This window comes from Nerophis lumbriciformis, linkage group LG19 (assembly GCF_033978685.3).
Source record: "Nerophis lumbriciformis linkage group LG19, RoL_Nlum_v2.1, whole genome shotgun sequence".
NCBI lineage: Eukaryota > Metazoa > Chordata > Actinopteri > Syngnathiformes > Syngnathidae > Nerophis > Nerophis lumbriciformis.
In genome coordinates, this window is record NC_084566.2 from 24,581,628 (window position 1) to 24,725,806 (window position 144,179).

Here is a 144,179-nt window from a genome sequence, read left to right on the forward strand (position 1 = left end):
TTTAATAGTTTTTTTAATTTTCATGACTATTTTACCTTGTAGATTGTCACTGAAGGCATCAAAACTATGAATGGACACATGTGGAGTTATGTACTTAACAAAAAAAGTGAAATAACTGAAAACATGTTTTGTATTCTAGTTTCTTCAAAGTAGCCACCCTTTGCTCTGATTACTTTTTCGCACACTCTTGGCATTCTCTAGATGGGCTTCAAGAGATAGTCACCTGAAATGGTTTTCACTTCACAGGTGTGCTTGAAGCTCATCGAGTGAATGTCAAGAGTGTGCAAAGCAGTAATCAGAGCAAAGGGTGGCTATTTTGAAGAAACTAGAATATAAAACATATTTTCAGTTATTTCGCCTTTGTTTGTTAAGTACATAACTCCACATGGGTTCATTCATAGTTTTGATGCCTTCAGTAACACTCATGAAAATGCATTCAATGAGGATAAGGAGCGTCCAAAATTGTGGCCTGTACTGTGTATATATATATATATGTGTGTATGTAAATACATAGTATAATATTGTTACAGTAGATATAAGATAATTTATGTGTTTCAATGTTTGTAGATGTGAGTCGGGCTACAAAGGCGTTCGCTGCGATGAGCTTCAGCACTTCAACGTCCTCTACGTGGTCCCTAGTGGACAGAAGCTGCACTACGTCCTCATCGCCTCCGTCATCGGCGCCGTGCAGATCGCCATCATCGTCGCTGTGGTGATGTGCATCAGCAGGTGAGTTGGGACAGTCATGTGACGCTGGACAGGCAGTGGATTGTCTTTTGAAAAGACGACGTGTGTCTGCGTCCCTCCAGGAAATGTCCCAAAAACAAGCGGGGAGCACGCCGCCACAAACACAACGTGGGCGGACACTTCTCGTCCTCTGACACAAACTCTGGGATGATTTAACCGCCATCTTTTTTGTACAAGAACCTTTTTGTCCTGGAACTCGTGTGGGACACTTTGTGGAATGTGATCAGGAATGTTTGGACCTCATTGAATGTTGATCAGCACTGAAGACATTGTAAAAATCATCAATCGTCATGCTTTCTTATTATCGCTGTGACTTTGTTGGCATGATGACTGCTGTCAAGTGTCCCGTGTGTCCCAGACCGTCCTCAAACGCAGCTTTTCTTTCGCCCTGCTGTGGAACGTGACCCAATGCTTATGTGCTGCAAGCAAACTGTCCACCAGGGGGTGCTAAAGTCTCCTTCAGACCTGACATTTCCACCTATTTAAGCCAAATCCAAAGCACTAATTTACATTGTTTGCATCAATCAACTTTTTTGTTGTGCTTATTTTGAAAATGACTCATCCAAAGATAACTAAGATGCTAATAGCATCCAGTCTGGAAAACAAATTGGTTCCACTTTGGGTTAGCGGTGATGCTAACTAATGTTAGCTCGACTCGCTCAAAAGACAGCTGGGTTGTGTGCTCGAGTCATTTGAAGCGGTCATGGCTGGTCCACACCGATGCTAGCTAAACTATTACCTTAGCTAGCTATGTGGTCATTTGCAGCCGATGAAAAGCACAAACGTTAAAGAAGTGAATTCCAGGGACAATCACGTATGCTCGTTGTATCTCGTAGGACGTTCTAGAATTGTCCACCACGTCTTTTCATGTCGTACTGCGTGGACATTAAAACGGTATCTTTTTTTCTTCCTGCTTTTTATTATCACCAGCAACCCCCGTCTCCCCCCTACCTTCCCCTTGTCTCGTCTCGTGGGCGTGTCTTAACGTTACTAGGAAGTCTTGAAGTTGTTGCATGGATACTTTTGGAATTAATAAAATACCTTTTCTTTATAAACAAACAAATCTGCTCTATTATGAGTCGGCCGCTCATGTGGTCATTCATCTGGAATGTCTTGACGCTGGCGGGGGAGGAGCTTATACAAGATGACTTGGAAAAAGGGGTGTGGTCAACATCACAACACTTCATCACCTCAGGGGTGTCAAACGTACGGCCCGTGGGGCACAGGTTTTTTTCGGCCCGAGGGATGAGTTTGCTAAGTATAAAAATGAGCCGAAATATTTGGAATGAAAGAAACCGCTGTTCTAAATATGTCCACTAGATGTCGCAATAGCAATTCTTTGTATCTCTGTAGATTATGCTAAATATGTAAAAAAAAAAAAAAAAAACACACATAATGTTAAAGTACCAATAATTGTCACACACCCACTAGGTGTGGTGACATTTGTCCTCTGTATTTTGACCCATCCCCTTGTTCCCCCCCTGGCAGCGGTGGCCGCGCCCGGGAATCATTTTTGGTGATTTAACCCCCAATTCCAACCCTTGATGCTGAGTGCCAAGCAGGGAGGCAATGGGTCCCATTTTTATAGGCCAGGGTTTGAACTCACAACCTTCCGACACTCTAACCACTAGGCCACTGAGTTAGTGCACCAGTTGAGGAAAATGATCAAACTACATAAATAAGACTTAGACTTAGACTTCCTTTTTATTGTCATTCAAATGTGCTCTTTACAGTGCAGATAAGAACGAAATGTCATTTCATTAGCTCATGGTAATGCAGGATAAAAACAACAACAATATATATATAAATAAATAAATAGGTTACTGTACAGATAAATATATTGCACTTTTTAACATGCGTCCACGTTTATGGATGTATGTTATATTGTCTTTTTTTATTCCAGCGAGTTAATCCATTTTGGGGGGAGTTGAGGGGATTATTATGATGCGTTCAAGAGTCTTACGGCCTGAGGGAAGAAGCTGTTACAGAACCTGGAGGTTCTGCTTCGGAGGCTGCGGAACCTCTTTCTAGAGTCCAGCAGTGAAAACAGTCCTTGGTACAGTAAATTACAAATGACAAATTACAGGATGGATAACATCCTGTAATTTGATTTTGATATCATTTTTTTATATTGATAGATTGAAAATTAACACCAATGAGTTGACTGATGAACATTATCACATAGTTTATTCATAAAGTTAAAGTACCAATGATTGTCACACACACACTAGGTGTGGCGAAATTATTCTCTGCATTTGACCCATCACCCCCTGGGAGGTGAGGGGAGCAGTGAGCAGCAGCGGTGGCCACGCCCGGGAATAATTTTTGGTGTTTTTGACCCCCAATTCCAACCTTTGATGCTGAGTGTCAAGCAGGGAGGTAATGGGTCCCATTTTTATAGTCTTTGGTATGACTCGGCCAGGGTTTGAACTCAGGGAAAAAAATAAAAATATATATATATATGTATTTTTTTTTTACCTGGTATTACACACGGGCCGGATTTTGGATGCTGGCGTGCCTTATCTGCCTAGGAGACCAGGGAGGTAATTTTATAGTCTTTGGTATGACTCGGCCGGGGTTTGAACTCACAACCTACCGATCTCAGGGCGGACACTCTAACCACTAGGCCACTGAGTAGGTTAAAGTATAAATAACGACAAATAAAGATAGAATACTATTAATGTATGTGTATAAGTAAGTGTAAAAAAACAACAACATTCTGATTTGTACATTTTCAGAATGTGCTTCTTCTATTTTTAAACAAAGCAAACAATCTGAAGTTGTCTTTATTTTTAAGTTATCATCCTGTGATTTTTACCAGTCCGACCCACTAGGGCCGGGGTGTCCAAAGTGCGGCCCGGGGGCCATTTGCGGCCTGCAGCTAATTGTTTACCGGCCCGCCACACATTCTGGAAATAATATTGTAAAAATAAAAAAAAACATTAAAAACAGTGGAATGAGGTGAAATGTAACGAGAAAAGGTAGCAATGTAGACACAAAAGCTGCCATGCAGGCTGTTTTATTTTATTTTGTCTTTCTTTATTTTATTTTTTTTGCCATTGCTCAAAAAAAAAAAAAAAAAAAGACAAAAAATCCATGTTATAATGAATTATTTTCAGGGCTCCAATTACTTCAAATATTTCACTTTAAAATGTTTTATGTGGTAAATATTGCATATATTGTCTAGTAGCCATATAAAAACATCAAAGTTTTCTTTGACAAAAGCGCATAAAACAAACAAAATAATAGTTCCAGCATAAAATCGACAGATATATCTGAAGTTGATCTCGTAACTTAAATGTTGAAAGTAAAAGAAAAACCTAATAAAAATGTATCACTTAATGAGTGGGGCACCTTTTGGATCCCAAATATATTTAGTGATTTTTTATTTATCTTTTCACTGTGATTACTCAAAAATATGAAAGAATTAAAATCAATGGTGTCCTGCAATATTGATCTTTTAGGGCTCTAATTACTAAATACTGCATATTTCAGTTTTACTATAAAAAAAAAAAACTAAGCTGTTTTTGACAGAAAAGCCATAAAACATTTTTATTTTTATTACTTTATATCAACTTGAAGTTGATATAGAGATTTACTGTAAGCGTTAAATAATTAAAAAAAAATAACAATCTGACTTATTTTTAACATTTTAATGACTGAGACCCTTTATGGTCCCCGGGACCCCTAAAGGAAAAATATATATATAAAATCCATATATTTTGTCATGGTTTGAAAATGAAAAATGTCAAAATGGCCCCCACATGCTTTAATTTTTCCGTGTGCGGCCCTCGGTGGAAAAAGTTTGGACACCCCTGTTCTAGGGAGTAGATTTTTCTCCATGTGGCCCCCGATCTAAAATGACTTTGACACCCCTGCTCTACCTGTTAGATGTGAGTAGACTCCGCCCCCTGCTGTGTAAAGAAGAGGTCCCCAAATGCTTTTATTCCTCTGGGGGGCGCATCGTGCTAAATCTGGGTGTCTAATTGTGTGTGTGTGTGTGGTGTTGCTAGGTGACGTGTTGGTCACATGACCTTTGGCCACAGCTTGCTGTACAGTCTAAGTCTAAGCAGCGAGCAGGCAAAGAGAAGAACAAGACGTCCTTTTAGAAGACAAATATTCTAGAATAAATCAACTGGTCTCTTGGGGAGTCTTAAGTGAAATAGTTGACATACATTTAGTCAGCTGCTAGCTAGCGAGCTAGCTTTAGTAGGACATGGGTTTGGATGTCCATCATTCCTAAAGTGTCTCCTTACAGATTTGTATTTTTAGCCAAGCCCGCATCGCGTTCCCTTTTTTAACGAGGGTTGGGGCGCTGGGGCGGAGTCCTCCCCGTTCCTCGCGGCCCGACCAGGCAGGTCGTTGCGGCGGACTCTCCCGGCCGCTCATTCCTAAAAGCAGGCGAGCTTTGAGCAGCAAGCAGGATGGATCAGGTGAAGTACGGCGTTCAGGAGAAGCTGGAGATCGCGGGGATGGAGGACGAGGACGGGAACCCCATCAGCGCCCTCAGCATCCTGTCGCTGCTGGAGCGCGTGGCCGGCATCATCGACAACGTGCAGGCGGGCCAGCGCCGCATGGAGGAGCGGCAGCTGGAGCTGGACGACAGCATCAGGAGCGTCCAGGGGGACGTCCTGAAGCTGGCCAAGGACCACGCAGACGCCAGCGCCTGCGTGGACAAACTCCTGCAGAAGACGCGCAAGGTCAGCGCCAACGTCAAGGAAGTGCGAGCGCGCGTGGACAAGCAGAACGTGCGCGTCAAGAAGGTGGAGAGCGCCCAGGACCAGCTGCTCACCAGGAACAAGTTCAGAGTGGTCATCTACCAGGTAAGCTCCCTTTGTCCTTTCCCCAAACAAAAGCCCAGCTAACCGAGGTTTCCTTCATGTCCAAGTCCAGGAGAACCCTGCAGAGGCGGCCGGTGTCATATTATAAAAGACAGGAAGTCATGTCGTTGCCTAGAAAGAAGTTTTTCGAAGTTCTCATTCTTCTCACATTCTACATTAGAGATCGGAGAAGCTTCCCTCCAATGTTCGCGAGCTAGTTGAAAACATCTTTCATAGGTCAAAGTTCGCCTGTTCTTCAAAAACGACATAATTTGGTGACCTGTTTTTAAACGCTTCCTGAAAAGGATTGAAATGAGAACGTTTAGACCTTGGATGAGGACTCTAATCCACCAAGCCAAGTTCTAGTTTGATGTTTTTCTACTTAAACGTGGTTGACATGGAAACAACCAACAAGAGTAAAGTTGACAGCTGCTGTGTATTTTTGACATCAAGTTCTATTCGCAGATCACTATGACAGACCCCCCCCCCCCTCCCCCCGGCCCCCGTCACCTGTCTGCCAGCATCACCGCAGCCAATCACAGATCGGGACACTTAGCTCGAATTAGCAACAAGTTTATTCACAAAACTAAAGTAAACAATCGTCTGGCCAGCGGTCAACTAGCTTCATCGCCGTTAGCATGTCAAATCTACCATGAGCCAGCAGGCACAAGACATTAAAACGACGTTAAAGGGGAACATTATCACAATTCCAGAAGGGTTAAAACCATTAAAAATCAGTTCCCAGTGGCTTATTTTATTTTTCGAAGTTTTTTTCAAAATTTTACTCATCACGCAATATCCCTAAAAAAAGCTTCAAAGTCCCGTCCATTTTCCTGTGACGTCACACAGTGATGCCGATACAAACAAACATGGCGGTTAGAACAGCAAGGTATAGCGACATTAGCTCGGATTCAGACTCGGATTTCAGTGGCTTAAGCGATTCAACAGATTACGCATGTATTGAAACGGATGGTTGTAGTGTGGAGGCAGGTAGCGAAAACAAAATTGAAGAAGAAACTGAAGCTATTGAGCCATATCGGTTTGAACCGTATGCAAGCGAAACCGACGAAAACGACACGACAGCCAGCGAAACGGGAGAAAGCGAGGACGAATTCGGCGATCGCCTTCTAACCAACGATTGGTATGTGTTTGTTTGGCATTAAAGGAAACTAACAACTATGAACTAGGTTTACAGCATATGAAATACATTTGGCAACAACATGCACTTTGAGAGTGCAGACAGCCCAATTTTCATCAATTAACATATTTTGTAGACATACCCTCATCCGCTCTCTTTTCCTGAAAGCTGATCTGTCCAGTCCAGTTGGAAATGCATCTGCTTTGAGTGTCGCAGGATATCCACACATTCTTGCCATCTCTGTCGTAGCATAGCTTTCGTCTGTAAAGTGTGCGGAACAAACGTCCAATTTCTTGCCACTTTCGCATCTTTGGGCCACTGGTGCAACTTGAATCCGTCCCTGTTCGTGTTGTTACACCCTCCGACAACACACCGACGAGGCATGATGTCTCCAAGGTACGGAAAACAGTCGAAAAAACGGAAAATAACAGAGCTGATTTGACTCGGTGTTTGAGAAAATGGCGGATTGCTTCCCGATGTGACGTCGCGTTGTGACGTCATAGCTCCGAGAGCGAATAATAGAAAGGCGTTTAATTCGCCAAAATTCACCCATTTAGAGTTAGAAAATCGGTTAAAAAAATATATGGTCTTTTTTCTGCAACATCAAGGTATATATTGACGCTTACATAGGTCTGGTGATAATGTTCCCCTTTAAGAACTTGTTTAGGTCCTGACGTTGAGCAACTCAAACATAACGTTGAAACAACATTCTTTTTGACAACGTTGAATCAATGTTGGGTTTAGGGCTGCAACTAACGATTAATTTGATAATCGATTAATCTGTCGATTATTACTTCGATTAATTGATTAATAATCGGATAAAAGAGACAAACTACATTTCTATCCTATCCAGTATTTTATTGGGGGAAAAAACAGCATACTGGCACCATACTTATTTTGATTATTGTTTCTCAGCTGTTTGTAAATGTTGCAGTTTATAAATAAAGGTTTATTTAAAAAAAACAAAAAAAAAACCCTATGCGCAGAGCATAGATCCAACGAATCGATGACTAAATTAATCGGCAACTATTTTTATAATCAATTTTAATCGATTAGTTGTTGCAGCCCTAGTTGGGTTCTGACGTTGATTTGACCATTGACATTTGGTCATTTCCCAACCAACAACGTGGATCCAACATTGGACATAGATGCTGTCTGAATTAGAAAATACCCATTTACAAATACAACCATTTTGCGACATTGTTGGACATGTTTGTATTATCAACGTTGTGTCAATGTCTCGTGCCTGCTGGGTAGCTCGTCAAAGCTAACTGATAACATGTCAAGGCCTCTCACAAAGATGCTGCCTGTTTAGAATTTACTCCTGAAACAAAGCCGCATGAATGTACAGCAGGGGTGTCCAAACTTTTTCCACCGAGGGCCGCACACGGAAAAATTAAAGCATGTGGGGGCCATTTTGATATTTTTCATTTTGAAACCATAACAAAATATATGGATTTTTTAATATATTTTACCTTTAGGGTTTCCCGGGGACCATAAAGGGTCTCAGTCATTAAAATGTTAAAAATAAGTCAGATTATTATTTTTTTAAATTATTTAACGCTTACAGTAAATCTCTATATCAACTTCAAGTTGATATAAAGTAATAAAAATAAAAATGTTTTATGGCTTTTCTGTCAAAAACAGCTTCTTTTTTTTATTTTTATAGTAAAACTGAAATATGCAGTATTTAGTAATTAGAGCCCTAAAAGATCAATATTGCAGGACACATTGATTTTAATTCTTTCATATTTTTGAGTAATCACAGTGAAAAGATAAATAAAAAATCACTAAATATATTTGGGATCCAAAAGGTGCCCCACTCATTAAGTGATACATTTTTATTAGGTTTTTCTTTTACTTTCAACACTTAAGTTACGAGATCAACTTCAGATATATCTGTCGATTTTATGCTGGAACTATTATTTTGTTTGTTTTATACGCTTTTGTCAAAGAAAACTTTGATGTGGTTTATATGGCTACTACACAATATATACAATATTTACCACAAACAACATTTAAAGAGAAATATTTGAAGTAATTGGAGCCCTGAAAATAATTCATTATAACATGGACTTTTTGTCATTTATTTTTTATTTTTTAAACAATGGCAAAAAAAGAAAAATAAAGAAAGACAAAATATAAAAAAAACAGCCTGCATGGCAGCTTTTGTGTCAACATTGCAACTTTTTCTCGTTACATTTCACCTCATTGTACTTTTTTTAATGTTCTTTTTTATTTTTACAATAGTATTTCCAGAATGTGTGGCGGGCCGGTAAACAATTATCTGCGGGCCGCAAATGGCCCCCGGGCCGCACTTTGGACACCCCTGATGTACAGTAATCCCTCATTTATCGCTTTTAATTGGTTCCAGACATGATCGCGATCAATTAATTTCCCTAAAATAGGATTAATTAATTATACATAAACTATTTTCCTTGCTGGAGCATAAAAAAAACTGGTTACGACCTTCTAAATATATTTTCCAACATTATGAGATCCCCCTAGACATGAAAGAACACCCTTTTGTCACCTTTACATTCTTTTCAATCTTTATCAATCAATCTTTATTTATATAGCCCTAAATCACAAGTGTCTCAAAGGGCTGCACAAGCCACAACGACATCCTCGGTACAAAGCCCACAATTCAATATACTAATGCTGCCTGGGCCAATCAGTGGCCACCATACTAAAACAGCGTGCTCTGATAGGTTTGCTGCCGTAGTGATATTTTTAGTTTATTAAGCCATTTTTATGCTTGAAAATGCTTAATTTAGGTTGGAAATTGAAGTGTATTTCTGGTCTTGTCATCCTCGTCCAAGCAGAAGGACGACACGGCAGTGCGGCTGGATCAAAAGAGACGTCGGAGACGCTTTACTCATTATTCAGGGCTGCAGCGCCTGGGGGACGAAGTCAAAAAGATATGTCTCTCCTATCTTGGAGAAGCCAAAACATCAGTTTTGGCTCAGTGGCTTAGTGGTTAGAGTGTCCGCCCTGAGATCGGTAGGTTGTGAGTTCAAACCCCGGCTAAGTCATACCAAAGACTATAAAAAAAATGGGACCCATTACCTCCCTGCTTGGCACTCAGCATCAAGGGTTGGAATTGGGGGTTAAATCACCAAAAATGACTCCCGGGTGTGGCCACCGCTGCTGCTCACCTCACCTCCCAGGGTCTGGAACAAGGGGATGGATCAAATGCAGAGAGTAATTTCACCACACCAAGTGTGTGTGTGACTATCAGTGGTACTTTAACTTAAATGTTGGCGTTAAGCAAGACAGGTAGTCTCTTCTCAAGGACAGGGCTATCACTTTTGCATTCCAAAGTCCCAATTAGAGCCTCTTTTCCTACGAGAAGTGATCCAATCCACCTGCGGATATCAAACTAAGGGGCCTTATCTTATTATGTGCTCAAACTGAAATACCACTATTTAATTAAACTTGGTGGTTTGCCTTCTCCAAGTTGGATGTAAATCTTCACCATAAGCAAAATATGATATGCGTTAATTAATCCACCTCAAAATGTTGTACAATATGCCAAAAAACAAATGTGATGTGATGAAGCCTCAATATTGGAAGCGCGATGTGGCGAGGGACGGCTGTGGTCGTCATAGCGATCACTTCCTCTGAGGCAAGGTTTTGCTGTAATGTCCATTGTGGCCTGTAGATGGCAGTTTAGAGATGAAATAAAATAATACATATAGGTTTTCAAACTTTTTTCACCAAGTATGATATCAGAAAAAGAATTACCACTGTAATGACCAACATTAAAATACAGTAGCATACTGCGTCTAAGTATTAATTAAAATCAAGGCAGTTTTTTTTTTTACAAAGTATATTGAATATTTTTGGCCACTGTAACATTACACACATTTTGAACAGTAACACTGTTTGAATATCAAATTGTGATTTTTTTGGCGCACCACTAGATGGCGCCCGTGTTGCATACATGCAACTGTTTGAGAATACCTGCTATAGAAGATCTCTTATGATGATGATGATGATGATGTCTTCAGGGGGACGCTGAGGTTCCGTCAGTAGCGATCACCAAGGGTCCAAAGGCGGTGGGCCTGGAGGCTCTGGAGCTGGAGGCCGACGCCTACGACGTTCCGGCCGACCTCTCCTCGGACGAGGAGTACCTGAGCATGGAAGAGGCGGACCCCTCGCGAGCGGCCCGCTTTAAGAAGTCAATGGTGAAGAGCTCAGAGACCCTCAAGGCCGCCTTCTCCAAGGAGAACATGAGCAAGACCAAAGACAACCTGGGCACCAAGTTCCACCACCTGGGAGAGAAGGTCATGCCCCCCGAGCGGCGCGAGAAGATGCACCAGGCGGGAGAACGCCTCAAGCAGAGCGGAGAACGCCTCAAGGAGAACATCGCCAAGAAGGCCCCCGCTAAGGACACCTTCCGCATCAAGACCAAGAAGGAGCGCGCCGTCGCCGAGGGCCAGGAGGTGGCCCAGGAGGAGGCCCAGGAGGAGGCCCAGGAGGAGGCCCAGGAGGATGCCCAGGCCCAGGGAGTGGCCTACAGCGAAGTGGTCTCCGACACCAAGAAAGCGGTGCCGGTGAAGGAGGGCGCAGTAGACCAGGAGTAATCGACCAAAGAAGATTGACGCCTGCTGGTGTCCTTGTCGTCATGGGGACTAAACACAGCACCACTTTCTCACGCCACCTGCTGGCTACTTTTAGGATTGCCGTGACTGGACAATATTCATGAAAAATATTCTAATTAAAAACATTAAGACAGGGGGGTGTGACCTCATGATTGACAGTTAGAGTGCAGCTTGCTTCGTGGCTGGGGCTGTCACGCCAAATTTCTCCCCCCCCCCCCTTTACTTCCGGGGTCACGTTTCCTCTCACGTCATCCCATAGCTTGTGTTTGTAAATTGTTCTTTTTAATTTTTTTTTATAATATAGCGTTAACAAAACGTCTGTATTAATCGGACAAATTAACTTGAGGATATTCCTGACTGAATGCACATTTGACTCGTGGACACATGCGGAAATGAATAACAGTGTACAATAAGTTAGTTCTATTCTATTAATTCATTATCAATCAACATTATCAAACTTTATTAAAACTAAATTCATTTGTTAAATTCAGTTGTTTTAGTTCTCTGTGTAAGTGAACTAAATTAAAATGACATTTATGTCAACTTAAATTTTTTTAGTTTCATTCGTTGTTTTTACGTCAGCACTCATGTTTCCCATAAATCGTGTTACTTTGGGAATGCATATGTGAACAAATACTCATTGCACATTTGACTAACGTACAGGACGGAGAATTAAACGATTTTTGATTCGTTTTCCACGGGTCAACATTACTTCAGGGTTCATTTTTCTTTCAGACGGATGGGTTTTAGGTTGATATTGTTGGCAAACACGATTTACTGAGATTCACTCTAACTTGGAGTAAGAACATACCTTTTACTGTATGCGGCTGGTCCGTGGTAGCCCAATATTGAGACGTGAGTAGGAGCAGTTTTTAGCAAATAATAAAAATAATTGCCAACAACCGTGATAATAACCCTGACATGACTTTGAATTCTCTACAATTATAAACTTTGCCCTCCGTGTCAAGTCACTTTCCGTAATGAGCCAATTATCAGTTGAGGTATAATTGAAGCTGCCTAATAAGTATATGCCCAATTGTTTGTCCATAATGTAAATAGCACTGCACATATTTACAATGAAAATAGTTAAGTAACAAAACTACAAAGAACAATATTTGCAAAAGAGAAATGAGAAGGAATAGATTTTTTTTTTTTTATCGTGTTAATCGATTTCTTCAGATTCCAGCAGCTGTCAAAGACGAAGTATCCTTCCAGCGACGGGCAGTCAAAGCCGAAGTGCTATCGATCGCTGTCAATGACGTAAGAGGAAACATGACCCCAGAAGTAGATGGGGGGGTTGTAGGAGGGAAGAAATTTGGCGTGACAGGGCCCATCTGTGTCACACGGTAAGATGACGAGAGTTTGGCTTTTTACACAAAGGGGGTGTCTAAACCTGTGTACTTAAACACTTAAAGGCCTACTGAAGTGAAATTGTTTTATTTAAACGGGGATAGCAGATCCATTCTATGTGTCATACATGATCATTTCGCGATATTGCCATATTTTTGCTGAAAGGATTTAGTATAGAACATCGACGATAAAGTTTGCAACTTTTGGTCGCTGATAAAAAAAAGAGCCTTGCCTGTACCGGAAGTAGTGTGACGTCACAAGTCATACTTGCCAACCTTGAGACTTCCGATTTCGGGAGGTAGGGGGGTAGGGGCGTGGTCAGGGCATGGTTGGGGGCGTGGTTAAGAGGGGAGGAGTATATTGACAGCTAGAATTCACCAAGTCAAGTATTTCATACATATATATATATATATATATATATATATATATATATATATATATATATATATATATATATGCATCCTGAAAATATGCAAACAACACTGTGTTTGGATAATTGATTCTTCAAACTTGCATAAATAAATATTAAGGAATATAACATAACTTGACTTCTGAGAGCTTCAAAATGTAATGAATAAAATGCTAAAGTTGTTGATAAACAAGCAATTATTTTAATAATTAAATATGGTCATTTTAAATGAATTATTATGATAATTTAAAATTAATTATTTCAAATACGTTTATTTTAATGTATAATTCTATGGCTGGATAAAATATAAATAAAAAATAAAAATACAAATCATTTTGATGTTTTTAGCAAAATATAGTAAAAATGTATTTTTTTTTTTATTTTTTTTTTAATTAATAAATATATTTATTTTTAGGTAAGATAAACATAATAATACAATTTATCTCTAGTCTGGATGATTTAGTTCTTGTCACCCTGTTGTCCTCCCGTCGTGAAAAAAGGCTGTCCTCACTCAGGTCCGCATGAAGCTGGAGGGGGCGTGGCCTCCAGCTCCGGCTGAAAATCGGGAGATTTTCGGGATAATATTTGTCCCGGGAGGTTTTCGGGAGAGGCGCTGAATTTCGGGAGTCTCCCGGAAAATTCGGGAGGGTTGGCAAGTATGTCACAAGTTGAAAGTCTCCTCACATTTCCCCAGTGTTGGGACTAACGCGTTACAAAGTAACGCGTTACTGTAACGCCGTTACTATCGGCGGTAACTAGTAATCTAACGCGTTATTTTTTATATTCAGTAACTCCGTTACCGTTACTACATGATGCGTTACTGCGTTATTTTTTATGTAGTATCGGCTAGAAACTGAGAAGATCTGAGTGTCGCTGCTGAAGAGGCGACAAAAAAGAGGCGCGCCGCGCGCTATCTGTGTGTACGTGTGTGTGTGTGCGTGTGTGTGTGTGTGTGTGTGTGTGTGTGTGTGGGAGGGGGCGTGTCTGTGTCTACTATCAAGACGTCATGGCGAACCCCGAAGCCGAGTTTCTTAAAATGGAGATATTTTCAGTACGTTTCTTTTATCGACCACAAAGAAAAGAACATTTTAGCTGAATGTAAGTTTCAAATATGCTGAAACAGCGACAAAAACAACATGCTTCGACGAAGCTAGTAAAGAGACACACTCACCTCCACCTCCAACAGCGGCTGGATTTTAACGAGGCACTGCACACGTGAAGGTACACACACTCTGTCAATTCTCTTATATACTCTTTCATTTTAAACTTTTAGAGTGTTTGATTATCACATCACTCTAAATGTTTAGACTATAAAGTTCACAAACCTAGAGAGGGATACTAGTGGGCCAGGCTAATATTTCCTTTTCTCTAAACTAAGTGGGGAAATGTGTAGAGTGTTCTGGGCTTCAGACATGATTTTATTTCATAATTCCTTGAGAAAACGCCTGGTTAGGCTTTATGTATGTAGTGTGTGCCTTTCTTGTTTTACAGCTATGTTGTTATTATGCTGTTTGTTACTTATGTATGTTAAGTTGCAGCTATTTAAAATAGTTTTGTCAATTTGTTCTGGTCTGAAACAAATTGGCCCTTTAAAACATATCTTTGTCTTTGTGTGTTGTATGTAGAGCACATTGCTTAGCAGAGTTCAGTGATGCAAATGCATGTCAAGTTGAAGAACAGATTGTATTATTCTCCAGTGCAATAACAGTACTAAAATGAAGGCTAAAAGGGCATTATGGGGCCTTAAAAAAATTAAAAAATATATATATAAGTAACTAAATAGTTACTTTTCACAGTAACGCATTACTTTTTGGTTTAAGTAACTGAGTTAGTAACTGAGTTACTTTTGAAATAAAGTAACTAGTAACTGTAACTAGTTACTGGTTTTCAGTAACTAACCCAACACTGCATTTCCCCATTGTTTACACCAGCAGCGAGAGCGATTCGGACCGAGAAAGCGACGATTACCCCATTAATTTGCGCGAGGATGAAAGATTCGTGGATGAGGAAAGTGAGAGTGAAGGACTAGAGTGCAGTGCAGGACGTATCTTTTTTCGCTCTGACCGTAACTTAGGTACAAGGGCTCATTGGATTCCACACTTTCTCCTTTTTCTATTGTGGATCACGGATTTGTATTTTAAACCACCTCGGATACTATATCCTCTTGAAAATGAGAGTCGAGAACGCAAAATGGACATTCACAGTGATTTTTATCTCCACGACTATACATCGGCGAAGCACTTTAGCTACAGGGCTAACATGATAGCATCGTGCTTAAATGCAGATAGAAACAAAAGAAATAAGCCCCTGACTGGAAGGATAGACAGAATATCAACAATACTACCAAACTCTGGACCTGTAACTACACGGTTAATGCTGTGCCGCCTGTCGAAGCCTAGCAATGCTGTTGCTAACGACGCCATTGAAGCTAACTTAGCTACGGGACCTCGACAGAGCTATGCTAAAAACATTAGCTCTCCACCTACGCCAGCTCTCATCTGCTCATCAACACCGGTGCTCACCTGCGTTCCAGCGATCGACGGCGCGACGAAGGACTTCACCCGATCATCGATGCGGTCGGCGGCCCGGTGAAGGAGGAAGTCAAGGTGAGGACAGCGGTGCGGCGGCGGGCGTTGTAGCTTTCGACGACACCTCGGCCGCCATCAGAATCGGCAAGAAACATATATTTCCCCAAAGTTACGTACGTGACATGCACATAGCGACACGCACGTACGGGCAAGCGATCAAATGTTTGGAAGCCAAAGCTGTAGTCACGGTAGCGCGTCTGCTAGCCAACTCAAAGTCCTCCTGGTTGTGTTGCTGCAGCCAGCCGCTAATGCACGGTCCCACACACAGCTTTCTTCTTTGCAGTCTCCATTGTTAATTGAACAAATTGCAAAAGATTCACCAACACAGATGTCCAGAATACTGTGGAATTTCGCGAAAACAGAGCTGTTGGTTGTACAGATGTTAAGTACAATATCACATAGCGTCCAGAGGGAGCGCCGTTGAGTGTGTTGTGGGGATTAACAGTGTGGATTAACAAGCACGAGTAAAGGAAGCTGTGTGAAGTTTACAAGTCTCTGGAGTCTGCTTTTACGGATATAAACACTACTACAACATTGGTATTGGGATACAAAGGTGTCCGAATACTTCCGCTTCAACCCTTGACGTCACGCGCAAACGTCATCATACCTAGACATTTTCAACCGGAAGTTTCCCGGGAAATTTAAAATTGCACTTTTTTTATTTATTTATATATTTTTTTAATTAAATCAACATAGAAAAAAACACACGATACACTTTCAACTAGTGCATCAACCCCCCCCCCCCAAAAAAAACCTCCCTCCCCCATTCACAGTCATACACACCCACTCACACAAAAGGGGTTGTTTCTTTCTGCTATCAATATTCTGGTTCCCACAAAATGGACAACACTTCTGCAAGGGACACAACACAGTCCCTGAAGCACACTTGATTGTTTGTGCTGCTGGTCCACTAACATTTTCATTTAATTACTATTTTTTCTCCCTTATGTAATTATTTTTTATATTGTTTTACTTTCCTTTTTATCCAAGAAAATATTTATTTATCTTATCTATAAAAAAGAAAAAGAAAAAGAAAAAAAAAGTGCACTTTATAAGTTAACCCGGCCGTATTGGCATGTGTTGCAATGTTAAGATTTCCTCATTGATATATAAACTATCAGACTGCGTGGTCGGTAGTAGTGGGTTTCAGTAGGCCTTTAAGTCACTTTTATACTCGCACTTGGTGTTTTAAGTCACACTTGGAAGTATGTTCAAACGCAGCACACGGTCAGTACCTGGATAACATTCACAACGGTGAGTGTGCACCGACGGACACTCAGCACACTCAATTGTCGCCATCTTGGCTCCACGGTGGAAGGGGAGGGGACTCATTTGAGAGGTTGCAATTCAACATTAGGGGAAAAAAAGAGGGTAAATATTACAGTATTCTTTTAGGCAAATGTACAATGACAGTAATTGATGCGGGACAGTACTATATTGACACACTCGGCAACAAAGTACAAAGTATACTGTACTTCAAAGAGTGCGCTCTGACCGCCTCCTGGTGGTCATGACAAATATGGTGAATAAAATGTTTTAGAGTGGAACTTTTCTTTCATTTTATTGACATCAACGAGAACATTCTGCAGCTTTCCACTGTAGTGGATTGTCCGAAGCTTAAACAGCAACAAAAGTGAGTTTAGTACAAAAGGTTTATTTACCCATAGTCGAAAAGTACAAAGTTGGATTGAGTTGCCCGTGCAGACAGACAAACGACCCCCGGAGGACACAAGAATCAAGCAATCACACATAGCCCGTGTCTCTTGGCCATTTTATCTGTTTCCTTCATGCATCAAGGTCCTGTTGTTTTCGACCTGTTTGTTCTGCAACATCCTTGAATCCCTTAGTCGTGATAGACCAGGGGTCGGCAACCCAAAATGTTGAAAGAGCCATATTAGACCAAAAATACAAAAACAAATCTGTGTGGAACCGCAAAAATTAAAACAATTAAAAGCCATATTACATACAGATAGTGTGTCTTGAGATATAAATTGAATTAAGAAGACTTAAAGGAAACTAAATGACCTCAAATATAGCTACAAATGAGGCATAATGATGCAATATGTACATATAGCTAGCCTAAATAGCATGTTAGCATCGATTAGCTTGCAGTCGTGCAGTGACTAAATATGTCTGATTAGCACTCCACACAAGTCAATAACGTCAACAAAACTCACCTTTCATGCACAACGTTAAAAGTTTGGTGGACAAAATGAGACAGAAAAAGAAGTGGCATAAAACACGTCCGAGAAAGTCGGAGAAAGTTAGACATGTAAATAAACTACGGTGAGTTCAAGGACCGCCAAAATTAGTAGGACAAAACGGCGCTCGCCAAATACTCGAATCAGTAATGCATGTTTAATATAAACTGTGCTTTGTAACAATTAGGGAGGCTTGTGTCATGTTTGTCCTCCTACATAAACCAAAAATAAAACAAAAAATAAAAAATGTCCCCCTCATCTTTTTCCATTTTTCATACATTTTTTACAAAGCTCCAGAGAGCCACGAGGGCGGCGCTAAAGAGCCGCATGCGGCTCTAGAGCCGTGGGTTGCCGAACCCTGTGATAGACAATCAAAACATTTTGTAGAATGGTCAGAGCGACTCCATATTCATCGTTTACCTACATCTGGTCCTATGGTGGTTTAGAATAGACGAGAAATGAAACGAGCAGACATTCTTGACAGACACGAAATATAGTTCAAAAGTCAGAAATTCCACTACACCACTTACCGTATTTTTTGGACTATAAGTCGCAGTTTTTTCATAGTTTGGCCGGGCTCCAGTGCGATTTATATATGTTTTTTTTCCTTCTTTATTATACATTTTCGGCAGGTTCGACTTATACTCCGGTGCGACTTATACTCCGAAAAATACGGTAATATGCTCTTTGGTTTCTAGTCAATGTTAGCAAACAAATAGAATAAACATTAATAAATAAAACATTTTCTTGAATAAAAAAGAAAGTAAAACAATATAAAAACTGTCACGTTCAAACACTGAGGACATCTATTAAACAAGACAAAAGGCAAGGAATCAAACAGAGACAGAATTCAATTTGGACTCAATATTGAGGAGAGACATGGCCACTGCACTCTCTGTACAGTCCTGCACCACGCTCTCATGAAGAAGGTTTTCGTCTCCTCTTTAATTCAGATGTTCAATGTTCACGCACCAACACATGTCACAGCAGGAATGGGAAGTATGTAAAACAGTCATTGTTTTCGGTCTCATTGAAGTCCAAGAAGAGGATGTCTCGGGCTGGGCTCTTCCTGGATCCAACTGGGGCAGGTGTTGGAGGACAATGGATAACCCCTCCCGTCTCCTGACCACAGTTGCTTCAAAAGGGCAGCAGGTCGTAAATAGCGTTGACTTCAAAGAGAGTTCGTTTAACACTTCAAAGAGAGTTCCTCTGGAAGTTGAGCAGATCCTTCCATCTGTCCGTGTTGAAATCACAGTGGAGTTTTACGAGCCTTCTTCCTCTTGTTAGGCCTCGAAAGACAGCCTTCATCTTCTCATCAGGAACATAATGTAATATAATGTTTCTTTTGTGATAACTTACAAACAATTATTCCAACAAAAACAGTTACTAGGGGTCTGGGGAAAAAAAATCGATTCGAATTCAAATCGCGACTCTCACGTTGCACAATTCAGTATTGATTCTCATTTTTCAAAAATCGATTTTTATTTTTTATATTTTTTATTAATCAATCCAACAAAATAATACAAAGCAATCCAATTCCAAAACCAAACCTGACCCAGCAACACTCAGAACTGCAATAAACAGAGCAATTGAGAGGAGACACAAACAAGACACAGAACAATCCAAAAGTAGTGAAACAAAAATGAATATTATCAACAACAGTATCAATATTAGTAACAATTTCAACATAGCAGTGATTACAAATCCCTCATTGACATTATCATTAGACATTTATAAAAACTAAAAAAAAAGAATAGTGTCTTACACTTGCATCACATCTCATAAGCTTGACAACACACTGTGTCCAATATTTTCACAAAGATAAAATGAGTCATATTTTTGGTTCATTTAATAGTTCAAACAAATTTACATTATTGCAATCAGTTGATAAAACATTGTCCTTTACAATTATAAAAGCTTTTTACAAAAATCTACTACTCTGCTTGCATGTTGCATGTCAGCAGACTGGAGTAGATCCTGCTGAAATCCTATGTATTGAATGAATAGAGAATTGTTTTGAATCGGGAATCGTGTTGAATCGAAAAAATCGATTTATAATCGAATCATGACCCCAAGAATCAATATTGAATCGAATCGTGGGACACCCAAAGATTCGCAGCCCTAACAGTTACATAGAAACTAGTAATGAATGAAAATGAGTAAAATTAACTGTTAAAGGTTAGTACTATTAGTGGACCAGCAGCACGCACAATCATGTGTGCTTACAGACTGTATCCCTTGCAGACTGTATTGATATATATTGATATATAATGTAGGAACCAGAATATTAATAACAGAAATAACAACCCTTTTTTGGGAATGGGTGTAAATGGGGGAGGGAGTTTTTTTTGGTTGGTGCACTAATTGTAAGTGTATCTTGTGTTTTTTATGTTGATTTAATAAAAAATAAAAAATAGAATAAGGTGAAGGGAAAAGAGGAGAACTTTTTCCTCCTATACTCGTTTAATCTATAATAAAGCTCACCAAGTCTGTGCCGATTTTCAGATGTTAGATGTATTTTACTATGTGTTTGAAGAAGAAGATAGTCCATTCCAGGATGAAGACGGTGCGGTCTCAGCTATAGTGAGTGTGATACAACTGATTTTCTTTCCGATCCTATAACGAGTCAAATTCAGGCTGGTATCGGCGATACCGATCCGATACTTTTGTGTGCAAATGTAACCGGTGGTCTCTTCCCCTGCGTTGTGTATTTAATGAACACGACTGAGATAGGCTCCAGCACCCCCTGCGACCCCAAAAGGGACAACCGGTAGAAAATGGATGGACCGCCACCAGGGGTTGCTGCTCAGCTGCACTTTAGTGACTGACAATACAGGAAATACAATTGTTGTCAAAACGTGTCTGTCATCGTCGAGCCCCTACACCAGGGGTGTCCAAACTTTTTCCACTTAGGGCCGCACGCTGAAAAATCAAAGCAAGCAGGGGCCATTTTGGTATTTTTTATTTTAAAAACCAATACAATGTATGTATAAAAACTATACATTTAGGCCTCCACTCAGGCTTGATCCCGGGGACTCCAAAGGGTTTTGGTAAAAAAGAAAATATTAAAAATGTGTCATTATTCAGTATTATTATTATTATTATTATTTAAGGTTTAAATCTCTAGATCAACATTAGGTCTATCTGTCAATGTAACGTTTTTAAACATTTAAGTTGTATGCTCTTTTTGTCAAAGAAAACCCTGTTTTTTATGGAAAAAAACACAAATATGTAATATTTTCACCCAATAAAATTTTTAAGTGGAATATTTGAGATTAAAAGTTGGAGCTTTAAAAAGGTCAATAACTCATAACAACATTGATTTTAATTCATTATTATTTTTTGAGCAATGACACTTAAAAACAAATCATACTGAAAAGAGTTAAAAAAAAAATTTTTTTTTTTTTTTATTGTTTACTTTTAACACAATAATCTCGAGATTAACTTCAGATCTATCCGTCAATTATAAATTGTATTGTTGTTTATGTTTTTTGTTTGTTTGTTTTAGGCCCTTCTTTAAAAAAAAACAGCTTAGTTTATATGGCAAACACAAAATATGCAACACTTTCCCCAAAGAATATCTCAGAGTGGAATATTTAATGTGATGTAATTGGAGCCTTGACAAGGTCAATAATTCATAGTGACATTGATTTTGATTCATTATTATTTTTTAAAGAAGGAAACAGCTTGCATGGCAGCTTTGTGTTATTAGAGTAAACATTGCAACATTTCATTGTTACATTTCACCTGGTTGCTCTTTAAAACTACTTTTTATGTTTGTTTGTTTTTTTTGTCGTATTTTTAGAATGTGGCGTGGGGCCGTTAAAAAATGACCTGCGGGCCGCAAATGGCCCCCAGGCCGCACTTTGGACACCCCTGCCCTACACAAATAAAATAGTACAAAACAAGAAATAGTGAACTTAAGTTCTTACCGAAACAATAAATGCACTTTTCTGTCGTCGCATGGACGCCTACCTCTCCCCTTATCGCGGACAAAATGGAAGTAGGAAGGCGTGTCCAACGCCTAAATAAATAAATAAAATAAATAAATAAAATAAAATAAATAAAAATCGAAAAACGGCCCTAATTTTATTTTTTGATTTAAAATTAGGGCCATTTGGAGATTTTTATTTTATATGGCAGATTTTAAAACAAACAAAAAAGTGCTGATTTTCATTAAAATATTGCCTTAAAGTTGGATTTTGTGCTGTTTTCCTTTTAGGGATATTTATTTTTCCAGATAAACACAGAAATCAAATATATATTCATCGAAAATGCGAAAATGAGTGCTCGTCTGTGTGATGACAAATTGAACCACCGGAAGCAGTATTTGAGCTTTTCCTTTGCGTTTAGCATGTTTTTAGCATAACGGTAACATCTTTGTTCAGCAGGAGTTCTATTGTCGTTTGAAAAAAAGTGTCATTAAATAGTTGTCCAACTTTTGTATCAGAAATGAAAATAGAAAAAATGGCCCGAAATGTGTTTTTTTGATTTGCATTCAAAGGCCTACTGAAATGATTTTTTTTTATTTAAACGGGGATAGCAGATCCATTCTATGTGTCATACTTGATCATTTCGCGATATTTTTGCTGAAAGGATTTAGTAGAGAACATCGACGATAAAGTGCTCAACTTTTGGTCGCTGATTAAAAAAAGCCTTGCCTGTACCGGAAGTAGCGTGACGTCACAAGTTGAAAGTCTCCTCACATTTCCCCATTGTTTACACCAGCAGCGAGAGCGATTCGGACCGAGAAAGCGACGATTACCCCATTAATTTGAGCGAGGATGAAAGATTCGTGGATGAGGAACGTGAGAGTGAAGGACTAGAGTGCAGTGCAGGACGTATCTTTTTTCGCTCTGACCGTAACTTAGGTACAAGGGCTCATTGGATTCCACACTTTGTCATTTTTCTATTGTGGATCACGGATTTGTATTTTAAACCACTTCGGATACTATATCCTCTTGAAAATGAGAGTCGAGAACGCGAAATGGACATTCACAGTGACTTTTATCCCCACGACAATACATCGGTGAAGCACTTTAGCTACGGAGCTAACGTGATGGCATCGTGCTTAAATGCAGATAGAAACAAAATAAATAAGCCCCTGACTGAAAGGATAGACAGAATATCAACAATACTACCAAACTCTGGACCTGTAACCACACGGTTAATGCTGTACCGCCTGACGAAGCCTAGCAATGCTGTTGCTAACGACACCATTGAAGCTAACTTAGCTACGGGACCTCGACAGAGCTATGATAAAAACATTAGCTCTCCACCTAGCCAGCTCTCATCTGCTCATCAACACCGGTGCTCACCTGCTTTCCAGCGATCGACGGAGCGACGAAGGACTTCACCCGATCATCGATGCGGTCGGCGGCTAGCGCATCTGCTATCCAAGTCAAAGCCCTCCTGGTTGTGTTGCTGTAGCCAGATGCTAATACACCGATCGCACCTACAGCTTTCTTCTTTGCAGTCTCCATTGTTCATTAAACAAATTGCAAAAGATTCATCAACACAGATGTCCAGAATACTGTGGAATTTAGTGATGAAAACAGACAATTTAAGCTGGCGACTGACCTATTCCAAAATGTCTGATTCATACAATTGACGTCACGCGCATACGTCATCATACATAGACGTTTTCAACCGGTAGTTTCCCGGGAAATTTAAAATTGCACTTTATAAGTTAACCCGGCCGTATTGGCATGTGTTGCAATGTTAAGATTTCATCATTGATATATAAACTATCAGACTGCGTGGTCGGTAGTAGTGGGTTTCAGTAGGCCTTTAAGAATTGGTAATCGAATGAACGGAAGGTACACGGACCTGAAATAACTATAGTATCGATATTTTGATTTTAAAATCCATCCATCCGTCAATTTTCTACCGCTTGTCCTTTTCGGGGTCGCTGGAGCCTATCTCAGCTGCATTCGGGCGGAAGGCGGGGTACAACCTGGACAAGTCGCCACGTCATCGCAAGGCTAAGACAGATAGAAAACATTCACACACTAGGGCCAATTTAGTGTCGCCAATCAACCTATCCCCAGGTGCATGTCTTTGGAGGTGGGAAGAAGCCGGAGTACCCGGAGAGAACCCACGCTGTCACGGGGAGAACAAAACAAAGATCTGGTATCGGCGGTATTTATATTTCAATATCGATCTGTACATCACTAAGCAAACAAACCAAGCAGTTGGTCAGCAAGAAGAGTCTGGTCTCTCTTCCTCTGCAGCGCTCATGTCAGCCAAAGCAAACTTTGATCACCAAGGGTCCTTTGTGATCGCCCAACCTCGACTGTCCATTTCTTCATACAATTTGGCTTAGTCTTGTAGAAATTCCTCAGGCTGTCATGTTATCTCCTGTAATAATTGATCTTTGGATGTTCTGGTTGGTTTGAGCAGTAGTTCAAACTTCCTGCCAGCCAGACATAAAGTTTACCATGAGGCTAATTACATGTCCCTTGCTAGCTGATGCATATGAGGGCTTTAAGAAACACTGAGAAATTGCTATTATTCCCAAATCCTCTATGATAGCTCAGTAACATGCACAATACACATCCATCCATTTTCTACCGCTTGTCCCTTTTGGGGTAGCGGGGGGATGCTGGAGCCTATCTCAGCTGCATTCGGGCAGAAGGCGGGGTACACCCTGGACAAGTCGCCACCTCATCGCAGGGCCAACACAGATAGACAGACAACATTCACACTCACATTCACACACTAGGGCCAATTTAGTGTTGTCAATCAACCTATCCCCACACACTCGTAATATTACATATGTATGTATACATATATACACTCACAAATGTGTGCATGTGTCTATTCACATGCACCCATTTTATATAGGCATAACTGCATTCTACTATTTATATTTGACATTAGCATGCTAATCTTACTAATAATTTTCCTTCAGGTGGAATATTGGTAACAGTTACAGTGACTTGACAGGAAAATAGAACAAATGTATAAAATTACTTTTATTCAGCAAATGATGAAAATAAACCTGTTATGTACATGAATATACACGTCAGTCATGGGAGACAATTGGACATGAACATTCCAGGCTTGCAACCAACATTTGACAACAGAGACATTATTAGCGCATCAAGGCAAGTAACAAGCATTTAACAACATATACATTCGCATGTGAAAACTGGTCCTTAGCATTTGGTAAGCTACCCATTAGCACATCAAGGCTAACCACTAACGTTTGACAACATAGACATTGCCATGTGAAGTCTAGCCATTTAACCTGACTCTCGCCAGATACTTGTAGTTCGCTGAGCTCTACACAAGGATCTGGGACTTCTCAATAAGAGATGTATTTCAGAATGCAGGGCCTTGTAAAAAAAATTATTGTATGTGATTGGATAAACCACGAGTTCGTTATCTTGAATGACGTGCTACTTCAACCACTCACATCGAAATCAACCCGTGACACTTATGAGAGCGACGCTGGGAAATCCGAAACAGAACAGCCGACATATTGGATAACGACAGAGCGAAAAGTTAATCAATGCCTTCAAAACCGTTCTCTGTTCATCTTTTAAATAATTAACATTCAATAGATTCGACAAAACAGTTGCTATAGCGGAATCAATGTCAGCACACGGCTTCTCGCTGTGTGCCGCCATTGTTGTTTGAATCAAACAGTTGCTTTGGCGCTAAGTCACATCTATGAAATCCCGCCCAACGATCCTGATTGGTTCATTATTTTTTGCTGTCTTTAAGGAGTTTGCATTGCCCTCGATCTCAGATCCTTGTGTGGAGCTCAGAGAACTACACGGATCTGGCGAGAGTCAGGTTACTAGCCATTAGCATTTGACAAGATTGCCATTAGCACGTCAAGGCTCGCGACTAGCATTTGACAACATAGCCTTTGGCATGTGTTTGTTACCTTTTGGCAATATAATTGTATTTTAGCTTCCACTTCAGTTTTGACTGAACATCTTTAAAAAATATATTTTTTCATTATCCACTCATTGTAAAGTGTCTCCAAGTGTCACTAGGGTATGGCAGAACACCACAAAGCTAAACAGTGATGTCACTTTCTTCCAGAAGGATTGGCTGGTTTTGAAGCATTCCAGAACTTGCCGGAATGACCCTCAATATACTTCCTGACCTCTCCGTCTTTGGACCGCCTCCAAAAGTCCTTCTCTCTGATGCCCTGGCCGTCTGAGCGGGGCCTCCTCTTTTTCCGGCTCAGGTTGTTGTTGTCCTTCCTGAACATCATTTCCGGCAAAAGTTTCTCCTTGTCCCAACCGTCCTCGCTTTTCCATCTCTCCGTGAAAGGTCTCTTCTGGTTTCCCAGTTTGCTTTTGCTTTCGATTCTGGTTGGCGGTAAACTCCACTCTTGGTAAATGCGTTGTTTGACCGTACTCATACCTCTGCGATTCACACTGAGCACCTCTGGAGCAGACATAGATCTGGTCCGGTTTGGCCTGCTTCCAGCAGTACCAAATAAAACAAGCTTGACAGGTTGGACGCTTTTGGCTGAATCTTTCCTGCGGGCTGGACGCAGATCACTACGACGCTTGCAGGTTTTCAGCTTCTTAAGGACAGGAACGTTGATGGCAGAGTGTCTCGCTCTCTTCCGCTTGGTGCCAAAGCATGGCGCCATCTCGCTCTTGTTGGACCTCTTCTCTGTGCACCACTGACGCCACATTAATGTCAACATTTCTTCCCGACAAAAAGCTTTGGACGTTATGTCTGCCCTCCGCTGGGGGACATTTCCTGTCTCTTGATCATCATGTTGATATAGAGAAGAGTCTTTAGCATGATTTGGATTAATTGATGGATTTCTTCCATCTGTGCAGGAGGCGCAATCAAGCACCGCCTCCTCGTCTACCAGCACCGTGTGGCTCAAATCCTCCTCGCTCTCCCTGGTAGGAGTGCAGCTCAGAAAGTCTTCTTTCCACTGAGCAAAGAACGCCTCCACCACTGAGTCAGCTGAAAGATCCTTGTCTGCTCTGGAATCTACTTGGTCCAGTTTTGAACCTTTCAGGAGCTCCTTTGTAGGATGATCTCCCGCAGGCAGGGAGTACTTGTTGATGCACATCGTCTCCCCTTGAAGAAGAACCTTGTTGAAAAGATGGCCTCTTACAGACTGGGAGTTCTTATAGCTGGTTTTGGTCTCCTCTTGGGGAACAACCTGAACGACAGGATGGTCTCTTACAGGCTGGAAGTTCTCGTAGATGGTTTGGGCCTCCTCTTGGGGAAGAACATGGATGGAAGACGGTTGTCCTGCAGACTGGGAGTTCTCATAGATTGTTTTGTCCTCTTCAGGAAGAACATGGATAAAAGACTTTCGTCCTGCCGGCTGGACATTCTCGTATATGGTTTTGGCCTCCTCTTGGGGAGGAACATGGATAATAGACTTTTGCCCTGCAGGCTGCGAGTTCTCGTAGATTGTTTTGTCCTCTTCAGGAAGAACATGGATAAAAGACTTTTGTCCTGCAGGCTGGATGTTCTCGCAGATGGTTTTGGCCTCCTCCTGGGGTGGAACATGGATGTAAGACGGTTGTCCTGCAGACTCGGAGTTCTCGTAGATTGTTTTGTCCTCTTCAGGAAGAACACGGATAAAAGACTTTTGTCCTGCAGACTGGCAGTTCCCGTAGATTGTTTTGTCCTTTTCAGGAAGAACATGGATAGACGACTTTTGTCCTAAAGGCTGGGAGTTCTCGTAGATGTTTTTGGCCTCCTCTTGGGAAAGAACCTGGATGACAAAATGGTCTCCTGCGGGCTGGGAGTTTTCATAGATGGTTATGGCTTCCTCTTGGAGAAGAACCTGGATGAAAGGTTGGTCTCTTACAGGCTGGGAGTTCTCGTAGATGGTTTTGGCCTCCTCTTGGGGAGGAACATGGATAAAGGACTTCTGCCCTGCAAGCTGGGAGTTCTCATAGATTGTTTTGTCCTCTTCAGGAAGAACATGGATAAAAGACTTTTGTCCTACAGGCTGGAAGTTCTCGCAGATAGTTTTGGCCTCCTCCTGGGGTGGAAGATGGATGGAAAACGGTTGTCCTGCAGACTCGGAGTTCTCGTAGATGGTTTTGTCCTCTTCAGGAAGAACATGGATAAAAGACTTTTGTCCTGCAGGCTGGGAGTTCTCGTAGATGGTTTTGGCCTCCTCTTGGGGACGAACACGGATAATAGACTTTTGCCCTGCAGGCTGGGAGTTCTCGTAGATTGTTTTGTCCTCTTCAGGAAGAACATGGATAAAAGACTTTTGCCCTGCAGGCGGGAAGTTCTCGCAGATGGTTTTGGCCTCCTCCTGGGGTGGAACATGGATGGAAGACGGTTGTCCTGCAGACTCGGAGTTCTCGTAGATGGTTTTGTCCTCTTCAGGAAGAACATGGATAAAAGACTTTTGTCCTGCAGGCTGGGAGTTCTCGTAGATGTTTTTGGCCTTCTCTTGGGGAAGAACCTGGATGACAAAATGGTCTCCTGCAGGCTGGGAGTTTTCGTAGGTGGTTTTGGCTTCCTCTTGGAGAAGAACCTGGATGAAAGGTTGGTCTCTTACAGACTGAGAGTTCTCGTATATGGTTTTGGCTTCTTCATGGGGAAGAACGTGAATGACAGGATGTTTTCCTGCAGGCTGGGAGTTCTCATAGATGGTTTTGGTCTCTTTTGGGGGAAGAACCTGCATGAAAGGATGATCTCTTACAAGCTTAGAGTTTTCATAGATGGCTTTAGCCTCTTCCTGTGGAAGAACCTGGATGACAAAGGAGTAGATGTCATCTTCATTAGCATGTGCAACTGTTACAGATGAGGTCCTCTGTTCTTCATCTTCAATCCGTTTCACTTCCTGTTCGTCTTCTTGTTCTCCATGTTCCTGTTCTTCCACAACTTTGGAAGTGTTTGCAGTTTCTGGGGCGCCGCTTGTTGGCACAAGTGGGTCAGAAAGACAGCTATCAAAGGTCATGGCACAGCCAGACTCTTTATCGATGTCGTCCAGTTGCTCGTTGACATTCCTCCATGATGAAACGTAATGCGGCTCCACATACTCCTCGCCGTCTTGCAGCACGTGAAGCCCTTCAACATTCAGGTTGCATGTTGCTTGCGTCAGAACCACGGAGTCTGCGGTCCAGTGTTGGGACAAGAAGGCTAAAATGTCAGTCATGAGATTTTTGTACCAGGATGACTTGATCTGGTGGCACAGCATCTGTAAATCTTTGTTCCAGAACAAGTCGGTTAAATGATTGATACAGAAGGCAGAAGACTCAGATTCAATCTGAGCTTGTTGGAATTTCTGAACCAGAGCCACTAATTTGTTTGTAGTCCATGTACTTAATGTGAGACTCTGGAGTGTCCTTTTATTTTCCTCTGTGTTGTCTTGATGGGTCTCTGGAACCTTCTTATCGGTCTGACCTAAAGAATCACCTGAACACAAGTCTTTCTGGTGCTGAGATACCTCGAAGGACAACCCAGTAGTACCTTGACCAGAACTTGCGCACCCTTTAGTGGCCGGATCACAAACTGGTAAGGAACTTCTTTCCTGGTTCTTTTCAGGTATTCTTGTAGTTGGTGAGAGCATCTTAAAGATCAGCGGATATTTCTGAGATATTAGCTGTATGGCCGTTTGCACGGTCTCAGGAGCGAGTTCAGTATTTGTGCCAGGGGATGAGAGAGGTTCAGGGGCTTGGAGCTTGTGGTCTACTTGATACTGATGATGTCTTCTGGTCTTGGACCAGTCCATTTCACCTGTCTGTAACTGTATTGTTTCTGGAATGCTGTTCTGAAGAGGTTGGGGGGGGTGAGGTGGTGACTGCTGAGAGACGTTCATGTCCATCAGATGTCTTCTCAAACTGGGACACGCTCGTGGCGTCCTGCCATGAGCGCTGGTGATAGGACTGTGGCATGCGGCTGCAGGATGCATCACCTGCTTGGACACCACAAGGGTCGAAGGTGAGCATTGTTCAGATTTCTGATGGGCGTTGGTGTTTAATAAGCTCTGCCCAGCTGATGGAGAGTTTGCAATGCTATTATCAGGGTATTGTGAGGGCGTGGCCATGTTGTGGGAGAATGCAAACCTGTGCTGTGAGGCGTCACTGACAACGCAGTGACTGTGGAGCCTTGTTGGCTTCCTCCAGTGAGCCACAGCATCACTCTGGGAACAGGAAGTGACACTCTGCTGAAACTCTCTCGGGGGGACAAACTGGTGTCCATGGCTTCCAGACTGGGGGTCATGTGACACATTGTGGTAGACCCTGCCGTCCTGACCCACACTGTGCTGAAACTCTCTCGGGGGGACAAGCTGGTGTCCATGGCTTCCAGACTGGGGGTCATGTGACACATTGTGGTAGACCCTGCCATCCTGACTAGGAAGCGACGACGGACCAATAGAGTGATGGGTGTAATGGTAGCAGTTGTTTGTGCTTGCGTGGGTCCTAATTCTGTTGGACGACTGCCACGAGAGTTCGTTCATCAAAGCACAGGTCTGCATCGTGTCTTCTCACCAGGGAACGTACCTGAAAGAGGTTCAAACATGTGACAACATTAACACACTCAGTGAAGATTTCCTTCTGCTGTTAAACTTCTGACCAACAATCATTACATGACATTAACAATAGAACCTTGATTTAGCAATCCAACTACACAGTGAAGAAAAATAAGCTTTGGTGTACAAACTTTGTTTCTATGTACGAACGTTTTATTGGCAAATGTGTTTTGCAGCTCAGCCATTTTGTGCCTGGCAGCACAGCCATTGTAGGCGGGCTGATTGACCGTAGAGCTGTTGTTAGCTACTGTGCTACTTTGTGTGTCTTTCAAGTGCTTTTGGCCTTTTAACGACATTGTTATAGTTTTTCTGGCTCAATATGAGTCACAAGAAAGTTATGGACAAGCCATTTGTGATTTGAAACATTCAGAAAGTATCCACAGCATTGTTGACACTGCCTTACAACCCTCTCCCCCTCCATTCCACTGCAGCCCAAGAAGATTTACCAACAAGGTAAAGTAGATTCTATTTTTGATCTTTATCATTTAAGCGACCTGACTGTTAAAGTTAATGAGTTTTGTGATTTCAAACTGATTGCACCACAGGGCTAGTGACAGTGTGCGAATGTGAACGCAGGATGGCTGCAAAGGAGGACAGTTACATTTCGTGTTGTAGTTTTGAAGTTGATCCATCACCCCCTTGCTATGTTTGTTATAAAGCACTACTGTATATTGTGTTCAAAAAGCTTTATTAAAAAAATGACTTTTGTTGAGGTTGGAACCCATTATTCATTTTTACGTTGTTTTTTTAATGAGAAATTTGCTTCAATATACAAACTTTTCTATTTGGGGACGGCATGGCGAAGCTGGTAGAGTGGCCGTGCCAGCAATCGGATGGTTGCTGGTTACTGGGGTTCAATCCCCACCTTCTACCATCCTAGCCGTTGTGTCCTTGGGCAAGACACTTCACCCCTTGCTCCTGATGGCTGCTGGTTAGCGCCTTGCATGGCAGCTCCGGCCATCAGTGTGTGAATGTGTGTGTGAATGAGTGAATGTGGAAATACTGTCAAAGCGCTTTGAGTACCTTGAAGGTAGAAAAGTGCTATACAAGTATAACCCATTTATCATTTATTTATTTATTTGTGAACCCTGTTCCTGACCCACTTGGAGCAACAGGAGCGCTATATTCACATATTTCAGCTTGGCCTTTAAGACCCTGTCTACATGAAGCTGGATAACGCCTTAAACGAATAACTATTTAGCCTAAACCAGGGGTCTCAAACACGCGGCCCGCGGGCCGGAGACGTTATTTTACGGCCCGCACCTTGATATGAAAATGTTATGTTAGTGCGGCCCGCAAGTCTTATATGAATGGCGCTTGACAATCCTCCCGATTTTCCCGGGAGACTCCCGAATTTCAGTGCCCCTCCCGAAAATCTCCCAGGGCAACCATTCTCCCGAATTTCTCCCGATTTCCACCCAGACAACAATGTCGGGGGCGTGCCTTAAAGGCACTGCCTTTAGCGTCCTCTACAACCTGTCGTCACGTCCGCTTTTCCTCCATACAAACAGCGTGCCGGCCCAGTCACATAATATATGCGGCTTTTACACACACACAAGTTAATGCAAGGCATACTTAATCAACAGCCATACAGGTCACACTGAGGGTGGTCGTATAAACAACTTTAACACTGTTACAAATATGCGCCACACTGTGAACCCACACCAAACAAGAGTGATAAACACATTTCGGGAGAACATCCGCACCATAACACAACAGAACAAATACGCAGAATCCCTTGCAGCACTAACTCTTCCGGGACGCTACAATATACACCCCCCCCCCCACCCCCCACTACCACCAAACCCCGCGCCCCTCAACCAGCAATGTATCTTCAGAGAGGGTGCTCAGCATGGTTAGAAAGATAGTGACAGAGAATAGAACGAGGATGGACAATTTAAACCTAAAGTCACTCCTTTCCTGCAAATTCAATTTCACAGATGCTGCCCATACCTATGCTCCTTCAAAGGCTGTGCTACTGGCTGCAAAGCATTGCACTTTCAAAGACAACAATGAGTAGAGGAGTGTTATGTGTGTATATGTGTAAATAAATGAACACTGAAATTCAAGTATTTTTTTAATTTATATATATGAGCGAGCCGTGGCCCGAGGGGCCAACAACCTTGTTCCTCTGGTGGACCCGGAAGTCCTGTTCCTCTTTTGCTTTTGTTGCAGGGGGAGATCAGAATGGAGACAAGTCTCTTGTTTGTCGAATCAAGTCCTTCTTGGAGAGCTGGCAAAGTTCTTTCAGTCCAAGCAGGTCAAGACACCTCTCTGTGGGCCATTTGATGCCACGTAGAAGTACGAAATTCCGTATAATAGTGAATTCTACATCCCTATGAAACCTTTGGTTTCGGGGTGGATACTTTTTCTTAGCCAATCAACCTTTCTCTGCTATGGGGTTATAATGCATCACAGTATTCTCAACAGTTCATTGCTTAAACTTCAGTTTGTCCCATACACTAACATTCTATTGGCTACAGTATACTTAGATGCTATCCCTCAACTGGCAAACTCTGGATACCCCAGCGTTTAACCCAACTTTCTGTTTTTCCCTCTCCAACTGTGACCCAGTACCGTGCTACCAATCAGCCTAACTGTTTATGAACAGCGTAATTGTTTGTGAACTACAGACAACATGAGGTAGGGTTAACTAAACAAATAGGAGTGTGTCTACTTGCCATAATAACATTCCTCTCTATTTTTGCAATACTATCAATTTTGCAATTTTTGCAGAATGTGTGGGGGGGCCGGTAAACGATTAGCTGCGGGCTGCAAATGGCCCCCGGGCCGCACTTTGGACATCTCTGACTTCAAGCGACCTTTCAGAGCTAGTTGTAGTACACACAGGATTTCTATCTTTCAAGGACGTAATGGTACGACAAAGGATAAAATCTTGGTATTTTTGTAATGGCATTTATTGCAGGCTCAATAGCATAAGCGTTGCACAGCGTCAATAATCATTGACATATATTTGTAAAAATTTATATAAATGCAAATCAATGTAATCTCTAATTCGGTTTAAATTGGAGTTCAGTTCGTTTCTTACTGTGCAAAGTTCTTTGGAGAATGTCCGAAAAAGTCAGAAAAGTGTCTCTTTGTTTGGAAGGAGCTGGGTAGGTCGCAGGTTCAGGGCAACCGCACCCAGGCTCTGGCTGCTCCACAGAAGAGGAAGCCTGGAGGACCAGCGTCAACCAGGAGCTGGTGCTTGGGTGGGCGACGCCCTTGATGTCCTTCGGCAGAAGTTCAGTCCCTTGTCGTCAGAGTGTAGAATCGGAATCTGTTTCCTCTCTGCTTTTTAGCAGGGGGATCCCAGATAAAAAAGATTCTCTTTCGTCAAGTTAATTCTTCTTGGGTTTTTGGATAAGTTCTTGTCCAAGCAGGCAGGAGTCCTCTTTGTCTTCCATTCGATGGCTGGTCCAAGCACGAATCCTGTATAATAGCTGTTGCTGCACCCTTTTCATGCCCTTCGTAGTGGGCCGGTACATTTTAAGACAAACAACTCCTTTTTTAGTCTTGGAGTACAGCCCATCACATTGTGTTAACTTTTCATTGGATACAGTATACATTCCATTACATGCTGTCATCTTTTCATTGGTTCACAAAAGTGTTCAGAGTTGGTTTGGTGGTAGCGGGGGTGTATATTGTAGCGTCTTGGAAGAGTTAGGGCTGCAAGGGATTCTGGGTATTTGTTCTGTTGTGTTATGGTGCGGATGTTTTCCCGAAATGGGTTTGTCATTTTTGTTTGGTGTGGGTTCACAGTGTGGCGCATATTTGTAACAGTGTTAAAGTTGTTTATACGGCCACTCTCAGTGTGACCTGTATGGCTGTTGATGAAGTATGTCTTGCAGTCACTTACATGTGTCTTTAGAAGCCGCATACAACATGTAACTGGGCCGGCACGCTGTTTGTATGGAGAAAAAGCGGACGCGACGACAGGTTGTAGAGGACACTAAAGGCAGTCCCATCACGGCACGCCCTCAATATTGTTGTCCGGGTGAAAATGGGGAGTAATTTGGGAGAATGGTTGCCCCGGGAGATTTTCGGGAGGGGCACTGAAATTCGGGAGTCTCCCGGAAAAATCGGGAAGGTTGGCAAGTATGGACAAGGTGAACTCCTAATTTAGTTACTTCGGTTTGACACAGGTCCTAATTGGTTAATTCAGTTAGTAGCAGTAAACATCTAATGGGGAATTTAGGTACTTTTCCATGTTCCTCTTTTTGGGAACCATCTGTCCCGATTGTAGCTGAGATAGGCTCCAGCGCCCCCCGCGACCCCAAAGGGAATAAGCGGTAGAAAATGGATGGATGGATGTTCAGCTCCCCTTTTCACATGAACATCCTGATCTTGGTCACGTACGCTGCATGTGACTCCTTTTTCTAAAGATCCCAAAAACTAGTTTTAAAACCCGTGGAGAACTGGCATTCCAGGCTCTGGAACAACTTGCACCAGTCCTTCTGTGATCTTGACTGTGTTGAAACTTTTACGAAACATTTGAAAACTTCTCTTTTTAGTAAAGCTTTTAGTTAATACACCTTTTAACAATCCATTGTCTAATCCACTTAGTATCCTATTTATGATGTTTCCCCTGTCATTTTAAGTGAATTGTTGTTTTACTTCACTTACAGCGCTTTATGATTTTATTTGTGAAAAGGGCTTTATAGATAAAATGTACTTACTTACTTTTTAATTTTGTACAGTGAATACACTTTTTTATTTCATTAATACTGTTAGATTATTTCCCTTTTCTTACTGTTTTAATACTAATGAGTAAGTTTTAATAAAACACTTCATTAAACCCTTTGAATACAGCAGATATAGTCCCTATGGTTATGTATGTGGCCTATGCTGGTGGGCTGAGGGTTTCAACTCTCCTGACACGTGAACAAAAACGGAAACATACATACATATATATATATATATATATATATATATATATATATATGTATATATATGACGGGCAACATAAATAAATTAATAAATATAAATTATATATATATATATATATATATATATATATATATATATATATATATATATATATACTGTGTATATATATATTTATTTATTTTTTTCTGTTAACTTGCCTTTTAACTTATCTGTTAACATGTCTTTAGAACATTGTGTGTCTGTAAACATCCCATGTATGCCCTGTAGGTGCTTTGCAGTGTTGTTTAGTTACAAAGGGAACATAATATATTACACCCAGAACCAGATGTCAGTCACATTTCAAATGTAAATGTAGATGTAAAAGATCAGTTAGAATAATACATAATGTTGGATATATAGAACATACAAACCCTTTATTTATTAAATCAAAAATACTGAAATTCCACAACATAGTGAATTTGCAAACAGCTAACATTATACACAAAGCAAACTATAACCTGCTACCCAAGAATATACAACAATTCTTCTCAAAAAAAGAGGAGAAATATAATCTTAGAGAAAAATGTAATTTAAAACATTTGTATGCACATACAACACTTAAGACATTCAGTATATTTGTATGTGGAATTAAATTATGGAATGGATTAAGCAAAGCAATCAAACAATGTACTAATATGATCCACTTCAAGAAACTCTTCAAACTAAAAGAACAAAGAAGAAGAACCATGATAAACATTCAGAATTTATTTCATCCATCCGTTCATTTTCAAAATAATCTTACTCATCTCACCATATGAAATGTAACTTACTTCACCGAGTATTATTTATTTATTTGTATTGTGATTACTTATGGAGTATATTGTGAATACATTGAGAACAGGAAGTGAACAACAGTTTTAGCAACTGTTATGTAAAAGAAAATGGGTAGGATTAAAGAAGCTCTGCTTCTTCCTACTCCTTTTCAAACATGTTGAAAAGAGAAACTGGAAATTGCGATGTATCATGTTGTATGCTTGCATGTCGAAATAAAAATGAACTCAAACTCAATGGTAAAATGGGTTGTACTAGTATAGCGCTTTTTCTATCTTCAAGGCACTCAAAGCGCTTTGGCACTATTTCCACATTCACGGGAGGCGCTAACCACGACCCATCAGGAGCAAGGGTGAAGTGTCTTGTTCAAGGACACAACGGACGTGACTAGGGTGGTAGAAGCTGGGGTTCGAACCAGGAACCCTCAGGTTGCTGGCTTGGCCACTCCCAAACGTGCGACGCCGTTCTTGGGAGAGTGGTCTCACAGGCCAATCTCCCAAGGAATGTGACCTGGGAGGCCCTAAAAGTCACAGGAGACAGATGGAGGAATGCATGCACATGGATAGTATAGTAAAGTAAAATATAAACATCTACATGCTTGCATTGTTTTAGTTTGAACTGTTCAAATCGCGAAAAGGAAAAATGTTTCTTATAGGGATCAACTGTATTGCATAGTTTGCATTTTAGTGGCAAGATCTAGGCCCTTGGGTACTCAGATAGTTTGCATACTGTTTGCGGCACAATAGCCATATTGGTTTGGTGGCCCAACACTTTTGTCAGTAAAAGTCATGTGACTTGATACAACTTACAGCTATTGGCTATGCAGCTTTTTGCTACCATGTGATTGGCCATCACTGTTGTCAGTCGAGCTCAGGGGTCAGCAACCCAAAATGTTGATAGAGCCATATTGGACTGAAAAAAAAAAAAAAAATTGGTCTGGAGCCGCAAAAAATTAAAAAGTCTTATAGAAGTGCAATAATGAAGGCAACCCATGATGCAAATGTCTATATTAGCAATAATAGCCCACTATCAAAATGACTATGTGTCACAGGCTGACACAAATCTTTGTTGACAGGAGTGTAATACTTACTCTACTAATTTTTACCCCCTTGGAACTCATTAGTAAAATAGAGGCTTCTCAGAGGGTGAGAAAACTTCTGGAAACTACTGGCTCAGAATGGCCATAGACATGTGTGTCCAAGTTAAAGGAAACTGCAGGCTGTCTTCTTCTAGTCACTAGTATGTAGTCGATTTATTACAATATTTGCAAGCTCGGTGACGTTTGCTGTGGTCTGTAACGGCACACAAACAACTATCAGAAATCCGATATGTCATTGAGACATGCAAATATAAATTAAATACACAGATGATATGAGTAAAGGAAATTAAATGAGCTCAACTATACCTACAAACGAGGCATAATGATACAAAATGTACATACAGCTAGCCTAAATAGCAAGTTAGCATCGATTAGCTTGCAGTCATGCAGTGACCAAATATGCTTCATTAGCACGCCAACAAGGCAGTAACATCAACGAAGCTCACTTTTGTGCATTCACGCATAAAAAGTTTGCCGGACTTAATGAGACAAAGGAGTGGCATAAAACGTGTCTTAATGTGGCAGCGTCGGAGAAAGTTGTACATGTAAACAAACAACGGTGAGTTCAAGGGCCGCCAAAATTAGTAGGACAAAACGGTGCTCGCCAAATACTCTCATCAGTGAAGCATGTTTGATATAAATAATGGATTATTTGTGTCATGTTTGCCCTCCTACAGAAACCATAGTAAAACAAAAAATATATTTTTCCCTCAGGGAGCCACTATGGTGGCGCTAAACCGCAGGTTGCCGACCCCTGGTCTAGCTAGTTGGCCAGCTGCCAGGAGGAGTCACAGGAGTTTATCAGCGACTATTGTAAGTTTTAAATTGTTGTTTGTTCTGTCTAAGTCTCGTCAGCTGGACACCTGTGGAGCGTGTCACTGCATTTTCTTTATTTTCATGACAATTTACATTGTACATTGTCCCTGAAGGTATCAACACTATGAATGAACACATGTGGAGTTATTTACTTAACAAAACAAGGTGAAATAACTGAAAACATGTTTTATATTCTAGTCTCTTCAAAATAGCCACCCTTTGCTCTGATTACTGCTTTGCGCACTCTTGGCATTCTCTCAAAGAGCTTCAAGCACACCTGTAAAGTGAAAACTATTTCAGCTGACTACCTCTTGTAACTCATCGAGAGAATGCCAATAGTCTGCGAAAAAGTAATTAGAGCAAAGGGTGGCTATTTTTGTCAGAATAATTGTATACAAGTTATCACACAACTTCGTGTTCCATTGAGTTCAGGTCCCCTGCGAGAAAACAAAAGCTGTCTTTCATCTTATCAAGCAAAAGGCTTGTAAAACTCCACTGTGTGCGATGGGATGCGGCATGGAGGTGTCGGTTCCTTTGATCTATTGTCAGCCACAGGAAGATCTTGTCCTGACCCGAGATCTACAAAGCGAAGCGGGAGCAGGCCCTGACACCGCTCCAGGCACCTTTTCTTTTAACCGTTTATGACCGAGTGCAACAGCACTTATGACCACCTCCCTTTAGGAGCAGCTGCGGATATGTAATCAGAAAATGTTGAAATATAAGAGGAGCGCGTGGGGACTGCCTTCAGAGCGTGGTGGGAGAGTGTACGAAGTTGCAGCCCAGAATCCTGTCTCTGTTTGATTTCTTTGCTTCTTGTCTTGTCTAATAGATGTCATCGGTGTTTGAACCTGACAATTTTGAAGAAACTAGAATAGAAAACATGTTTTCAGTTATTTTACCTTTTTTTGTTTAGTACATAACTCTACGTGTGTTCATTCATAGCTTTGATGTCTTGAGTATATTTACAGCTAGAATTCACCAAGTCAAGTATTTCATATATATATATATATATATATATATATATATATATATATATATATATCTATATATATAAATAAAAGAAATACTTGACTTTCAGTGAATTCTAGCTATATATATATATATATTTATTTTATTATATATAAATATAAATATATATATATATATATATATATATATATATATATATATATATAAATATACTTGAATTTCAGTGTTCATTTATTTACACATTTACACACACATAACACTCATCTACTCATTGTTGAGTTAAGGGTTGAATTGTCCATCCTTGTTCTATTCTCTGTCACTATTTTTCTAACCATGCTGAACACCCTCTCTGATGATGCATTGCTGAGTGGGACGCACAAAAGTGCTTTCATCAAATGCACTAGAGTCTGGATTCTTCCATCTCTCCCTAGCATGGCCCAAAACCGGTCAATCTTTGCTTCCTGAGGAAGATCTTCACTGCCAAGCACTTGGTACTCCACTACTTCTTCCCGGAGGCTATCCAGGTCCAATCGCAGCTGCGGCTTGGAACTTACAAGCGTATTTCTTCATCTTACTCGTCGTCGGCGTCGCCATGGCTGTATCTTCCTCGTTCTTCTGCTTCGTCTCCTTGTTGTGTGCGCAGTTGTGCACTGCACTCTCTAAAGTCCGTAGATGTTATTGTCACATATGCATGTACAGTAGATGGCAGTATTGTCCTGTTTAACAGTGTCACAACATTGCTGTTTACGGCAGGCGGACTGCTTTACGGTAGACGAAAACGTGACTGCTGTTGTTGTGTGTTGTTACCGTGCTGGGAGGACGTTAATGAAACTGCCTAACAATAAACCCACATAAGAAACCAAGAACTCGCCCTCGATCATTCTACAGTTATAAGTGATTGGGCAGGCACGCTGTTTATATTGTGGGAAAGCGGACGTGAATACAGGCTGTCCTCACTCAGGTCCGCATGGAGCTGGAGGGGGCGTGGCCTCCAGCTCCGCCTGAATTTCGTGAGATTTTCGGGAGAAAATTTGTCCCGGGAGGTTTTCGGGAGAGGCGCTGAATTTCGGGAGTCTCCCGGAAAATCCGGGAGGGTTGGCAAGTATGGTCAAGGGTCATATGTGTTCTTGCTGGTACATTTATTTTACTTGTGGGCCTAATTGTCTCTTTGATGCATTTAGGATACCTCTATACTTCCCATATGATTATCCTGTTTCAACACCCGTGCGTTACTGATAAGCCTACCTGATTACTTAACACTCAGAATTATTTAAGTGATTATTTATCTGGTTTTCCCTAGGCCCTGTGGTTTCGCTATGCTCTTGCCGTTACAAGTGGGGGGATTAGCCTTTCTAAGGACTGCAGGGCGGAGAGGGGGTTTCTACTTATTTCGACATATTTTATAACTATTTTTTATAACACACGCACACTAAAATGCATACATGTGCATATGAAGACCTATTTTTTTTTGTCTTGTTTCTAGTGATTGTATATTTTATTTTTGTTACTCTTAATTTTTGCTCATTCCATTTCCTTTTTGACCAGGACATTTTTTTGTATTTATAATCCTTTCAATGTAATTACTATTTCAATTAGAGGAAATATTTTTTTTTGTGGCTTACTGTACGTTTTAAACTTAGACTTAGACTTCCTTTTTTGTCATTCAAATTTGAACTTTACAGTACAGATAAGAACAACATTTTGTTGCATTAGCTTGTTGTAGTGCAGGATAAAAGAGCAATGAGGTGCAGATATAAAAAGATTTACTGAACAGATAAATATATTGCACTTTTGCATATGCATCCACATTTACGGTTGTATGTTATATTGTCTTTATATTTCAGCGAGTTAATCCGTTTTTTGGGGGAATTGAGGGTATTATTATGATTATTATTTTAGTTTTCTTCTTCTGAACGCACATTCAGTAACATAACGAGTAGTGCTGTCACCTGTTCCACTGTCTCAGTGTAACATATATCATATATGACTGTGAAATTCACAATCATGATATAATGTTATTGATCTGATATACTTCCAACACGAACAGAACAGCGTCCTGACGGAGAAGTTCTGTCCCCCATTTGTCTGCACATTTTAAATGAGACCGTAATGAAGAATAAAGTAGCAGTATTTCCACCATACAGTGTGTGCGCACCTGTGATGGCTGGCGCCCTGGTACGACCTCAAAGCTGAGCAGTGAGGATCCCCTGGTGGGCTTGGGAGAAGCATTAGGGACAAGGCTACGACTGTCCTTTTGTTGAAGTAAAATACTTCTGGTCTACGTATAAAAGTGTGTGTCCGGCGGCCCCGTGGGAAAGATTTGTCAATTTTCTGGACTTGTACACAGTGTTAGAATATTTTGAAAAATACAGTTTTTACGCTTTTGCTTTACATTTCATTTGACTTCATTCACTAGATGAATTCCTTGGACTAAAAGTAGGAACACACAGATAATGTAGTTTATTGTTTTAATTTAAAAGGTCATTGTGTTCTTTTCTTCCCATGCTACATCAATGACGGTTGATTTTGTTTAGTCTCGCATGTTCATGTTGGTCATTATTGCAATAACAAAATTCACCTACGACCCCCCCCAAAAAAGTGAAAATCCCTGATAGGAGAAACAAAAATACAGGATTTTAGGCGTCAAAGACCGAATGTTTATAGCTAAACATTCTCATTTCCATAACAAACCTTGAAAATCCAGCCTCTGCAGCTGGATCACTCCAGCCCCAGAAATGGCATCCCCGCTACCACCAAACCCCGCCCCCCAACCCCGCCCACCTCAACCCCTCAACCAACGCATGGAGGGAGGGGGGGGGGGGGGGTTTGGTGGTAGCGGGGGTGCCATTTCTGGGGCTGGAGTGATCCAGCTGCAGAGGCTGGATTTTCAAGGTTTGTTATGGGAATGAGAATGTTTAGCTATAAACATTCCGGTCTTTTTTTTGGGGGGGGGGGGGGGGGGGGGTATATTGCAGCCGGAAGAGTTAGGGCTGCATGGGATTCTGGGTATTTGTTTTGTTTTGTTTATGTTGTGTTATGGTGCGGATGTGTTTGTCATTCTTGTTTGGTGTGGATTCACAGTGTGGCGCATGGCGCATATTTCTAACAGTGTTAAAGTTATTTATACGAACACCGTCAGTGTAACCTGTACCGTTGTTGGCCAAGTATGCATTGCATTTACGTGTGTGTGCGTGCTGAAGTCGCACATATTTTGTGATCGGGCCGGCACGTTGTTGGAATGGATGAAAGGCAGACGTGACGACAGCTCGTGGAGGACGATAAACGCAGTGCCTTTAAGGCACGCCCCCAAGACTGTGGTCCGGGTGGATGAGATATAATGACTGATGAACAACTTAGCTCGATAATGAAAGATACCTCAGCTCAAAGCCTGAGCCCCGACATTAAAGGCCTACTGAAATGAAATTGTTTTATTTAAACGGGGATAGCAGATCCATTATATGTGTCATACTTGATCATTTCGCGATATTGCCATATTTTTGCTGAAAGGATTTAGTAGAGAACATTGACGATAAAGTTCGCAACTTTTGGTCGCTGATAAAAAAAAGCCTTGCCTGTACCGAAAGTAGCGTGACGTCGCAGGTTGAAGGGCTCCTCACATTTCCCCATTGTTTACACCAGCAGCGAGAGCGATTCGGACCGAGAAAGCGACGATTACCCCATTAATTTGAGCCAGGATGAAAGATTCATGGATGAGGAAAGTGAGAGTGAAGGATTAGAGTGCAGTGCAGGACGTATCTTTTTTCGCTCTGACCGTAACTTAGGTACAAGGGCTCATTGGATTCCACACTCTCTCCTTTTTCTATTGTGGATCACGGATTTGTATTTTAAACCACCTCGGATACTATATCCTCTTGAAAATGAGAGTCGAGAACGCGAAATGGACATTCACAGTGACTTTTATCTCCACGACAATACATCGGTGAAGCACTTTAGCTTCGGAGCTAACATGATAGCATCGTGCTTAAATGCAGATATAAACAAAAGAAATAAGTCCCTGACTGGAAGAAAGATAAACAATACTACCAAACTCTGGACCTGTAACCACACGGTTAATGCTGTGCCGCCTGGCACAGCATTAACCGTCGTTAGCAATGCTGTTGCTAACGACGCCATTGAAGCTAACTTAGCTACGGGACCTCGACAGAGCTATGCTAAAAACATTAGCTCTTCACCTACGCCAGCTCTCATCTGCTCATCAACACCGGTGCTCACCTGCGTTCCAGCGATCGACGGCGCGACGAAGGACTTCACCCGATTATCGATGCGGTCGGCGGCCCGGAGACGGAGGAAGTCAACCCAGACAGGTGAGGACAGCGGTGCGGCGGCGGGCGTTGTAGCTTTCGACGACACCCCGGCCGCCATCAGAGTCGACAAGAAACATATATTACCCCAAAGTTACGTACGTGACATGCACATAGCGACACGCACGTACGGGCAAGCGATCAAATGTTTGGAAGCCAAAGCTGTAGTCACGGTAGCGCGTCTGCTAGCCAACTCAAAGTCCTCCTGGTTGTGTTGCTGCAGCCACCGCTAATACACGATCCCACACACAGCTTTCTTCTTTGCAGTCTCCATTGTTAATTGAACAAATTGCAAAAGATTCACCAACACAGATGTCCAGAATACTGTGGAATTTTGCGATGAAAACAAAGCTGTTTGTATTGGGATACAATGGTGTCCGAATACTTCCGCTTCAACCCTTGACATCACGCGCAAACGTCATCATACCTAGACGTTTTCAACCGGAAGTTTCCCGGGAAATTTAAAATTGCACTTTATAAATTAACCCGGCCGTATTGGCATGTGTTGCAATGTTAAGATTTCATCATTGATATATAAACTATCAGACTGCGTGGTCGGTAGTAGTGGGTTTCAGTAGGCCTTTAATGAACTAGCATCCAAGAAAAGATGGCAGGTATCTGGCTTGAGCACATCAGATTAGATCAGTGTGTTGCAAACTGAGCAGTTTATAGTCCTGAATGGTTGGTTTATTCACATTGTTATTTTATTTTCAAATTTATTAGCCTGTGGAAAAAGTTCATGTTGATACTTACCTCAGAAGGCTGCAAATAGAAAAGAGGCATTACATTTTTATTTAAATTGTATTTGATATGCCATTGATATTCTTTAATTATTATTATTTGAAACTCGATTTTGCATGTCACTATAAAGTTATACAAGCCTTGCTTGTTCAATGTTCAATGCAAAACTTGTTTGGGTCCCTATTAAAAAGTTAATTTGTTCAACATTGGCCTGCGGCTTTGTTCAGTTTTAAAATTTGGCCCACTCTGTATTTGAGTTTGACACCCCTGCTTTACTCCTCTCTGAGCTGCCACCTTAACGTGGTAGAGGAGTTTGCGTGTCCCGATGATCCTAGGAGCTATGTTGTCCGGGGGCTTCCATGCCCCCTGGTAGGGTCTCCCAAGACAAACAGGTCCTAGGTGAGGGATCAGACAAAGAGCAGCTCGAAGACTTCTATGGAAATGCAAGAACCAAGACTCAGATTTCCCTCGCCCGGACGCGGGTCACCGGGGCCCCCCTCCGGAGCCAGGCCCGGAGTTGGGGCACGATGGCGAGCGCCTGGTGGCCGGGCCTGTCCCCATGGGGCCCGGCCGGGCACAGCCCGAAGAGGCAACGTGGGTCCCCCCTCCAATGGGCTCACCACCCATAGCAGGGGCCATAGAGGTTGGGTGCAATGTGAGCTGGGCGGTGGCCGAAGGCAGGGCACTTGGCAGTCCGATCCTCGGCTACAGAAGCTAGCTCTTGGGACGTGGAACGTCACCTCGCTGGGGGGGAAGGAGCCTGAGCTAGTGCGCGAGGTAGAGAAGTTCCGGTTGGATATAGTCGGACTCACCTCGACGCACAGCAAGGGCTCTGGAACCAGTTCTCTCGAGAGGGGCTGGACTCTCTTCCACTCTGGCGTTGCCAGCAGTGAGAGGCGACGGGCTGGGGTGGCAATTCTTGTTGCCCCCCGGCTCAGAGCCTGCATGTTGGAGTTCAACCCGGTGAACGAGAGGGTAGCTTCCCTCCGCCTTTGGGTGAGGGGACGGGTCCTGACTGTTGTTTGCGCTTACGCGCCAGGCAGCAGCTCAGAGTACCCACCCTTTTTGGATTCACTCGAGGGAGTACTTGAGAGTGCTCCCCCGGGTGATTCCCTCGTTCTACTGGGGGACTTCAACGCTCATATTGGCAACGACAGTGAAACCTGGAGAGGCGTGATTGGGAAGAATGGCCGCCCGGATCTGAACCCAAGTGGTGTTTTGTTATTGGACTTTTGTGCCCGTCACGGATTGTCCATAACGAACACCATGTTCAAGCATAAGGGTGTCCATATGTGCACTTGGCACCAGGACACCCTAGGCCGCAGTTCTATGATCGACTTTGTAGTTGTGTCATCGGATTTGCGGCCTCATGTTTTGGACACTCGGGTGAAGAGAGGGGTGGAGCTTTCTACCGATCACCACCTGGTGGTGAGTTGGCTGCGATGGTGGGGGAGGATGCCGGACAGACCTGGCAGGCCCAAACGCATTGTGAGGGTTTGCTGGGAACGTCTGGCAGAGTCTCCTGTCAGAGAGAGTTTCAATTCCCACCTCCGGAAGAACTTTGAACATGTCACGAGGGAGGTGCTGGACATTGAGTCCGAGTGGACCATGTTCCGCACCTCTATTGTCGAGGCGGCTGATTGGAGCTGTGGCCGCAAGGTAGTTGGTGCCTGTCGTGGCGGTAATCCTAGAACCCGTTGGTGGACACCGGCGGTGAGGGATGCCGTCAAGCTGAAGAAGGAGTCCTATCGGGTTCTTTTGGCTCATGGGACTCCTGAGGCAGCGGACAGGTACCGACAGGCCAAGCGGTGTGCGGCTTCAGCGGTCGCGGAGGCAAAAACTCGGACATGGGAGGAGTTCGGGGAAGCCATGGAAAACGACTTCCGGACAGCTTCGAAGCGATTCTGGACCACCATCCGCCGCCTCAGGAAGGGGAAGCAGTGCACTACCAACACCGTGTATGGTGCGGATGGTGTTCTGCTGACCTCGACTGCGGAAGTTGTGGATCGGTGGAGGGAATACTTCGAAGACCTCCTCAATCCCACCAACACGTCTTCCTATGAGGAAGCAGTGCCTGGGGAATCTGTGGTGGGCTCTCCTATTTCTGGGGCTGAGGTTGCTGAGGTAGTTAAAAAGCTCCTCGGTGGCAAGGCCCCGGGGGTGGATGAGATCCGCCCGGAGTTCCTTAAGGCTCTGGATGCTGTAGGGCTGTCTTGGTTGACAAGACTCTGCAGCATCGCGTGGACATCGGGGGCAGTACCTCTGGATTGGCAGACCGGGGTGGTGGTTCCTCTCTTTAAAAAGGGGAACCGGAGGGTGTGTTCTAACTATCGTGGGATCACACTCCTCAGCCTTCCCGGTAAGGTCTATTCAGGTGTACTGGAGAGGAGGCTATGCCGGATAGTCGAACCTCGGATTCAGGAGGAACAGTGTGGTTTTCGTCCTGGTCGTGGAACTGTGGACCAGCTCTATACTCTCGGCAGGGTCCTTGAGGGTGCATGGGAGTTTGCCCAACCAGTCTACATGTGCTTTGTGGACTTGGAGAAGGCATTCGACCGTGTCCCTCGGGAAGTCCTGTGGGGAGTGCTCAGAGAGTATGGGGTTTCGGACTGTCTGATTGTGGCGGTCCGCTCCCTGTATGATCAGTGTCAGAGCTTGGTTCGCATTGCCGGCAGTAAGTCGGACACGTTTCCGGTGAGGGTTGGACTCTGCCAAGGCTGCCCTTTGTCACCGATTCTGTTCATAACTTTTATGGACAGAATTTCTAGGCGCAGTCAAGGCGTTGAGGGGATCCGGTTTGGTGGCTGCAGGATTAGGTCTCTGCTTTTTGCAGATGATTTGGTCCTGATGGCTTCATCTGGCCAGGATCTTCAGCTCTCACTGGATCGGTTCGCAGCTGAGTGTGAAGCGACTGGGATGAGAATCAGCACCTCCAAGTCCGAGTCCATGGTTCTCGCCCGGAAAAGGGTGGAGTGTCATCTCCGGGTTGGGGAGGAGATGTTGCCCCAAGTGGAGGAGTTCAAGTACCTCGGAGTCTTGTTCACGAGTGAGGGAAGAGTGGATCGTGAGATCGACAGGCGGATCGGTGCGGCGTCTTCAGTAATGCGGACGCTGTATCGATCCGTTGTGGTGAAGAAGGAGCTGAGCCGGAAGGCAAAGCTCTCAATTTACCGGTCGATCTACGTTCCCATCCTCACCTATGGTCATGAGCTTTGGGTTATGACCGAAAGGACAAGATCACGGGTACAAGCGGCCGAAATGAGTTTCCTCCGCCGGGTGGCGGGGCTCTCCCTTAGAGATAGGGTGAGAAGCTCTGTCATCCGGGGGGAGCTCAAAGTAAAGCCGCTGCTCCTCCACATCGAGAGGAGCCAGATGAGGTGGTTCGGGCATCTGGTCAGGATGCCACCCGAGCGCCTCCCTAAGGAGGTGTTTAGGGCATGTCCGACCGGTAGGAGACCACGGGGAAGACCCAGGACACGTTGGGAAGACTATGTCTCCCGGCTGGCCTGGGAACGCCTCGGGATCCCCCGGGAGGAGCTGGACGAAGTGGCTGGGGAGAGGGAAGTCTGGGCTTCCCTGCTTAGGCTGCTGCCCCCGCGACCCGACCTCGGATAAGCGGAAGAAGATGGATGGATGGATGGACCCCTGCTTTATAGGGTCTACAGCAACATCAAACAGGCATTCAAGGCTGCACCCTGCCCCCACCTCGGCTTCTCAGACCATCTCTCTGTGAAGGCCAATTCCTGCATACAAGCCCCTGCTAATCAGGAAAATAGTTACAGTGAAGCAGGTGAGGGCCTGGCCAGAGGAAGTAATGGAAGCATTACAAGACTTCGAAGCATTACTATGAATTGATTAACATGGACCCCGACTTAAACAAGTTGAAAAACTTAATCGGGTGTTACCATTTAGTGGTCAATTGTACGGAATATGTACTGTACTGTGCAATCTACTAATAAGAGTTTCAATCAATCAATCAATCAAACTGCTTCAAATACACAGACTGAGACATATTCAAGGCAGCCGCCACAGACAATCATCCATGTGTGGAGGAGTATGCAAAGTCTGTGTTTGCATACATTCAGAAGTGCATGGAGGATGCTAGTGTGATCAAGAACATCTCCATACAGGCCAATGAGAAACCCTAGATGAGAGTGAGGTACGTGCAATGCTGAGGCTCGGAACAACACTTTTTTATTTGGCGACATGGTGGCACTTAAAACAGCCAGAGCCAATCTGAACCGTGCCATTAGGGTTGCAAAGCGTGCTCACAGTCAGGAAGTGCAGGACTCTTTCAAGAACACCACGAACAACAGACCAATGTGGCAGTGCATACATGTCACCACGGACTATAAAGCTACAACCCCCTATAGCAGGGGTGTCCAAAGTGCGGCCCGGGGGCCATTTGCGGCCCGCAGCTAATTATTTACCGGCCCGCCACACATTCTGGAAATACTATTGTAAAAATAAAAAAGAACATTAAAAAAAGTGGAACGAGGTGAAATCTAACGAGAAAAAGTTGCAATGTTGACACAAAAGCTGCCATGCAGGCTGTTTTTCTTTTCTTTTGTCTTTCTTTATTTTTCTTTTTTTGCCATTGCTCAAAAAAAAAAAAAAAAAAAGACAAAAAATCCATGTTATAATGAATTATTTTCAGGGCTCCAATTACTTCAAATATCCATCCATTTTCTACCGCTTATTCCCTTCGGGGTCGCGGGGGGCGCTGGAGCCTATCTCAGCTACAATCGGGCGGAAGGCAGGTACACCCTGGACAAGTCGCCACCTCATCGCAGGGCCAACACAGATAGACAGACAATATTCATACTCACATTCACACACTAGGGCCAATTTAGTGTTGCCAATCAACCTATCCCCAGGTGCATGTCTTTGGAGGTGGGAGGAAGCCGGAGTATCCAGAGGGAACCCATGCAGTCACGGGGAGAACATGCAAACTCCACACAGAAAGATCCCGAGCCCAGGATTGAACCCAGGACTACTCAGGACCTTCGTATTGTGAGGCAGACGCACTAACCCCTCTTCCATCGTGCTGCCCTACTTCAAATATTTCACTTTAAAATGTTTTATGTGGTAAATATTGCATATATTGTATGATAGCCAAATAAAAACATCAAAGTTTTCTTTGACAAAAGCGCATAAAACAAACAAAATAATAGTTCCAGCATAAAATCGACAGATATATCTGAAGTTGATCTCGTAACTTAAGTGTTGAAAGTAAAAGAAAAACCTAATAAAAATGTATCACTTAATGAGTGGGGCACCTTTTGGATCCCAAATATATTTAGTGATTTTTTATTTATCTTTTCACTATGATTACTCAAAAATATGAAAGAATTAAAATCAATGTGTCCTGCAATATTGATCTTTTAGGGCTCTAATTACTAAATACTGCATGTTTCAGTTTTACTATTAAAAAAAAAAACTAAGTAGTTTTTGACAGAAAAGCTATAAAATATTTATTTGTATTTTTATTACTTTATATCAACTTGAAGTTGATATAGAGATTTACTGTAAGCGTTAAATAATTAAAAATAATAATAATCTGACTTATTTTTAACATTTTAATTATTGAGACCCTTTATGGTTCCCAGGACCCCTAAAGGTAAAATATATAAAAAATCCATATATTTTGTTATGGTTTGAAAATAAAAAATATCAAAATGGCCCCCACATGCTTTAATTTCTCCGTGTGCGGCCCTCGGTGGAAAAAGTTTGGACACCCCTGCCCTATAGGTTGATTGGCAACACTAAATTGGCCCTAGTGTGTGAGCGTGAATGTTGTCTGTCTATCTGTGTTGGCCCTGCGATGAAGTGGCAACTTGTCCAGGGTGTACTCCGCCTTCCGCCCGAATCCAGCTGAGATAGGCTCCAGCAGGGACAAGCGTTGGAAAATAGATGCATGGATAGTTGTTTCCCCATCGAAACTGGCGCATATAGTTCACTACATGCCAGAAAGAACTGGTTTCCAATTGCATAATCGAAATGTTTAATTCAGACTTTTTTAAAGCCAAACACAATCAAATGAAAGCATTTGTTTATGTTTTATAAAGCTAGTTTCAAGCCAGTTCATGCAATAATGTGGTTTTCTCTCATGCATGTAAACGTATTGAGACTAGTATGAGTTGTCAGACAACAGCTCTTGTTGAACGGGTTAACAAAAGTAACGTGTCGACAGCGGTGTCTTTCCTTGACCACCATGTACAATAATAACGCGCCACTTTTCATTGTAAGTAACATTATTTGTAGATGTGTCAGGCAAAAAGTTCACTTCAGGAATCAAAGAACACAAAGAGCCATAAAGATGATGAAAACAAAACAGTCAAAATAACTAACCAGACAAAGAAGACCTTGGAGCAGACCTTTGTGCGTCCCTGTCCGGCCCACGTGAGGCCAATCATAAATTACAAAATAAATTTTAAAAAGTATCTATGTCGAGTGTGCAATACAACGGTGCTGCTTTTGTTTTGAAAAACGTTATTTGTACTACTTCCGTGTGGACGTATGCGCGTGCGTTATTGTGAGTGAATGTGAACAGCTGCAAACACAAATTACAAAATAAAGTTGAAAAAACATCTATGTCGTGCGCGCAATACAACTGTGCTGCTTTTATTTTGAAAAGTGTTATTTATGGGCGTATGTCCGTGTGTAACCTGTGAGTGAATGTGCACAGCGACAAGTGATGCACGGTTTACTCCCGAGACGCTAAAAAGAGAAAAGTTGTTGACGAATGGCGTGTTTTCAACAAGACATGGACTGCCAAGCAACGTTCCCTTTAAGGTGCGAGCCTGCGCAATTGCACACTGCTCAAGCGTCCTCTGCGCACAGCAAATATATGCCGCGCACCAAATCAAACCCATCTGAATTGTAAACAAAATAAACACATTTATTCTGTGTAATTTTGCAATGCAACTCTGAGTGACAGTGACAACAAGCGGCCCTAACGGTGTTCGTCAACACCGTTCAATTATTGTAACGTCTATCGAGATGCTTCGAGGACAGAAATTATATCGATCACTTTATTGAGCAAAACTGTTTATATTCGGCCATAACCACACCAAAAACATGAGTAAAACACTTCTATCTCGAAAAACTAGTCATTTTCTGCCGTACAAACCAGGCCAAAACCAACTTGTCATCAACACACATACCACTAAACCACTGGTGCGTTTATGGCCACACAAAAAGTCGGACAACTCAAACACCACACAAAGTTACACTATGACTCCTCAGTCATACGTGTGCTTATTCTACTGTCATTTATTATTAATGTTAATTTATTTATATTAATCATGGAATGCTGTTACTAGAGAAAGTTACAGGAATGCACACTTCATTCTATGCTTACATTTCATTATGCAACATGAGGATGTTTAAGGGGAACTAAATGTGATCTCTGAAAGGGGTACAAATGATTTCCAAAGCAGTGCTTTTGGTATAAAGTTAAGTTAGGTTAAATTAAAGTATTATTATTATTATTATTAATTATTATTATTAATATTATTATTATTTATCTTACGGTATATGTCAAAAATAATATTGAGCAAAATTTAATTAAAATTTTGTCGATGTGGCCCTCCAGCAGTGCTCGGGTTGCTCATGCGGCCCCCAGTAAAAATGAATTGCCCACCCCTGCCTTGGAGGGTGAAGTAGCAAGAACAGAAGGAGGCGGTCAACAAGATAACAACTGGAGTTTAGATAATTTGACTTAGATTTTTACGTTTATTGTATGCATCACAATCTTTATTTCATTGAATACATTATTATCATAGCAAAAATGTTTCATTGTTTCAAGGCACTTGGAAATTTCTGAATAGGCAAATACAAAGTACAACTTGGCAATCTGCAGATCTCTCCTTGAAAGATGGATCCCTCTCACACATTCCTTTCTGTTGAAAACATATGTCTCTCACACACTCAACAGTTTACTAACTCTATGACTTTATCCTCTAATAGTCAATGTGTGTCATTTCATGTTACTGTTATTGATTACTTATCATTGTGTCAAATGATGAATTATATTTATTAAGTTAATAAGTTAACTAAAATATCCAACACCGCTCAACACGTGAGCAGCCATTAAGGCTCAAGGGCAGAAAGATATATAGATATTTTATTAAGCTACAAAAAGAATGTTAGAAATGTTAGTGTTCCAAATTACAATACCACATTCATATATGAGTCTAAACACAGCGGGCAAATAGTGAGTAAATAGCCGTTAGATAGCCATTAAATAGTCAGTAATTTGCCTGTAAATAGCCATTGTCTCTTTGGTTTTCTTGCTATTCTCTTTTTTTGAACATTTGATTTATCAATTACCCTTATTTCCAACATTTTTTTTAAATTATTGAAAAATTTGTTAACATTAGATCGGAAAAATTCATAAATAAAAGTCAAACCCTTGCAGACAACCAATACGTATATAGAGCTAACATCTCAACATCGATGGCATTAATCTAAATAACGGAAACGATTACAAATGCAATAGACGGTAAACGGTGTATGTATCAGACTAAAGCATTTGAAATTGAACACAATTAATCATAATATCTTAACTAACAAATTAGTTTAACAGTATGGCATCAGATTGTTGGTTTTGAAATGGGTAAGAAGCTACAAGGAGCAATACGTGAAGCTAGGTGAACATACGTCTACAGCAGTGGTCCCCAACCACCGGGCCGCAGCCCGGTACCGGTCCGTGGATCAATTGGTACCGGGGCGCACAACAATTTAAAAATATATATATACCGGTACAGTATAATAATTTTTTTTCAATTTTTTTTATTAAATCAAAATAAAAAACACAAGATACACTTACCTTAATATTACATATTTAAAAATATGGATTTGCTTCAAATTCTATATCTTTACTTTGTACGCTTTGCGTAAACATTGGAAGACGACCACTAAAACGGTCGCTCTGCATGCCGCTTAAAGGGAAACATTATCACAATTTCAGAAGGGTTAAAACCATTAAAAATCAGTGGCTTATTTTATTTTTGGAAGTTTTTTTCAAAATTTTACCCATCACGCAATATCCCTAAAAAAAGCTTCAAAGTGCCTGATTTTAACCATCGTTATATACACCCGTCCATTTTCCTGTGACGTCACATAGTGATGCCGATACAAACAAACATGGCGGATAGAACAGCAAGTTTATAGCGACATTAGCTTGGATTCAGACTCGGATTTCAGCGGCTTAAGCGATTCAACAGATTACGCATGTATTGAAACGGATGGTTGTAGTGTGGAGGCAGGTAGCGAAAACGAAATTGAAGAAGAAACTGAAGCTATTGAGCCATATCGGTTTGAACCGTATGCAAGCGAAACAGACGAAAACGACCCGACAGCCAGCGACACGGGAGAAAGCGAGGACGAATTCAGCGATCGCCTTCTAACCAACGATTGGTATGTGTTTGTTTGGCATTAAAGGAAACTAACAACTATGAACTAGGTTTACAGCATATGAAATACATTTGGCAACAACATGCACTTTGAGAGTGCAGACAGCCCAGTTTTCATCAATTAATATATTCTGTAGACATACCCTCATCCGCACTCTTTTCCTGGGGGTCTGGCGGCAGATTTCTTTGACTTTATCGTTGGAAATGCATCTGCTTTGAGTGTCGCAGGATATCCACACATTCTTGCCATCTCTGTCGTAGCATAGCTTTCGTCGGTAAAGTGTGCGGAACAAACGTCCAATTTCTTGCCACTTTTGCATCTTTGGGCCACTGGTGCAACTTGAATCTGTCCCTGTTCGTGTTGTTACACCCTCCGACAACACACCGACGAGGCATGATGTCTCCAAGGTACGGAAAACAGTCGAAAAAACGGAAAATAACAGAGCTGATTTGACTCGGTGTTTGTAATGTGTTTGAGAAAATGGCGGATTGCTTCCCGATGTGACGTCACGTTGTGACGTCATCGCTCCGAGAGCGAATAATATAGAAAGGCGTTTAATTCGCCAAAATTCACCCATTTAGAGTTCGAAAAAAATATATGGTCTTTTTTCTGCAACATCAAGGTATATATTGACGCTTACATAGGTCTGGTGATAATGTTCCCCTTTAAGATGTGGTGTTGTTCGGCAACAGACCCCATAGACCTCGACTCAGCCCACTAGCCGCATGTTCGTTTGATCAGAGGGAGTTCAATATTCAATCCGTAACATTTATTTGAACCAACACAGAAACATATACTTACAGGCTCTGGGTTGTTGTCGATACACGTCACCAACATTCCTTGGATCGTGTAAGGAGAAGAATCCAGAATGTCAAAAACTGCCAGTTCTTATAACGAGTTGGGGGGAATTTCACAAGATGGGCGTATAGCTGTTGTCAGTTTCTGATAACTTTATCTGTCTCTTTATTGGCGATTCCACCAGTCTCGTCTGAGCAAAATGTTAACCAGTGATTTGATCAAACTGATTTGATCAGTGATCTGGGCAAAGTCGAAGACATATTACGAATCTCTGAAGAATATACATGCTTGCTGTCAGAATAATTGTATATAAGTTATCACACAACTTGTTTGCTTGCAGTTCAGGTTGCCCTGCGGCCTGTGTTTACTATCCATTTGTGCTTACAAAGCTGTCTTTGATCTTATCAAGCAAAAGGCGGACAGCTTGTAAAACTCCACTGCGTTACTCAGATCTTGGACAGCCCCAGTAAGGATCTTTATCAGGACCCGAAATCTACGAGCAGAGGGGGGGCAAACCTGACACCGCTCCAAGCACCTTCTGTTTGAACTGTTTATGACCCAGTGCAGCTGCTGCTTAATGAGACCCCGCCCCTTAGAAGCAGCTGCAGCTATGTAATCAGGGAATGCCTAAATAAATGGGGAGGTGTGGAACTCTTTCCTCAGAGCGCGGGGCGACATTGTACGAGGGTGCAGGTCCACGCGCTCTCCACATGAGCTAAATTGAATCCTGTTTGATTCCTTGCTTCTTGTCCTGTTTAATAGATAGTTCGGTGTTTGAACCTGACACTTGCCTTGTTCAAATCCCCTTTGCCCATTTTCACACCTAAACGTTAAACAAGATAAATGTGAGTCAAGAGTCTCAGCATCCGCTTAGTCATCATTTAAAGTCAGGTCATAAGTTCTGTCATTTGTATTCATTGGTTTCTTTAAATAACAGGGGAAAAAATCGAAAAAATGTGTATATTGAATTGTATTTGAAAACATTTATATGTCATCGTATAACATTTAGATGTTGTTTTAGTCAGGAATTAACCTAAAGTACTGTGCTTTTAGACTTTGAATCAAACCTAACATATGATGCTTTAGCCTTGAGAACTTAATGTACAAACGTACAATGCTTTAGTCTATGAAGGTTGTTCAAAGTTCCCGACATCTGCTAAGTCATTTGTTCAGTGTCAAAAGTTCATACAATTGCAAGCGACATCTGCTAAGTCATTTGTTCAGTGTCAAAGGTTCATACCCCGACATCTGCTAAGTCATTTGTTCAGTGTCAAAGGTTCATACCCCGACATCTGCTAAGTCATTTGTTCAGTGTCAAAGGTTCATACACCTGTAAGCATACAGTCTTCTGTTCTAATCTATTCAGCAGCCTACTACATCCCTCCCGTTTGTATTGTATAAAAGTATGACACATCTCTCACTTTGCCCGCTTTTCCTTTCACACAAGCTATGAATGTGAACTGTGCCTTTTGAGATGCTTTAAGCTTCATCACTACAATTTTGTTTGACTACTTGATCAGAAAATTTCAAATACATATTGCTTTGTGAAAACATGGGAGATTGGACTTTTAGGCCATGTCGCCTAGGCCTACTAAAGGGTCTTATTTCATGTCTATAGGGCTCTCATGTTGAAAATTGTATTCACAAGGTTGTTAAGTTTCTAGCTTTGAAAATATTTAAATTTGTTGAAATTAATTAATCGCGGTCATGTCCGGAACCGATTCACAGCGATAAACGAGGGACGACTGTAGTCGTAGGTGTCTCAATGTGTGTTGTAGGTATTAATTACCTACTGCAATCTCTGAGTAAAACATCAAAAGTACTAAACAGGTCGTTCTAGAACAGCGGACTCACAAAACTTTATTATGCCAAATTTTGAATGCGGTATAAAAGTGGATTCTGTAATGAGAAATATTTTCTACACTGTAGCTATATTTTAGGAGAAAATTTTAAAACTGCGTTCGTCATTTGGTCAACACAGGTATTGGGTTGGATGACAACTTTCCCATTCATCATTCTCATATGCATATTTTCAATGTGACAATTGGAACAAGGGGAAGGCGTGGCGCTGTTGGGAGAGTGGCCGTGCCAGCAACCGGAGGGTTCCTGGTTCGATCCTCACCTTCTACCAACCTCGTCACGTCCGTTGTGTCCTTGAGCAAGACACTTCACCCTTGCTCCTGATGGGTCGTGGTTAGGGCCTTGCATGGCAGCTCCCGCCATCAGTGTGTCAATGTGTGTGTGAATGGGTGAATGTGGAAATAGTGTCAAAGCGCTTTGAGTACCTTGAAGGTAGAAAAGCGCTATACAAGTATAACCCATTTACCATTTACAATTGGGTAATATTTGCTGCCCAATAGTACAATTTAAAATTGGGTAGCCTTAGTCCACAGGATTCCTCCAAACATTTTCTTAATTCTATAGCCCAGAATGAAGAAACCGTATTTAGAATGTACTTGGTAACTAGCATTTCAAGTCTAAATGAAGTCGACATTAGTAAAAAATAAAAGTGGGAATCATTCAAAAGAAGTAGAAGAACTTTAGCAAAACACACATTTTGACTGTTTAGTCGTATGTACGCACTGCAGCCACACGGGAGAAATATAGTGTCTGTGTCCATTTTTAAAACCTTATTGCGTTTGTCTGTTTGTTTGACGACATGCATGTTAGCCAACAAGACTAAAACAAGAACACATTAGCACATACAAGCGTTAAAGAACTTCATGACCATTCGAAAATATGCGCTGATATATAGGAATTAACGGGAATTAATGGGAATAAACATTGAATGCAACATGCTGGATCTTGCTGCATGATTATTTGCTAATACAACCTGATTTAATGCAAATTCAGTAGAATTTCAACCCTGTACGGTGCATTCCTCCATCACATTTGCAGTGCATTCTTCCATCACATGCACAGAGAATTCCCAGCATTCTACACACTACAGCAGGGCTATTGAGACCACACTAGTATTAAAGCCCAAGGACTTCATCTAATCAGCTAAGTTTTGATGATATTACTGGGGTAAATATATTTGATCTATGGTATTTAAGTTTAATAGAGGTGTAATTGCTTGTTACTGTATGACTTTAGACGTCATTTAGTTGATGGCATGTTTGATTAATCTTATTAAATTGTTTCTTACCTTTGGAGCAGCAGCACAAGAACACAAAAAGTCCTCACATCCACGCGTCTTCTTCACACATTGAACTAAAAATGAAACGGTGTCCCCATCTCGTGTGACGTCACTCTGAGGCGCTGGCTGGCGAGAGTGGAGGAGAAAGAGAAGAAATGTGGGCATGAAAAAAATATTATCAATTAAAAAAACGAAAGAAAAGACATAGGAAAGAAGAGCGTGATAAAAGTCTTAAAAATACAGTTTCCTGTCAGGAAAGGTTCACTACATTTAGATCAGTGGTTCTTAACCTGGGTTCGATCGAACCCTAGGGGTTCGGTGAGTCGGGCTCAGGGGTTCGGCGGAGGTCAAGACACACCCGACTCATCGCGTAAATAAAAACTTCTCCCTATCGGCGTATTACGGATACGACAACAGCAGAAGTCAGACTGATTTGCAGGTGTGTAATTTGTTGTGAGTTCATGCACTGTGTTGGTTTTGTTGTTTGAACAAAGTGATGTTCATGCACGGTTCGTTTTGTGCACCAGTAAAAAAAACATGGTAACACTTTAGTATGGGGAACATATTCACCATTAATTAGTTGCTTATTAACATGCAAATTAGTAACATATTGGCTCTTAACTAGTCATTATTAAGTACTTATTAATGCCTTATTCGGCATGGCCTTATTATAACCCTAACCAGTGTTGGGACAGTTACAGTAACGCGTTACAAAGTAACGCGTTACTGTAACGCCGTTAGTTTCGGCGGTAACTAGTAATCTAACGCGTTATTTTTTATAGTCAGTAACTCAGTTACCGTTACTACATGATGCGTTACTGCGTTATTTTACGTTATTTTTTATGTAGTATCGGCTAGAAACTGAGGATCTGAGTGTGTTTTATTCCAGGGAAGCAGAGACGTGCTTCTGATTCTTCCTCTGCGCTCTCTGTGTGTGCGTGTGACTGTGTGTCTGAGTGTGGGAAGGGGAGGGGATGGGGAGGGGAGGGGAGGGGAGGGGGGTGCGCAATACAACTGTTGGCCAACAAAAAAGTAACCACAGAACACTATACGACTATACGGTATAGTGTTCTCTGGTTACTTTTTGGTTGGCCAAGCGGACGTGACGACAGGCTGTCCCCACTCAGATCCGCACAGACCGGGAGGGGGCGTGCCTTAAGTCCGGCTGGAAATCGGCAGAAATTTGGAGAATGGTTGTCCCAGGGAGAGGCAGTGAAATTCGGGAGGGTTGGCAAGTATGAGATATTCTCACTTCTTTTCTTTTGTCGAGCACAATTTAGTTAAATGTAAGTTGTGTCTTGGATCAAAGATCCCGTCTACTGCCCAAAACAACAATTCAAATCTGCCTGGTTAGGCTCTGAGTATGTCACGTGTGCCTTCCTTGGGTGAAGCCAGCTTTACAGCTATGTTGTTGATTGATTGATTGATTGATTGAAACTTACATTAGTAGATTGCACAGTACAGTACATATTCCGTACACTTGACCACTAAATGGTAACACCCAAATAAGTTTTTTAACTTGTTTAAGTCGGGGTCCAGATACAGATATATACTATCAAATATATACTAACATCATAATACAGTCATCACACAAGATAATCATCAGGGTATATACATTGAATTATTTACATTATTTACAATCCGGGGTGTGGGATATGGAGGGGGGGGGGGGGTTAGGTTTGGTTGGTATCAACACTTCAGTCATCAACAATTGCATCATCAGAGAAATGGACATTGAAACAGTGTAGGACTGACTTGGTAGGATATTACAGCAAGTAGTGGACACAGAGAGAGAGATCAGAAAGTATAAGAAAAAGTGTCTACATTTGATTATTTACAATCCGAAGAGGTATTATGTGGAAGGGAGGGTGTTAGTTTAGGGTTGTAGTTGCCTGGAGGTGTTCTTTTAGTGCGGTTTTGAAGGAGGATAGAGATGCCCTTTCTTTTACACCTGTTGGGAGTGCATTCCATATTGAAGTGGCATAGAAAGAGAATGAGTTAAGACCTTTATTAGTTCGGAATCTGGGTTTAACGTGGTTAGTGTTAGTGTTAGTGTTATTATGCTGTTTGTTACTTATGTATGTTATGTTGCAGCTATTTAAAATAGTTTTGTCAATTTGTTCTGGCCTGAAATAAATTGGCCCTTTGAAACATATCTTTGTCTTTGTGTGTTGTATGTAGAGCACATTGCTTAGCAGAGTTCAGTGATGCAAATGTATGTCAAGTTGATCAACAGATTGTATTATTCTCCAGTGCAATAACAGTACTGAAATGAAGGCTAAAAGGGCATTAATGGGAGCTTTAAAAAAAAAAAAGTAGAAGAAGTAACTAAATAGTTACCGTATTTTCCGCACTATAAGGCGCACCTAAAAACCACAAATTTTCTCAAAAGCTGACAGTGCGCCTTATAACCCGGTGCGCTTTATATATGGATAAATATTAAGATTCATTTTCATAAAGTTTAGGTCTCGCAACTACGGTAAACAGCCGCCATCTTTTTTCCCCGTAGAAGAAGCGCGCGGTGCATGCTGGGATATGTGACGTTTCATTTCCATTTGTGTGTTTATGTAAAGACCCCAAAATGGCTCCTATTAAGTGTGTTGTCTGTCTAATTATAAATAATGCAGACGAGGCGTGTTAACTGAGTTCTCAACGTTTACTCACAGCGTGCTCATAACCACATTCTAACTCCCAGCATACAACAACGCTTCTCAGGGCTACCGCGCATGCTCGTAACTATCGTTGCATGCTGGGTAGTGTAGTTGTTATATTTGCTAGCTCATAACAGCACATTAAGAGACACGCTTACGCGCTTAATTCAATACTCGCCGTCATTCCGGGTGGATTGACAAAAGACCTCCAGCCGCTAGATATTGGTGTCAACAGGGCATTCGAAGCTAGACTGCTAACTGCGTGGGAACAGTGGTTGACGAAGAAGCGCGCGGTGCATGCTGGGATATGTGACGTTTCATTTCCATTTGTGTGTTTATGTAAAGACCCCAAAATGGCTCCTATTAAGTGTGTTGTCTGTCTAATTATAAATAATGCAGACGAGGCGTGTTAACTGAGTTCTCAACGTTTACTCACAGCGCTCTCATAACCACATTCTAACTCCCAGCATACAACGCTTCTCAGGGCTACCGCGCATGCTCGTAACTATCGTTGCATGCTGGGTAGTGTAGTTGTTATATTTGCTAGCTCATAACAGCACATTGAGAGACACGCTTACGCGCTTAATTCAATACTCGCCGTCATTCCGGGTGGATTGACAAAAGACCTCCAGCCGCTAGATATTGGTGTCAACAGGGCATTCGAAGCTAGACTGCTAACTGCGTGGGAACAATGGATGACAGAAGGCGAACACACCTTCACTAAGACGAGGAGGCAGCGCCAGACGACGCCAACATCTGCCAGTGGATCGTAAATTTGCCCAACTTTTCACTTCGGACACCGAAGACGAAGGATTTACGAATGAAGAATAACTTCAGAAAGTGAGCGCTATGTTTATTTTGTGTGTTGTGACATTAACGTTCGAGCAACATTATGTTGCTATTGCTCTGCACTATTTTAAATTTTACTATGTTTGTGATTGCACATTTGCGTACATTTTGGGAGTGAACAGAGTTGTTAGAACGCTGGTTTTTAATATATTATTAAAGTTTGACTGACCTATCTGACTGTTTTTTTGACATTCCCTTTAGCGCAGCGTAGGCGCGGCTTATAGTCCGGGGCGGCTTATTGGTGGACAAAGTTATGAAATATGCCATTCATTGAAGGTGCGGCTAATAATCCGGTGCGCCTTATAGTGCGGAAAATACGGTACTTTTCACAGTAACGCATTACTTTTTGGTGTAAGTAACTGAGTTAGTAACTGAGTTACTTTTGAAATAAAGTAACTAGTAACTGTAACTAGTTACTGTTTTTCAGTAACTAACCCAACACTGACCCTAACCCTCTAACCCTGGCCCTAACCAAATAACTCTAAATTAAGTCTTTGTTACTTAGAATGTGTTCCCCTAATGTCCAAAAACTCTAAATTAAGTCTTTGTTACTTAAAATATGTTCCCCTAGTGTCCAAATAATTCTAAATTAAGTCTTTATTACTTAGAATATGTTCCCCTAATGTCCAAAAAACTCTAAATTAAGTCTTTGTTACTTAGAATGTGTTCCCCTAGTGTCCAAAAAAACTCTAAATTAAGTCTTTGTTACTTAGAATATGTTCCCCTAGTGTCCAAATAACTCTAAATTAAGTCTTTGTTACTTAGAATATGTTCCCCATACTAAAGTGTTACCAAAAACATATAACTTTGTCTTGAATTTGAAAAAAACCCAACATTTTATTTTTCACTAAAGAAGGGTTCGGTGAATGCGCATATGAAACTGGTGGGGTTCGGTAGCTCCAACAAGGTTAAGAACCACTGATTTAGATGTTTTTTCTGACTTATGGATCATGAATTTAAAGGTTGCAAAGCAATATAAACATAATTGAATGGTGCAGTGAAGTTATTCAAACGGCAGAAAAATGACAATAGAGCATCGCTGAGTGAGAAATGGCCAGATAAAAACCTAGATAAAAAGCACAGCAAGTCGAGTATCGGGTTATTTAACTTCTTTACTGGTGTCTAATTATAATTTTATGCTATGGAGATCCATGGAAGTAACTTATTGTTTGCACGCACCCCAGCTACATGTGAGAAAATACAGTGTCCGAGTCCATTTTTTTAAAACCTTCCTGCTCTTGAGTGCAAGCGTTAAAACTACTTCATGGCCATCCGGAAAATATGCGCTGAAGTCATCGAGTTCATGCCGTTTTTGTTTCATCTTATTTAAACTTGTTTCTTACCTTTGGAGCAGCAACACAAGAACGCAAGAAGAGAAAAAAGTCCTCACGTCCACGCGTCTTCTTTACACGTTGAACTAAAAATGAAACCGTGTCCCCCCAACCCCATTATGACGTCACTCGGAGGGGTTGGGTGGCGAGAAGATGAGGAGAAAAAAAAGGCTTCCTTCTTTTCTTGGACTTCTACAAAGCGTTTGACTAGATCGAACATGAATTTATCTTCAAAACACTTGACAAATTTGGCTTCGGCAATTTCTTTCGCAAACCAATCAATACTTTGTACTGCAATGGTAATAGCTGAATAAAGTCATACTTGCCAACCTTGAGACCTCCGATTTCGGGAGGTGTGGGTGTGGGGGTGGGGAGCGTGGTCGGGGGTGGGACTGGGGCGTGGTTGTGGGCGGGGGCGTGGTTAAGAGGGGAGGTGTATATTGACAGCTAGAATTCACCAAGTCAAGTATTTCATACATATACACATACACACACACACACACACACACACACACACACACACACACACACACACACACACACATATATATATATATATATATATATATATATATATATATATATATATATATATATATATATATATATATATATATATATATATCCTGAAAACATGCCAACAAAACTGTGTTTAGATCATTGATACTTCAAACTTGCATAAATACATTTTAAGGAATATAACATAACTTGGCTTCTGAGAGCTTCAAAATGTAATTAATAAAATGCTAAAGTTGTTGATAAACAAGCAATTATTTTAATAATTAAATATGGTCATTTTAAATGAATTATTATGATCATTTAAAATTAATTATTTCACATATGTTTATTTTAATGTATAATTCTATGGCGGGATGTAATAAGGAGTCAGAAAAAATACAAATACAAATTCAACTAATTCTGATGTTTTTAGCAAAATATAGTAAAAATGTATTTAGTTTAAAAAAAATAAATTAATAAATATATTTATTTTTAGGTAGGATAAACATAATAATACAATTTATCTCTAGTCTGGATGATTTAGTTCTTGTCACCCTGTTGTCCTCCCATCATAGAAAAAAGGCTGTCCTCACTCAGGTCTGCATGGAGCTTGAGGCCACGCCCCCTCCAGCTCCATGCGGACCTGAGTGAGGACAGCCTTTTTTTTAATTCTCCCGAAAATCTCCCGATTTTCAGCCAGAGCTGGGAGGTTTTCGGGAAAGCCGCTGAATTTCGGGAGTCTCCCGGAAAATTCGGGAGGGTTGGCAAGTATGATAAAGTTAAAAACTGGTTTTGATTGATTGATTGATTGATTGATCGATTGATTGATTGAGAAGTGTATTGACATATTAAAGAATTGAATCCATGTAATGCTTTAAAAAGGCAAATGGATGGCACGAAAAGCCAAAAGGCTTGTTTCCATTGTGGTCCATTATATATTCATCACATTTGATACATTCAATAATAAAATATACACTAACCATGCGTCCTCTTTTCCCCGGACATGTCTTTATTTGCGGGGCTGTCCGGGCGTAGTTTCTTAAATGCCTCAAATGTCCGGCACTTTGAGTTAGGGTTGCGTGTAGGGATGTCCGATAATGGCTTTTTGATATTCCGATATTGACCAAACCTTTAATTACCGATACCGATATCAACCGATACCGATATCAACCGATACCGATATCAACCGATATATACAGTCGTGGAATTAACACATTATTATACCTAATTTGGACAACCAGGTATGTTGAAGATAAGGTCCTTTTTAAAAAAATAAAATAAGATAAATAAATTTAAAAAAAATTATTGAATAAAAAAGAAAGTAAAACAATATAAAAACAGTTACATAGAAACTAGCAATTAATGAAAATTAGTAAAATTAACGGTTAAAGGTTAGTACTATTAGTGGACCAGCAGCACGCACAATCATGTGTGCTTACGGACGGTATCCCTTGCAGACTGTATTGATATATATTGATATATAATATAGGAACCAGAATATTAATAACAGAAAGAAACAACTTTTCGTGAATGAGTGTGAATGGGGGAGGAAGGTTTTTTGGGTTGGTGTATTAATTGTAAGTGTATCTTGGGTTTTTTATGTTGATTTAATACAAAAAAAACAACAACCCCGAAACCGATAATTTCCGATATTACATTTTAAAGACATCTCTAGTTGCGTGCATTTTCCATGTACGTTCAGGGTAAAGAAGGGGTTAAAAACAAAACACATTGTGAGCAAGCAGCAGCATTGGTGAGGGAGGGGCAGAGACAGAAAGAGCGAGAGAGCGAGGGAGTGGATTGATTGATTGAGACTTTTATTAGTAGATTGCACAGTACAATACATATTCCCTACAATTGACCACTAAATGGTAACACTCGAATAAGTTTTTCAACTTGTTTAAGTCGGTGTCCACGTTAATCAATTTCTTTCAAACTGTCATTGCTCAAAACATAATATTGAATCAAAATCAATGTTATTAGGAATTATTGACCAATCCAAGGTTCCGATTACTTCACATCAAATATTCCACTTTGAAAAATATTTTTGGTGAAAGATTTTGCATATTTTGTGTGTTTGCCATTAAAAACATAGTTTTTTTGGACAAAAAAGGGCGGAAAACAAACAAACAAAAAAACAACATAAAAAAACCTAAAACATTTTGAAATGAGGGATAGATCTGAAGTAGATGTAGACTCCAGAGATCTAAGCGTTAAATATAAAATGTATGTATGCCCTGGCACATCATTATCATCATTTCATGACCGAAGCAAAACACTTTTTACACTTTTATACTGAAATAAATACACCTACAACTTATTAAATAAAAACATAGAAAAAACTACCAGCAGCGGTAAAGTTTAGATCCATGAAGGAAAGAAGAAAGTGAATGAATGTTTATAACCGGATACATTTACATATGTATACAAATTTGTTTTCTTTTTTTTAATTATTTTTTTAATGAATTAAGTAACGTTTATGACAACCTTTTTCCAAAACACAATATAGAATGTGAAATACAACAGGATAATGCATACGTTTATCTTTTTTTTTTTTCAAAACGCTTACAAAAAAGTGGGACCCCTTAAATTTACTGTAAGACCCAATTTTTATGACTTGATGGGGTCCCTGGGACCCCAATTTGAAAAATCCTAGCGCTGATCATCAGATTGTATTATCCTCCAGTGCAATAACAGTACTGAAATGAAGGCTAAAAGGGCATTAATGGGAGCTTTAAAAAAAAAACAAGAAAAAAATAAATAGCTAAATAGTTACTTTTCACAGTAACGCATTACTTTTTGGTGTAAGTAACTAAGTTAGTAACTGAGTTACTTTTGAAATAAAGTAACTAGTAACTGTAACTAGTTACTGGTTTTCAGTAACCAACCCAACACTGTATATGCGTGCCAAGGCGGGCAGCACGCCAAGGCACTAAGTGAAAATTTGCCAATGATACTTGAACTTGCTTTATAAATAATATATTTATTTAAATAAAGCATTTTTTCTCCTCTGTTGAAAGCAGTGTTGGCGCCATCAAGTCCTAAAAATGGGGTCCCACAGTAAATTTTTGGGGTCCCACTTTTTTGTAAGCGTTTTGAAAACAAATGATAAATGTATACATGATCCTGTTATATCTCACATTCTACATTGTGTTTTGGAAAAAGGTTGTTATAAACGTTACTTAATTCATTAAAAAAAATAATAAAAAAGAAAACACATTTTTATGCATATGTACATTTATTCAGTTATAAACATTCATTCACTTTCTTCTGTCCTTCATGGATCTAAACTTTACCGCTGCTGGTAGTTTTTTCTATGCTTTTATTTAATAAGTAACTCATTTACTGGAGTTAAAAATGTCGACTTTACACTCACCTTAGTGTTTACCATGAAGTCTTTATTTTGACAGCCCCTCGCGGTAAACTTGTCCGAGTGCAAACTGAGGCAGTATTTGTCATTGATAAAACTTTTGGCGAATCAAAATAAAATTGCAATAAACGGGGACGGAAATTTGACCCGTCAAATATAAACAAAACAAAACACTGGCGGAAAGCGATAATCGATACAATTAAAAAAAACAAGCAAACCGGGCGGTAGGTAAAAAAAAAAAAATCCACGTCCTTTCTGATTTCAATGCTTAAAAAGACACAAAAAGTGCGTCAACGCCAACACTGAGTTGACAGTATAACAAAATAAGTCACACTTATATTCTGTACATTCACAGTTTTGGAAACAAGTGCAGAGGTAGAAATATTCAAAATAACCTCTTGTATATGTAAACCTAACTCCACTCCCTCACGAATGCTGCTGCGTGCGCACACCTTACAATTTGTTTTGTTTTTAACCCCTTCTTAACCCTGGACATACATCGAAAATACACACAACCCTAACTCAAAATGCCGGACATTTGAGGCATTTAAGAAACCTCGCCCGGACAGCCCGGACAGCCCCGCAAAAGAGGACATGTCCGGGGAAAAGAGGATGTATGGTCAGTCTAATATATAACATGTAACATATATACAAAAAAATTACGTTAAAAAAAGTGGATAAATTATGTGCATTTACCGTATTTTTCGGACTAGAAGTCGCAGTTTTTTTTTCATAGTTTCGCCGGGGGTGCGACTTATACTCAGGAGCGACTTATGTGTGAAATTATTAACACATTAGCGTAAAATATCAAATAATACTATTTAGCTCATTCACGTAAGAGACTAGACGTATAAGATTTCATGGGATTTAGCGATTAGGAGTGACAGATTGTTTGGTAAACGTATAGCATGTTCTATATGTAGAATGACTCTTACCATAATATGTTACGTTAACATACCAGGCACGTTCTCAGTTGGTTATTTATGCCTCATATAACGTACACTTATTCAGCCTGTTGTTCACTATTCTTTATTTATTTTAAATTGCCTTTAAAATGTCTATTCTTGGTGTTGGCTTTTATCAAATGCATTTCCCCAAAAAATGCGACTTATACTCCAGTGCGACTTATATATGTTTTTTTCCTTCTTTATTGTGCATTTTCGGCAGGTGCGACTTATACTCCGGTGCGACTTATACTCCGAAAAATACGGTACACAGTATACATGTCAGGTGATTTGAAAAACAATATATACAAAAAATGGGGGGTGGGATATACACTATGTACATGACACTATGTACATAACTATGCACATGTTGACTCCAAGAGTGTGCAAACCAGAATGAGAACATATATATATACACACCATAACCACATATAAACTTGTTTGAGGCTTCGAAGAGTTGCTGGGGATAAATTTTGGTATCAGATCAGGTAGAGGTTGAGCTGAGCCATGATTTTATGGCAGTTTTAAAATTTAGTAGGGAAGTTCGAATTTTAAGGTCTGTTGGTAGTGCATTCCACTGTGTAGTGGCAAAAGAGTAGAATGCATTTTTTCCCATGAGTCTTGAATTTGGGGGGGACGAGGTCTGAGGAACTCCCTCTCGTGTAGTACGTGTGAGCATCACTTACTCTGGTGAAATAGTTGGACAGGTACTTGGGGACAGTTTCTCTGAGTATTTTGAATACCAGGCACATTGCAATTTGATGTACTCTTTCCTCAACTCTTAGCCATCCTAAATTGGTAAAGTGGGCTTGAGTTAGGTGAGTCCTGTATGGGAGGTTGAGCAGGAGTCTCACCAGCTTGTTTTGGGAAGTTTGCAGTTTCGTTTCTAGTGACTTGGGGATACTGGTGAACCATGAGGTGCAGGCGTAGTCAAAATGACACTGTATGAGGGCACCGGCAAGGGTCTTAAGTGTATCCCTGTTGATAAACGCAGAAATCCTGCCCAAAAATCTAGTTTTATTATTGATCTTGGTGATTGCTTTTAATGCCATTTTTTCACCCGGGCGAGTGTTGTCCAATATACAACCAAGGTAAATTACCTTGTCTTTGCTGGTGATTATGGTATCACCTGCTTTAATCGTAAAGCCGAGGGATTTACCTAGGTTGTGCTTGGACCCAAATAGGATGGACTCTGTTTTACCCAGGTGTAGTGACAGTTTGTTATTGGAAAGCCAGAGACAGAGATTACTTAGTTTGGTGCTGAGTGCACTTTCAACCTTCAATTTGTCTCTGTCCGAGGCCAGGATCACAGAATCGTCCGCGAACAGGAACAAATTGCTGTTACATGCTGATTTCATGTCGTTAATCAAGAATAACAATGGTCCCAGAATGCTCCCCTGTGGGACACCACAGCTCACCTTGAAGGGAGAGGACAGTGATCCGTTCACCTCGACCACCTGTTCTCTATCCTCAAGGTAAGATTTCATCCAGTTTGTGGCTGCGCTGTCAAAACCGATTGCCATCAACTTGTTTAACAGTATTGAGTGGTTAACTGTGTCGAATGCCTTTTGAAGGTCCAGCACAACCATTCCACAGTACTTGCCCATGTCTATCTCTCGCCTGATGTAGTCAGTTAGGTACAGTAGGCATGTATCGGTGGAATGTGATTTTCTGAATCCTGATTGAAATTCGAATAGGAGCTCGCGATTTGATAGATAATTATCTATTTGCTCATATATTAACCTCTCTATAACCTTTGAGATGGATTAAAGGATGGAAACAGGGCGGTAGTTGCCGGGGTCTAATTTGTTTCCTTTTTATACAGAGGTGATATTCTCGCGAGCTTGAATTATTATGGGACATGACACTGATTGATAGACAAGTTGGTGATCTGAGCAACCATTAGGGCAATCGTGACAGCTGCGTCTTTGAGAAATCTGGTGGGAATATTATCATGTCCTGTGGCTTTGTTTGAAGTTTCTTTAACACATCATCAGTTTTAACTTTGACAAACTTGAAATCATCCTTGCATACGTCTCCAAGGTTTGAATTAAAACGTGGGATACGGCAAGAGAGAGCAAAATTTGATGGATGGGGGAGGGGTCAAAGGTCAAGGGGAGGGAGTAAGGGGGATGCTCATGAATATTAATGAGTATGACCTTCTGTCAAAATGATGGATGAGTATGAGCTTCTGTGAAATTTGATGCACTCAAAAAAATGATTCAAGCCCTTCTTAGATGTGACACATTTAAGTATTGTTGAATTTATTCAAAAATATCTAGTTTTAAAATATACACATATATATTTAATCAGTGAAACATAAAATGTCTCATAATTGATCCGATGGGATTGATTTGATGTTGATCATGTCAAGACTTGGACTTAGGCGTGGTTTGTTCTCCCGTGGTGCAAATGAACATTTGGACCAGACATGGCGTGAAGGTGAAGACATTAAAAAAATATCAAGTTCCTACCTTGTGTCAAAAATGATTTACGACCTAGCTGTCAAATGATTTATGACCTAGCTGTCAAAAGATCAAAGGATTTATGACCTTAGGGTCAAAAGGTCAAATGATTTATGACCTGTCAAAAATGACCTGTCAAAAATGATTTATGACCTTATGGCAAAATATGATTTATGACCTAGCTGTCAAAAATGACCTGTCAAAAATGATTTATGACCTTATGGCAAAGATGATTTATGACCTAGCTGTAAAAAAAAAAAGATGAATGATTGTGATACACCTTGTGTCAAAAATGATTGATGACCTTAGAAGAGGGGTGGGGTTATGGAAAGGTCAGAGGGAGGTAATTTTTTTTTTTTTTTTACTGATTGTAATATTTCTGTCTAGAGTTTATATAATAACAAGTATTTATTCTAAACAAAAGCAGTTAAACATCGCGTTGAAATTCACGCTCGTCCGAGGAACGTTCTAAGGGATCCTTCGTCCATTTTGCGTAAGTATACTGGTTATTTTTTACATTGTTTTATTACCTGTGTTTTTACAACATTATTGGTATATTTTATTAGACAAAGCTAGTCGACGCCGAAGTAAGAGACGACGAGCTTTGTTTAATCTTACAAAGTTGGAAAACGACTCTAGCGGCGAGTTTAAACTATCGATTTGTTTGATATTATTTGTAATCATTATTTTGTTTTATAGAGGGGGATGTGGGAAGATTCTAAAGAGATCTCTTTTACACAATCACAGTTTGGTGAGTCAAATGATTTTCAATTTACAAGAAAAAACATGCATTATACAATATATATATTTACTTACAGATGTTTCTTTTACCGCTCTGGCCCGATGGATGGTCTAAACCGAGTAGACACCACACTTCCCGCCAAAACGCTCCGAAGACCAGCTTGCGGTGGAGGAGGTTTTAAACCCGCAAAAGACTCCTGCCGTTGAAGAATTGTTCCTGGACAAAATTGTCGAAAAAGAGGTGGAATGTCCCTCCATTGATGACTTGCTTGCGGAGGCTGCTGAGGCTTTTCTTTCGCCGGAGAGTCCACAGGAGACCGCCGCGAAGTCGTTGAAGGCTCGCTTTTTGCGGATGTGAAGGCATTTCTTCCATCAAAGATTCCGGATAACGAAGGCTTGCTCGAGGACAACAGCATCGAAAAGATGATGTTGTACATGCTGTAAGTTCTTTTTACATTACCGTATTTTCCGCACCATAAGCCGCCCTGGGTTATAAGCCGCGCCTTCAATGAACGGCATATTTCAAAACGTTGTCCACCTATAAGCCGCCCCGTGTTATAAGCCGCATCTAACTGCGCTAAAGGAATGTCAAAAAAACAGTCAGATAGGTCAGTCAAACTTTAATAATATATTAAAAACCAGCGTGATGTGGGCGCGCATGGAGTCGTATATCAACATGGACGGAGCTGCGTGAAAAAAGCCACCCGGCCTCTTCGCGTAAACTTACCTTAACCACTCGCTCATCTTTTCTTCATCCATCCATCCCTTCGAGTTAGCTTTTATGATGACGCCGGCTGGAAAGGTCTCTTTTGGCAAGGTCTTCCTTTTGAATATCACCATGGGTGGAAGTTTCTGGCCATTAGCATGGCAAGCTAGAACCACAGTGAAGGATGACTTCTCATTCCCTGTGGTGCGAATATTCACCGTACGTGCTCCCGTTGTATCCACAGTGCGGTTCACAGGAATATCAAAAGTCAGTGGAACCTCGTCCATGTTGATAATGTTCTCTGGCCGGATCTTTTTTTCAGCTATCTTGTTTTTACAATATGCACGGAAAGTAGCCAGCTTTTCTTGAAAGTCTTTAGGCAGTTGCTGTGAAATAGTAGTCCGTGTGCGGATGGAGAGATTGCGTCTTTTCATGAACCGGAAACCTGTCGCTTAGTAGGAGCCATTTTGTGGTCTTTACAGATGTAAACACACAAAGGAAATGAAACGTAATATCCGCGCGCTTCTTCTTCTTCTACGGGGGCGGGTGGTTGCTTACAGTAGAAGAAGAAGCGCTTCCTCTTCTATGGGGGCGGGTGCTTACCTTGGCGGTTGCTTGCGTAGAAGAAGAAGCACTTCCTCTTCTACGGGGAAAAAAGATGGCGGCTGTTTACCGTACTTGCGAGACCGAAACTTTATGAAAATGAATCTTAATATTAATCCATATATAAAGCGCACCGGGTTATAAGCCGCACTGTCAGCTTTTGAGTAAATTTGTGGTTTTTAGGTGCGGCTAATAGTGCGGAAAATACGGTATATATGTTTTTCCTACCGTATTTTCCGCACCATAAGGCGCCCTGGGTTATAAGCCGCGCCTTCAATGAACGGCATATTTCAAAACTTTGTCCACCAATAAGCCGCCCCGTGTTGTAAGCCGCATCTAACTGCGCTAAAGGAATGTCAAAAAAACAGTCAGATAGGTCAGTCAAACTTTAATAATATATTAAAAACCAGCGTTCTAACAACTCTGTTCACTCCCAAAATGTACGCAAATGTGCAGTCACAAACATACGTATATCAACATGGACAGAGCTGCGTGAAAAAAGCCACCCGGCCTCTTCGCGTAAACTTAAACTTACCTTAACCACTCGCTCATCTTTTCTTCATCCATCCCTTCGAGTTAGCTTTTATGATGACGCCGGCTGGAAAGGTCTCTTTTGGCAAGGTCTTCCTTTTGAATATCACCATGGGTGGAAGTTTCTGGCCATTAGCATGGCAAGCTAGAACCACAGTGAAGGATGACTTCTCATTCCCTGTGGTGCGAATATTCACCGTACGTGCTCCCGTTGTATCCACAGTGCGGTTCACAGGAATATCAGTTGCTGTGAAATAGTAATCCGTGTGCGGATGGAGAGATTGCGTCTTTTCATGAACCGGATCCTTGTCGCTTAGTAGGAGCCATTTTGTGGTCTTTACAGATGTAAACACACAAAGGAAATGAAACGTACGGTGATATCTGTGCGCTTTTTCTTCTTCTACGCGGGCGGGTGGTTGCTTACAGTAGAAGAAGAAGCGCTTCCTGTTCTATGGGGGCGGGTGCTTACCTTGGCGGTTGCTTGCGTAGAAGAAGAAGCGCTTCCTGTTCTACCGGGGAAAAAGATGGCGGCTGTTTACCGAAGTTGCGAGACCGAAACTTTATGAAAATGAATCTTAATATTTATCCATATATAAAGCGCACCGGGTTATAAGGCGCACTGTCAGCTTTTGAGAAAATTTGTGGTTTTTAGGTGCGCCTTATAGTGCGGAAAATACGGTAAATGCAACGGAGTTCTGAGAGGTCCTCTCACTAGCTTATCTTCGGCACAAATGAACTTCCCGCTCGGAGAAGTAGGAGGGGTTTGATTCCGGAGGTGGGGGTTTGTTTCCGGGTGCGATTGTGAAAGTGTTGAGCGAATGCGACAGCGCCACAAGCGGTTAAAGTCGATCATGTTTTTTATTTTTTATTTTTTTATTTTATTTTTACAGGCGGTAAGAAGAAGCGCAAGAGGAGGAGTCGTGAGCCGAGCAGACTGGAGCAAGAAAAGACAACGGATCAAACAACACTACAAGATACTGGCTCGTACCTTTGACATGTTGTCTGACCTTGCCTGATTGATATAACCGCTTTATAATTTTTTATTTAAATTTTTTTTTTTTTTTTAGAGAAATAGAATGGCTGACGAAAAAATTGTAGTTTCGCCCGAATTAGAGGAGGATGACGGTGAAGTAGAAAACGAAAACGTCCCTAATCATCATTTAGAATCAAATAATGGGGTAGAATGTGATTCACAGTTTTTTCATTCTTCACACACAGCAATTTATCATTCAAACTGGAAATCATGTGACGATCTGTCACTTCATTTCGGTTTGTTTCCATGTTTTTGTATTTACTTCCTGTCAGTGCTCTTATTTTGTTATATTTCCTGTTGGTTCCGCTGAGCACTGTTTTCTCCTCACCTGCCGTTGATTGGCAGCCGGTCCACACCTGCTGCCAATCAGCACATGTCTATTTATGTTTTCACTCGAGCACTCCTCAGTGCTCGACGATAGACTATGTTAGGAACTGTTGTATGCAAGACTGCTACATTTCTCTGTTGTTTTATAATTAAAATCATCTTACCTGCTCATCCTCATCCTGGTTCTTGCATCTTGGGGACACACAAACGGCAGCCATGCGAGTTCCTCACAGTATCGTCGAGCCAGAAGATTGTGTCCTCGCGAGAACCCCTGTCAGCGATGCACAGCCGACCTTCTGGACCGCACAATTTTTGGAGGACTTAAAAGCCAGGTTTGTGCGGTCCCAGCCCACAGCAGGCTCGGACCTTCCCTCTCCGCCTCGACCGCCGGTTCCGGCTCTCCGACCGGCGAGGCCACCGCCGCCTTCGCTCCTCCCGGCTCGGCCGCCGGCTCCGGCTCTCCGACCGGCTAGGCCACCGCCGCCTTCGCTCTTCCCGGCTCGGCCGCCGGTTCCGGATCTCCGACCGGCGCGGCCACGGCCGCCATCTTCCCCGTCGCCTGCTGTGCATCCTGTCCCGGCTCCACGGCAATTGCCTGTGCCAGCGCGTCGACCACCGGTTCCCACACCGCGTCGCACGCCAGTCGCAGCCCCGCGTCGCACGCCGGTCGCGGCGCCACGACGACCAACACCGGCTGAGTGCCCATCACCCGTTCCTGCTCCAAGGCAGCTTCCAGCAGCTGCACCACGGCTGCTATCCCTTCCATCTCCCGCTCATCCTGCCAGTCCGGCGAAGGCTCCAGTGGAGCCCAACGTGATGTCCCTCCTGGCCTCCTGCTGGGACTCGGCGAGGGACGTATCTTTATCCCTCCTCCTGGCCCCCTTCCGCCCGTCCCTGGTTTTCGCACCGGGGGACATAAAAGACCCAGAACTCCTTCTCCCAGTGGTGGACGGCGTCTGGCATCCGCCTAGTGGAGGGGGGGCTACTACCAGCAGCAGTGCAGCCAAGCACACGCCGCTGTCATCCCCGCCATCGTCTCCTACCACGGAGACATCATCGTCTCTTTCCACGGCGCCGCCACCTTCATCTTCTCTGGCGCGCCTTCGCACTGCGCGGACATCTTCCGCATCACCGGTGGGACTCCGCACGACACCGCCATCTTCCTGGTCGGCAGCGGATCCACCCACGACCACATCTCCGGCGGGCTTTCGCATGGCGCCGCCATCTTCAGTGTCATCATTGTCGACGACTCCGCCCACGATGACATCATCTCTTGCACGCCTTCGCACGGCGCGGAGGTCTTCTGCGTCACCGGCGGGACTCTGCACAGTGCCGCCATCTTCATCGTCGGCAGAGGATCCACCGACGACGCTGTCATCCTCGTCGCCGGCAGCTGCGCGACCTCCTCCTTGTCGGCCACTAATGTGGCCGTTCCGTGGTCGCCCGCCTCGCCAGTGGCAGCGGCGTTCAACGCGTCGCCGCCACCTGACTCTCCCTCGCTGGCTGCGGGGACACTTGGCCTGGCGACCCTCCGCCATGTCCTCCCTCCTCCCTCCCGTAATTTTTGGACTTATTTCCGTTCTTGTTTCCAGGGAACATCTGGAATCTGTTCCTTGAGGGGGGGGTCCTGTGACGATCTGTCACTTCATTTCGGTTTGTTTCCATGTTTTTGTATTTACTTCCTGTCAGTGCTCTTATTTTGTTATATTTCCTGTTGGTTCCGCTGAGCACTGTTTTCTCCTCACCTGCCGTTGATTGGCAGCCGGTCCACACCTGCTGCCAATCAGCACATGTCTATTTATGTTTTCACTCGAGCACTCCTCAGTGCTCGACGATAGACTATGTTAGGAACTGTTGTATGCAAGACTGCTACATTTCTCTGTTGTTTTATAATTAAAATCATCTTACCTGCTCATCCTCATCCTGGTTCTTGCATCTTGGGGACACACAAACGGCAGCCATGCGAGTTCCTCACAAATCAAACTATAACCCGTCTTTGCAAGATACTCATAATGGATTAAATCCTATTTCTATTGCATCCTCTCATTACATCTACTCTCCACTCGACTTTGTAATACTCTCTACCTGATGTTTCCTTATTCCAATTATCCTGCGACTTTTTATTGTGTTCCATCTTAATTATGTTCTTCACTTCTTCTTTACTGTGCTTAATATCCGTGTTTACTTCCGTTTTAGTGGTTGCTTGTTTTGCGTACTTATCAGCTAATTCGTTCCCCTCAACTCGTACATGAGCAGGAACCCAAAGAAATGTTACCACACCTCCTTCTTTATTTATTCTGTAATTTGTCTGAACTATTTCATAAACTAAATCTTGTCTTGTTTCTGATGCTATGTTTTTTATGCTCATCAATGCACTGCTGAGTCTGAGCACACAACTGCTTTTCCTGCTTTATTTTCTTCTAACCAATGAATTGCCATATAAATTGCTACCAATTCTCCCGTAAAAACAGATAACTTATCACTAATTATTTTATTTAATACTATGTTTCCTTGTGGGATAACAGCTACTGCTCCTACCTTATTATTTATAGTTTTTGATGCATCTGTGTACACCATGATGTTGTCTGAAAACGTTTCTTCAATCCAATGTTCTATCTGGTAACTATTTAAATTTCTATTCTTTAGTAATTGCATGTTTACATTTGGGTTTTCATACATCCACGGTGGTATTGCAGGGATTGGTACTGTAGGGCTAACTTTAATATTATCAATTTGAGCTTTATTACATATGTCTCCTATTATACACCCGAAACTATTCATTTTTTTCTTCTCTTTTTCTTGACAGTTTAGTAACACTTGATGGGTTGGATGTCCTTGCTTGGACCCTTTTAAGTTTGCCCTATAAACTGCTGACAATTGATCTCTTCTCATATCATTCTTCTCTACTTGTAATGCTGCAACTGGGGTTGATTTTGTAGCTCCACAACATAACCTTAAAGCCTGTGATTGGATCCTGTCTATTTTCCCAAGTAATGTTTTTGAAGCAGATTGATAAATAATGCATCCACAATCAATACCAATCTTTACCCCTCAAAGCCCTCATTATATTTAACACCTTTTAACTTAATCCATTCTGGCAAACACAAACACACACAACAAATGGTTGGAATGTGCACGGCTCTGAATTTATACATTTACGACCGTTATAAAGAGACTGATTTAATGGGGGGCAGAGGGCATCCCCAAGCCAGAAACCAGATGATCCGTTGAGTACACATACACATACACACACACTTTTTAACTTCTTTACTTAATCCATTCCGTAATTTTTATTTTACATACCGATATGCTAAAAGTTTTAAGTGTTGTATGTGCATACAAAGGTTTAAAATTATTTTTTAAGGTTTTATTTCTCCTTTTTTTTTTTTTTTTTGTTGAGAATAATTGTTGTACGTTCTTGGATAGCAGAGGTGACAACATAGGTTGTAGTGTCCAAAGTTCATTGTCATCTGCAGTCGTTATTGTTTATCATGATGCTGGTTATTATTATTTAAAACATGACCAACATTAGCATTTGAATAGACCATACGTCCTCAAAGAGGTTGTTTCTTCCATTTGATAGATTGAATTATTACATGTACTAAAATATACATGTACTAATATATACAATCAGTGCCGGCCCAAGCCTCCATGGGGCCCTAAGCAAAATTTGATTTTGGGGCCCTCTATTTCTGCCAATAATATATAAATAATATATAAACTCATTGCGGCTCTGGCAGTGTTGTTTACATTATCCTATTGTCAGCCTGGCATGTCTTTACAAATGACATGTCATTTATAAAGATATGGGGGTGGCCCAGTTAAGAACATAAATAATACCAATGAATGAACGAATGATGTCCAGAGTGCCACATATGGTTCCTAATCTTAAAATGTAGAAAACATTCAGCTACAAGAGTGGCCTGGGGTTGAACAGTCCAAGTGATAAAGCTTTGTATTTACAGTAAAAGTGTCATCTTGTCTCATCAGTCTTGTACATATTAGTCTTTAATTACTAGTTTATATTTTTAGTTAATTGTTCATATTTAATGTTTACTTTGTACAAAGAGAGCGCAGTCTACTGAAGTTAAATTCCATGTGTGTTAAACATAACTGGACAATAAAGCTGATTCTGATTCACTTTATTATTTTTGGTAACAAAAACCTGAAACAGCAATGTGCAAAAATGTTGACCTTAAATTGTGTTTTTGTACAATAATATATCTTTGATCATTTAGAAATCATCAGTCAGACTCGTACATGCAAAAAAAAAAAAAAAAAAAAAAAGTTTTGTTAATTGCTTTTGGGGGCCCCCTGGTGGCCGCGGGGCCCTAAGCAAGCGCTTAGTACGCTTTATGCCTTGGGCCGGCTCTGCAAGCCAGATACCTGCCATCTTTTCTTGGATGCTAGTTCATTAATGTCGGGGCTCAGGCTTTGAGCTGAGGCAACCTTCATTATCGAACGAAGTTGTTCATCAGTCATTATACCTTGTGGTCCACACGGACCAAAGTCTTGGGGGCGTGCCTTAAGCAGTAAATGTAGATTCTAGGTTACAAATTGATTGATTGATTGTTTGAAACTTTTATTAGTAGATTGCACAGTGCAGTACATATTCCGTACAATTGACCATTAAATGGTAACACCCAAATAAGTTTTTCAACCTGTTTAAGTCAGGGTCCACGTTAATCAATTCATGGTAAGTGATTCACTGACCAAGATGGTCAGTGAATACATGCAGGAAGGTTAATATTGTTCCTGTGTGTTTTGATATTTTAATAAAATGGCAGAATTTAAAATAATTTCATGTCTTTAACTTAATTATTAAAACATATTTGTTTGTCAAATAATTGGTTGTCCATTCTAAATGTTCAAATGTTATCTTGTTTTATAGGTCAGAGCTTTTATTCAATTTCATCTTGTCTGCATTTCTGGGTATTCTGGTACACTCACAACTTAAAATGTTATCATCTTTTGCAGATTGATCATTTTTTTCAAGCTTCATGTGGCAGCCTCCTAATGTTAAGCGTTACCAAGCTCCTTGTGGCAGCCTAGTGATTGTAAGTAATAGGTTATGTGTTTAATGCTGGTACAAGCTGATCTCTATCATTGTCATCCCTTTGATGTGATATATGCTAATTCTCTTTATTCTCTATTTCAGGATTATGACTGTGGCAGTGTAAAGAATGCAGTTTGGAACTAGCTAGCAGGTATTTGTTGTTGCAGCATTTTAGGCAGACTCATGGGCATTTAAGGGACAGTTATCGCTATCCATGTCCATATACAGATTGCCCATGCAGTTTTAGTAAATGGAGTAAGTTACTAAATCATACATACAAAGTTCATGGTAAACAGCAAACTCCCAAAACAGCAGAAGTTGCTACATTCAAGTGTCAAGTGTGCACTGGTTTAAATGTAACTTAGATATTGCATGGGTTTCACTGTGTAAAACGCTTTGAGTCACTAGAGAAAAGCGCTATATAAATATAATTCACTTCACTTCACATGCAAAGACCTAACAACAGACAAGAGATTATTTTCAACACATAAATCAACATCTGAGGCGTAATGAAACGGTTCCATGTATGTTTTTAGGTTGCTCATTTAAAACAAATGTATACAGTACATTTAACACACACAAAAACAGGAAACATAACCAACATTCATTGATAGATTTTAAAGCTTATGTTGTCAGCACAAGAGCTCAGTTGCGTGAGTCAGACAAATCTGAAGCTGGGCCAGATACAGATCATGAATTTGAAACACTTAGTTGTGATGATGCAACATAATTGAACCTGTAAATATCTATTGAACAGGAAATTGCTTGCATTTTATTGAAGTTAGAAAATATTGTTGATATTCTAAAGTCAGTTATTGATGAGGTCTTTCCTGAATTTCACTACATATTAAGTACAGCATCTTGGCCTGTCACAAAAGTTTTAGTTTCGAATGTATTTCAACATCATAAACTACTAAGTTCAAGAGTAGCTAACTGATGAGCTGTCCACTGTCCTATGCCAATCTAATCAATTAGGCGTAGCTATCGCAAAGGACGGCTCCCTTGCTACTGCCTACAAACGTAAACAGTATTATACATCTTACTTTTCTGTTTTAGAGCCAGTTGAGTACATACTAGATGGTCAATGGAATAAGGCCAAGGCAAAGCTGCAGCCAACATCAAGAAAGCGAGAAAAGCTGAAGTTTACTACATACCACTGCACCCAAAATGCGAAACCACAAAAAGCTTGGAAAGTGAGAGAATGGCTTTGTTGTCAGAAATAAAAAAAAGTGTGACAATGAAGTGCTGATAAAAGCAAAAATGGAAAAAACCTTCTCCCACAGACGACGAGAGGTCATTGAACAGAGGCCCATGTTAGAGGAATTCAAAAACCGGTGACCTGCCCTGTTCCAGCAGAGTGAAGTAAGTTAACTTGTATTTTTATGTATTGATATTTAACTGTAAGAAAATGGCAAATTTTTCTAAATAAATTTTATTGAATATTTTTCAGATTAATGAGGAGTTCTTGCAGATAACTACAAAGCCACTGCAGTCAAAGTTTATGTCACAACTGGATCACTTTTCAATCAAGCTGATGCAGATCTTCAAAACCAAAGGAGGAGTGAAGGGGCAACGAATCAAAGAAGTTCTGGCAAACATAGATTTGGTAAGTAGAAATGGTAGAACTGTATACCGTATTTTCCGCACTATAAGGCGCACCGGATTATTAGCCGCACCTTCTATGAATTACATATTTCATAATTTTGTCCACCAATAAGCCGCCCCGGACTATAAGCCGCGCCTACGCTGCGCTAAAGTGAATGTCAAAAAAACGCTGCGCTAAAGTGAATGTCAAAAAAACAGTCAGATAGTTCAGTCAAACTTTAATAATATATTGAAAACCAGCGTTCTAACAACTCTGTCCCAAAATGTACGCAAATGTGCAATCACAAACATAGTAAAATTCAAAATGGTGTAGAGCAATAAATAGCAACATAATGTTGCTCGAACGTTAATGTCACAACACACAAAATAAACATAGCGCTCACCTTCTGAAGTTATTCTTCATTCGTAAATCCTTCGAATTCTTCGTCTTCGGTGTCCGAATTGAAAAGTTGCGCAAGCGTGGGATCCAAAAATGGCCGGCTCCGCCTCGTCGAAGTCATCGGATTCAGTGTCGCTGTTGTTGTGCAGCAGTTCTGTGAATCCTGCCTTCCGGAAAGCTCGGACCACAGTTGTGACCGAAACTATCTGCCCAGGCATTTACGATCCACTGGCAGATGTTGGCGTATGTCGACCGGCGCTATCTGCCCGTCTTAGTGAAGGTGTGTTCGCCTTCGGAGCTGTGTGAAAAAAGCCACCCGGCCTCTTCGCGTAAACTTCCCTTAACCACTCGCTCATCTTTTCTTCATCCATCCATCCCTTCGAGTTAGCTTTTATGATGACGCCGGCTGGAAAGGTCTCTTTTGGCAAGGTCTTCCTTTTGAATATCACCATGGGTGGAAGTTAGCATGGCAAGCTAGAACCACAGTGAAGGATGACTTCTCATTCCCTGTGGTGCGAATATTCACCGTACGTGCTCCCGTTCCACAGTGCAGTTCACAGGAATATCAGTTGCTGTGAAATACGGTAGTAAATCCGTGTGCGGATGGAGAGATTGCGTCTTTTTATGAACCGGATCCTTGTCGCGTAGTAGGAGCCATTTTGTGGTCTTTACAGATGTAAACAGGAAATGAAACGTACGGTGATATCCGCGCGTTTTTTCTTCTTCTTCCGGGGGCGGGTGAAGCGCTTCCTGTTCTATGGGGGCGGGTGCTTTCCTTGGCGGTTGCTTGCGTAGAAGAAGAAGCGCTTCCTGTTCTACCGGGAAAAAAGATGGCGGCTGTTTACCGAAGTTGCGAGACCGAAACTTTATGAAAATGAATCGTAATAAAGCGCACCGGGTTATAAGGCGCACTGTCAGCTTTTGAGAAAAATTGTGGTTTTTAGGTGCGCCTTATAGTGCGGAAAATACGGTATATATATATATATATATATATATATATATATATATATATATATATATATATATATATATATATATATATATATATATATACCGTATTTTCCGCACTATAAGGCGCACCGGATTATTAGCCGCACCTTCAATGAATTACATATTTCATAACTTTGTCCACCAATAAGCCGCCCCGGATTATAAGCCGCGCCTACGCTGCGCTAAAGGGAATGTCAAAAAAACAGTCAGATAGTTCAGTCAAACTTTAATAATATATTGAAAACCAGCGTTCTAACAACTCTGTCCCAAAATGTACGCAAATGTGCAATCACAAACATAGTAAAATTCAAAATGGTGTAGAGCAATAGCAACATAATGTTGCTCGAACGTTAATGTCACAACACACAAAATAAACATAGCGCTCACCTTCTGAAGTTATTCTTCATTCGTAAATCCTTCGAATTCTTCGTCTTCGGTGTCCGAATTGAAAAGTTGCGCAAGCGTGGGATCCAAAATGGCCGGTTCCGTCTCGTCGAAGTCATCGGAGTCAGTGTCGCTGTTGTTGTCCAGTAGTTCTGTGAATCCTGCCTTCCGGAAAGCTCGGACCACAGTTGTGACCGAAATATCTGCCAGGCATTTACGATCCACTGGCAAATGTTTGCGTATGTCGTCCGGCGCTGTCTGCCCGTCTTAGTGAAGGTGTGTTCGCCTTCGGAGCTGTGTGAAAAAAGCCACCCGGCCTCTTCGCGTAAACTTCCCTTAACCACTCGCTCATCTTTTCTTCATCCATCCATCCCTTCGAGTTAGCTTTTATGATGACGCCGGCTGGAAAGGTCTCTTTTGGCAAGGTCTTCCTTTTGAATATCACCATGGGTGGAAGTTAGCATGGCAAGCTAGAACCACAGTGAAGGATGACTTCTCATTCCCTGTGGTGCGAATATTCACCGTACGTGCTCCCGTTCCACAGTGCGGTTCACAGGAATATCAGTTGCTGTGAAATACGGTAGTAATCCGTGTGCGGATGGAGAGATTGCGTCTTTTTATGAACCGGATCCTTGTCGCTTAGTAGGAGCCATTTTGTGGTCTTTACAGATGTAAACAGGAAATGAAACGTACGGTGATATCCGCGCGTTTTTTCTTCTTCTTCCGGGGGCGGGTGGTTGCTTACAGTAGAAGAAGAAGCGCTTCCTGTTCTATGGGGGCGGGTGCTTTCCTTGGCGGTTGCTTGCGTAGAAGAAGAAGCGCTTCCTGTTCTACCGGGAAAAAAGATGGCGGCTGTTTACCGAAGTTGCGAGATCGAAACTTTATGAAAATGAATCGTAATAAAGCGCACCGGGTTATAAGGCGCACTGTCAGCTTTTGAGAAAATGTGTGGTTTTTAGGTGCGCCTTATAGTGCGGAAAATACGGTATATATATATATATATATATATATATACTTTATGGTTGTGTGTCCTGCTCAGAAATGTGTTAAAGATGCTATACTCTAGTCTTCAGAAGCTGTATTGGTTTATCTAGTTTTCTTTACACCCTCTCGTCAACTTGTCCCCCCTCCCTGTGCCACTGTTGCACCAATATTTAGCTAAATTCTGTTTTGATTTTTCACCCCTGCTTTAGTGTGACGACATTGACATCAGGAGGGAGTGCATCCTGAGAAACCTTGTTATCTATCTCAATGAAGATCCAGACACTTTCTTCAAGGAATATCTGGTAAGTTAATAGTTTGTGTTACACAGTAGTATGAAATAGTCTTATCCATTTTTATTTACATATATTGTGGTCCTTTGAGCTCATCACACTACAATTTTTTGAATAACTGGCATTTTGTAAACAATGGGGCTCTTTGAATTTAAATTTTTCTTTGAAATCACTGGTAGGTGCAAGAAAAGACATAGTCAGAGTCTCCTAACCTGGTAGTGGCAAACAGGCGGAGGCCCTGTGGAGTAAAACAGCTATTTCTGTCCCACAGGTCCATCTTTATAGCGATGTGGTTGCCTAAAGGATCATTTTGCAGCAATTGCATTATGTTCATGGATGCTTGCTGAAGTTATTTACTGGCCAATTTCAAACATTATATTATTATTATATATTGTTAGATTCCGGTAATTGACGCACAAGTACTTTTGCGAGTCAAAATCCAGCACTCCGTCAAAGGGGTCCTGTCTTCTCGGCGCAGACGGTCTTACCGGCTGCTCCACCGACGTAGGCTCTACTCAGCTGGATGGCGAGGCAATTCGCCTAGTTCTAACTACCCTATGTTGGTTCAGCGTCTGTCCCGCTTCCTTTTGTGGTCGACTCGGCAGAGAAGCCTATCTCTTAAGACCGAGTCAAAAACCCCAAATCCCGCTGTTTAATGGTAGTTTGCCTCTAATGAATCTTGGCTTGTGTTACTGACTAAGCTAGATTCGAGGGCTGGGAAAAGAAAAGCCCTTCAGGACATATTTGTAAGTGGACTGCATTAGAGTGACCTTTCAGAGCTAGGTGTGTGGGACACACAGGAGTCTTAACGTTTTACGTCTAGGACGCAATGGTACGATAAGGGATGAAATCGTGATACTTTTTATAATGCTTTTTATTGCAGGCTCAATAGCGTAAGCATTGCACAGCGTCAATAAATCATTCACGATAATAATGAAAAATTGTAAAAATGTAATAAATGGCTAATCAATGAGTATCTAATTCAGTTCAAATGGAAGTTCGCTTGGATCTTACTGTGCAAGGTCCTTTGGGGAAAATCCGAAAATGTCCAAAAAAGTGTCTCCCTAATTTAGAAGAAGTTGGATAGGTCACTGGGCCCGGTGATCACATCCAGGCTTCGGCTGCGTCAGCAGAAGAGCGGGGCCAGCAGGAGAAGTGGTGTCGGCCAAGAGCCGTGGCCCGGGCAGCCAACACCCTTGTTCCTCTGGTAGATTCGGAAGTCAGTCCTCTGGTGCCAGAATGCACAAGTCGAATCCTGTTCCTCTTCTGCTTTTGTCACAGGGGGATATCAGATGGAGAAAAGTCTCCTGTTTGTCGAAACAAGTCCTTCTTGGAGAGTTAAAAAAGTGCTTTTTGTCCAAGCAGGTCAAGAGTCCTCTCTGTAGTCCATCCGATGCCACGTCGAAGTACGAAATCCCCTATAATAGTGAATTCTACATCCTTATATACCCTTTGCTTCTGGGTGGTTACCTCTCCAAGCCAACCACCTCTCTCCTTGCTATGGGGTTATAATACATCACATTAGTATCTATTGTGAGCGAACTGTGGTGCTGAATGTTCCCCAGGGATCAATAAAGTACTTTCTATTCTATTCTATTCTATTCTATTCTATTCTATTCTATTATTCTCAACAGTACATTGGCTATGGTTTCAGTTTGTCCCACGTACTAACATTCTATTGGCCACAGTATACTTGTTACTACCCAGCGACCGGCAGACTCTGGATAACCCAGAGACTTATCCAACTTCCTGTTTTTCCCTCTCCATCTGTTTCTAACGTGTTCCTTATCGATGTCACGTTATAGACTTTAGTCACTTTGGGAGGGTTATACAAACATGGGATTGTGTCAAGGGTCGTTCTTCTACTTGCCATTACTTTTACATCTGTTTACTCCTAAGTATTCTCTTTCTGTCACACTAGGATGATACACAGACTTCCCATATGATTTATCTGTTTCAACACACTTGCTTTACTATGATTAACATACATGATTACTGATTGTGAGTACTATTATTGATTACACACATAATTATATAACTGATTTTGCAAATGTGCCCTTCTGTTTTGTCATGCGTTGCCGTTAGAAGTGGTTTGAACTAGTTTCGCTAAGGATCGTAGGGATGGGGGGGGGTTCTACTTATTTTGACACCCCCTTCTATAAACCCACGGTAGGGGGGTCAGACAGTGCTGTCAATATCGTCCCCAGGGACATTAGCGCCAAAGGGGTGACCAGGTTCAGCAGGGGAACTAGGGGAAAGGGACCCCGGAGAGATCAGAGAGGCGTCCAGAAACACAATGGGTTCCCCCGTGTCGTCAGCGTCAATGACAATGCGACCACGGGGAGAAGCAGGAGAGGGGGCTTTGTCAATAACCAGGGATGGTGGGGTAAATTCTGCGAACTCCTTCAAGTCAGAGAGGAGGGCAGACAACTCCACACCCAGAGGGGAGGTAGCCCTAGGAGGTTCCACCGAGGCCACCGGCGTCACAGGCACGGGATTGATCTCAGGGAACCCCAGCAGGGTCCCTAATTTCAGCCGTTTGAGCTGGGGTCCCTCAGCGACGGCCCCCAGTACAGGGGTAACTGTCTTGACCTTGTATGTAGGCGCGCTTTGGTAAGGCAGGCATCTAGACCAGCCAGCGCTTCCTGCAACCCTTTTTCGAGCTCTTCTATATGCGTCCTCTCCCGCAGTTCCCTCAACTCCTGCTGCACGGGGTCATAGGCCCAACCGCTAAAGTCGGAATCGGGAGCGGGTGGAACGTCCGATTCGCCTAACTGGGTACTATCAGCACACCCCGCACTTGGCGGGGAAAGCTCAGGCCCAGGAAGCTCGGCCATCACTGGGGTGGGCGGAGCTGAGTCCTGTTAGACCCCGAGCTGATAGACACCAGAGGGGGGTAAGCTTTAGGTCCCTCAATCCGCTGTGCCTTCTCATGGGCAATGGAGCACGCTTCGCCCCGAGTACCCCCATTCGACCGTCCGCTGGCGGAGCGCGCCTGGCACTGATTGTTAAAAACCTGCCATCCCCCTTGGAGTGAGTAGATGTCACCCTCCCCCCATCGGGAAACTCCCAAACGGTGGTGTACACTGATGAATACAGGGCACCTTCCACCATGCGGGGCTCGGACAGGGATCCCCCAGCCGCCTTACACCACATAGGAATTGCACAAGCAATAAGATGAGAAATGGCAGCTTGCGGAACCGAAGGGCCAACAGGGTGGAAGTGGAGGACGCCCCAGGCAAAATCCCTTTCATGGCGGGTCAGGTAGCAGCGGGAACATACCAACTGCCGTTTTGCATCCCAGAAACAACCATCAAACAGCTGCTCACACTCGCCGCACTGGGTGGCATCCTAAACAACCCAAAACACATACATGGGGCGGTATAGCTCGGTTGGTAGAGTGGCCGTGCCAGCAACTTGAGAGTTCCAGGTTCGATCCCCGCTTCCGCCATCCTAGTCACTGCCGTTGTGTCCTTGAGCAAGACACTTTACCCACCTGCTCCCAGTGCCACCCACACTGGTTTAAATGTAACTTAGATATTGGGTTTTTACTATGTAAAGCGCTTTGAGTCACTAGAGAAAAAGCGCTATATAAATATAATTCACTTCACTTCAATTCACTTCACTTCACATGAGATACATCAGACATTTAAGCAAAAGCAAATTCGAGCACCCCCCTTAGTAGTGCCGTCCGCTAATTTTCTTATGCCGAGGCGCGGCGTGCCATGGCCCTCCGCATCGCCAGTTGGCACAGCCAGGAACTTCGGATTTTAGGTGGTGGACTCGACCCTTCCAGGGACGAACAACTCGGGAAAAGGGCACCGTAAACCATGAACCAGGCAGCCATCAGGATTGACGAGCTCGATTCGGCCCAGGAGACGACTGCGAGGGCTCCCCAGCCAACGCCACAGAGAATCACGGCCCCGAGTCTTTACAGCCACTGTCGTCTGAAGCTGCAAGGAAGGGTGGTCAGGGCCAGCAGAACAGCCACCAGGAGGACCACCGACACTGCTTCGAGGACGGTGGCCACTATCCCCAAAGGCTCCCAGAACACAGCAACTGTGTCCAGCATCATCCACAGGAGGATGACCACTCCTTGGAGCATGCCCAGGCGGGAGGAGTCAATTGAGACCCGACCCAGCAGATAGGTCACGAACCAGGAGAGGGTCAGCCACATTTTGCCTTGGATAACGTTCTCGGGAATGCATTTAGCGGCAAAGAAATCGATGGGTTCCAGTGGGTCGGACACAACAGGATCTATAACAATGGTACCTGTGCAGTCCCGCTCGAGCACTGGGTGAAGTGCGGGACCCACCTCATTAGTGGAGATATCTGGCAAAGCCCTCGTAGCAGGAGTACAAACCCCGTTTCCATATGAGTTGGGAAATTGTGTTAGATGTAAATATAAACGGAATACAATGATTTGCAAATCATTTTCAACCCATATTCAATTGAATATGCTACAAAGACAACATATTTGATGTTCAAACTGATAAACATTTTTTTTTTTGCAAATAATCATTAACTTTAGAATTTGATGCCAGCAGCACGTGACAAAGAAGTTGGGAAAGGTGGCAATAAATACTGATAAAGTTGAGGAATGCTCATCAAACACTTATTTGGAACATCCCACAGGTGGACTGGAAGGACAACTGCAAAGCTGTTTACAAGAAGGGCATGAGCAGACTCTTTTTCCTGAGGAAGCTTGGGTCCTTTAATGTGTGCAGCAAGCTGTTGGAGATATTTTATCAGTCTGTTGTGGCCAGTGCACTGTACTTTGCAGTGGTTGGTTGGAGGAGCAGCACCAGCAAAAGGGACTCAAACCGGATTGATAAACTGATCCGGAAAGCCGGCCAATCTGGCACGCAGTTGGAGGCGTTTGTGTCAGTGAGGGGACAGGAGGATATTGGACAAACTGCTGGCCATTATGGACAATCCTGCCCACCCACTCCACCTGACAATTAAGGGACAGCAGAGCTCATACTCCAACAGGCTCCTTCAGCTTCCTTCCCGCACTGTGCGATTCAAGAACTCCTTCATTCCACACTCCATCCAGCTGTATAATCACTCGCCATACAGCAATAGATGATATCTGCCTATTACCTGACACCTGACATGTTAGCTACTTCTCTTTCTTTTTAATGGTTTTTTTCTATTTTCTGCTGGATCTACTCTCTATTTTATGCTGCTGCTGTCACATATACTGTAATATTGTACATGGTCATTGGTATATATTGTATATATGTTATAGACATAATATAATATATCTATATATATAATATACTGTACACATATTATGTATATATTCGTATATATGTTAGATTTTTTTTTATTGCTATATTAGTCTATTTATACCTGCATTGTCCTTTCCATCCTTACACTTTCCATCATTGTAACTGAGCTACTGTGTTGAACAATTTCCCTTGTGGATCATTAAAGTTTGTCTAAGTCTAAGTCTAAGTGTGCAGGCTAATTGGGAACAGGTGGGTGCCATGATTGAGTATAAAAACAGCCTCCCAAAAAATGCTCAGTCTTTCACAAGAAAGGATGGGGCGAGGTACACCCCTTTGTCCACAACTGCGTGAGCAAATAGTCAAACAGTTTAAGAACAACGTTTCTCAAAATGCAATTGCAAGAAATTTAGAGATTTCAACATCTACGGTCCGTAATATCATCAAAAGGTTCAGAGAATCTGGAGAAAGCAATCCACGTAAGCGGCATGGCCGGAAACCAACATTGAATGACCGTGACCTTCGATCCCTCAGACGGCACTGTATCAAAAACCGACATCAATCTCTAAAGGATATCACCACATGGGCTCAGGAACACTTCAGAAAACTACAGTCACTTAATACAGTTTGTCGCTACATCTGTAAGTGCAAGTTAAAGCTCTACTATGCAAAGCGAAAGCCATTTATCAACAATATCCAGAAACACCGCCGGCTTCTCTGGGCCCGAGATCATCTAAGATGGACTGATGCAAAGTGGAAAAGTGTTCTGTGGTCTGATGAGTCCACATTTCAAATTGTTTTTGGAAATATTCGACATCGTGTCATCCGGACCTTAGGGGAAGCGAACCATCCAGACTGTTATCGACGCAAAGTTCAAAAGCCAGCATCTGTGATGGTATGGGGGTGCATTAGTGCCCAAGGCATGGGTAACTTACACATCTGTGAAGGCACCATTAATGCTGAAAGGTACATACAGGTTTTGGAATAACATATGCTGCCATCTATGCGCCGTCTTTTTCATGGACGCCCCTGCTTATTTCAGCAAGACAATACCAAGCCACATTCAGCACGTGTTACAACAGCGTGGCTTCGTAAAAAAAGAGTGCGGGTACTTTCTCTCCACCCCCTTCTGCAGATCACTCCGAGAAGGAATGGATGTGGGGAATTATTTGCCCCACATCCATTTCTCTCCTCTGTTTCATCACTCATCTCAGGATAAATGGATTGAGTTCGATTCAAGATTTTGGATTTTTTTAAATTTTTTATAGCTAGTACTGTTCTCATGTTTTGTTTTTACTTGCTAACTTTCAAAGGATATTTGCTACTACCATCCCATTAATATCAGATTCCTGGTCTGTGAATGTTAAGTTTTTCTTATTTATTTGTGTTTGTTGCCAATTTGATCCATGGGAATTTTGTATTTGCCTTGTTTTCTTTTCTTTAACTCTAGTACATTAAAGCTAATGGCTACATTAGCACACTTGCGCAGGCATCAAATGTGTTTTTGCAGTTTCCTTTGTGGCGCTGAGTGTTAATTTTACACCACTTTAAGCTATTTTGGACAACCATTTCTCGTAAAGTTTGCCTCGAGTTATTTAAGAAAAGGTAAAACTGTTTCTTGGTGTTGTATAACTAAGAATGAGTTCTCTGTGCTTTGTATCAAGTCAATTTGACATCTTTGTTAATATAAAACTAAGTTCTTGGTCTGTGTTGGTACGCAAATCTGACATCTTGGTCTTTATGTAAAATGTACTTCTTGACGTTTTGCTTTCACTCAAACGCAACATTTTGGTATGTGTTTGCAAGTAACTTTGACATCTTGTGGTGTTATATTCAAGATTGTTGAATTACGGATTATTCTACATCAAAAATACCAACCAGGTTTGGTCTGATGTGTTTTTATGGGATCAAGGGTGATTTTTAGCTTGCTTAATTTCCAATCAATTTTGAGTTGGGCAAATATAAATCAATTTCACTAAGTAACCAAAATAATTTCATTTTAGCTGTATTTGTTAAAAATTAGTCTGAAAGTCAGTGCCTCACCAGTCATGAACCTCACCGCACGTCACTGCGGTGTATATATATATTGCATTCTATTTTAGTTGCTTTATTGAGTTTACAACCCCCTGGCATTGTTTTGTACTGCCTTTGCACTGTTTCTGTACATGTTTTGATCATTATTATTTTTTTGCTTATACGTAAATGAGGCATTTTATAAATAATGGTTTATAAAAAAATTAAATAAAAAAAGGATGAGAAAGAAAACAAATGTCGGCATAAAAATGTATTTCTTTAAAAAGAAAAGAAAAGCAAACAACAACAACAAAAATCATAAACAGATGAACCAACGTTCTGCTTGTGATGGGGGTGTATTTGTACCCAATAATTATTGTTAACGTTTGCAAAAGCTAACAAAGGCCTCAAAAAGTCTTAAAAATACAGTTTTCTGTGAAGAAAGGTTCACTACATTGAGATGCTTTTTTCTGTAACACGAATTTGAAGGTTGAAGAGCAATATAAACACAATTGAACAGTGAATTGAAGTTACGCACAAGGCAGCTAGGTGGCAGTAGAGCATCCAGAGTGAGTAATAGCCGTAGAAGAAAAGCTGCAGGGTCTTGCGAGATATAAACAAAGTACAATAAGTCGAGTATCTGGTTATTTAACTTCCTTACTGGTGTCTGCTTATGAATTTATGCTATGGACATCCACTTGGGCCGAATAGATCCAGCCAGGTCGCTGACGCAGATTGACTAGAAGTGAGCGGCTCATGTTAGCATCTCAGCTAGCTAGTTAGCTCGCCGTTGTCAGGCAACGGCGACAAACAGTAGTGTTAGCTTAGCCACCGTACTAACGCTAGCCTATTCAGTCGGCCCCTCTTGTCCTTCGCAAGGTTCATCTTTAGTCGCCATGGCGGACGACAGTCGCCGCGGGGAAGAGGACGAACGCGGCCCCGGAGCGCCTCACCAGGTGTTTGTGCTCATGGAGGCTTTGCTGGAGAAACTAAAAGTGTTGAACTACGAAGAGGAGCTCCTGTCCAAACACAACATGAAGAATCTGTCCAGGTGAGACAAAGAATGTATAGAGCTATTCCCGACACATGTCATTTAATGCATACTCATTAGAGAGCTCAGACACGCGGTCCGCGGGCCAATTGCGGCCCGCGAGACGTTTTTTTGCGGCCCGCACCTTAATATAAAATTTAATGTTAGTGCGGCCCGCGAGTTTTATATGAATGGCGCTTGACAGCGTCATACTTGCCAACCCTCCAGATTTTTCCGGGAGACTCCCGAATTTCAGGGCAACCATTCTCTCGAATTTCTGCCGATTTTCAGTCAAACAACAACATTAAGGGCGTGCCGTGAAGGCACTGCCTTTAGCACCCTCTACAACCTGTACAAACAGCGTGCCAGCCCAATCACATGTTGTATTTGGCTTCTGTTTACACACGTAAGTGACTGCAAGACATACTTGATCAACAGCCATACAGGTCACACTGAGGGTGGCCGTATAAACAACATTAACACTGTTACAAATATGCGCCACACTGTGAACCCACACCAAACAGGGGGGGGGGGGGGGGGGGGGGGGGTGTATATTGCAGCCCGGAAGAGTTAGGGCTGCATGGGATTCTGGGTATTTGTGCTGTTGTGTTTATGTTGTGTTACGGTGCGGATGTTCTCCCGAAATGTGTTTGTCATTCTTGTTTGGTGTGGATTCACAGTGTGGCACATTTTTCTAGCAGTGTTAAAGTTGTTTATACGGCCAACCTCAGTGTAACCTGTATCGCTGTTGATCAAGTATGTTGTATTCACGTGTGTGTACGTACAGCAGCCGCACATATCTTGTGACTGGGCCGACACGTTGTTAGAGGGATGAAAAGCGGACGTGACGACAGTTCGAAGAGGACGTTAAAGGCAGTGCCTTTAAGGCACGCCCCCAAGACTGTGGTCCGGGTGGACTACGAGATATAATGACTGATGAACACCTTCGTTCGATAATGAAGGTTGCCTCAGCTCAAAGCCTGAGCCCCGACATTAATGAACTAGCATCCAAGAAAAGATGCCAGGTATCTGGCTTGGGCACATCAGATTAGATCAGTGTGTTGCAAACTGAGCAGTTTAAAGTCCTGAATGGTTGGTTTATTCATTGTTATTTTATTTTCAAATTTATTAGCCTGTGGAAAAAGTTAATGTTGATATTTACCTCCCTCAGAAGGCTGCAAATAGAAAAAGAGGCATTACATTTTTATTTAAATTGTATTTGATATGCCATTGATATGTTTTAATTATTATTATTATTATTTGAAACTCGATTTTGCATGTCACTATAAAGTTATATAAGCCTTGCTTGTTCAATATTCAATGCAAAACTTGTTTGGGTCCCTATTAAAAGGTTAATTTGTTCAACCTTGGCCCGCGGCTTTGTTCAGTTTTAAATTTTGGCCCACTCTGTATTTGAGTTTGACACCCCTGCTGTAGACTGAGCGGCCAGTTTTTTATCGAAAAATCTATGGTTGTTGTTTTTGCCGTGCATTACTATAAATGGATGAACACAGGTTTTTTTTTTACGGTAAAACTCTGGCGACTGTAATTTTTACGATGTCAAATTTAAAGGAGCCGTATGTAACAATTTAATGTCAAGTCATCATTAAATGGCCCTGGTACGTTATAATGCATTAATAAAACATGTTCTTTTCGAATATCTCTATAACTGATAACAGTAGTTCAGCCAGGATATGCTAATTTCAAAATTATATTTACAGCCCCAAAATCTTGTTATTGTTTTCATTTCAATGTCCCATCCACTACCGTTGGCCAATTAGGAAGTCCGTGAGTGTGTCACATCCAGGTTGCCAGTTACGCACCGCCCTCTTCGTCTGGCTACTGCCACTGGTGAAGTTACTAAACATGTCGGACTTTAGTAAATCTAAAAGGCGTTGTTATGGTTCTGAACTTATTCATGACAAAGCCAAGAACAAAATGAGGATTTTGAAAGATGGAGACGATTGAAGGCGGAGAACATTTTTTCATCTAACGTCAAGCTTGCTAATTTCCTCCTAATAGGCAAATCAGGCAATTACGTATTCTTATTACTCATAATTAAAGGAAATGGATATATAAACTATATTGTCCTATACAGTCTATGATCTTGTCTAACTAAGCTAGTATGTTCGTGCACGAATGCTTAGTGTGATGGTGCTTCACTCCTCGTGTAAATAATGCTTAGCATGCTAGCCCGGTCAACGACACATCTACATATAGGCTAACGGGGGAAATATATGCTTGTTAGCCTGTATGTCGATGTGTATTCGAACTAACAGGGCAAAATATATTTTATGAGTGGTGTCAGTGCCTATTTCGTTGGCAATATGCTAATACACTGAGGACATGGGTTCTAACATTAGCACGGCGGTCATCATGGCAATGTGAAACATGGAGACAGCCAAATCACATGATAAAATAATTCTTAATTTGTGTAGCCTATAGGCATACCTTGGTAAAATGTCTCCTCTTTAGTTTTGGGCGTACATTAGGCTGCTAAGCATGCTCTACTTATTTTCGCCAGTATAACAATTGCTAGTGTTGGTTGTAGTTTGTTTTAATCTTTGTTTTCTGATCGTACTGACAATAAGATATGATTGCCATTTGTTGTGATATTGATATTGATATTGATATTGAATGAGGGTAAAACGGAAATTTTAGTTTTTGGTCTGGCCCTCATTGACTTGGGACCATTGCAAAATGATGTGTGTCTCAAAGTCACCAGCATTGGCGTCACTATAGACAGTGATTTTAAACTTGACAAACAAGTCAATGGCGTTTTAAAATTGTGTTTTTATCATCTTTGTTTTTTAGCAAAAGTAAAACCGTTTTTATCTTTTAACCTTTTTGAACAAGTCGTGCATGCTTTTATTTCAAGTCGCCTGGACTACTGCAATGCACTTAATGCTGGCATTATCCAAAAATGCTCTCTCCCGGTAGCAGTTAGTCCAGAACACGGCAGCACGATTTTTAACAGGGGCCAGCATATAACCCCAATTATTGAGACTTTGCACTGGCTCCTTTGTTCATTTTATAATTTATTTTACAATTTTGCTGTTTGGTTTTAAAGCTTTGCATGGACTGGCACCTCATTATATCTCGGACCTCATCCAAATTTACCAGCCAGCTTATTGACAAAACGCTTGTCTAGTATTCAGCTATTATGGTCCCAGCACCACAACCCAGAGTAAGAGGCAGTGGAAGTTTGAAGTTCCTTGGAGTAGCCCAGTCGAACAAGCTGGATTTGGCTGCGTATCTGGCAACCTCAGTCAGGGAGCGAGGGAGGGGACTACAGTATTTTGACCTTGATTGCAGTACCATTTCTGGCCACATTAGTACATATGGCACCTTTAATGGATAACTTGCTTTTAAATTGTAGTTAAACAGATATGTATTTTATTTTAACAAACAATTTTGTCATGTATGACAGTGTATTTGTCACATTATTAGGAAACACTAAACTGATAGTTCATTATTATTACAGATTATAACTACTTTCCAACCTGAATTCATACAAATGTATTACATTATTAACATGCAATAAATTATTAGTACAGATTCATACATAAATCAAGTAGGCATTTGAGTATCTTTTATTTTCAAAAATGTCTCCCCTAGAGGGGGGGGGGGGGTTACCCACATATGCGGTCCTGTCCAAGGTTTCTCATAGTCATTCACATCGACGTCCCACTGGGGTGAGTTTTTCCTTGCCCTTATGTGGGCTTTGTACCGAGGATGTCGTTGTGGCTTGTGCAGCCCTTTGGGACACTTGTGATTTAGGGCTATATAAATAAACATTGATTGATTGATTATTAGATACTATTGAATACAAATATATGCAACTGCATGCAGTTAATGTATTTTTTTCTGTCAAAACGGAAAGAACGAATACATTTAGTAAGAACAGATAAAGTACTTTATTGATGCGTGTTATTTCCAGGCTTTCACGGGCCACATAAATTGATGTGGCGGGTCAGATCTGGCCCCTGGGCCTTAAGTTTGACACATGTGACCCTGAGGTAGTTTGGCTGAGTCTGCTCTCAGTGCTGCTGAAGTGCAAAATCCTGCCGAGTCTGCAAACAGGCGTGACGTCACTGTTGTTTCCTTTACAGCGCTCTTACTTTCTGTTCCACTTCCTGACGTGCTCCCTGAGTGCTGTTTCCCTTACATGCCTCTGATTAGCGATCAGGAGACGCACCTGCTTCTGATCACTAATCAGAGAGCTATATTATGCCTGCCAGCCCTGCAATGACAGCTGGAGGATTGACAGACAAAGGTTATTGTTTATGTTTGTCAAAGCAAACCGGCAAGTTATTTGTTATACTGCTTTGCGTTTGCTTGCATTGCTTATGTCAAGCCTGCTTATGCTTTTTGTGCACTTCCCTGGTGCACATTAAGACTTTTACCTGCATCCTGAGGTCACAACAATCGCAGCGATGCATGTTTGTGACAGTAAGCGTGTTGGACCACATTGAGAGTTATCTTGCCTTTAGATTTACCATTTAATAAAGGATTCCTTGAGGTACAGAAAAATACTTGTCCTTTTTTTTGTAAAAAAAAAAAGTAATACGATAAAATTTGCTTTACTTTACAATTGTATAGATGTCACGATGACTCACCTGCTGATGGCATCATAGTATCAAAACGAATTCTGTCCTTGTCACGTTCTCCCCGATTAATACACATTACGTTGTGGAACATGTTCAAGTCATAATAATAATAATAAGTATGATTTTTTTAAATTATTATATCACAAGGAAAAGCATCTTATTGGCTATTGTTTGTAACTAACTCCCGGCCCCTCTTTCATATGTACACTGTTAAAGAGCTGTGATTGGATATTTTCCTAACATGTCCCACCTTTCTACAAGACGAAATTAAATATAATTGGATTTCTTTTTGTCTTGTTTTTATTCCTTGACTAAAACGTCAGTTAATTTTGTCATAGTCTTAGTCAACGTGCATTTGGTTTCTTAGTTAGTTTTCATGAAGGGAAAATAGGTTGTTAACGATAACTACAAAAATTATTAATCAACGAAATTAACACTGGCCGGTAGTTGCATTTGCGGGAGTGAGACCAATGCTGCACTATCTGTTTGTGACCATTGTTAAATAAACCTTATTTTATCTTAAAGTTGACCCGATCCTTCACTGTTCAACCAAATAATGCAGTAGAATTTTACAATTTGGATCAACAATTGCTGCGATGAGGTGGCGACTTGTCCAGGGTGTACCCCGCCTTCCGCCCGATTGTAGCTGAGATAGGCTCCAGCGCCCCCCGCGACCCCAAAAGGGAATAAGCGGTAGAAAATGGATGGATGGATGGATCAACAATTGATCATAGATCGCTTAGATTTTGACAACAATTTGACAACAACATCTTGCTGATGTTGAAACTCTGACAGCCAAAAGACATTAAGTTGGAAAGAAACAAAAAAACATCTCCCTTGCCCTCAACAACAGAAATTGGTTTCATCACGGGCTATTGAAAATGATAGTTGGTGCATTTGTCTTTGTTTCTTGCATTGAAGAAATAGGCATAGTCTACCAAGTCAGATTATTTGTGTGTTAAACATACTTGGCCAATAAATCTGATTCTGATATTTTGCGATATCGCCTCGTTGACTTGAAGCTAGAAGTGCTGCAGTGAATGACTTTTGAGAGTTTTTTGGTGATTTTGTAAAAATCTTTTGGCGCTGGAGGCTACTGCTGTCACGATTAGTTTCATATCATCTGATCTTGGTTAATGTCACAATTCTGCCAGTTTGAAAAGCATCTAAGATAACTCGAGATGAGTTAAAATTTTATTGAAATACTGAGTAAATAACTATGCAAATTCAACAAGATTAACATAGAACATATATTAAAATATAAAACAAATGTATAAAATAATACTCTGTACTATTTTACAGTCTCAAGTGTTTACAGGTATGCAAGACCCAAAATAGTGTGAAGCGACTGGGATGAGAATCAGCACCTCCAAGTCCGAGTCCATGGTTCTCGCCCGGAAAAGGGTGGAGTGCCATCTCCGGGTTGGGGAGGAGACCCTGCCCCAAGTGGAGGAGTTCAAGTACCTCGGAGTCTTGTTCACGAGTGAGGGAAGAGTGGATCGTGAGATCGACAGGCGGATCGGTGCGGCATCTTCAGTAATGCGGACGCTGTATCGATCCGTTGTGGTGAAGAAGGAGCTGAGCCGGAAGGCAAAGCTCTCGATTTACCGGTCGATCTACGTTCCCATCCTCACCTATGGTCATGAGCTTTGGGTTATGACCGAAAGGACAAGATCACGGGTACAAGCGGCCGAAATGAGTTTCCTCCGCCGGGTGGCGGGGCTCTCCCTTAGAGATAGGGTGAGAAGCTCTGTCATCCGGGGGGAGCTCAAAGTAAAGCCGCTGCTCCTCCACATCGAGAGGAGCCAGATGAGGTGGTTCGGGCATCTGGTCAGGATGCCACCCGATCGCCTCCCTCGGGAGGTGTTTAGGGCACGTCCGACCGGTGGTAGGCCACGGGGAAGACCCAGGACACGTTGGGAAGACTATGTCTCCCGGCTGGCCTGGGAACGCCTCGGGATCCCCCGGGAAGAGCTGGACGAAGTGGCTGGAGAGAGGGAAGTCTGGGCTTCCCTGCTTAGGCTGCTGCCCCCGCGACCCGACTTCGGATAAGCGAAAGAAGATGGATGGATGGATGGATGGAAGACCCAAAATAAACAAATTGCCCAATTGGGGATGATGAAGACGTTTTAAGAAGCTAAATAAAGTTTTCAAATTATGATGCTACTGATAGAGAAATATTTTCCATCTTAGCAGAATGGACTGCTCTCTCAATTGATTATAATTAATTGCTTTATATAATATTTTTCTTTACACAGATACATAGAAATGACTATATGGTGAGCAAGCTAGCAATATCAGAATAGAATATAAGAAAAGAAAGAGAAATCATGTCTTGATATGTTTATGTTGCCCCCCACCCCTCTCCCCCACACACTGCAGACATTACTTTGTGTCCAGTCGGTACTTGGCGTCCAATCCTGGCGAGCAGTTCTACATGTTCACCATCATGGCGGCCTGGCTCATCAACGCGTGTGGGAGGTCCTTCGCCATACCTCAAGAAGATGACGAGCCCACCGCCATTGTGTCCAACATCCTGGCAGAGCTGCGTTCTTTTGTAAAATCTCTTCTTTAAAGTCATTAATGTAACATTTTCTAAGTGGGCCCAACACATTTACTAATTCCTTTACTTTTCACTTTTTCTGCTTGGTGGAAGTACAAATGTGCTGACAGGTGTGTGTCTCAGCAGGAGCTGAAGGTGGACTTCCCGCCCTCTAAACTGAAGTCGGGTTCGGGCGAGCACGTCTGCTTTGTGCTGGACAGACTCGCTGATGAGGCCCTCAGGAGGCGGGGCTTCTCTTTTAAAAGGTGCCTTGATGTATCTATATCTCCTTCGTGTGTGTGTGTGTGTGTGTGTTTGTGTATGCTAGGATATATATGTGTGTGTGTGTGTGTGTGTGTGTGTGTGTATTAAGGATGCAATAATTAACTGGTTTTACTATTGTAGTATCTGTTGGAATGTGATGGGACATGGTTTTCGTTTTGGTGGTAGGGTTGTGCGTAAGTGTCACTCACACATTCATACTCGTCGATGCCACGTCCCTCTAAGATGTGAGAAGAGTGGTCCCAAGGTGCCCGCAGCCATATGGAGCAATGCAGGATCCCATAGGTATTAGGTTAAGATAAACATCTAGTCCCTAACTCAGGGCAGCACCAATTGCAGAAGTATGTAGCTTAGGTCAGACCCAGTGACCCTAACTTTATCTATGGCCAGACACGTAAAGAACTCGTTACCAACCCGAAAAAAGCCGAAGTCAGCAGTGTAGGAATATGCTGTGTACTTAAAAATGACCAGGGAGTCATTGAAGACAATAGCTCACCCATTTGCAAAACCTGCCAATATGATGCAGCATTCACGGAATCACCTTTAAACGCCAAAGTAATGGTAAGACATAATAACTGAGTTAAATTATGGTAGTGGCAAGTGACTTCTTGAAGAACTGAGTTAAATATAAACGTGTAATTTACAATCAGTAGCTTAGCATTGAGACAGTTCATTGTAAACAAACAGCAACGGGTACTCCTGCCAAGAGCTTCATTCAGTGACCATTTAATGTTATAGATTGCTTTTTCCTGTCTGTGTTGAATAAACTGTAGACATTGTAAGTTAAGATAGCAAGTGAAAAACACTAACATAACGTCAGGAGCTATACCATGAGATATAATTATGTGCATTCCAGTTATTATTAACACAGCATAAAATGGATAATTAAAAATGAATAAATAGGCATGGATGACAGTTGTTGACAATACCACTTGAGTTTGTTACAATGGGGGATCAATAAAGTTAACCATAGTTTTATATTTATAATACTATTATTAATTAATCAATTTGTGTATTATTATTTAGACTCTGTTTATATTTATGATTTTGTACTTTTATTGTTTTTTGATTGCTGTTATTTTCAACAGTCATAAATAACACATCATTTGTAAAATAAATCAATTAATGCATAATATTCATGATAATTGTGAAACCGTGACTGTTACTAAGACTATAATCATACAGTAAATATCTATAATCGTTGCATCTGTAGTGTGTGTATATATGCTTGCGTGTGTGCGATTATGTGGGCGTTTGTGTTGGGTCTTGGCTTAACTCCTCCCAGGCTAGAGGATTGTCACGTTCAAACACTGAGGACATCTATTAAACAAGACAAAAGGCAAGGAATCAAACAGAGACAGAATTCAATTTGGACTCAATATTGAGGAGAAACATGGCCACTGCACTCTCTGTACAGTCCTGCACCACGCTCTGACGAAGAAGGTTTTCGTCTCCTCTTTTATTCAGATGTTCAATGTTCACGCACCAACACATGTCACAGCAGGAATGGGACGTATGTAAAACAGTCATTGTTTTCGGTCGCTTTGAAGACCAAGAAGAGGATTTCTCGGGCTTGGGCTCTTCCTGGATCCAGCTGGGGCAGGTGTTGGAGGACAATGGATAACCCCTCCCGTCTCCTGACCACAGTGACTTCAAGAGGGCAGCGGGTCGTAAATAGCGTTGACCTCGGTTACCAAATAGTTGGAAGAGAGTTTGTGAAATACTTCAAAGAGAGTTCTTTTAACACTTCAAAGAGAGTTCCTCTGGAAGTTGAGCAGATCCTGCCATCTGTCCGTGTTGAAATCACAGTGAAGTTTTACGAGCCTTCTTCCTCTTGTTAGGCCTTGAAAGACAGCCTTCATCTTCTCATCAGGAACATAATGTAATACAATGTTTCTTTTGTGATAACTTACAAACAATTATTCCAACAAGGATAATGCGGGTGTAGTCAATAATCACACAGTTTAAATATTTTACAAATTGTCTATCTGTGTTGGCCCTGCGATGATGTGGCGACTTGTCCAGGGTGTACCCCGCCTTCCGCCCGATTGTAACTGAGATAGGCTCCAGCGCCCCCCGCGACCCCAAAGGGAATAAGCGGTAGAAAATGGATGGATGGATGGATGTATTAAAAATAAGAGCAATATATTTAGATTCACTGTTGAGAGAGAGAGAGAACAAGATGAGGAACAGTAAGTATTGTGAAGTAAAGTGAATTATGTTTATATTTCGCTTTTCCTCTAGAGACTCAAAAGCGCTTTACACAGTGAAACCCTTTATCTACATTCTTTAAGCTACATTTAAACCAGTGTGGGTAAAGTGTCTTGCCCAGGGACACAACAACAGTGACTTGGATGGCGGAAGTGGTAATCAAACCCGGAACACTCAAGTCGCTGGCACAGCCGCTCCACCAGCCGAGCCATGCTTATATAGTGTTAAGGCTGAACTCTTCACTAGCAAGTATGTGTAAGCATGAAGTGAGAAACAATGCTGGCTTGAACCAGTCGGCCTATCTGACCTTTAGGAGGACTTCTTCTAAAATAAAAATACTAATATCTAACAAAGTCATCTTGACTCCTTCTCTCATTTGTACTGGACCGTGGTTAATAGTATTTGGCCCTTTAATGAGTTCTATGTGCATAGCGCCATATGTAGCGTTTGGTCCACCTGATTCTGACGTGGGTGAAGAATTGAGCTATGGCCTAGCCAGAGGCGTATACCTAACATGGGACACGTGATCAAGGATGAGTGCCGGTTTCATATATATGCTTAGAGCGATATGGATAAGTGGTATATAATGGATGGAAATGTGGATGGCATAGGTTAGCAAATATATACTGTATAATGTGTGTGTGTGTGTGTGTGTGTGTGTGTGTGTGTGTGTGTGTGTGTGTGTGTGTGTGTGTGTGGCCTTTTATGGCCCTTAAGTTAGTGTCTTTCAAAAATGAATGACTTTTGACCATAAAACCCCATGTTGACTTCCATGCAACCCTAGTCTAGGGCAATACCGAAAGACATGTGACTTCATATTACAACAAATACAAAGGTGTATATATGATTGTGTATGTGCGTCTGTGAATATGTGTAAGTGCATATGTATGAATGCTTATTATGTGATTATTGTGTGTGTGTGTTTATGCACATGGCAGAATGTGACGTGCCTGCTTTGTGTCGTTCATTTCAGGCCAAACTACCCGACTGAAAACGCAGAAGAAGAGTCGATGATGGAGGATGACACAGAGCTGGCTTTTAACAAAGTGGAGGAGATGATGGTGTGTGGTCTCCCCGTAGGCTCCTTCCATCCATCCAGTCATTTTACCTTGTCTTGTCTTTTCAGGAGGAGCCTGATGAAGACGAGGTCAACCTGGTGGACTTGGAGGCACTGACCCTTCAGAGCAGTCGCACTGTGAGCTCACGCGAACTGCCTGACAGCTTGTATTGTGAGCAATCACAGTCAACAATGTTGCCTCTGATTGTACTATAGGAAGCGGCCGCGGCGCTGGCTAAACCCGACAACATCCTGCAGTCCACGGTGGACGCGGCCGAGTGGAATCTGGAAGTGGAACGAGTCCTGCCACTTCTTAAAGTCACCATCAGAACCGACAACAAGGTAATAATCCAACGTTCCAATCATTCAAACCAATCAAACAACAGAAATGTTTAGCTCTTTATTGATCAACTGACATATTTTCTAAAACAACATTCCTATTGAAAATAAATGGACAATTTTTGTTCCACAATTGGGAAATTTTTCCAAAAAGAAAACATTCAGTGCATGCAGGACATTTGAACAGAACTTGTCACTTTTCCCGGAATTCTTTATTTTTTTTTAAACACAAATTACCTTTAAATCATGCAACAGTGCAACCACGGTTAAAAAAAAACGGCCTTCATCCCACTGTTGTCCCATTTTTTAAGCCCATTTCCAAGCTCTTGTTCTCTCAAAAGATTCTGGAAAACTTGTGCTCAGTGAATTTAAAATCTTTTTAGATCAACATGGCACCCTTAAAGACTTTAGGTTTGCTTTTTAGTGTCCCCATCCATCCATCCATCCATCCATTTTCTACCGCTTAATCCCTTCGGGGTCGCGGGGGGCGCTGGAGCCTATCTCAGCTACAATTGGGCGGAAGGCGGGGTACACCCTGGACAAGTCGCCAACTCATCGCAGGGCCAACACAGATAGACAGACCGCAGTCACACTCACATTCACACACTAGGGCCAATTTAGTGTTGCCAATCAACCTATCCCCAGGTGCATGTCTTTGGAGGTGGGAGGAAGCCGGAGTACCCGGAGGGAACCCACGCAGTCACGGGGAGAACATGCAAACTCCACACAGAAAAATCCCGAGCCCGGGATTGAACCCAGGACTTCTCAGGACCTTCGTATTGTGAGGCAGACGCACTAACCCCTCTGCAACACTAAATATGGGCTGCTGAGGGTTTTGAAACATGTCTTCCTGTATAAATTGTTACTTTTTGCATTTCAATTAAATTGTTGCTCATCTCAAATTTATTTTTGTTCCTAATATGATTGCAAAGTTTGGAGGAAATACAGAAACACAATTATTTAACAAATATAAAGCACTGAGTAGTGGTTACAATTAGTAACATTGCATACAGTAAAATATTCACATTTCCAAAAATGTTTAGGTCCCTCTCATTTTCTCGCTTATTTGTGAATTCATCAGATAATGTCAGATGGTTTAGAGGTCAGACCAAGAGTAGTCTGTTGTGGAAAAGGTCAAATTACTTATTGTCTTTTCTCTATTTCATCTTGCAGAAGGAGACAGATGACAGATTACAGAGTAGTCTAATTTAAGGCTATGTCTACACTAAGGCGGATAACCCCTTAAACCCCTTATATATATATATATATATATATATACACACACACACACACACATATATATATATCTATATATATATATATGTATGTGTGGGAAAAAAAATCACAAGACTATTTCATCTCTACAGGCCTGTTTCATGAGGGGGGTTCCCTCAATCATCAGGAAAATCTCCTGATGATTGAGGGAACCCCCCTCATGAAACAGGCCTGTAGAGATGAAATAGTCTTGTGATTTTTTTTCCCACACATACATATATTGCGCTCTACTACGGTATCGAGCACTATTTTTTGGATAACCTTATTAAGACATATATATATATATATATATGTGTATGTATATGTGTGTGTATGTATATATATGTGTATGTATATGTATATATATATATGTATATATATATATATGTGTGTATGTATGTATATGTATACATATATATATATATATATATACATATGTGTATACATATATATACATATGTATATATATAAAATATATATATATATATAAAATATATATATATATATACAGTGTATATATATGTATACAGTATATATATATATATATATATATATATAAAATATATATATATATATACAGTGTATATATATACAGTATATATATATATATATATATATATATATATATATACGGTATATATATATATACTGTATACAATATATTAAAAATCACAGTTATCATTTACAAGATAACAGTATATATAACAGCTGCAGCAAAATAAATAGGGCAGCATAAAAATATAAGAATAGATAGTGGGGGTTGTAGTGGGGAAATGTGACGCAGTGGTGGCAGGCAGAAGAGTAGGACTGTGTGGATTGTTTATCTGGAGAGGTGTGAGGACAGGAGTAGTGGGGGGAAGGCCAGCAGGTGCTAAATCTATTTAAAAACAAATTCAGCTCATTGGTTCTATCTGCACGCCCTTTCTGCTGCTTGGCTTTGATGTTGAAGCCAGTGATCGTGTTCATGCCGTTCCACACATTCCGAGTATTATTCTTCTGGAGTTTGGCCTCCAGCTTCCTCCTTTAGGTATCGTTCCCCTCCCGCAGCTTAACTTTAAACTGCCACTGTATCCTCCTCAACTCGTCTCGATCACCAGATCTGAAGGCAAGTTCATTTTTATTCAGCAGCACCTTTGGCTGTCTGGTGATCCAGAGCTTGTTGTTTGGATAACAGTGAACAGTTTTTTGTAGGAATGATGGAGTCCTCACAGAAATGAATGTAGTCTGTGATACAGTCTGTAATGCAGTCAATGTCTGTCCCGTGAGGCTCACAGAGCACGTCCCAGTCTGGGGTCTCAAAACAGTCCTGCAGGGCGAGACGTTCCTCCTGGCTCGACCTCCACACTGATTTTGTTAAGACAGGCTGCCTCCTCACAGCAGGAACATGTTGAGGTGTTAAAAACACTAGATTGAGATCAGGCCATTCCAGGGGGGGGGGGCAGAGCAGTGGCACTGTATGCATCTTTGGAATTAGCATACAGTAGGTCCAGAGTTTTATTGTCCCGTGTAGCACAGTGCACAAATTGGTGGAAAGTGTGTAAAACTGAGTCCAAAGTCGCATGATTAAAGTCACCCGAAATGAGAATGCGAGGCATCGGGGTGTTTGGGCTGTTGCCTGGCAAACGTGGCATGTATTGTGTCGCAAGCAGCAGCCTCGTCTGCAAAAGGAGGGATGTACACTCCGATGAAGATGACAGAAGTAAACTTCCTTGGCAAATAATATGGTCGATTTCCTACAGCCAGAAGTTCAATGTCCGGCATACAAACACACTCCTTTACTGTAATATGTCCAGGATTATGCCACCTCTCGTTCACCAAGATGGCAATCCCACCGCCTTTCTTCTTACCGCTCAGGAGTGTGTCTCTATTCGCCGTGAGGTAAAGACACCCTGTGGTCCGAGAAGTCCGCGTGTAGCCAAGTGTCACGGCGAACTGTTTTTGAGTTCGAATGAGCCCGAACAATTCATCCATTTTATTCGCCAAAGGCCGCACATTCCCCATGAGGACAGAGGGAATCGCATGCTAAAAAGGGGAACATTATCACAATTTCAGAAGGGTTAAAACCATTAAAAATCAGTTCCCAGTGGCTTATTTTATTTTTCGAAGTTTCTTTTCAAAATTTTACCCATCACGCAATATCCCTAAAAAAAGCTTCAAAGTGCCTGATTTTAACCATCGTTATATACACCCGTCCATTTTCCTGTGACGTCACACAGTGATGCCAATACAAACAAACATGGCGGATATAACAGCAAGGTATAGCGACATTAGCTCGGATTCAGACTTGGATTTCAGCGGCTTAAGCGATTCAACAGATTACGCATGTATTGAAACGGATGGTTGTAGTGTGGAGGCAGGTAGCGAAAACAAAATTGAAGAAGAAACTGAAGCTATTGAGCCATATCGGTTTGAACCGTATGCAAGCGAAACCGACGAAAACGACACGACAGCCAGCGACACGGGAGAAAGCGAGGACGAATTCGGCGATCGCCTTCTAACCAACGATTGGTATGTGTTTGTTTGGCATTAAAGGAAACTAACAACTATGAACTAGGTTTACAGCATATGAAATACATTTGGCAACAACATGCACTTTGAGAGTGCAGACAGCCCATTTCAGGCGCGCTAAGAACATATATTTTTCCACGATTTCAGCATTTTAAATGTGCTGTTTTTGATTGAAAAAAATAAATGTTTTTAAGCTAAATTATTGGTAAACACAGTTTATGTATAATAATTTACGTAAAACCGCGAGTAATGAATAAAGTTTTCATCAATTAATATATTCTGTAGACGTACCCTCATCCGCTCTCTTTTCCTGAAAGCTGATCTGTCCAGTTTTGGAGTTGATGTCAGCAGGCAAGGGAAGCTAGGGTCGATATTCTTCTCTTGATCATCTTCGGTGGCATAAGGGACGGTAGAAGCGGTGTGAGCCAAGACATCCAGGGGGTTTAGCTCGCTCGTCTGCGGGAACAAACTGCCGCCATTGCTTGCCGTGCTACCGAGGACCTTTGTCCCTGAATAGCTCACACACTCCGGCAGATTCAATGGGGGTCTGGCGGCAGATTTCTTTGACTTTATCGTTGGAAATGCATGTGCTTTGAGTGTCGCAGGATATCCACACATTCTTGCCATCTCTGTCGTAGCATAGCTTTCGTCGGTAAAGTCCATCCATCCATCCATCCATCTTCTTCCGCTTATCCGAGGTCGGGTCGCGGGGGCAGCAGCTTAAGCAGGGAAGCCCAGACTTCCCTCTCCCCAGCCACTTCGTCCAGCTCCTCCCGGGGGATCCCGAGGCGTTCCCAGGCCAGCCGGGAGAGATAGTCTTCCCAGCGTGTCCTGGGTCTTCCCCGTGGCCTCCTACCGGTCGGACGTGCCCGAAACACCTTCCTAGGGAGGCGTTCGGGTGGCATCCTGACCAGATGCCCGAACCACCTCATCTGGCTCCTCTCGATGTGGAGGAGCAGCGGCTTTACTTTGAGCTCCCTCCGAATGACAGAGCTTCTCACCCTATCTCTAAGGGAGAGCCCCGCCACTCGGCGGAGGAAACTCATTTCGGCCGCTTGTACCCGTGATCTTGTCCTTTCGGTCATGACCCAAAGCTCTTGACCATAGGTGAGGATGGGAACGTAGATCGACCGGTAAATCGAGAGCTTTGCCTTCCGGCTCAGCTCCTTCTTCACCACAACGGATCGATACAGCGTCCGCATTACTGAAGACGCCGCACCGATCCGCCTGTCGATCTCACGATCAACTCTTCCCCCACTCGTGAACAAGACTCCGAGGTACTTGAACTCCTCCACTTGGGGCAAGATCTCCTCCCCAACCCGGAGATGGCACTCCACCCTTTTCCGGGAGAGAACCATGGACTCGGACTTGGAGGTGCTGATTCCCATCCCAGTCGCTTCACACTCGGCTGCGAACCGATCCAGTGAGAGCTGAAGATCTTGGCCGGAGGAAGCCATCAGGACCACATCATCTGCAAATAGCAGTGACCTAATCCTGCAGCCACCAAACCAGATCCCCTCAACGCCCTGACTGCGCCTAGAAATTCTGTCCATAAAGGTTATGAACAGAATCGGTGACAAAGGGCAGCCTTGGCGGAGTCCAACCCTCACTGGAAACGTGTCCGACTTACTGCCGGCAATGCGGACCAAGCTCTGACACTGATTATACAGGGAGCGAACTGCCACAATAAGACAGTCCGTTACCCCATACTCTCCGAGCACTCCCCACAGGACTTCCCGGGGTACACGGTCGAATGCCTTCTCCAAGTCCACAAAGCACATGTAGACTGGTTGGGCAAACTCCCATGCACCCTCAAGGACCCTGCCGAGAGTATAGAGCTGGTCCACAGTTCCACGACCAGGACGAAAACCACACTGTTCCTCCTGAATCCGAGGTTCGACTATCCGGCGTAGCCTCCTCTCCAGTACACCTGAATAGACCTTACCGGGAAGGCTGAGGAGTGTGATCCCACGATAGTTGGAACACACCCTCCGGTTCCCCTTCTTAAAGAGAGGAACCACCACCCCGGTCTGCCAATCCAGAGGTACCGCCCCCGATGTCCACGCGATGTTGCAGAGTCTTGTCAACCAAGACAGCCCCACAACATCCAGAGCCTTAAGGAACTCCGGGCGGATCTCATCCACCCCCGGGGCCTTGCCACCGAGGAGCTTTTTAACTACCTCGGCAACCTCAGCCCCAGAAATAGGAGAGCCCACCACAGATTCCCCAGGCCCTGCTTCCTTATAGGAAGACGTGCTGGTAGGATTGAGGAGGTCTTCGAAGTATTCCCTCCACCGATCCACAACATCCGCAGTCGAGGTCAGCAGAGCACCATCCCCACCATACACGGTGTTGACACTGCACTGCTTCCCCTTCCTGAGGCGGCGGATGGTGGTCCAGAATTGCTTCGAAGCCGTCCGGAAGTCTTTTTCCATGGCCTCCCCGAACTCCTCCCATGTCCGAGTTTTTGCCTCCGCGACCGCTGAAGCCGCACACCGCTTGGCCTGTCGGTACCTGTCTGCTGCCTCAGGAGTCCCATGAGCCAAAAGAACCCGATAGGACTCCTTCTTCAGCCTGACGGCATCCCTCACCGCCGGCGTCCACCAACGGGTTCTAGGATTACCGCCACGACAGGCACCAACCACCTTGCGGCCACAGCTCCAATCGGCCGCCTCGACAATAGAGGTACGGAACATTGTCCACTCGGACTCAATGTCCAGCACCTCCCTCGTGACATGTTCAAAGTTCTTCCGGAGGTGGGAATTGAAACTCTCTCTGACAGGAGACTCTGCCAGGCGTTCCCAGCAAACCCTCACAATGCGTTTGGGCCTGCCAGGTCTGTCCGGCATCCTCCCCCACCATCGCAGCCAACTCACCACCAGGTGGTGATCGGTAGAAAGCTCCGCCCCTCTCTTCACCCGAGTGTCCAAAACATGAGGCCGCAAATCCGATGACACAACTACAAAGTCGATCATGGAACTGCGGCCTAGGGTGTCCTGGTGCCAAGTGCACATATGGACACCCTTATGCTTGAACATGGTGTTTGTTATCGACAATCTGTGACGAGCACAAAAGTCCAATAACAGAACACCACTCGGGTTCAGATCCGGGCGGCCATTCTTCCCAATCACACCTCTCCAGGTTTCACTGTCGCTGCCAACATGAGCGTTGAAGTCCCCCAGTAGAACGAGGGAATCACCCGGGGGAGCACTCTCCAGTACTCCCTCGAGTGAATCCAAAAAGGGTGGGTACTCTGAGCTGCTGTTTGGCGCGTAAACGCAAACAACAGTCAGGACCCGTCCCCCCACCCGAAGGCGGAGGGAAGCTACCCTCTCGTCCACCGGGTTGAACTCCAACGTGCAGGCTTTGAGCCGAGGGGCAACAAGAATTGCCACCCCAGCCCGTCGCCTCTCACTGCCGGCAACGCCAGAGTGGAAGAGAGTCCAGCCCCTCTCAAGAGAAGTGGTTCCAGAGCCCTTGCTGTGCGTCGAAGTGAGTCCGACTATATCTAGCCGGAACTTCTCCACCTCACGCACTAGCTCAGGCTCCTTCCCCCCCAGCGAAGTGACGTTCCACGTCCCAAGAGCCAGCTTATGTAGCCGAGGATCGGACCGCTAAGTGCCCTGCCCTCGGCTGCCGCCCAGCTCACACTGCACCCGACCTCTATGGCCCCTGCTATGGGTGGTGAGCCCATTGGAGGGGGGACCCACGTTGCCTCTTCGGGCTGTGCCCGACCGGGCCCCATGGGGACAGGCCCGGCCACCAGGCGCTCGCCATCGTGCCCCACCTCCGGGCCTGGCTCCAGAGGGGGGCCCCGGTGACCCGCGTCCGGGCGAGGGAAATCTGGGTCCTTGGTCTGTGTTCTTCATCGAGGTCTTCGAGCTGCTCTTTGTCTGATCCCTCACCTAGGACCAGTTTGCCTTGGGAGACCCTACCAGGGGGCATAAAAACCCCCGGACAACATAGCTCCTAGGATCATTGGGACACGCAAACTCCTCTACCACGGTAAGGTGGCAGCTCAGAGAGGTAAAGTGTGCGGAGAAAATGGCGGATTTCTTCCCGATGATCGCTCCGAGAGTGAATAATAGAAAGGTGTTTAATTCGCCAAAATTCACCCATTTAGAGTTCGGAAATCGGTTAAAAAAAAAAAAAGGTATTTTTTCTGCAACATCAAGGTATATATTGACGCTTACATAGGTCTGGTGACAATGTTCCCCTTTAAATTTCCTTCTCCGCTCCTTCATCTTTGTGCCGGCACGGCATCCCCGGTGCTTTTTCCGTAGGTCCCAGGGAATGTCCAGCCACGCTCCCAATGCCCTGGGGGCATGAAGAGTGCAATCAGCTCCTTGCGTGTGTACACAAAGGGCCGGCCGCTCAACTGAGCGCAGCCAAACACAAAACGGTACGAAAAGAAACAGTGACAAAAACACCCAAGAACCATTATCAGTGGTTGATGGAAAAGAAAAGTGATAAAAAAGCAAAAAAAAAGTTGAGAAGAACACCAAGAATAAAGTAAAAATGAACGAAGTCTCAGGAGCTACTCTGAGCTGCTACCACTCTTTCAGGCGCACAAATAAACCCAAAACCCATCCATCCATTTTCTACCGCTTGTCCCGTTCGGGGTCGCGGGGGATGCTGGAGCCTATCTTAGCTACATTCGGTCACAAACAAGCAAACTGTTTTTACTGCATGTTAATTTGCATTCTTGCTATGGTTTATTATTGTTCTCTGGGGCTGCAGGACTGGAGAATCCATGTGGACCAGATGCACCAGCACCAGGATGGGATCCAGTCCTCACTCCAAGAGGCCAAGGTGTGTTTAGGGACTGTTGTTTGAAATATCACACGTTGGCCACAGAAAGAACACTTTAGGTCATGAATGTTAGTCCTCTGTGTTGGACATCACTAAAACCTATAGTCCCATATGATGTCATCTCCGTTACGTCAATTCCTTCATGTAAAGGTTGGCTCCTTCCTGCACATGTGTCGACATGTAGTCGAATTGAGAAACTAACTGGTTACATGTACCTCCAGCTGTGAATGGCGCTTTGTCAACATGTCTCTGACATTGGTGCTGCCGAGTGGCTTTGTCCTGAACGTTATCTAAAAATGGTATACATGTGAACAGGGGTATGGCCTTACTGTCCCCAGGGGAATCTAAAATGTTGTGTCTATAGGCCTGGAGTTGCTTTGCAGACATTACAAGCAAAGTTCAACTCCCAGGTGTTGTTGAAGGAGGGAGGGAGGTCAGAGCGGCTATCACTGAGGTGTCTTCGGAGGATGTTTTTAGAACAGCCTTCTTCTGTTATGAGCAGCGTCAAGGCCATTTGAGGGAGTCGAATCGTAGTTAAAGTTTGTTGTTTTCCAAGCGAACAGACATTTTAATGGCTTGTCTGATCTAATCGTCCATGCTGGCTCTCAAGTTGATCAATTTTCGCATTTCAGTAAGTCTTATCAGTGATGTGATCCAACTTACAATTCAGTTCAGAAATCGCCACAGTCTGTGTTCCCACAGCTCGACCCATGCCTTCCATTGCAACGGGCACCCTTTGGGCTACTGGAACGGCTGCCATCATCTTTCAAATTTGACGATACACCAAAGTAATGCCCAGCACAATCAGCAGAAGTCCTGTGATCACGGTTCCAAATAGTTAGATGTCTCCCACGTTCTCGGCGGAAAGCAAAAGAGAGGCACATGATTTTCCATTTCTCCCAGGAGTCTCTCACTTACCCTGCAGCAATTGTTCCATCAGGGCATCCAGGATCCTCGTCATGAACATTTTGTCAATTGAGTCGAGAGTCCAGCTTATCAATTCCATGTCAGGTCTTTAGATTTTGGAGGACAGCGCAGAGAAAGAGGCTCTTAAAAGTATAGACAAGACAAAACATAGAGAGAAAGCAGGGAGAGAAGAAATGCGACCGCCTCTACCAAGTGCCAAGACAGAAAAAGTATAGTTTATGGGTTAGTTTAAAGTTAAAGTTATAGTTTAAAGACCACTTCTGAGTAAAAACTCTGCAAGATAGGTCCACTGATCAGCGTTCTTCAGTACAAAGATGCCCCACAAATGTTCCTGCTGTGAGGTCTTTGATGATGCCGCTACGATGCCTCCCTTCTTGGATGACCTCATCAGCGACGTCGCTTCCAGCAAGCCTTCCTGCTCCATTTGTTCTAATGACTCCTCGTCATACGTCTTCCATGTCTCCTCTTCATGCTTCCTCAAAGTGTCTTCTACATGCCTCCTCATGTCGCCTCATTATGATGTTTTTGTCAGTCCTATCTGGACAAAGTTCAGGTGGACATCAGTAAGACACTGGAGAAGGTATCCAGTCGAGAGAAGTACATCAACAAGCAGCTGGAAGACGTCATCAGCGAGTACCGCGGTGCTCAGGCCAAACTAAGTGAGGTAAAGCCCTGCCTTCCTCTTTTACGAGTCCCGAGAAAGCTAGCAGCTAGCTTTTCTCCAAGTTTTGTCGTTGTCCTCTGTCAGGTCCGAGAGCGCTACCAGCTTGCCAGCGGGGGTGTGGCCCAGAGGACCCGGGTCCTGGCTGAGGTCGGTGAACGCATCATGCCGTGCAGTACTTTGTCACGCTAGTGGACATCCGTCTTGGCAGTGACCAATGACTTGTGACTAATGTGGTGGTATTCAAAGACAGCTGAAATTGTATTTAATAGCAAATAATAAATAAGATGTCCTTTAAGGTCAGCTTTAGAAGATAGGAGTTATAATGATGAGCTGATAATAACCACCACACTAGTGACTCGTCAGCGCCAAAATCTAGGACGACATAGTGACTAAGATGTTTGGTGACATTTTCCAGATGAGTGAGGAGCTGGAGAAAGTGAAACAGGAGATGGAGGAGAGAGGAAGCAGCATGTCTGATGGAGGTGATGCTTCTTCATCATCTTCACTTTTTTAGACAGTGTGCTCCATCTCATGTATGTGTGTGTGTATGTGTGTGTGCGCGTGTAGCAGCGGTGGTGAAGATCAAGCAGAGCTTGAGCAAACTGAAGCAGGAGATCGTGAGGATGGACGTGCGGGTGGGAGTGGTGGAGCACATGTTGCTGCAAGCCAAACTCAAGGAGAAGTCCAACATGAACATGGACATGCACGCTGCCAATATGGCCGCTACGGCAGCGTTCATCTGAGTCCACTTCAACTGCGAGTACTTTTTCAGAAACCTGCAGTCCAGTCAGTTTCAAGCATCAATGTTCACATCATTGTGTGGTTAATTTTGATACAACATTTATTGGTACCTGTGTGTGTGTATTTGGGATCTGCATGAGTCCCAAAAATTTGAAATGAAAGAGGGACAAGCGGTAGAAAATGGATGGATGGATGGATGGATAAACCATGGAGGCATGGCAGATATATTTATAAAACAATTGTGCCTTCCTTCATACTTCCTTCAAATGAGCTGTTTGGAATGTACCCAATTTGTGACATTTTCCCATTGGTGGTGTCCGCGGATATCTCCATATATGGTAGAGATTTACCTAAAGGGCTTTGCACGAGTCCACTATTATAGTCCGACGTTGTTGTCAGTAAGTTCCTTTTTTTTCTGTTGCCATTTCTAATCAAAAGTAGCGTATAGTTCTAACTTACATATGTCAGTAGACTCGATGTGGAAGTGCTAAAAACTCCAACATGGCTGACAGGGAGATGACGCAGCTGAAGTGGAGCCACGTAAATAAGACCCCCCCCCCGCCCACAAAACGACACATACCAAGGAGACCTCAGAAAGCGGCTTGAAGATGGTCTGTAAAACATAATCTTTGCAAAATTTTGAACAAAGAGCCACCTTTACATGTTATGTAGACCACAATAAATGTAGAAAAACAAATCATTTTATGACTCTTTAAATAACTTCAATCAAGTATTGGAACGTTTTGGATCAAGACAGACTTTAGAGACCTGAGACAAAAAGACGAAGAAGACCTAAGCATGTTCTTGTCTACTCAAGACCCACCAAGCTCTTGTGCATTTCCTCTTGAGCTTTGTAGATTTATTTAACAATGTGATGGACTTGAACAAAAATGTGGATAAAGGAGACTCAATTACGTACTGATATGGTTCTGTAAGCGGGTGGGTGTTTCCTGGTGTCACCTGCTTTAGTTCCATGGGGAAGGATGGCTTCTTCTGAAATTTTGCTCAACTGCATCCTTGGAATTGGATGAGACTGAGGACTGATGTTGTCACTAGTTTACATGCTGCGGTTGGAAAACAGAAGGCTTGCATGCACACATTGCATACACTTTGATCCATGGATCATCAGAGCGAACGTTCGACGCTAAAGGAATATATTAGTCAAATATTTAGATAGAATACACTTAAAAAACAACAAAATATAAATTTTTTCCCCATATTTTTGCATGCTGAGTATTAGGGCTGTCTTTGACAAAGGATTTTCATGGTCAAATCGAATTTGTTAGATTTTGCCTATCGTCGACTATCTGGCTGGTCACTAGGATTTATTAACATTACATGAATGTGCTTTAGCATATACAGTATATATGTGAATATTACATGTTCAATAAATATATTTATAATAGAAGTATAATTATTCCTTAAATGGAAACTGCACTTTTCTGGAATTTTGCCTATCATCCGCAATCCTTATAAAATACAAGAAGACAAAATGTATATATTTTTTGCATTCTAACTTGTAATGATTGGCTCGTTCGAGGTGGCTCGCAATGCAGCTAATGGGAGCAATCCATTTTGCCTGTAAATTGAAAGGAGGAGAACCTTTTCTCCTAAGCCGTTTTCTTTAATCTCTAATAAAGCTCACCAAGTTTTTGTCATTTTTCAGATTGACCGTCTTAGATTTATTTTACAGTGTGATTAACTGAAGAAGAAAGTGAGAACATCCCCAGGACAGAGACCATCTCAGCCACCAAACCAAGCAGTTTGGTTTGCTTCAAAGGGTCTTTCCAAGAGGGCCTCCCTCAGAGTGCCCCGCTCAGAGTCTAGAAAGGATGTCCTTCGCTTCTCCTCTGCCCAGCATATGATGTACAGAGCAAGCTTTGATCTACAGGGGTCTGGTTGGATCTCCCCACCACTGCTTGCTTCCGGTCATCTGGCCCTGTCTTGTGGGGGTGATGTATCTCATTATCCACACACTATCTTTTTACTTCCTGCATCTGTAGATCTTCTGATCCATTGTGACTATAGCATAGGCACAACCTCCTGAGAGCCATGAGTTTATGACTGTGACCCAAAGGTTACCATGAGGCTAATTATGTTTCAAAAGAAAGAGTCTGACACAAAGAAATGGAACTGATGAGAGCTCTAAGGAGAACACTAAGAAATGGATATTAATCCTATCATTTGTGATATGTCAATATCTATACTACATTATGATTATGATTCATACACCCATCATCATATGTACTATGATGATGGGTGTATGAATCATAAACGGTATTATACCGCTTCTAAAAAGTACCGGTTCTCTTCTTTTTTTTTTTTTTACCACCATGCCGCGACATTGCTGGTTTTACGAGCAGACGAGCATGTTCGGCAATGCACAATCACGGAGTTCTTACAGGCAGACACAGTGTGTAGACAGAAAATGGAGAGTGGACGCATTTTGGCTTAATAACTAACGATAAAGGTGAAGCTATAACACTGAAACGCACTGAGGTGCTTTAAACATGGCTAGCTAGCTGGCAGCTAACGTCTGCAGTCGGTAGTGTTTTAGCTACTTCTAAATCACTAATCCTCGCCTCCATGCCGACAAATAAAGTACGTTTCTCACAAGTATCATCCCTGCAGGACGAGGAATAGCTAAACATGCTTCACTACACACCGTAGGAGGATACAATCGCTCACTGGCGTCACCGCTAACAAGCTGGCACTTCACAATGTAAAATAACACCATAGGTGGATCTACACCTGACATCCACTGTAAGTACAAGAGCATATCTAGTCGATACTACAATGATTACATCGATATTTTTTATAATCACTATTATTATTTTTTTCGTTTAAAAAAAAATTCACATTATGTTTATAAACTCAGGAAATATGTCCCGTGGACACATGAGTACTTAAATTATGACCAATGTATGTAACTACTTGGTATCAGATCTATACCCAAATGTGTGGTATCATCCAAAACTGTGTTTATTACATTTTAACAGAAGTGTAGATGGAACATGTTAAAACAGAAAAATAACCAGATAATAACAGTAAATGAACAAGTAGATTAATAATCAATTTTGTACCCCTTGTCCTTCATAATTTTGACAAAATAATGGAATGGGAAATGACACAATATGTTATTGCATACGTCAGCACCCAAATTAGCAGCCTTTGTTTGCTTACTACTAAAATACATGTTGTCTTGTATGTTCACTATTTTATTTAAGGACACAATTGTTCTTGGATTGCAATAAGAAACATATGCTTAATGTACCATAAATGTTTTTGTTAAAATAGAACTAATAATGCCATTTTTTGTGGTCCCCTTTATTTAGAAAAGTATCGAAATACATTTTGGTACCGGTACCAAAACATACATATATATACACACACGAGTGTGTATATATGAATATGTCAGTGACATGCAGTCAGGGGAGGCAGGTGAGGCGGGGCCTCACGTGCCATCATGGAAAGAAAAAAAATTTAAAAAGAAAAAAAAAAAATTAAATTGCTATATCTCTCCAGTGATTATACTATAAAGTTATTTTCCATTTAACTTCACCAGTTTTAGATGATTTTTTATTCAAAATCGCTGAATTTTCACATTTGCCGTTCAAATACTGAGAAGAGACTTGCGGTGGAGAGTGAGTTGAGGCTCACCATGGATTGCGCAATGACTCGGCTAACTGCTGGCCTGCTGTGCAGTGAGACCGTATTGCTATATGAATTATTCTATACATTTCCATAGTTTAGTTAGCTGAGGTATATAATGTACAGTGTATTTTGTCAACAACTGTATGTGTGTAACATATTTCTTGTGCTGAGCAATCATAAAACTGCTGCGAAGACGCACTGTGTGAGGCTCGCAGTAATCCCGCCTCCTGGTGGTAGAGGGCGCTAGTGATCCCAGAGATCATTCTTGCGACTACTCGGCTGCAGAAGAAGTGACAACAAGCAGCAATAGTTAGTTTATTTTTTCCTCTTGCCTGGACTCTTAACATGGAGGATTACATATCTAAAATAAAACAGTTTTCTAAACTGGACTTTCAATCGAAGCAGGAGGTAATACTTAAAGGAAGATCTCCATCGAGACAGAGAGACTTTTAAAACTGAAGAAAGATAAGGATTTCTATAAACAAGTTATCAATGCTTTTGTTCAAAAGGAGCTGCGCATGGACTTAATTTATAAGTAAAGGTAAGACCATAATAATGTTTTTTTTAATTAAATGTGCTTCTTTGTGTGCTACAGTTTGTATGTGTAAAGTTAAAGTTAAGTTAAAGTACCAATGATTGTCACACACACACACTAGGTGTGATGAAATTTGTCCTCTGCATTTGACCAATCCCCTTGCTCACCCCCTGGGAGGTGAGGGAAGCAGTGGGCAGCAGCGGCGCCGCGCCCGGGAATCATTTTTGGTGATTTAACCCCCAATTCCAACCCTTAATGCTGAGTGCCAAGCAGGGAAGAATGCTGGTATGAGCTTTTAAACATAACCCTTTAACTGCTGCCAATCAAATGGTGAATAAGATACTCTTTAGGGTTCATATGTTTGTAAATCTGACTGTGATGAAGTCAGTGCCTCACCAGCAATGAACCTCACCGCATGTCACTGGAATATGTATGTATTATTATTATTATTATTATATTATATGTATCCACATGCACCCCCATTTACTGTCTACAGGCATGGGATGGCAATCAATTGAACGATTGATGAAAATGAACTGAATAATTTTGCCGGCCTTGATAAGGTATTTGCTTGTTTTTTGTCCTCGTGTCTTGCCTACAAACAGGAAGCAAGATAATTCAAGTAGAATAAGAATTGTATTCAAGGTATTAACAGTTCTCAAGTGAAAAAAGGTTTTCTTTAAGTTAATACTTTTGTCACTGTTTTTGCCTTTTTTGTTCCACTCGCGCAATTCTTTGTTTCTCACTGGCAGAAACTGTCATTTGCACTGGACAGGTGGTGCTGCTGAGTCAAGTTAAGGCCGACATAGCTACTCATTTGCGACAGTACTGTCAATAAAAAAAACGGATGAAGAAGAAAAAGCGAGAAGGCTTAGCAGTTCTTCTCAAATATTTTCTGTTGCCCCCCTTGCAGGAAGAAGAAAATATTTTGCGACTCTCCACCTTGAATATAAATATTGTATAAATTGTCTACAAAATTGTTATAACTATACCTCTGCATAACATTGTAAGCTTATTAACATTAAAGGAAACAACACACCAGTCTTTCCTCGTCTCCCACTGTGGTTACAGTGAAGCAAAGTGCTACATACCCCTCGCCATATTCTGGTATAGAAAAAAAGCATGATGAGGTGGCGACTTGTCCAGGGTGTACCCCGCCTTCCGCCCGAATGCAGCTGAGATAGGCTCCAGCACCCCCCGCGACCCCAAAACGGACAAGCGGTAGAAAATGGATGGATGGATGGATGTTCACCGAGGTCACACCGAGGGGAGTCTGTGGGGATAATTGTTTTATGACCCCCAGGAAGTGAGCGTGACTTATGCGTTCCTCCAAATTGTATCGTCAAGGACATGTGAACGGAAACGGGTGTGTTTACGAGGTTAACAGAGGCACTATTTAAGACAGTTGAGCTAAAGGTCACCTTGCAACGAGACAATGAGTTTACACATACAGCTAAAACAAAGGATAATAATAAAACGTAATGTTTAAGTGTGTGAATTGCCTTGTGGGGAATAAGGGGGGTCAGGGGGTGAGATGTGTGTTTTGTGACTGGATGTCAAAGTTAATGGCCATTACTAGACAAATACAAATAATGTTTAAATTGTTTCAACAGAAATTACAGCGAGTAGCAGACAGATACAGATAGTGTGTATATTGTTTTATTAGTCTTTTTGTTATGATCCGCTGCCCGGATCATATTTTCTGTTTACGTTTTCAAGATACTTGTGTTTTTGGTTAGTTTTGGACTCCTTGAGTACCTGTTTTGTACACCTGAGTTTGTTGCCATGGCTGCTTATTATTTTCACCTGCCGCGTTTGTTCCCAACACGCACCTGTTTGTCATCACTGACATTATTATTTAAGCCTGTCCTCCCTGTCATTCGTGCTTGCCTCGTAGTTTGTTTTCGTGCAACAGTTGACGACTTTTGTTCCGGCTCTGTACCTGTTAGCTTCCATGCTAAATTCCTTTGTTTTTTACCTTCTAGCTCCCATGCTAGCTCTTTTAGTTTTTGCCTTATGTGCTATGAGCACCCTTTTTCTTTGTTCCAGTATAATTTATTCCGGTAAATAAATCATTTATTTTACCTTCACGCTGTGTCCGAAGTCCGTTGCATCCTGGGAGAACGAAACCCCGCATCACCATGCGCCCCGGTCGTCACAGTACGAAGCAAGCAAAAAGTTATTTCGCATCGGGCATGACGGAGGTGGATGAAGAAGGTGCGTGGATGGTCCTCCGAGCGATGGAGGCAGAGACGCTCCGCTGCAATCCAGATGACGAGATGATTTGGGGACCTGGAGGTGTTCTGGTCCCGATCGACTCCATCTGGCCCGGGGAGGTTCGCTCTCAGCCCGCTCGCACGCGTCAGCGAAGGCGGAAGTCGCACAAAACGGCTTCAGCTTGCAACAGAGACGCGCCATCCCCGCAATTCTTCCCTCCGGAACACAGCCACCAACAAGCAGCCCAGGATTCCCCTCCTCAAATATTTGGTAATTATTCTGATCACTTTTCCAAAGAGGTATCCGACTGGCCTGTCAATCACTGGGACTGCAGCTATGACGTCATCCCATTGGCGCCCCTTAACGACACGCCCCCTGATGACGCGCTCTCGTCTATTTCTGATGACGTCATAGACGAAGACATTTTTTTAAATTCAGTCACCTCTTTCTGTCAGCCGCCTCCAAATGACTTTAATTCAACAATTAAATACTATCAGGACATTTTTGTTAATTATAAGTCTAGTCAGTACCAGTCACATTCTGGTTTTCAAGCCCCACCCCCTATGGCTCAAGCTCCGCCCACTCCTCTGTTTTCTCCCTCCTGGTCGTCCCTACAGTCCACTATTGAAGAGCAGAATAGTCAATTTGGACAATCAAAAGGGGAGGAGCCTACCCACCTCCTCACCTCCTCCCTCCCACCCCTAAAGACTTTTCCAGACTGCACAAGACGCGTCTGGGATCCGCTTCTTGAGGGGGGGGGGCTAGTACTGGGTGCTTTGCTAGTGGGCGGGCACAGCTGCGCCCAGCCAAGCCCAAAACTCCATGCCGGCCTCCGCCACCAGACATTCGGCATGCTAAGCCGCAACCCCCGGCCAGGCCACCTCCGCCAAAGTCACGCCCAGCACCTGCTCCAAGTCTGGTTCCCACACCAGCACCGACTCCAAGTCTGGTTTCCGCACCAGCACCTGTTTCCACGACAACGACAGCCCGGACGCCTGCCACTCTGACGCCACCATCAACCCTGGTGGTCCTGCAAACACCATCCTCTCCACCTCCTGCTCCATCGCTGCAAGGCACACGAGACCCCGCAGTGACCGACCAAGTAAAAAGGGCATTGCACCAACAGGCCAAACAACTTGGACAACAGGAGGAACAGTTTGGCGTTCTTGGGGCTTGCGTCAACGCCATGGCGGAACGCCAAGACGCCCGCCTTGACGCTTTGGAGAGACAGCTGGGAAGTATTCTCACCGCGCTGCAGGTGATGATTTCCCCTACGGCCAACCCAGCAGCCCAGCTGAGACATCCACCACTCGCAGATACTCCGTTGCCTGCTCCGCCTCTGGCTCCGCCCACGCCGACAGACGAGCCGCCTGCTCCGCCTCTGGCTCCGCCCACGCTGACAGACGAGCCGCCTGCTCCGCCTCTGGCTCCGCCCACGCCGACAGAGACGACGCCTTCTGTTTCCACGGCGACGACGCCTTCTGTTTCCACGGCGACGACGCCTTCTGTTTCCACGGCGACGACGCCTTCTGTTTCCACGGCGACGACGCTTCCTGTTTCCACGGCGACGACGACGCTTCCTGTTTCCACGGCGACGACGCTTCCTGTTTCCACGGCGACGACGCTTCTTGTTTCCACGGCGACGACGCTTCCTGTTTCCACGGCGACGACGACGCTTCCTGTTTCCACGGCTACGACGACGCTTCCTCCTGTTTCCACGGCGACGACGACGCTTCCTCCTGTTTCCACGACGACGACGACGCTTCCTCCTGCTTCCACAGTGACGTCTGCTCTCTCCTCGTCGTCTCAGCGACCTCGGGTGGTCTGGCGGCGCTCTTGGAGGTTAGAGTATGGACGCCAGTGGCGCAAACAGCAGCGACACCCGAGACGTAGTCGCAGAACTCTCCGGCTGCTGAACTTCTGGCGCCACTCACGCCCACCTTCTGGGCAGCCACAAATGTGGCCTTTCCGTGGTCGCCCGCCTCGCCTCCGGCAGCGGCGTTCCATTCGCCGCCGCCGCCACCTGACTCGTCCCCGGTGGATTCGGGGACATGTGACCTGGCGACCCTCCGCCAAATCCTCCCTCCACCCTCCCTTGACTCTTGAACTTTGTTATAGTTGGGGGGGTTTTAGTTTTTCTAGGGGACATCTGGAATCTGTCCCTTAAGGGGGGGGTACTGTTATGATCCGCTGCCCGGATCATATTTTCTGTTTACGTTTTCAAGATACTTGTGTTTTTGGTTAGTTTTGGACTCCTTGAGTACCTGTTTTGTACACCTGAGTTTGTTGCCATGGCTGCTTATTATTTTCACCTGCCGCGTTTGTTCCCGACACGCACCTGTTTGTCATCACTGACATTATTATTTAAGCCTGTCCTCCCTGTCATTCGTGCTTGCCTCGTAGTTTGTTTTCGTGCAACAGTTGACGACTTTTGTTCCGGCTCTGTACCTGTTAGCTTCCATGCTAAATTCCTTTGTTTTTTACCTTCTAGCTCCCATGCTAGCTCTTTTAGTTTTTGCCTTATGTGCTATGAGCACCCTTTTTCTTTTTTCCAGTATAAGTTATTATTAAATAAATACTTTCTTACCTGCACGCTGTGTCTGACGCCCGTCTGCATTCCTGAGAGAACGAACCCCGCATCACAATGCGCCCCGGTCGTCACACTTTTAGCTAATATTGTACCTTTAAAAAAAGTAGAGTGCCAAGTTTTGAGTTAAATTGACTGAAACTAAACAGGATCTTTAAATTGTTACATTAGTCTTACAGATACAAGTTTAGAAACGTTTATTTAAGACAAAAGTATACATAATTATAATTTTAAGATAAGAACAATTGTTTCATTAACTTTTATTGTAAGTCACGAGTAAAATGAAATACTCTTTAAAAATAGAAAAATAGCTCATGAACTTTTAAGACAAACATCCTTTATACAATATAATACTTTTTAAGAAAGAAAAAAGTTTACAAAATTTTATTTAAGACATGGTAAATACACTTTTATTTAAGAAAAAAGTATACAATATAATACTTTTTATATGAGGAAAACAGTTAACTTTTATTTAAGATAAAAAGTAGACAATACTTGTAATATAAGAAAAAAAAAAGTAAATCAACTTTAATATAACTTATTTTAAGTTATACATATCTATTATAACTCAAATCCGTTACAAAAGCAGCCTTGGTAGTACAAGACTACTAAAATAAGATAATATATGGTTTGGCATGGCATAAAAATCTACTTTTGCAATTGGGTTAAAATGCTGTGAAATAGTGGCTTAAATACACTAATTACCATAAGGAAGATATTTTAGAAACTTTTATTTAAGACAAACAATAGACAATACTTTTAAAATAAGAAAAAAATAGTAAATAACTTACATATAAAAATGTCTAAATATCTCACTTCATCTTTCAATGTAACGTTGTGCAATGTTTTTTTTGGACAATCATGTAAACGGAAGATTTTTCACTTCAAGCATTGAAGTATAGTCCAGAAGCTTTGGAAAAATAATCAATAGCTTGTAGAACGATGGGATATGATGATGATTTTTTTCCCCCCCAAAAATGTAGTGTCATCAGCTAGTTGACTTATCAATATCTCATTTCCCTTCTGTAAAATAGTTCCTAATGAAAATAGCTAACATTTCTGCCATCATTATAATAAGTAAAGGTGAACTTCCACAACCTTGTCTTAATTGTCTCTTGACATCAAATGGGACGGCGTGGCGAAGTTGGTAGAGTGGCCGTGCCAGCAATCGGAGGGTTGCTGGTTACTGGGGTTCAATCCCCACCTTCTACCATCCTAGTCACGTCCGTTGTGTCCTTGGGCCAGACACTTCACCCCTTGCTCCTGATGGCTGCTGGTTAGCGCCTTGCATGGCAGCTCCCGCCATCAGTGTGTGAATGTGTGTGTGAATGGGTGAATGTGGAAATACTGTCAAAGCGCTTTGAGTACCTTGAAGGTAGAAAAGCGCTATACAAGTATAACCCATTTATCATTTATTACATGTCCTTTGGTCTAGAGCAGGCATTAATATTGAGGGCCACCTCGCAGTTATGGTTGCCCTCGGCGGACCGCTTGTAATGGTGAATAATATATCAATATAAATGTATGTACAGTGGGGCAAAAAAGTATTTAGTCAGCCACCGATTGTGCAAGTTCTCCCACTTAAAATGATGACAGAGGTCTGTAATTTTCATCATAGGTACACTTCAACTGTGAGAGACAGAATGTGAAAAAAAATATCCAGGAATTCACATTGTAGGAATTTTAAATAATTTATTTGTAAATTATGGTGGAAAATAAGTATTTGGTCACTTCAAACAAGGAAGATCTCTGGCTCTCACAGACCTGTAGCTTCTTCTTTAAGAAGCTCTTCTGTCCTCCACTCCTTACCTGTATTAATGGCACCTGTTTGAACTGGTTATCTGTATAAAAGACACCTGTCCAGAGCCTCAAACAGTCAGACTCCAAACTCCACAATGGCCAAGACCAAAGAGCTGTCGAAGGACACCAGGAAAAGAATTGTAGACCTGCACCAGACTGTGAAGAGTGAATCTACAATAGGCAAGCAGCTTGGTGTGAAAAAATCAACTGTGGGAGCAATTATCAGAAAATGGAAGACATACAAGACCACTGATAATCTCCCTCGATCTGGGGCTCCACGCAAAATCTCATCCCGTGGGGTCAAAATGATCATGAGAACGGTGAGCAAAAATCCCAGAACCACACATGGGGACCCGGTGAATGACCTGCAGAGAGCTGGGACCAAAGTAACAAAGGTTACCATCAGTAACACACTACGCCGACAGGGATTCAAATCCTGCAGTGCCAGACGTGTCCCCCTGCTTAAGCCAGTGCATGTCCAGGCCCGTCTGAAGTTTGCCAGAGAGCACATGGATGATACAGCAGAGGATTGGGAGAATGTCATGTGGTCAGATGAAACCAAAATAGAACTTTTTGGTATAAACTCAACTTGTCGTGTTTGGAGGAAGAAGAATACTGAGTTGCATCCCAAGAACACCATACCTACTGTGAAGCATGGGGGTGGAAACATCATGCTTTGGGGCTGTTTTTCTGCTAAGGGGACAGGCCGACTGATCCGTGTTAAGGAAAGAATGAATGGGGCCATGTATCGTGAGATTTTGAGCCAAAACCTCCTTCCATCAGTGAGAGCTTTGAAGATGAAACGTGGCTGGGTCTTCCAGCATGACAATGATCCCAAACACACCGCCCGGGCAATGAAGGAGTGGCTCCGTAAGAAGCATTTGAAAGTCCTGGAGTGGCCTAGCCAGTCTCTAGACCTCAACCCCATAGAAAATCTGTGGAGAGAGTTGAAAGTCCGCGTTGCTCGTCGACAGCCCCAAAACATCCCTGCTCTCGAGAAGATCTGCATGGAGGAATGGGCCAAAATACCAGCTACTGTGTGCGCAAACCTGGTAAAGACCTATAGTAATCGTTTGACCTCTGTTATTGCCAACAAAGGTTATATTACAAAGTATTGAGTTGAATTTTTGTTATTGACCAAATACTTATTTTCCACCATAATTTACAAATAAATTCTTTAAAAATCCTACAATGTGAATTCCTGGATTTTTTTCACATTCTGCCTCCCACAGTTGAAGTGTACCTATGATGAAAATTACAGACCCCTGTCATCATTTTAAGTGGGAGAACTTGCACAATTGGTGGCTGACTAAATACTTTTTTGCCCCACTGTATATATAATACATGTAATTGCCTATGTATATATTTTTACGTAGGCTGTAAAAAAACAAATTTTAGATTTTACTGTAAAAAAAAAAAAGGCAACTCTGTTGCCAAAAATTTTACTGTAAAATTTGCAGTAGTGTTTTACATGTATAAAAAATTATTACATGGAATGAAAATAGAATGGAAAAACAGTACCAGTGTTTTTTGTGGTAAAATTCATGCAACGGAGCTGCCAGTTTTTTTATTGTAAATTTTACGATTGTTGTTTTTTGAAATGTATTACTGACTGTTAATAGAAAAATGGCACCAAAGTAGAAAAAACTCAGTCGCCAGAATTTTACCGTAAAATGTATTGTCATTTTTACAGTGTACATTCGAATGGATAACTTGCTTTGGAATCAAAGGTCAAGCAGATATTTAAGTATTTATCTATTACGCCTATACTGGCTCACCTGCACTGGCTTCCTGTGCACTTAAGATGTGGCTTTAAGGTTTTACTACTTACGTATAAAATACTACACGGTCTAGCTCCGTCCTATCTTGTCGATTGCATTGTACCATATGTCCCGGCAAGAAATCTGCGTTCAAAGAACTCCGGCTTATTAGTGATTCCCAGAGCCCAAAAAAAGTCTGCGGGCTATAGAGCGTTTTCTATTCGGGCTCCAGTACTATGGAATGCCCTCCTGGTAACAATTAGAGATGCTACCTCAGTAGAAGCATTTAAGTCCCATCTTAAAACTCATTTGTATACTCTAGCCTTTAAATAGCCCCCCTGTTAGACCAGTTGCTCTGCCGTTTCTTTTCTTTTCTCCTCTGCTCCCCTTTTCCTTGTGGAGGGGGGGGGCACAGGTCCGGTGGCCATGGATGAAGTGCTGGCTGTCCAGAGTCGGGACCCGGGGTGGACCGCTCGCCTGTGCATCGGCTGGGAACATCTCTGCGCTGCTGACCCGTCTCCGCTCGGAATGGTGTCCTGCTGGCCCCACTATGGACTGGACTCTTACTATTATGTTGGATCCACTATGGACTGGACTCCCACAATATTATGTCAGACCCACTCGACATCCATTGCTTTCGGTCTCCCCTAGAGGGGGGGGTTACCCACATATGCGGTCCTCTCCAAGGTTTCTCATAGTCATTCACATCGACGTCCCACTGGGGTGAGTTTTTCCTTGCCCTTATGTGGGCTTTGTACCGAGGATGTCGTTGTGGCTTGTGCAGCCCTTTGAGACACTTGTGATTTAGGGCTATATAAATAAACATTGATTGATTGATTGATTGATCTTTACTTTGAGGAACTTTTTTTTTTTTTAGAATATATGATATTATAATATTTTGTTTCATTATTAGATAATAACATTTAAAAGATAACCAATCAACATGTAATGTAAAGCATCCATCCATCCATCCATTTTCTACCGCTTATTCCCTTTTGGGGTCGCGGGGGGCGCTGGAGCCTATCTCAGCTACAATCGGGCGGAAGGCGGGGTACACCCTGGACAAGTCGCCACCTCATCGCAGGGCCAACACAGATAGACAGAAAACATTCACACTCACATTCCCACACTAGGGCCAATTTAGTGTTGCCAATCAACCTATCCCCAGGTGCATGTCTTTGGAGGTGGGAGGAAGCCGGAGTACCCGGAGGGAACCCACGCAGTCACGGGGTGAACATGCAAACTCCACACAGAAAGATCCCGAGCCCGGGATTGAACCCAAGACTACTCAGGACCTTCGTATTGTGAGGCAGATGCACTAACCCCTCTACCACCGTGCTTAAATTATTAAGAATGATCTTATATTTACCAGCTTTAAAGATTAAGGTAATTAGACCTTGCTTTATGTTTGTACTTAATTCTTGTTTCTGTATGCACATCGTGCTTTTATATACAACGTGTCTTTGAAGTGTCTGTAAATTGTGATTGGACCTGATTTAATCTGTACCAGGTCCCGGAACTCTGGAGGGTGTTATTCCATCGATGAAGGACTCCCTCAGGGGCTTCCAGTTCAGATGTTAATTCCAGCTCATCATGAGATGAGCTCCCATTGCCCAAAGACATTTGGAATCTTAGAAGAATGAGGGGTTTGTATTTCATGGTGGGAGTAGCACAACAAAGAGGAAGTGTCTTAATGTAAAAGGTATTTTTAAGGGAAAGTTGTGAGATTTGATTAACATCTCCAGGTTTGCTGCAACGCCTGTTAATGTGAGGCTTGCTTGATCAAACAAAGCTTTTGTTCAATGATTTCTCGCCGGTGTCCTCTTTGATCCATTCACACACAAAGTCGTCCTCAAGCCCGGACGGGGAAGACAAAACCAGTAATATTCAACACCTTAATAAGTCCCTTCAAAAGAACGGATAAATGTTAGCAGTAAGCCTGTCAGTGCCAGGTGGTTTATTTGAAGACATTTGTAGTGGAATTTCTGCCTATTCTTATCTTGTACAATGTCAGGGTGACCCTGACACTGTACAAGGTAAGAATAGGCAGGTTCAGGGTCGCCCTGACATTGTACAAGATAAGAATAGGCAGAAATTCCACTACACATTCACATTAAAATCAAATCTAATTCCTCTCCTCTAAGTTGTGCCTCACATAAGTCTTTGAAATAGTCATCTAGTAACTCGTGGTATTTTTGTTTTTATTTGCTGAAAGAAGGTATTCATGTCGTCTAAAGAGTGACGTGAAGAGTACCACCTGGAATAGGAGAACCCCTTTTTTTTGGATGCTTTTAGTGTCAAACTACCGCATACAGCAGGGCTGTGGAGTTTGCATGTTCTCCCCGTGACTGCGTGGGTTCCCTCCGGGTACTCCGGCTTCCTCCCACGTCCAAAGACATGCACCTGGGGATAGGTTGATTGGCAACACTAAATTGGCCCTAGTGTGTGAATGCTGTCTATCTTTGTTGGCCCTGTGATGGGGTGGCGACTTGTCCAGGGTGTACCGTAGCTGAGATAGGCTCCAGCGCCCCCCCGCGACCCCGAAGGGGTGGTAGAAGATGGATGGATGGATGGATGATTTCCCTGAGCAGCTAGGAGACGCCGAGAGCAACAAGCGGTAGAATATGGATTAATAAGGAAATATTTTTAAAAACAATAGAAAAATAATTAAGTAAAATTGTTTTTTTTGTTTTGTTTTTTTTAAACTTGGGGCCGGATTTTGGACGCTGGCGGGTTTGATAGTTTGGGGACCCCTGGCATACAGTGTCCCTACAATAAACTTGTGTAATGTGAAATATGGACACAATTAACTCTTTCAGGAATTTTATCGCTTACAGTACACAAAAAATCAGTTCTTGTGACAGTAGCTAGTAGCATTGAAGATTCTAAACGTCTTTTATAAATTCATGTTGTTTGGACAACTGTCCTTACATGACACATCAACATTTTACATTTAGCATTTATTAATGTTTTGCGTTTTATTCCACGTAACTGCACGAACTGATTATTATTATCATTATCATAATTAATTAACGTTTATTTTAGATATTGCTACCGGAACAACTTTTACTTTGAAAGGTAACTTTCCTCTTGCGTTCACGTATCTTAACAGATAAGTGTCGAGCTTTTTTACAGCAAGAAATTGTTCAAGAAGAAAATAAAGAACAAGACGAAGATTGGTTAGTTTAGCCGTAAACGATATTGTGGACAGCAGAGGAACGTCGAACAGTAGGTGTTTTTTTGTCTCCTTTTGTCCACTCACTTTTTGACCCCAAACGTATGAAAGAGATAAGGAGCAACAACATGTCGACTTTACGACACGTCTAAAAAAGTAGTTGTTTTTGTTTTAAGTAATGACAGTTAGCCCATGTTTATAACCTCAAAGGATTATATTCATTTACTTCATTAACGTTTTACTCTCGAAGAGGATCCATAACGCCATCATTGAAATATGTCAGGAATGCAGCTAAAAAAACAACTGACTTTAACGTCTGATCTAAACATTTAGTCATATTTACTTTGAAGTGACACATTTAAGTCAACTTTTGCCAAAGCGTTTTGACAGCATGTTGGTCAAATTGATTTTATTTGGTTTGGTCCGTTGCTCCAAATCCGGTGACGCGTTTTCCTCCAACATCATCTTCACACCGCAAAGCATTCTGGGAAAACTCCCGATGGGCAACACAATTGATTTAAACATAAACAAAAGCAATCAATGTGTGTTGTTCATCTATAAATGTAATTAGAACAACGATTTATTGTTATTCATTTGTTCCTGAATGTGTCAATATTTTTCGTGGTGTATGGCTTAACAATAAATATGAATATATTTCTGAGGGTATGAGTACCCCTGCTGGTCGTACTAGGTACTAACTGCATATCAATACAACATTTAAACTGAATTTAAAAGTTTGTCGTGATAAATGATTATTTATATTTAACATCATGGCTTTCCTTTAGTAGTTCATGGTAATTAATAGAAGTTAATATTTCTTAGGAAAATATGTGTACAATCTGTTGGTCAGTCTTTTGTTGAATACTGTAGTCACTGATCTGGGGGGTATTCCAAATAGGATGTTCAACAAAATTAAGTTTGAACCTTAAGTCTGGGTTTATTTATCATCAGCTGGGAAACTCCATAGCGTAAAATAATATTGGACTGAAATGACAGATAATTACTGCCAGAGTGAATGTGTAAGTTTGAATGCAGTAGTTTATGTTGTGTACAGGAGGAGGAGACGGCACAGACAGCAGGCGGCGTAGTAATTAGCTGTATGTTTATTTATAAATGTATATATACACAATATATAAATAACAAAATAATAATAATATATATATATATATATAAACAAGGGAGATGGAGTGTGAACTAATCCAAATATGTGTGGTGTGTGACTGTGTGTGGAGATTAGCTGTTGAGTGCTACCGGAGTTTTGAGCGTGAGGCAAGTCCAAAAGGGGCAGGGCAGGCTCGTAGATCTGAGAGACAGGCAGGAAGTCGGGCCGATAGAGAGGCGTCGAAGGTCCGTGTCCAAGCGGGAGGTCGAGATCCAAGAGGCAGCCAGGGAAGCAAAGGGATCGCGGGAAGATGAGACACACAGCTCGTAACGTGGAACGAAGGCAGGCTGCAAGGAGGACGACAAGGAAGGACACGAGACGATAAACACAGAGAGAGAGTTTGTGTAGAGCTAGACTGGTTTGTCACTACGTTCTGGCGCAGGATAGCAGGTTGTGCAGGCTTATGAAGGCGGGTCTGATTATCAGCTTCAGGTGCGCTGATTGCTGGTGATTGCTTGCAGCCTCAGCAGGAGTGGCGCAATCAGCAGAGCGCACAGATGAGTACGCATTGGCATGCGCCCGGGCCGTCACAGTTTATTGATTTAATGTTTAATCACATTTTCTTATTGGCACACAGGTAAAAAAAAGTGCAGGATTGATATGAACTAAAATCTAATTTTTATTTAAGTACAATCTCACCAGTAAAAACACACATGGAAGCTGCTGAAAATAATATATTTTATTTGTTTGAATTATATTTGACATGTAAAGTCAAAGAAAATGAAAAGTAAACATCTTTTGGTGGTTATTTGTGTATATTAGGAATGTGCTGATCAGGGTTTCATGCTGCCGATTCCGATACCGATTATCTATGGGTGGGATTGTCCGATACCGATGCTGATGCCGATCATATGAGTTACCTGAAAAAATATATTTTTAAATGGTGGGTGCCATTGTCTGGCCACAATATCCATCCTTCCATTTTCTACCGCTTATTCCCTTTTGGGGTCGCGGGAAGCGCTGGAGCCTATCTCAGCTACAATCGGGCGGAAGGCGGGGTACACCCTGGACAAGTCGCCACCTCATCGCAGTATATGAACCATATATTCACCCAAGTTAAGACAAAAACATTTTACTCACTTGTTCAAGAGACTAAATACATTTGCAGGCAAGATCCTGTGTCTCTTGTGCAATGTCAGCAGAAAAACAACTTTGTGGAGTTGGAAATCTGGATCAATCCAGCCAGCTGTAAGACTCAACATTGACATGGGACTGATATTCGAGCTCCATATATCACTCTTGAAAATGACAGAGGAGACTTTAAGGAGACTTTCGATGTGAGAGTACACTGCCTGGTGGAGCTGGGGCAGGGCTACACGTCTGTGAAATATTTCCGTCCAGGTAGCACATAGCAGAGCTTTTAATGAGAAAGCAGTCGGGAAAATCCTGTGTCTTCCACCACTGAGAGAGGCTGGTCACATAAACCGAAGAATTCAATAATTCTCTATGAAATTTGCTCAAGCTCGTACGGGTGAGTGTTGCCCAGCGTTGGCTGAGTTAGCTTCTTTTTAGCATCCTGCCATCTCCTTTTCATTTTATGCTGTGAGCCTCGAGAACTCACCATACACCGACCTATACACCGACAAATGCTGGCTCTTCAAATGCTGTTTCAAATTGGTTGTGTTAGAGTTTTTAAAAAGCCACCCTCCACAACATTTTTTCTCGAGGCATGTGTAGCAGGATGCAAACTTAACATTGCTCTTAGAGATAACAAAAAACGTGTTTGTTCGACATGTTTGTTTTGAATTACTGCCGCCTCACGCATGTGCAGTGTGGAGGAAAGGGTGAGGGTGACAAAGTATCAACAGGGTGCAAGTATGTAAGGTTCCTTTTTTGTAATCAACCATGAAAGGCATTAATCGACAATGGCGATCAAATCTTTTTTTCACAGCCATCGGCCAATAATAATAATAATAATACTAAGTGTCTGCCTTGTTTTTAATGAATACTTGGGCTTACTACGCTACTAGTTTTCTTTTCTGGGGTGGTACTTTGTGAAAAAGTTTGAGAACCAATGGTCTACATACTATTTTCTGATGACCTAAGGCAAGGACTTGTCCAATGTTTGACTTTTTACTGACACACTTCCAGCTTTGAGTGTGTTGTTGTTTGACATGTCATCTGAGCTTGCACAAGTCAGGTAGGGAGTGGTACCTCTCTGAGATAAGATCTTTGAGCAGTAGCACGAAGAAACACTAGCCCAAACCTGAGCCTGGCCCAGAACACACAAATATCTTATGCTTAAAAGTCTTAAGTCAGGATGTGGCACTGAGCAATGGGAGGGACATGCGAACAGCCAATAAGTTAACAATATTTACTGAGGAATGGGAGGGATACGCTAACAGCCAATCACGTAACAGTATCAACTACCGAGTGTTACACCTTTCCTGCTGTTCGGTTCCTAGTCCCAGACCGTAGTCGAGGAGCTCAGGGGAGACCTTCCCTTCAGGGCTGATGTTTTCGTCGGGGGTAACACACTTCACTTTACCCGACAATGGGTCTGCTAAGCTCGGCTTTCGGGTCGGAATGACGAGGCCGCGATTCCTGACAATTTAGTCTTTTTCCTGCAGGACACAACCGGACACATTGGGCAGTGGCCACTACTGCTGCCTCTCCTCACTCTTCCACTCACTCTCTCACTGATATAACTCACCCAACACACTGCTATTCTTAAAGGAGCACACACACACATACGCTACTCTCATAACTAATGTGGTTGTGCCGTCTTTCTGTCTTGCTGTGGATTCTCTGCATGGAGTGAGAAGAGAAACTGTAATAGATTGATATATCAACTCAATAACAGAAACTTGTCTTTAGTTTTGTTGGTTTTAATGCAGACTGTGCGACAACATCCTGACACTTCCAATGTGTCGGTTTAATGAGTAGCTTCCCAAACTACTCTGTGGAGTGTTCAATAGCTTATACACTACTGCAATCTGGTGTTTCAAATCTGCAACTACCTTCAAATCTACTTTAATTATTTTATTACCTTAGCCGCGCTCATATAACCTGGTTACCAGACATCTACTCCACTGATAAATAGCACCCTTGGTAAGTTGGAAATGGTTTTACTGTATTTATTTGCAGGCTTAAATAAGTCATAAAAAGTATCAATGACAAGCGATATTGAGTAATATAAAAAACATATATCGTGAGTTTTCGGCCATATTGCCCAGCTCTGTGTTCTATCACCTGTTAACAGATGCTACAAGTCTATTGCAGCTTCCTGTTCAGTAAAACAGGAAATTATGTCACTTCCTGTTTTGCTTTTCCCTCTGCAGACAGTAACAGCATGTAAACACTTTCTGACTCATCACGCCAGAGTCGAAAGAATATCTTCTTATGGGCTCCGACTGACCAGACTACTCGGACTACATCCTGTGAGAACACACACACACACACACACACACACACACACACGCACACACGCACGCACGCACGCACGCACGCACGCACGCATTCTTGTATTTGTTACCTTCTTGAGACCTCCGAAAAATGCCTACCTCCTCAGGACCACCCTTTCTAGATGTATAAAGATTTGTATTTACAAAATTAATAATACATACATACTATGCAAATATAAAAAAGGCAAGCTTTTAGTTAATTTTTAAAATGTTTTAATTTTTTGTTTTTAATTGGTTTTTAATCTTCATTAATTACGTCAAGTTATTACAGTATGTCTCTATATACATATTTATTTATTTAAAAAAAATTCATTTTGGGTAAAGGGGGTGCCTTTCAATTTCTTACGCACACTTGTTATTTCATATGTTGACCAGAGAGGGCGCACTTTTAAAACCGACACACAGTCAATTTGAAAAAATCCCTCCTTTTTGGGACCACCCTAATTTCGATAGATTTTACCACCACAGGTGCAATGGTTTTCCGTATTGGGACCATGATTACGGTCCTAACTTGTTCACCGGTCCTCATATGTAACTTTTCCTTGTTGATGTCTCAAGAAGGGTAGAAACACAAGAAAACACACACGCACACACTTACATACACATAACCACAAGCACACATGCGCACACACGCATACATTAATGCGCTTTGTTAAAAGTGTTTAATGTCTTTACTTTTAGGACTTCCTGTTTGTGACAGCCATCATGTCTCTCTTCTTTTCTGGAGCGGTCACTAGTACGTTATTTACATCATCGTCATGCTAACATAATTCCATGCTAACATGTGTTCTCTCCAGGTTCACCAATAAAGAAGCGTCTGCGGTCTAGCGCCGCCTACCAAAGGTAAAACCGCCATGTTGTCTCCCCCCCGTGGAGCAGAAATGAACCGATGCTATTAATGTCATCTCTCTCATCAGCCTGGACGTGTCCCTCTTGTCTCCCGACTCCTCTTACGTGTGCGATTTGACTGCGCAGGGCAGCAGCCATCGCTGTTGCTGCCGCCGCTCGCCCCGCCTTCTCACCAACGGTTACTACGCCGTCACCGACGACAGCTTCCTCCGGGACGACCATGGCAATGTGTCTTTGACGCCATGCACCGCCAGCGTGTCCTATAAGGAGAACATCCACAGGTGGAAGTCTTTATCGAGATGTTTGTTGATGCATCAAACGGTTGCTTGAAGAAAGTCAGTACATTTACATGCACTAAATTAATTCGATTTCTCAAGTAGTTCGGCTCAAAATAAGCTTTATTAAACACATGGAAGCACCTTAATCTGATCGTGTTTGGCTTTTGAAAAGTACAATTAACACTTGCAATTGGAAAACAATTTTTTTTCTGTGGCATGTAGACGTGCGCCATTCTCATTGGAGGACCAACACTATTTTTCTACATTATTCACAAGCGGAAAAAAATAAGCCGCTGGGTGGGTTGGGAGTTCAGGGACTGTTTACACCAACACGCATACAAAGTACAAATACGGAAGCTGAAATAACTCAATATTTTTAGTACAAAAACCTACCCGTTTTAATAAGTGTCAGGAGTTCTCAAAGAAGACATTCATTTTGTGACATGACACCAGCACATCCCAGCTGAAAGGAGAGACTTGTGGAGAAGAAACTCTAAACAGCTGTATTTTGACACTGGGGACAAGCGGCAGAAAATGAATGGATGAATGGAAAAGAGTAAAAAAAAAAGTGTATGTTTTGTAATTAATAGTGGTAGATCACATGACTTCAAAGCAGTCTAATTAATTCAGATCATCCACAATATCATCGTTGTTCATACTTTATTTTGTGATGTAAGAATTTAACGTCTAACTACAACAATAGAGACAACATAATTGACAAAGATTATAGTGATGTGACAAGATGTGCGGAGGCTTCGAGGTTTGTGTTGCGTAATGGAGGGGGCATTTCTGCGAAGCGTGTATCGGGGCTTGCTTTTGTGAAATTTCCGCGGAAACACGGAAATTCACGTTTTTAAACATACATTTTTGCGTCAAAATATTACTTACGCGTTTTTTAAATGAAATACCAATACAAATAGGTTTTAAACGGAATTTGTATAATGCTCTCCCCAGCTGCAGGCACTCACCGTTCTTCTTAATGCTTCTTAACGTTTTTTGCATGTATGTTATAGAATTTTACATTACTTTTTCAATGATAATAATGTTAGTAAATTATCTACTATTGAAACTAAAAATGATGTAGTACATTACATGGTACGGGACAGCACGGTGGAACAGGGGTTAGTGCCACTGCCTTACATTAAGAATCAATGTTTATCAATCAATTTTTATTTATATAGCCCTAAATCACAAGTGTCTCAAAGGGCTGCACAAGCCACAACGACATCCTCGGTACAGAGCCCACATAAGGGCAAGGAAAAACTCACCCCAGTGGGACGTCGATGTGAATGACTATGAGAAACCTTGGAGAGGACCGCATATGTGGTTAACCCCCCCCCCCCTAGGGGAGACCGAATGCAATGGATGTCGAGTGGGTCTGACATAATATTGTGAGAGTCCAGTCCATAGTGGATCCAACATAATAGTAAGAGTCCAGTCCATAGAAGGTCCTTATCAGGCTTGACACAGACAGTTGGTCATGTTTTTGTTTTAATTCCTGTCTTGCATGCTTATTTCTAGTTTCTACTTTTTAGAAACACCTCACTGTTACAATAAATATACTTTTACCTGCTATTTCCGCATCCTTGGGTCACGCTACAAGCAGCGCTCACCAAACCAGTCTTGGGTTCGGTCCCCGGGCTTGGGGTCTTTTTGTGTGGAGTTTGTATGTTCTCCCTGTGACTGTGTGGGTTCCCTCTATGTACTCCGGGTTCCTCCTACTTCCAAAGACATGCGCCTGGCGATAGGTTTATTGGCAGCACTAAATTGTCCCTAGTGTGTGAATGTGAATGTTGTCTGTCTATGTGTGTTGGCCCTGTATACATACTGAATGTCATCTTTCAACTAGTAAAGAGCACTTCCTGCTGTCTGTCGTTACAGAGTGTTCCGGCGCAGACGGAGACCCCGCAGTTCGCTGGTTCGCCTGCTGAGCGGCGTCTCTGAAACCTGCCAGTCTTGGCTGGACCACAAAGTCTTCAGGGGCGTGTTTGGGACAGGCCAGCAACTACATCAGGACAGAGACCAAGGCCGTGAGCCTTTAGAAGACTGGGCCAGGACAGAAGGTTTTACCACATTGGAGGAGCCGAGCTTGTCAGGGCTGGTCAGTCCAGAACCAGACGACAGCTGCAGCTTCTTCACATATGGTAAATATCTCTCACTTCCTGTCTGTGACGTATGGTCAAAGTCACGCCTTTGCTGTGTACGTACATAAATAAATTTTATGTGGAAGGATCTTAGGAAATTAAAAAAACATTGTTTTCCTCCCAGACCCAACTGAAGCACTGCCCCCCGCAGACAAAGTGGCACAGCCCTCCAAGCAGATCCTCCTGGAGATTTGCTCAGAAATCTGTCAATCAAAGGAGCACTTTACCCAGTCAATAGGCGGACTCTCTGAAGTCCCACCTCCTTCTGCCTTCTACACCAATGACTGCCTTCAGGTGGCACCTGAACGCACAGGTGCTGTTTCCTTCTTGCCATGATTAGAATATAATTATCACAAATAGTTGTCCCAGACATGTTTTTTTATTGTTAATTGTTTTGTCCTTTAGCGATGAAGACTCTTGTGGTCTTCATGTTGGCCGTGTTCGTGTTGTGCAGGTAAAAAGTGTCCTTCTCAAATGACAGAAAGAGAAAGTATTGACGTCTTTGTCCTCCTGCAGCTGCTTTCCGTGGAGCGCGGGCGTGATGGCGTGCACAGCGCTGGTGGCGTGCGCAATGCTGGCCGCGTGCACATGTGAGTGTTCCATAAGGAATATATGGGCGTCGCGTTTGAGGCTGCAAACATTTTCAACTGCTGTTGTTTTCTGCTTCAGTCGTCAGCAGGTCAGGTCAGATGGGGCGGTGGAGGCAGGCCAAGACAGAGGTGAGTCGCTTATCCCAAACTTTGTTTTATTCACTCTAACGTGAAACGATTCCACTTTCCAGGATATTACGTCACGAAACGAGTGACCCAGCACCGCCTGTTTGCCACCAGAACAGCAACACACACACTTACACTTAGCACTGTTGAGTATTACTCTCACTTATTTAAGTTACATTTAACTTTTTTGAAACATGTTAGTGTTTTTATTCACTTGTGTACTTTAGTGTTATCAAGTTTAATATATTGAAATCAATTATGTGATGTTTTGAATGTAATCATGTCACTTTTATACTTTTATAAGCACCCGTTAAAACCACAATTATACATTCAGAATGATTTTTTTTTTACCCTCACTAATCCTGCACCACGTTCCTGGAGAGATACAAATTCATGTTTTTCATTGCATCTAGAGCAGGGGTGTCAAACTCAAATACAGAGTGGGACAAAATTTAAAACTGAACAAAGCCGCGGGCCAAGGTTGAACAAATTAACCTTTTAATAGGAACCCAAACAAGTTTTGCATTGAATATTGAACAAGCAAGGCTTATATAACTTTATAGTGACATGCAAAATCAAGTTTCAAATAATAATAATAATAATTAAAAAATATCAATGGCATATCAAATACAATTTAAATAAAAATTGAATGCCTCTTTTCTATTTGCAGCCTTCTGAGGTAAATATCAACATTAACTTTTTCCACAGGCTAATACATTTGAAAATAAAATAACAATGAATAAACCAACCATTCAGGACTTTAAACGACTCAGTTTGCAACACACTGATCTAATCTGATGTGCCCAAGCCAGATACCTGGCATCTTTTCTTGGATGCTAGTTCATTCATGTCGAAGCTCAGGCTTTGAGCTGAGGCAACTTTCACTATCGAACGAAGGTGTTCATCAGTCATTATAGCTCGTAGTCCAACCAAACCACAGTCTTGGGGGCGTGCCTTAAAGGCACTGCTTTAACGTCCTCTACGAGCTGTCGTCACATCCGCTTTTCATCCATTCTAACAACGTGCCGGCCCAGTCACAAGATATGTGCGGCTTCTGTAAGCACACACATGTGAATGCAACGCATACTTGATCAACAGCGATACAGGTTACACTGAGGGTGCCCATATAAATAACTTTAACACTGTAAGAAATATGCGCCACACTGTGAATCCACACCAAACAAGAATGACAAACACATTTCGGGAGAACATCCGCACCGTAACACAACATAAACACAACAGAACAAATACCCATAATCCCATGCAGCCCTAACTCTTCCGGGCTGCAATATACACCGCCCCCCCTCTCCGTGCGTCGGTTGAGGTGGGCGGGGACGCACATATTATGTGACTGGGCCAGCACTCGTTGGACTGGATTAAAAGCGGACGTGACGATTTTAGGTAGGGGCACTGAAATTTGGGAGTTTCCCGGGAGGGTTTGCAAGTATGAGAATTAGCGGTGAACGCAGAGTTACCGCGGCACCACCGCTGTATATAATCGGCGGGCCAGCTCTAGTGTTAATGTGATATCGCCTCAAGAGCCAAGTGAAATTACACGGCGGGCCAAATTTGGCCCGCGGGCCAGAGTTTGACACCCATGATCTAGAGGGTTGTGTTACTGTACTTATCATTGTACAAAACAGCGCTCATCTGTCATTTCTTGAAATAAAAACAGAAACAAAAACTAATTGTAAACAAATAATTCCCTTCATTATAATTACATGATCATTTTGAAGCACCTTTTTTGTCATTATAATAAAGATCTTACATGCAATTTCATTTATAAACATTATTAACGCTCTATATCTCTTTGTTGAAATTAATCCTACTGTAAAAATGATGTTTTGTATGTATCTTTGTAAGAATAATATTTCTAGTACTTCACTGGAAAAATGTTCGATGTTGTTTTGGAGTACATTGTTATTCACACTTGGTGAGCAAAAACTAGGATTTAATTCTCATCTAAAGAAATGTAAATTTAGCCTAATTAATATGCAAAGTCTGTGTAAAAAGTGATGATTAATGATATGTGCAAAACCTGTTAAGTAGAGACTTATGATATTGGCTAATTGCTACATATTTTGGTATCGTTCATATCGGTATCAGAAATGAACAATATCGGTATATCAGATATAGGTAAGAAAGCCAATATCAAGTACCAATACAGTTAATAAAACTGAGCAACATTCTAAAACTTTATTAACAGGCCACTCCCATTTTCACACTGATTGTATTGACGTCAAAAACATGCTTAACATATGTGGGCATGTGTGACGCACGGTTCAGCTTCTACACCAGGAGATGTGCCCGGACTGCGGCACCTAATCTAAAAGGTGTACAGTTTACAATCTCTAAAGACTTCAGTGGTTCTAAAAGACTGTCCAAAAGGATCCAGACCCCCAAATCACTTGCGACTCTGAGAGGGTCGAACAAGTCTCGCAAGACTTGATAATGAATGTCCAAAGACTGGACAGCAGGACTCCACACTGAAGTGTCCCTCTAAAGATCCTGAAAGACTTTAAAGGCTTCTAATCAAGACCCTGGCAGAGGTCTAAGACTCTACAGCTGTTCCTAAGGTCTGCTGCACAAGAACTAGCAAATGTCTGAGCTGTCCATTTTCAACTGAAGGAGACAAAAGTCAACTCCAAAGTCTCTGACGTCCACTAAAAAGACTAAATAGTTCAAAGTATTTTAATGGAGCTTGTTGACATTCAGGGTCTTGGTGCAGGAAGAACATGCAGTTCTGAGGTTCAGTCCAGGTCTGTGAGCGGGTGCGTTGCTGGGCAGAAGATGCTGAGAAAAGGCCTGGAGAGAACCTTGCTCACGTTGGCAAAGAAGTCGTTCTTGGAAGCCTTGTCTTCGTTGAGCAACTGGATTTGTGACTTGAGATGCTTGAAAACGGCATTGTCAAATTTGGAGTCCTGGGCCATCAGCGGCTGGTGAGGAGAGTCAAACTCCTTAGAGAGGTCTTTAGCCACCGCCTGGACCACAGCATCGTAGGTGTCCATGTCCGTGAGGGCAGATGCGAGGGAGGGACTTATCTCGACCACCGCTCTCTCCGACAGACGCTTGATTGCAGGCAAGATGGCAGTGATGTTGGTGCATGACCTGTAGCGCCACGACAGGCGCATGACCAGCGTGACAATAAGGGCACTGACCAGGCTCCTCATGTGCGCTTCGTGCATGCTCCTGCTCCGCGTCGGCCTGTCCGATGAAATGGGCCCGGTGCCACCACCACTCATGCCGGAAATGAGCGAGTCGATGTCGTTGAGGGCGCCTGACACTTCCACGCGACTCTTGGCGTTGACTCGCAGCACTTTGAGCCACAGGCGCATCTGTTGCAGGTACTTCTTGATAGTGTCGTCCGTGATGGCGTACAGGACATTCAAGTAAGAGTGCTGTCGGACTGTCTTGGTGGTGTCCGTCTCCGCGGCCACCAAGTGCTCATACACGGTGTCGGTTAGCTGCTGTTGGTTGTCCTCGTTGCGGCTCTCCAGCTCCCGGTCAATGAGGTCGGAGGTGAGACTGTTGAACTCGCTGCTCAGCTCCTCCTCAGTCAGAGGCTGCGACAACCTGGACGTCTTCTGGCTGCTTTTGGCGGTGGTTGACTGACGAGTAGTGTCCAGGCTCGTGCGAAGTGGCAGGCTGACCACGAATGGCGGCGTAGGCTTCTGGAACATGCTCTTGAGTCCTGCCATCATCTTCTTGAACTGAGCGCAGCGCACCGTGTTTAACGAGCTCCTGACGACAAGCTCGTCGATGCTGGCGGAGGGTTTGGGTTGGGAAGCGAAGAAACGCTTGACCTTGTCCAATATGGCGGACATGTCGATGCAAGGTTTGGACACCATGCTGGTCCTGCTGGTGCCGGTGCACCCGGACTGCTGCTGGAGCTGGACCATAGTCTGTATTATTTCCTCTGCTGTGGACTGAGCTTCTTCCGAGCGCTCTGTAATTCCTTTGTCTTCGCCATCTCGCCCCTCCTTGGCCCACTTGAGCAGGATCCCCGCCACGGCCCTGGTGGCGGAGTCCATGTCCACAGGGGTCAGGCCGCTCATCTTGTAGAAGCGCTGAGTCATCTTGCTCAAGTAAGACAAGCATTTGTGAGCGTGGCACACCATTTCGTAGAGCGTGTTGACGCTTGACATGGTGGCGTTAACGTAAAGCAGAGGCTCCGATTGGCCCTCACTGCTGATGGCAGAGCTTAACACAGAGTTCATCCTCACGTTAGCCTCGTTCTCGATCAGAGCCGTGAAGCGCTTGGCGCCCACAAAATCCACCTCGGGCACGTCAGCGGCTGCGGCGAACGTGGTCATAATACTGTCGCCAAGTTGTGGCGTGCATCTCTCGATGGCAGTGCTCATCTCGTCGGGGGAGGCGCGGCCCTCCAGGTGCTCCACCAGCACCGGCACCACCAGCCTCAGAACCTCCGTGGCCACCGTCTGGACGATCTCACCGCACATGTCTGCTAGGATCATGTCGATGGCGGGGTCGCGTACACCCGCCGCCAACAAGGCCCACTGAGCGGGCGAGATCCTCAGGAAATATTTCTCCGTCAAGGCCAGAAGAGCCTGACTGGAGATGTAACTTTCATCCTCCATCTTGATCCAAACAGGAAGAAGACTCACTCACGATGCGCAGTCCACAACAATTCAAACATTCTTGATGATTGATGGTTCTGGCCCTCCTTAAACCGTGATGTCACGTTTGATATAAACATGACGTCACCGCTCAAACAAGCACGATGTCATGTTTGATACAAACATCTTTGACAAAGTGGCCGGCAGGTCTCACTCTGCCCGGAAGTTGGCAAGTTAAAAGTGTTGTTATCTTATCTTGGAAAAGGAGCACAATGGGCGGACTAATGACACTTGAAAGTTGAAGGTGTACCTAATCAAGTGTCTGGTGGTGATGACGCGTTAGTATGACTGCAGTTCATTAGCAAATGTTGTATATTTGTTGGTCGTGTGATGGGTGATGAGCCAAGGAGACTGACTGGACTGGACTCTCACTATCATGTTAGATCCACTATGGACTGGACTCTCACAATATTATGCTAGATCCACTCGACGTCCATTGCACCGGTCCCCTCCACGGTTTCTCATTGTCATCCCATTGGGTTGAGTTTTTCTTGCCCTGTTGTGGGATCTGAGCCAAGGATGTTGTTGTGGCTTGTGCAGCCCTTTGAGACACTCGTGATTTAGGGCTATATAAGTAAACATTGATTGATTGATTGATTGATTGAAGGAGGCGCCGACGAGGAATCATCAAACAAAAAGCTATATTTGTTTCAGCGAGCCTCTGACTGGAGCTGCAGTTCCAGGAGAAAAAAGTATGGGCCGGATTACTCTTCTGCTGTCTTCTTGGACAACTGTCCTCAAATACCTTTTACACAAAGACCACCGCTCTTCGTAACTCTAGCCTTGGAGCCGGTCATGTCTGGACAAAAGCCCAGCTTGTTGTTTGGCCAGTCAACCTATTTTCTGTGATCGGTTTGAGTCGGGTGACCTCCGACCCCTATCCTCTACTCCTACTTGTGAGAGCTTCCTACCAGATGTTGCTATTGTCTTTGCTCTTCTTCCTAAAATCCAAACTAGCAGTCCGGTAGGATTGCAATTTCCTGGGGGCAAGAGCCACCACTCTCTGGAGAGCTTGTGAGGGACATGTGCACTTTTGACCTTAGTACACTGCAAAAACTGAAATCTAAGTAAGATTAAATATCTCAAATAAGGGTGATATTTGCTTATTTTCTGTCTGATAAGATAATTCTTCTCACTAAGCAGATTCTATGTAAGAGTGTTTTACTTGTTTTAAGGGTTTTGGTCCTAAATGATCTCAGTAAGATATTACAGCTTGTTGCTGAGATTTTATGACCTATATTGAGTAAAACATGCTTGAAACTAGAATATCAACTGATGCAAAGCTGTGTCATCAACACTCACAAGTATAAAACTACTTTTTTAAAGTAATAATTTCTTACTTCAAGCATGAAGAAAAAATCATGATGCCAAGCGCAAATCATGTCAAGATAATGGCACTAGTATTTACTTAATTTAAGAATATTTTTCAACATATTGAGCAAAAAGGATTTTTTTTCTACCAAGAAAAGTGCACTTGTTATTAGTGAGAATATACTTATTTTAAGGTATTTTTGGGTTCATTGAGGTTAGCTAATTTTACTTGTTTTGGTTAGTTTCCCAACAACACATTTTTTACCGCAAGGTTGAACACTCTTCGGCTAGAAGACAGTTTAATTTCTCTGCTCACATTGTCCCACAGTTTCACCCCCGCTATAGATAACGTTTGAGCCTTGAGTGGAATTTACAATGTTATGTTGGAATTTCAGGACACCCCTGAAATGAACACACAACGTGCTGTACTTCATTCAGTGTAAACAAAAGTGTAGGCACCGGTAAGAAGAACACTAAGTCAAGCAAAACAGGCAAGTTCTCTGACAAAATAGGAATAACAACACCTTTTGGGTGGTGGCTATGTGGGATTAATTAAAACAATGGGAGGAGAGTGGGAGTATCCAAGTGGCCTAGTGGTTAGAGGGTCCGCCCTGACATTGGTAAGTCGTGAG

The 144,179-nt window shown here is 42.4% G+C and overlaps 5 protein-coding genes across 12 annotated transcripts in view; 4 read left to right on the plus strand and 1 right to left on the minus strand.

Moving 5' to 3' along the window:
- Nucleotides 1–1,880, plus strand: part of tmeff1a (transmembrane protein with EGF-like and two follistatin-like domains 1a) — a 21,600-nt gene extending 19,720 nt beyond the window's left edge. The window contains exons 9-10 of the mRNA XM_061979159.2: nucleotides 568–729; nucleotides 810–1,880. Of these exons, the coding sequence (XP_061835143.1) occupies nucleotides 568–729; nucleotides 810–903 (256 nt within the window). The 3' untranslated portion in view covers nucleotides 904–1,880. The remainder of the gene's footprint in view (nucleotides 1–567; nucleotides 730–809) is intronic.
- A 2,728-nt stretch (nucleotides 1,881–4,608) lies between these two features.
- cavin4a (caveolae associated protein 4a) lies at nucleotides 4,609–12,947 on the plus strand. Its single transcript, XM_061979158.2, has 2 exons — nucleotides 4,609–5,570; nucleotides 10,719–12,947. Exons 1-2 carry the CDS (start codon nucleotides 5,172–5,174, stop codon nucleotides 11,292–11,294), a joined length of 975 nt encoding a protein of 324 aa, XP_061835142.1. The 5' UTR covers nucleotides 4,609–5,171; the 3' UTR covers nucleotides 11,295–12,947.
- An 11,872-nt stretch (nucleotides 12,948–24,819) lies between these two features.
- LOC133618620 (uncharacterized) lies at nucleotides 24,820–62,462 on the minus strand. 4 transcript variants are annotated; one of them, XM_061979152.1, is made up of 4 exons: nucleotides 62,204–62,462; nucleotides 57,370–57,486; nucleotides 28,097–30,327; nucleotides 24,820–28,027 (listed from the first exon to the last, which is right to left on the minus strand). In XM_061979152.1, the coding sequence occupies exons 3-4, from the start codon at nucleotides 30,300–30,302 to the stop codon at nucleotides 25,905–25,907; spliced, it is 4,329 nt and encodes a 1,442-aa protein (XP_061835136.1). In that variant the 5' UTR covers nucleotides 30,303–30,327; nucleotides 57,370–57,486; nucleotides 62,204–62,462; the 3' UTR covers nucleotides 24,820–25,904. The 4 variants fall into 4 exon arrangements, 3 of the variants coding, with proteins under 3 accessions (XP_061835136.1, XP_061835135.1, XP_061835134.1); XM_061979151.1 differs by having other exon boundaries at nucleotides 24,820–30,327; nucleotides 57,370–57,482; XM_061979150.1 differs by having other exon boundaries at nucleotides 24,820–30,327.
- A 28,434-nt stretch (nucleotides 62,463–90,896) lies between these two features.
- Nucleotides 90,897–114,018, plus strand: ift57 (intraflagellar transport 57 homolog (Chlamydomonas)). Of its 5 annotated transcripts, XM_072915212.1 has the most exons (12): nucleotides 90,897–91,086; nucleotides 91,221–91,392; nucleotides 98,364–98,538; nucleotides 98,638–98,789; nucleotides 101,990–102,077; nucleotides 102,143–102,211; nucleotides 102,290–102,415; nucleotides 110,915–110,986; nucleotides 112,446–112,577; nucleotides 112,662–112,724; nucleotides 112,993–113,059; nucleotides 113,145–114,018. In XM_072915212.1, the coding sequence occupies exons 2-12, from the start codon at nucleotides 91,238–91,240 to the stop codon at nucleotides 113,318–113,320; spliced, it is 1,275 nt and encodes a 424-aa protein (XP_072771313.1). In that variant the 5' UTR covers nucleotides 90,897–91,086; nucleotides 91,221–91,237; the 3' UTR covers nucleotides 113,321–114,018. The 5 variants fall into 5 exon arrangements, with proteins under 5 accessions (XP_072771313.1, XP_072771312.1, XP_072771314.1 ...); XM_072915211.1 differs by having other exon boundaries at nucleotides 90,897–91,392; XM_072915213.1 differs by having other exon boundaries at nucleotides 90,897–91,392; nucleotides 113,148–114,018.
- A 15,066-nt stretch (nucleotides 114,019–129,084) lies between these two features.
- On the plus strand, nucleotides 129,085–139,287 carry tmem71 (transmembrane protein 71). The gene is made up of 11 exons (XM_061979877.1): nucleotides 129,085–129,099; nucleotides 133,490–133,588; nucleotides 134,294–134,348; nucleotides 134,410–134,455; nucleotides 134,530–134,742; nucleotides 136,621–136,883; nucleotides 137,008–137,196; nucleotides 137,289–137,337; nucleotides 137,400–137,473; nucleotides 137,553–137,602; nucleotides 137,665–139,287. The coding sequence occupies exons 3-11, from the start codon at nucleotides 134,318–134,320 to the stop codon at nucleotides 137,686–137,688; spliced, it is 939 nt and encodes a 312-aa protein (XP_061835861.1). The 5' UTR covers nucleotides 129,085–129,099; nucleotides 133,490–133,588; nucleotides 134,294–134,317; the 3' UTR covers nucleotides 137,689–139,287.
- The last annotated feature ends 4,892 nt before the right edge of the window (nucleotides 139,288–144,179 follow it).

What these genes read in the sequence shown, in the direction of transcription:
- cavin4a (XM_061979158.2), top strand. Translation starts at nt 5,172, where the DNA reads ATGGATCAGGTGAAGTACGGCGTTCAGGAGAAGCTGGAGATCGCGGGG. An exon ending in TCAGAGTGGTCATCTACCAG is followed by an intron (nt 5,571 to 10,718) that starts GTAAGCTCCCTT and finishes TGATGTCTTCAG; the next exon opens with GGGGACGCTGAGGTTCCGTC.
- LOC133618620 (XM_061979151.1), bottom strand. Translation starts at nt 30,302, where the DNA reads ATGCAGACCTGTGCTTTGATGAACGAACTCTCGTGGCAGTCGTCCAAC.
- ift57 (XM_072915211.1), top strand. Translation starts at nt 91,238, where the DNA reads ATGGCGGACGACAGTCGCCGCGGGGAAGAGGACGAACGCGGCCCCGGA. An exon ending in CGGGGCTTCTCTTTTAAAAG is followed by an intron (nt 98,790 to 101,989) that starts GTGCCTTGATGT and finishes CGTTCATTTCAG; the next exon opens with GCCAAACTACCCGACTGAAA. An exon ending in ACAAAGTGGAGGAGATGATG is followed by an intron (nt 102,078 to 102,142) that starts GTGTGTGGTCTC and finishes TTGTCTTTTCAG; the next exon opens with GAGGAGCCTGATGAAGACGA.
- tmem71 (XM_061979877.1), top strand. Translation starts at nt 134,318, where the DNA reads ATGTCTCTCTTCTTTTCTGGAGCGGTCACTA. An exon ending in TCTAGCGCCGCCTACCAAAG is followed by an intron (nt 134,456 to 134,529) that starts GTAAAACCGCCA and finishes CTCTCTCATCAG; the next exon opens with CCTGGACGTGTCCCTCTTGT. An exon ending in GCCGTGTTCGTGTTGTGCAG is followed by an intron (nt 137,338 to 137,399) that starts GTAAAAAGTGTC and finishes GTCCTCCTGCAG; the next exon opens with CTGCTTTCCGTGGAGCGCGG.